Raw genomic sequence first — 144,179 nt, forward strand, 5'->3', positions numbered from 1 at the left:
TGACTTACACCACTCTAAAGAACCGCTTACTCAGAATAAGTTTTAAAAGTTTATTTCAAAGCCAAAGTTAACTGGAGATACAAACATCTCAAAATAAGGTTCAAAAGATATACGGGTATCAATACAAACATGAATTTTCTAAATGTTCTTAGTCGGCAGAAGAATATCACCAAAACCAATTCAAGAATCACCAAAGTTGCAAGAATAGACACAAGCTGTAGCTTGTGAGTCATTTACAGAAAGGAAAAATTAAGGTTAGACTGTCCCTACACTAGACTAAGTGACATCCCTACTTAACAGAATCTTAACCTAAAAAGGTGTCAGCCGTGGTGACTTCCAAAGAAGATCACACACTTCCCTTAGTCTTCGTTGAGAATCGATGTCTCGCAGTTAACCTATCTGCCTACCCATCCGCTCTCTTAGGTTCCTCAGATCATCTGCTCTAACTCCACCCAGGGGTGCTGTCCCTAATACAAAATCACATTTACAATAGAAACGCCCCTTAGAGACGCCCCTCACGTGGTGTCTTCTCTGGTATTTTCCATGCTGATACTCCTCTGGGTCCATCGTTAGCGTGGTGACCTTGCTTCTCAGACTCTTCTCCGGCAGGACGGTACCCCCCAGGAAATTCCTGAAACCTCCTCCAAGCCTGTGCCTGGCTCTTGAAACAAAAGTCTATTCATCACTCTCTTGATTAAAACCCCCTCGCACCTGCAAACAGACACTTGTACTGTGGGCCCCAAATTCCGGCCTCCACCGTATCTTCTAAGTCGTAAACCATCGAGCAGGCTCCACAGTTTGTGCCTAACACGACCTTTCTCTAACGAGCACATGCAGATCAAAAGGAAACGATTTTTGTCTATTCAGGCCTATTAGAATTACATGAAACAGGCCTGTGCACTCTGTCTAAACAGTATTCTAACTTATTACACACAATGGTTATATGAAACACTTCTATAAAATCTATATTTCAGTTCTATAATCAAAATACTTTGAACTACAATAACATTAAAATCCATATTATGTGGAAATGCATCAGCTTCTTGTATTCTCTGTGAACTGCCATGTGGCCTACACATCTCTACGTTTAGCAGAATTACATTTTCCCCTCCAACAGCCACATAACATAGGATTCCAACACCATTCTAACATTTCTACACAATTCTACATTAGCTTCTCACACAGATATATGCATTCTAATTTAATTAAACACTCTTATACATTTGCACTCTATAAATTCGACACTCCTACATAATGTTTACTAGACTAATAAAACGTGCTTGTAAATATGGTGCACTTCTAGATTTTTCTTTGATTTGCGCTCTCTCAATCCCCCCTTTGATGACTTTTAGTAGTCATCACCATCACAACACCATCCCTGAGGTAAGAATTGAGTCAAACTGAAGTCGTTGCAGTACCCCCTCGTTTCATTCCCTCTAGAGGCTTCAGACTCCTGTACTGATTGTCCTGCATCGCAGCTAATCTCCTCTCCTGCTCTCTCATGGATCTCTGCAACCTATTTGATCTATACCATTGGTACAGCCGCACCAATCCCCACAAGGTGATTATACAAATCACTATTATGATGATAGGTTTCAGTATGTACCAAATGAAACTCTTTCCTAGGTTGGCAAACCAACCTCCAACTTTACCCATTCCTTTACCTACTTTTTCCTACACGTTTACCTGCGTCAAATCCTCAATCTCATGATGAATTTCAGTAATGTTCCGTATGTACTTCTCTAGAGGTTTCGAATTGTCTGGAATGTAAGTGCAACATTCCTGGACCTTCAAAGCCTTACAGACTCCTCCCTCTTTGGCTAACAGAACGTCTAGAGCAAGTCGGTTCTGAAAAACCATTGCCCTTATCGATTGCATCTCTCCCTCCACCAGCATTAATGATCTAGCAGTACTGGCGGACAACCTATCTACAACTGTAGCCAATCTTCTAATCTTGATGTCATTCAGTATTATCCCCAAAAGAGGAAATGCAGCACCAAATACATCTCCAACTACCTCCTCAGTGCTGACATCTCTTCTTCCTCTAGCTTGTGTTCCTCCCTCTATGATTTCTAAATCCTTAGCATGGTATATTTTGGGGAAGACAATTGCCAAATAACATGATCCATACCAATTATCCGGCAGTTTCACGTATGCATTTCTTCCACATACAAAATATACATTTGGGATTACCTGCATTTCCTTCAGGAAATCCTTTGAATAATATTCTAATTGAAAAGCATGTTCACAACTTACTTCTCCCACAAACACATTCTCGTAATAGGTTTCACCCCTATGTATACACAGTTTCCCCCTTTTCTCTCGGTCTAGAGCTATTGGACCATTGCTACCCTTTCGTTGATGTGACCTTTCTTCCTCGGTCCAATCTGTTTTACATTGACCTGAGGATTTTAAAATCTTCTGTCTCCTATACCGATCAGCCACCTGTCCTACAAACTTTTTCTCAATTTCTGACACTTTACAAGTCAAATTATTTCTTCGGGCATGTGAAGTATCTAATGTTTTCCAGGGAAGGAAAAATTTCTGTAATCTGTCTTCACTCTTATAATAATCCCACTTATTTAAATGCTTGTAGTTCGGAACTTCTGGTAACACAGCATCAAAGTTCAAAAAATAGTACTCAAAACCATCACATTCATAAAATATGCTCAGCAACAAACTACATGTGATTCCATAAGTCAATGGAAGATGATGATATCTAATACCTTCGTCTACAGAGGCTGGCAATTTCATGCACACATAACAATTTTTAGCCTCCATAGCATCAATATATTCATAAAGCAATTTAGCATATGCATTTGATTTAAAGTTCCCCTGTGATGCATCTACATGTAACCTACGAGTCTCAGCTGCTAGTAAAGCTTTATCTTTCTCTGTATTGTTCCCCCTTTGACCAGCAGTTGTAGGTTTCTGTATCGATATGATTTTTGCTTCTTTTGTTGCTTTCTCTTAATTTTCATGTCCCACTACATAGGATATAGTAACTACTAAAACTATAAGAAAAATCACTCCCACTAAAAGTGTGCCTACTATGCATTTTGTCCTGCGGTTCGGGTTGCCAACCTCCATGATCTCAAACAATGTAGTTCCAGTTTTTTTTCACAGCACAATGTCTCTTTTCTTTGCACAATGTCTCTTTTCGAACCACACCTGGAAGCTGATAATCCCTTCTGCAAGATCAGTCTTTGAGTTCCATAGCAACAGACAACCCTAGCCCTTCTCTATATGGAGGTCCCTAAATCTCTTCTTCCACTCGGCGCTAGGTTATCTCTCAATCTGTTTATTTACAAAGCCCTTTAACAATCCAGAATTACACGTGATCCAGCGACTCTAGTCACGCACTCTAATATTTCCAAACGAAGAAGGATCTCCCCAAGTATTGACCTCCTTGGAAATCTATTCTGTTAAAAATCATGTCTCTTATTCTGCTCAGATAAGGAGGATAGGGGATATTGAGTGTCAGCAACCCTTCGACCTCCACTCCCGGTATCAGCAACACAATTTCCACTGTTATGATGGGGTCAGTACTGGTCAGGGTCACTTCCCTCACCCTCCCAGATCCCTGTACACTGGACATTTGCAGCGAGGTAGGTCCACTCAGGAGTAGCGTATCTCCTGCAAGGCACTCGCACTCTCCTCGATCTTCTCGGACCTTCCTGTTCCTGTCCTTGTGCACTTTCGTCCAGAACCGAGTCTTCAGATATAGGAGCAAGAGTTCTCTCTGGAGTTGACTTTAAGCTCGGCCTCTTTCTTCTCTCAGGCCAACTAGTTTCTCCACGCCTTGTTCTCCTGTATCTTGTCCTCTCGCTCAGTTCTTGATCACTCTGGACTTGTTCTGAGTCTGAGCCGTATTCACAGCAACTTTCTCCTTCTGTGGCAACTTCAGTTTCACTGTCGTCCTGTCTTCCTTCTTCTGGATCTGTAGCGCTCCCAACTTCTTCCGACACCCCCACAGCTTGACTGATCCCCTCTAGTGGTTCGCCGTCCACAGCTGGATTTTCATCTGCGAGAGGAGCTGTTTCTTCCAGGGGTGCTGGAACTCTTCGAGTATGGGAAGCGTGGATCCAGTTTGGCAGCCCTCCACACTTCACGGCAGTATTCGTTGTGAATATGACCTGGTAGGGCCCCTTCCAACGCACGTCTAGGCAGTTCTTCCGGACGTGCTTCTTCAATAGGATCCAGTCACCTGGGCACAAGTCGTGACATAGGTCTCTTGAAGATGGAACTTCAGCGGCCTGCACCTGAAGAGACACAGAATGAATGGCGTCAGACAGTCCCTTGCAGTAATCCAGGATCAGGTCATCTGTAATATTCAACAAAGCTGTAGTCGGTGCAGACGGAAGTCTCATTGCCCTCCCCATTAAAACTTCGTGTGGAGAGAGACCTGTCCTCCTGTCTGGTGTGCTACGCATACTCATGAGTACCAAGGGCAGAGCATCAGGCCAACTTAAGGAAGTCGATGAACATACTTTGGCTATTCGGGACTTCAAAGTGCCATTGATCTGCTCCACGATCCCTGAAGCCTCTGGTCAATAGCTACAGTGCAACTTCTGATCAATGTTCAACGCAGAGCAAAGCATCTTCACAACTTCACTGTTGAAATGAGTTCCTCGATCTGATTCCAGGGAGGTCGGCATCCCGAAGCGCGGGATCAACTCTCTAAGCAACAACTTTGCTACTGTGCGTGTATCGCACCTGCGTGTAGGGTATGCTTCGACCCATCTGGAAAATATGCATACAACCACCAGAACATACCTAAGGCGGTTGACTTTTGGCATCTCAATAAAATCTAATTGCATTCGGTTGAAAGGCCCCCCAGACCTCCCAATGTGACTCATTGTAACTGGGGTTCTTTTCCCTACGTTCAATTGCTGACAAGTAACGCATCTCCTACAGACTGCTTCTGCTGCAATCCTAAACTTAGGGCAATACCACGTCTGCCTAAATACCCTCAGCATGGCATCTCTTCCTAAGTGTACTGGACCATGTATCTGTCTTGCCATTGGACTCACTAATTCCTCAGGTAATACTGCCCTACCATCTGCTGAAACCCAGAAGTCCATTTCACTTTTCACACAACCTGCTGTTTCCCATGCCTTTTTCTCAGAATCAGGTGCATTCTCTTGCATGTTTTTTAAATCCTCCCAACTATCAACTGTTTCTAGCATCATGTTTAACTCGGTCCTTTCCTGAGCCCCCCCTACTTTCACCTCCGTGAAAGAATATCCTTGCTCCGCACAGTAGCGGGCAACTTCATCCGCATATCTATTACCTTGTGACACAAAATCTGTATTTTTGGTGTGGGCTACAAATTTGACAATTGCAATTTCAGCTGGACCTTGTAATGCTTCTAACAGCAGTCGCACGAATTCTCCATTTCGAATAGGCGAACCAGAGGAGGTCATGTAACCTCTCTGAGACCACAATTGCCCAAAATCATGAACTACACCGAAACCATATTGGCTATCGGTATAAATGGTGACTCTAATTTTGCTACCTGCTATAGAGGCACGTGTCAATGCAATGATTTCTGCTACCTGAGCGGAGTGTACTCCTTCCAGGCAAGCGGCTTCCACAACTCCAGTAATGGTGCAAACAGCATAAGCTGCTCTCAACCGACCAGTATCATCTCTTAAACATGAGCCATCGACAAAGAAAATTTCATCAGGGTCAGTCAACGGCTCATCCACAATATCTGGTCTTGGCTTCGTGCATAGTTCAGTCACATCAAGGCAATCGTGATCTTCACATTCTTCACATTCTTCGCCTTCTATATCATTAGGAAGTGGCATCAACGTAGCAGGATTCAAAACAGAGCACCTCTTAAGGGTCACGTTCTCCGCAGCAAGAATAACTTGCTCGTAGCGCGTGAGCCTACTATTGGTCAAGTGCTGTGTCTTGGTCCTGGTCATTAACAGTTCTACAGAATGAGGTACATACACCACTAACTGATGTCCCATTACAATGTTTTCGCACCTCTCAATGCTGACACCTGTTGCAGCAACGGATTTGAGACATCCGGGCAACGCTGCGGCTACCGGATCTAAAGTACCCGAGAAGTATGCAACTGGTCTACGGCCATTCCCATGGGTCTGTACTAACACTGACAAAGCACAACCTTCTCTTTCGCTGCAGTAAAGTGAAAATGGTTTCTCATAATCTGGCATTCCCAAGGCTGGAGCACGGCACAAATCCTCTCTCAGCTGTAGGAACGCCATCAAACAATCTTTGTCCCATGGTACCGGATCACTCACCTCCTTGTGCGTCAGTTTTTGTAAGGGTTTTGCTTTCAGTGAAAAGTTAGCTATCCACTGTCGGCAATAACCAACCATTCCTAGGAACATCCTGACTTCTCTCTGTGTCGTAGGCGCGTTCATCTTCATTATCGCCTCTATCCTATCTGGTGACACCTTGCGCTTTCCTTTTTCTATTCGGTGACCCAAGTACTGTACCTCTGTCAGACAGTACTGCAATTTGCTCGGAGATACCTTGTGTCCATTTTCAGCTAAATGGTTCAGCAAGGCAATGGTATCTGTCTTACAAGCTTCTTCTGTTCCTGACGCAACAAGTAGGTCGTCTATGTACTGGACCAGAACCGAGTTCTGTGGCAGTACCAGACTTTTGAAAATTGATGGGCTTTCTGTGTACCCTTGTGGGATACGACACCATGTTAGAACACGATTTTCCAGTTTAAAAGCGAAAAGATACTGGCTCTCCTCATCTAATGGAATTGAAAAGAAAGCCTGACAAAGGTCTATCACTGTGAACCACTCAGCTTGGAATGGTATCTGAAACAATATCACTGATGGATTCGGTACCACTGGACAACATGAAACAACTATGTTATTAATTTTTCGAAGATCCTGTACTATCCTGAATTTCCCACTAGGTTTTTGCAAACCCATAATCGGGGAGTTGCATGGACTACCCACGATCTCCTTCAGTATTCCCTGTTGAATCATAGAGTCAATTACAGGTTTTATTCCTGCAATCGTCTCCGGGGTCAGTTTGTACTGAGGCGTTCTAGGATATTCAACATTTGGTTTTACCTTAATCTTCACTGGTTCTACTCCTTTGATCAATCCTATCTCTTATCCAGTAAAATCCCATACCTCTGATGCCACTGCATCTCGTAAGTCCCCAGGAAGGTCCTCCACAGTCAGGGTAGGATACAGTTCTATGCATGTTCTCGAATTTGTAACTTTAAAGGTAGCATCATCGTCAGTAGTCTGTACCTCCACTCCCTGAGGTGTGCAGTATATTGTGCAATTCAGTTTGCACAATAAGTCCCTTCCTAACAGACACACAGGACTTGAATCACATACTACAAACTGGTGTTCATTGGTGTAGTTTCCTATTTTCACTGACACTGGTTCCGTCAAAGGGCTAGTCATTCTCCTATTTGCTACTCCTACCACTTGAATCGTTTCCCCCGACATTGGTAAATCTGGAACCACTGCCGATCTCAAAGTTGACCGAGTAGCTCCGGTATCCACTAAGAATGTTGTAGGACACCCCGCCACTTCAGCCTCAACAAACGGTCCTCTTTGATCCACCTCTAGAACTGCCCCGAGGGTACAGTCCTCTTCTCTACTTGCACGTCGTCCTTTCAATGGATCGACGTAGTAACACTCTTCTTCGTCTACAAAAAGAGGCATTTGTCTATGGATCTTTCCCCCAGTCGTAATCCTTGGTGGCTGCGGGAACTGAGCTCATGGAGCTGAAGTCCCCCCTTTGGCCACATTACCTCTTGACACTGTCACCCCTTGAACTGGAACTTCTTGGACTTCCTCCTCTACTTCTAGTTCTCCGTTTTCAGGGTTATAGGGACACTCGCGTCTCCAATGTCCCACCTGGTGACACTGGTGGCACTTTGTCGTTTTTTTCAATGTAGCAAAATCTATTCTAGGTCTCAGACTTTCCTCGTTGTTCTTATTCTGACTATTTGATTTCCGTCCCATTGTCCCTGTTCCCTGTTGCTGCTGTCCACCCCTTCCAGCTGACTGCATTTGTACCATCATCTGTTTCTCTTTCAGTTTCTTTGCTTTGCAATCTATTTCATCACTGCAATACCTTGCGTACCTCAAAATCTCATCCAATGGTTTGTTTTGCCAACAAATTAAATGTTGCTGAATCATTAAACAAATATCAGGTCTCAACCCCAAAACGAACTTTGATACAAACTGTCCTATATCCTTGGGATCCATTACATCTAGTCCACTGTATTGTTTGAATGCTTTCAGCAATCGCTCATAGTACTCATGAACTGTCTCCTTGGGTTCCTGTCTTGTTCGGTCTATTTTTACCCAGTCTATATCTTGTGGTGGCACCTTCTCTTTAAGCCAAGTCATCACCCTTTCATATTTTAACATTACACTTTCTGACGGTCCATTAGTAAGAGCATTCCTTTCTGGTTCTGCAGTTGGCCATTCAACACTAGTCTTGCATGCTATCCACAAGTCTCCTGGGACTACAATGTCAAATAGGGTGTTCAAATCAATCCACAATACTTTTGAAATCTTGACAAACCTCTCTACCTGCTTGTATCACTCTACAGGATTTTCCCTTAACTTCGGAAATGAGTTGGTAAATGCAGCTAAGTCTCCTCTACTCCAGGGCACGTGTACATAACTCCCATTCACTATTTCTCGCAAAGGGAATGCTTCCATCTGCATTAGCCTTCCCTCCGGAGACATCACATTTGTACTCCGCCTTACAGTTCCCTTTTTGGACCACCTCTCTTCCCATTTGTCAAGATCTCTCCATGCTCTTATTCCTGTGATCAGTTCCCTTATGTGTGTTTTTAATCCAGTTGTCCTTCTCTCATCTAGGTCCTGATCTGAATAATGTAACCTGTGGTTACCCTGCAATGCCCTGGTTCTGGACAAATCTACCATATACTTGTCTGCCAGTTCAGACAGTTTCTCATGAGTTGCTCTTGCCTTTCGAGTAATATCCTTTGCTATAAATAGCAGCTCATCTTGTTCGTACATGTCAATCCTTTCTAAGGGCAACGTACCATCTATCATCTCGTCCAAGTCAGATTTTAAGCTGGTCACATCGAGTCTTTTGGCCTTTATCACAGCTTTCAGTACGCTATCTCTAGAGAGTCCATTTACATCTCTCCCATCACAGCTCTGAGTCCTACGTCTGGGCTCAGGCATGTTATGGGGAGTCCTCCCATGCTCCCATCTTTCCAGGTCCCATGCAGTTCCATCCTCTCTGGGTGTATGGTGAAAAACTTTCCTATTTCCCATATTCCCACAATTCCCATCCTGCCTGGTTTCTCTAGGTGCATGGTAAGGCATTCCATTGTTCCCCATGTCTTCGCAATTTGCCTGTGATCTCTGATCACTCGACACATGGCAAGATCCTTCACTGTTCCCTATGCTCACACAACTCCAGTGCTGTACATTATCACCAGGTGTGTAGTGCGTGCACTTAAATCTATCCCTGTATTCTTGTGTCCTTTGGTCTCCCTCACTTTGAATGAGACGAGACATCTCTCCACACCCTGTACTTCTCTCTCTACGCTCCTGCCCATTTCCACCGTCAATATGACGTGTAATTCCTCTACTCTCCTGATTTTTATCGTCCCTCTCCTGACTGTTTTCGCTAGCCCCGCAGTGAGATAATGTCCCGTTGCCTCGATTTCCCCATTCAACTTCTACTCTTGACCTGTTGCTCTGTGCTTCTGTGGACCTATCCCATTCTCTCAAGTCAGCCCTCAGCTCTTTATAGGATTTCGGCCGTGGTCCCCTCAGGTCCATCGGTCCTCTCTGACCCCCCTGCTCTGTTACGGAGTCCACTGCTGAATCCAATGGGGTGCTCCACGTTATCGGTCCCGGCAATTGCCTCCAGGCATTTGTCGTGTTATTCCTTCTTTCCATCTCTACTCTTTCTCTGTCTAGCTGTACCTGTTCTCCCTCTTTCCCTTTCTCTGGGTGATAAATCGACCGTATAGGACCTATGGTAACGGGTACTTGAAGAGCATCTGGCAATTCATAAGACTCAACCCTCTCGGTTGCTGGCATCTTCTGCACTGCAACCCTTCCGACTACCTTCTGTACAGTACCATGTTGAGGTGACCCTTCATCTTTGGTAGGTACCCAATTCGCTATAGGGAGTGGCCTATACCCTTCTAAGTCTACCCTGTCTTCCCTTGGGAGCTCCGTACCTTCCGTCTCCCTATTGTCTGGAGGCGGTCTATCTATCAACAACCTATTTATTAGGCCGTCCTCCGACTCGCTCTCATCATCCTCTTCTATGGGTTTCCTTCCTCCTGTAACCTCTCTTACTGTGTACAACTTATCCACTTCAATCGCCGGTCCTCTCCACTTCTTGGCTTCCGCATCCCATTTAGCATCTTGCACTGCCCTTACTGATCGCCGTACCCTTTCTTGGCATCTGTTCTGATTCCTGTCGTGCGCCGCCCTGATCCATGCATTAAGGGCCTCAAACTGTGTTGGTCTAGGCAAAGGTCTCAATGAGGACATAACTGCTTTCAGCTGATGCAACACTTCTAGTCTAAAAGTTCCGTATTTCGGAAAAGTCAGTTCCTCATTCCCTTCTGTAATCTTACTCCAAGTACCAAGCCACAGTATAGTATGCAACCCAACATTCGTTGCCATATAGTAAGCTGGTGTACCCTCTGGCGGTGCCTCTTCCCCGTAATAAGATCCTCTTCTTTTTCTCTTAAAGATCGCTCTCAAACATTTAAAACACTTCGTTTACTTCTTGATGACAATCCACCAATCTAAGCGCGTTTCTCGCTAACTGGCCTATCACAGCGCGGCTTCTCGCTGACGTCACACCAACCGCCCTATCACAGCGCGGCTCTAGCTGACGTCTCACCAACCGCCCTATCACAGCGCGGCTCTAGCTGACGTCTCTCTCCAACCGCCCTATCACAGCGCGGCTCTAGCTGACGTCACTCTCCCCCTTCGCAGCAGTTCCCCTCCTTTCTCAGCTCGTCTCCGCGGTCATGCATGCGTCGCATTCATACTCTGAAAAATGATTACTTCCGACCAAGCGATCACTTTCCTTGACTGTACGCCCACAGTCTAATTGTAATTGTCGCCTTAACTGACAAAATGTCTTTCCGTGTACGTCTAGACAATCGCCTTCTCTGATAGGTTACTTGCACACGGTAACTTTCGACCTGCGTCCGTTACCCACACACTCACTCTTGCATTCCCCCTATCTCGGTCCTGCGGGCGATCAATGGTACCTCATGACCCCCTTACTCTGGTCGACAACTACTCTGGATGTTCGATACACCCGAACCACTTAAGCTCTACCCCGAACTTAAGATTTTCACCAGTTCACCGGTTCACCCGTTCCCCAGGTTGCCAGTTTACCAGTCTACCAGGTTGCGCGCGCTCACAACCCTCTCTCAATCACACTACAGGCATTCAACTCCGCATGACATTACAATACAGATACAACACAAAACACCGCAATCTGTCAACGCATGACCCTTGTTATACTCACTCTCGTCCGACTCTGCTGATTTTCTCTCGCACCGTCAGCACCTTCTTCGGCAGGCCATCTCTCGATCTCTAGGGACCTTGGGGTAATCTTAACCTAGTCTAGATCACCTTCCTCAAGAAGGTAACCATCCTCACTCTGCTACCAACTGTTAACGCGGGATTTGTGGTCTATAGTTATAGATCTAGATCCCAACTCAGGTCGTCTGAACCGTTGGTACCTGTCATTGAGTAAAAGACAATCCACTACTAGGTCAATCAGTTAATGACTTACACCACTCTAAAGAACCGCTTACTCAGAATAAGTTTTAAAAGTTTATTTCAAAGCCAAAGTTAACTGGAGATATAAACATCTCAAAATAAGGTTCAAAAGATATACGGGTATCAATACAAACATGAATTTTCTAAATGTTCTTAGTCGGCAGAAGAATATCACCAAAACCAATTCAAGAATCACCAAAGTTGCAAGAATAGACACAAGCTGTAGCTTGTGAGTCATTTACAGAAAGGAAAAATTAAGGTTAGACTGTCCCTACACTAGACTAAGTGACATCCCTACTTAACAGAATCTTAACCTAAAAAGGTGTCAGCCGTGGTGACTTCCAAAGAAGATCACACACTTCCCTTAGTCTTCGTTGAGAATCGATGTCTCGCAGTTAACCTATCTGCCTACCCATCCGCTCTCTTAGGTTCCTCAGATCATCTGCTCTAACTCCACCCAGGGGTGCTGTCCCTAATACAAAATCACATTTACAATAGAAACGCCCCTTAGAGACGCCCCTCACGTGGTGTCTTCTCTGGTATTTTCCATGCTGATACTCCTCTGGGTCCATCGTTAGCGTGGTGACCTTGCTTCTCAGACTCTTCTCCGGCAGGACGGTACCCCCCAGGAAATTCCTGAAACCTCCTCCAAGCCTGTGCCTGGCTCTTGAAACAAAAGTCTATTCATCACTCTCTTGATTAAAACCCCCTCGCACCTGCAAACAGACACTTGTACTGTGGGCCCCAAATTCCGGCCTCCACCGTATCTTCTAAGTCGTAAACCATCGAGCAGGCTCCACAGTTTGTGCCTAACACGACCTTTCTCTAACGAGCACATGCAGATCAAAAGGAAACGATTTTTGTCTATTCAGGCCTATTAGAATTACATGCAACGGGCCTGTGCACTCTGTCTAAACAGTATTCTAACTTATTACACACAATGGTTATATGAAACACTTCTATAAAATCTATATTTCAGTTCTATAATCAAAATACTTTGAACTACAATAACATTAAAATCCATATTATGTGGAAATGCATCAGCTTCTTGTATTCTCTGTGAACTGCCATGTGGCCTACACATCTCTACGTTTAGCAGAATTACATTTTCCCCTCCAACAGCCACATAACATAGGATTCCAACACCATTCTAACATTTCTACACAATTCTACATTAGCTTCTCACACAGATATATGCATTCTAATTTAATTAAACACTCTTATACATTTGCACTCTATAAATTCGACACTCCTACATAATGTTTACTAGACTAATACAACGTGCTTGTAAATATGGTGCACTTCTAGATTTTTCTTTGATTTGCGCTCTCTCACCCTGCTGATCTCTGCCAAGGACACCTCCCTGAGCAGTCTACAAGTGGCCCAGAACACAGCAGCCCGCCTAATAACCAATGCTCCCTACCAAACTCCTGTCACTCCCCCATCTCTGCAAACTACACTGGTTACCCATATGCAAAAGAATTCAATTCAACATCTGCTGTATGTTGTTCAAAGGCCTAAACCAGATGGGACCAAAATATCTGGCAGACAAACTGGTCAGACACACAACTTTGCATAGCCTCCGCTCAAAAGGTAAGGGTCTTCTCACCGTCCCACTCATAAACAAACCAGACCAGGAGGCAAAGCGTTCTCCTACCTAGCCCCACAACTCTGGAACCAACTACCTTTGGACATTTGTCAATGCACTAACTACTTGACCTTCAGGAAAAAACTCAAAACCTCATTTTTTTAATGTCTAAATCAATACCCCTACGCGTGGAGATACCCCAACCGGGTTGATTCAAGTGCTCTACAAATGACATAAGTAAATAAATAAAATTAGGGCAGCCTCCCTCTGATCTTCAAAAGTCCAATCATTGACCAGCAGTAGGTGAGCCACCCAGTAGTACAGTTGAAGATCCAGCAGTGCTATACCCCCCTCTGCCAGATGCCTCATTAGCATGCCAAGAGGAATACTCGGGGTGTCCCCATCCGAGAGAAGGATCTCACCTCTACTTTCACCACCTAGAAAAAATGGTCAGGGACCTCAAACATAGAATTTCGCACCCCCTAAAGGAACTTAGAAAGATAGATCATTTTATACAGGGCCGCCCTGCCCAGTAGAGACAAGAGAGCCGATGTCAGTGTTCAACAACCCTACAGAGGTTATGCAATATCTTCCCCGCATTCTAATCATAAAACAATTTACAGTCTGCAGTCCCATAGATTCCCAAGTAAGTGAACCTGAGGTCAGACTACACCAACTGCTGGGGCCAGTCACTCCGAGGCAGCCAATGGAACAATGGGTACGCATGGATTTATCCCAGTTAATATTTATGCCAGAGAAGAAACCGAAGATTTGTAGAATCTTCATGACCCTCAGAAGGGAGTGGTCTGAATCTGCATGGTAGAGCAAGACATTATCCGCATAACGGTAGATCAAATCCTCCCAACCACCATCCCATTGAAGGCCCCACAACAGTGCATGCTGATGAACCCAATTCACTAGAGGCTCCATCGTGATCACAAAGAGCAGTAGAGAAAATGGAAACCCTGCTGGTTGTCCCTGCCTAAGTTAACTTCTTCAGAAAGTTTCCATTCAGCCGCACCATCGCTGCCTGTCTATAGTAGAGGAGGCTCACCCACCCCTGGTATAAGGGCCGGGGATTCATAGGGTCGGGGAGGGCCAGCAGATATGGCCACTAGCTGTAATAAGTTTGGCTAACAATGCCTGAGCACCTCACAATCCTTTCTTCTTCTGAGCAGCATCTTCCTCATGCAGAAACATCTGCAATGCTCCTCCTTAACAGTCCTTAACAGGTGATCAGCTCTCTAGAGTGGAGCCCTATGGTTCTAATAAGGATACGAAAATCTGGAAGTTTCTATCCCATCTTTATACCCATGTTGCACACAGACTTTGAGTCTGCTTTAGAGCTTGGAGGGCAGGACCACACCCATCACAAGTTTTGTTTAGCATGAAGATAACTTGTAATAAAGTGGAAGGGCTAGATGTCCTTTTTGTGATGCAATAACCCAACCAACAAGCTCTATAATGTAAATGTAAATGTATTTGAGCTTGTAAAGCGCACTGCTCCCCGGAGGTCTCCTGGCGCTGTATAACGCTGGGGAACCTGTCCTGGCTTTCCTTGTGGGATGGTCCCTGCTGGGAGTCCCCAAGGTGGAGCCAGGCATCCCGGGCGTTGATGGGGCCATTGGGGAGATTAGGCAACCTAATGCCCAGAGTTGCCGAGTGGGACCCCTGATTAGAGTAGGCACCGAAGCGAGAATTATCAAGTCCGCTGACCCAGGTCCATTACCTCTAACTTTGGCCTGTTGTATATATTGCAGTAGTTTAGGTCTGTGACCAGTTCTCGGCGTTTCTGTTTCTTTGCGATTTGTATGTAGACAGACCCAGACATGGTCTAACACAAAAGTGAGCAGGAAGGTTAAATTGATCTGGGAATTTCCTCTCAGGAGAAACCCACAAATGGGCACTAAAGATATGTGGGCAACCCCACTAAGCTACATGTTAATTAGTCAGGGGGAGGGGTCACTCTTCCAGAGAACAGAGAGCCAGTAAAGGGCAGAGGAACACTCCCCAACATCAGAGGGAGCCACTGTCCCCTCTCCTAAACCTTTCCCGATCTGACCCATTGCAAAGATCCCTGGAATATCTGAATTCAGGTGGCTTTCTGTGGCTCTTGCTCTCTCTGTCTCTTTCCATCTAAGTACCACTGGATTTGATAACATCAAAAATGGAAACCAGTGTGCCCATGGTCAAACCCTCTACACATACTTCACACACCTATAACTCATATGTACTTGTTCACATGTGCTACTCATCTTGCACATGGATGGGCAAAGAGCCTGGTTGTAGGATCCAGCAGACAATTGAAAAAAGGTGTGAGATGCTGGTAGGTGCTCTTCCTAGCAGGCAACTGGAAATAAGGTCTGCCCTGCTCAATAAAATCGATAATGTTGGCACCTACACTAGATCTCTTTAGGCCAGAGTGGTGACAGTAACACACTGGTGCAAGGGGCATATAAAAAACGTTTTACATTGTGCTCTACGTGTATTTGTTCCAATAAGTGTGAAAGTTGGGTAATAGTTCACATAAGATCTCATCAGATGGTTTGATTTGCAGTACAGCTTTACAGCCTGCAGATGTTACCCAATCCAGCCTTTTACCAAATGCTCAGACCACTCACTACACCTCTTCAGCTGTGAACAAGAGGCTCTGGCTCCCAACAAATCCAGTCTGGATTTCCTGGCTTCTTCCCTACTCCCTCTTATCCCCTCTAGATATATGCTTTGGAATGGGTTATGCACATTTCTGGGCTTTAATAGAGAGAATGTTAATGGCTGGAATTGCCAACCAGCTGTGCAACTCTAGTTCCTGAAAGTGAGAGTGTGCATGTGCGTACAGGTCTACATATCCCAGAATAGCATCATGTTATTCTGTAGTTGCCACCACTTAAAAGCTTCAATCCATGCTAAATGCGGCAGCCCGTTTGCTGCTGGGCATTCCTAAACACAAACCTGTGTCCCAATCCTTGGCTCGGCTACACTGGCTTCCTATTAAGACACGCTTCGACTTCAAGGCTTTGTGTATCGCCTTCCAGTCTCTGCAAAACATAGGCCCAGAATATCTTCCAAAAATGTTTTGCCCTACACTCCAGCAAGGCCTTTCCGACCTGCAACAGTGGATAACCAATTCATTGCTAGATTTAGGAGTTCTTTGTGAGGTGGCAGAAGTTTTGAGATCCTCACTACCCGACTGTGGAATTCCTTGCCCCTCAGCATTAAAATAAACACTGAATTATTGATCTTCAGAAAGCCACTAAAACATGGCTCCTTAATCAGTAATTTCCCCCACTTCACAATGAGACGTCCAAAGTTTCATTCTGGTTCAGCGCCTAGACACCTCCGGTATTAGAGCGCTTTATGAATCATCATTTAGTTTATTTTAATTTCAAATCAGGCGACGAAATGTCAAGAACATAACCATGCCACTGAAACTGAGGGTGAGGATGGAAAACAGAAAAGAAGGAAGGCATATCACACATTGTTTTTCTCGGGGTATGTTGAATGGCGTGATCAATCATGGTCAGATAATAACAGATGAAAGTCCACCTCAGCGTGAATATCTGTTTAGGAGGCATTTCTGTTGCTTCAGTATGTATGCTGCTGTTCCTTCCAAGGCACCAGAGAAGGCACCAAGATGTGTGAAAAAAGTCCACAGAAAAAACAAGCTGCTAGCATGTGTTTTCTTATCTATCTAAGAGCACCACAAATCTATACTACTATTATAAAGAGAGAACTGTGTCCTTTGAGCCAGGTAAACTCGAAAAGTACACCACCAATCGCAACACCCAATACAGCGTTGGAAAGGGGGGGTCCAGTAGATGGACATAGGCTATAAAATAAATAAAAATAAACGTTATTTAAAAAATAAACAATAAAAAAAAGTAGTCCCTAAGAAGTAGCGCTGGCCGTGTGTGCTAACAACGTGCACGCTGACATCATCGGAGGACAGGAACGCGAGGAGGAGCGGACAACAGCGCGGGGAGGAGTGGAAAACTTAGCCAAGCCAGACTGGAGGGAATGAGGTACGTGAACCGCGGGGAAGAGCGGTGAAGTAAGGCGGACTGGAGCGGAATGGAGGACAACAGCGCATGGAGGAGCGGAGAACGTAGCAAGACTGCAGCGCCATGAGGTATGTGAAATGCGGGGAGGAGCAGTGAAGTACGAGGGGCGGAGCGGTAAGTGAGGCGGAGTAGGCCGGGGCGTGTAGACTGGCTTGGTGTAGTGGGGGGCGCTGAAGTGAGGCGGACTGGAGCGGGATAGCAAAATAAATGATAGGTTTTAAAACGGCTTTCACATTTGGTGCAGACATTTAAGTGAGAGTAGTGGGGGGCGGTGAAGTGAGGCGGACTGAAGAAGGGGGCCTGGGTTTTTGCGACTGGGAGCAAGCGCTGAGGTAAGGTGCACGCAAGCCTGAAATGCTGCCCCCAGCCCCCTTCTGCCCCGGGCAACGCTTGGGCGGGCTGCTAGTACATTAATAAAAATGCATATGAAGGGACCATTTTGGGATGAATTTGAATCAATGAAGAACTTAATTGTTTCTATTGTCTGTGCACCGAAGGGTGCCACAAGGGGATTGTGAGTAAGCGGGGCATCTGCTCCCCCTTGATCTGAAGACTTCCCCTTAGCCCTGGAACTGGGGGTACTCTTTGTAGATTGCAGCTAGGCCTGCTTCTCCGCCTGATATGCAATATTTTTGATTCCCATATGGACACCCGAGACCTCATTGGTCCCCAGCTCTTAGTGGAATGTATGGTGAGGGGGGTAGACATGGATTTAAGTGCACCTGTGTCTGTCTTCGGAAGGCTTTCCCCAACTCAGGCATCAACTGAAGTAATACGGCATTTGACCAGGCCATCGTAAAATAAGTATTGGCTCTGGTGTATTGGCTTTGGTGTCACATGTGATGTATGTTTTCTGGTAACACGTCATTACAAGCCAAGCGACATAGCACGGCTACGTCTATGTCTGAGTACATAAATATGATTCCCCTCCCACACCCCTCTCTTCAACCATACATGTTGTATGAGGCCAGTTTGCAGTGTGTTTCGTGCTAAACGATAGCTATTAACTCGCTTAAAGCAATGACAGATGTGTAAATATCTCTGTGTGAGGGTAGGTGCAATCTTGTGGCTAAGTACCTAACTGTGAATCTCACAGTAATGAGTTTTGTTCACAGCTTCAAATCTTTACCAAAATATTGTGTTATTTTCTGTGAGAACTCTTGATATCTCTTTCCATCAAATTGTAAACACATAAAAAATACATTTTCTGCATGGTGTACTGTACCAGTAACATTATACGTATCCTCTCACCTATTCTCTTCGCCTTCCTGGATCTAAATTTGGTCTCTACTGGACCCTGAACACCATTTGTTTCCACGTAGAGAACCTTATGTTTGAGGTGCTCCTGGCACTATAGATAATGTTCCTATAATGTGATTTGGCGCTTTAAAAAAAAAAAAATACCTAATAAAATTCCTGACACCTCCACTGAGTCCATCATAAATTCGTTCTGAGGTCTTTCTGTTTTTAGTCTGTTCGTAGAGTGTGTCGGAATGATCACATCTGTAGAGTCCAGATACAGCACTTTCCAGTTCATGTGAGACTTTTGTGAGTGGGCACTTAATGAAATGTCACTAAATTGGGTGATTTGAGAAGAAAACTAAATGATTCTCTGAATCTGAAGTTCCAAGAAGCCTGTAACATGACCCACAGAGCAGAAATGCACTTCTTTATCAGCTTCATGTACTGTAGGAAGATCAGAGACAGGATGCACACAGGGTGCTTCGTAGTAAAGCACTCAAAACGGTCCTGCCCTTTAGAAGACACGCAAACAATGACAGTTTCAAAGCACTCATGGTCAGTAACTATCATACTCTCATTCAACTATTCATTTTCACAAGTTGAATGGTGAGCGAGTCGACTCATCATGCCGGACACACTCTAGATGGGATATGTTCTAACTTTATTTTTATTTATTTATGCGATTTTCTATAGCGCAAACTTTACCCGAAGGTGTCAGAGCACTTTACATAAGAACCAGTTGAAAAACATAAGGACTTAGGATTATATGCGTTACATAAAGGATACAAACAGAAAAAATTGCAAATGTACAAGATGTAAAGTCACACAAGGAGGAGATACAAATGGATATACTCTAAGAGTCACATAGGAATGGTAGATAGTACAAAGGTGTACTGCATATACTAGTGATTAGAGGTATCTCTATATACATAGGGAAGGGGTACTAATGGATATACTCTAAGAGTCACATAGGAATGGTAGAGAGCACAGCGGTCTACTGCATATACTAGTGATTAGAGTTATCTCTATATACATAGGGAAGGGATATGGCTGGATATACTCTAAGAGTCACGTAGGAATGGTAGGTATACAAAGGTCTACTGCATATACTAGTGGTTAGAGTTATCTCTATATACATAGGGAAGGGATATGACTGGATATACTCTAAGAGTCACGTAGGAATGGTAGATATACAAAGGTCTACTGCATATACTAGTGATTAGAGTTATCTCTATATACATAGGGAAGGGATATGACTGGATATACTCTAAGAGTCACGTAGGAATGGTAGATATACAAAGGTCTACTGCATATACTAGTGATTAGAGTTATCTCTATATACACAGGGAAGGGATACAAATGGATATACTCTAAGAGTCACATAGGAATGGTAGAGAGTACAAAGGTCTACTGCATATACTAGTGATTAGAGTTATCTCTATATACATAGGGAAGGAATACGAATGGATATACTCTAAGAGTCACGTAGGAATGGTAGATATACAAAGTTCTACTGCATATACTAGTGATTAGAGTTATCTCTATATACAGAAAAGCACAGTTCCATGAAGTGGGGTCGGAAGGGGGATGCAGTCACAGCACCCGGGGGGGGGGGGGGGGGAGGGACAGAGAAAGGCAGGAAAGTGAGACAAACGAGAGAGGGAAGCAGATAGTAATCAGTGAGGAGTGTGTCAGAGGCAACAGGAGAGACAATAGAAAGGTCGCAAGGACAGAGGGGGGAGGTCAGAGATCACTAAAATGGCAGAGGAGAAAGGTAGAAGAAGCGAGTCATAAAAGAAAATGGCGAGGAGCACAAAGGTCCAAGTCCAAAAGTCCAGGAAGAGGGCTGCCATAGCTAGCAAGCCCGGGGGTGGGGGAGAAAGGCAGTCCGCAGTAAAGTCACCGCCTCATCATCCATGAGGAGCTGGGGCAGAGGAGATCAATCCGGAGACCAGGGGTCAGGGAAGAAAGACCTGAGCTCCGATGTCTGGGAGAGCTGGGGGGTCATGCCTCGGGCCTCCGATCCTGAGCTCCGATGTCTGGGATGGCTGGGGGTCCTGGGCTAGGGCAGGGCACAGGGGAGCATGGTGTGCAAGATGTCTGTCCCCTCCAGGATTAGCCCGCAGCACAAGACCTCCCAGTCGAAGCAACAGTCGTAACAGCACACTTGATGAGCAGGGAGGGACAGCGGTAGCTGTGTATTGTAGGTGCCATCTTAGAATCAGGCATGGGTTCCGTGTGACAGAGCCATATGACGAGCTCACAGCAGCAAGCAGGGGCGCGTGGTGGAAGTCGCGCTGCCACCCCCAGGGCCCTCCACACATCACCAGGTCCTAGGAGTCCACACAGTGAGCAGCGACAATTATCAGCGCTGCTGGGTCACAGGCGCCACCATTGCAGAGTCAGGCAACCACATGGCACCCCCGTCGGACGAGCCCCTCGCAGCAAAACAGGTAGCGCCTCTCGATGTCCCCTCTGGAGATCGGCTCACCTCGGGTGCGGGAGTCGATGATGGGGAACCCAGGGCCTGGAAGCGTCGCCCTCCACGGAGCCGATGTTCAAAGGCGATCATCAGCCGCTATTTTCAATCGCGGGCCGAGAGCGTCGGACGAGGAAGTTCCCGCAGGTGCCAGGGCAGGTAAGTGCTCCCAAGTTACACCCTACATACTGCGCTGAGCCTTGCGACCAATTTCAGCCCCCGGTGCTCCGGGGAACCGCCGCTAGATGCTCCAGAAGTGCGCGCGGACCGGGAGCCGAGCCGGAGCACAACCGCCCGGCTCCCGGCTTCTCCCAACTTTCCCTCTTTGGTGACCCTGGCACCCACTCCACAAATTTGGACATACCGCAGTCTGATTCCTTTTAAGATCTGTATTCCTCAATCCCCTAAATTAGCCAAGGCTAGCCAACATCCCCAACTAATGTAAATTGGAGGATGGTGGAGGAGAACATTAAGTGTAATCCTATTCACCAGTCACAGATCCCCAGCATGACTGGAAAAGTGGCCCATGATTCCAAACTCTTCCATACATGGATGCACCAAGTGATTAAAGAACGGGCCCCACCTAAACGCTCTCCTGGAAAAGAAAAAAGAGGAAAACTAAATGCCCCCTGGTTTACACAAGCTCTGGCTGAAAAACACTTACTGTGCAAGCAAAGTGAGCGCAAATGGCGAAAAACGTATGATCATATAGCTAAAACTTTTTACATCCTTCCTACAAAGAATATCATACCTCTCTAGCATTAAAACAGCTAAAAAGGATTATTACATAAAAGCCATTAAAGAAGCCCAACAAAAGCAGAAAATGTTTTTTTCCATCGTTAAAGCCTTCACTCACCCCAAAGCTCTTCAGCCTGAAATTCCGCCTTCTTTAGGATTCTGCAACCAAATTGCGGACTATTTTGAGAAGAAAATCGAATTGATACAGAAAGACTTTTTTACCCTCCCTCGGCCTCCCTTGTCTAGCCGCCCTGACAGAGTGGAGACTAGGGTCATACTCTTAGTGCATTCAAGCCGGTTTCTTTGCTTCAAACGCGTGAAGTCATCTTGGCCTGTAAATCGGGGGCTCCATCTGACTCATGCCCACCACGGATACTTCATCAGATAATCAACGTGGTTAACCCTACTATCAATGAGATCATCAATGCTTCACTCAGTTCAGGTACGGTCCCCCCTGACTGGATAAAAGCAATAGTCAAGCCCTTGATGAAAAAACCTAATAAATCCACCACGGACCTCCCTAACTTGCGTCCAATATCTCTTCTCCCAGTTCTGGGCAAGATAACCGAACAGATGGTTTATCAGGAGTTAAAAAACTTTGTGGAAATACATAATATCCTTCATCCCCAACAATCGGGCTTTCGCCCAGGGCATTCGACGGAAACGGCCCTTATTAAGCTTGCTGACTCAATTAAATTCCTGCAGGATGAAGGGAAAAGCGCAGTTTTGATTTTATTGGACCTCACAGCGGCGTATGATACCATCTCCCACACAATACTGATTAGTAGGCTGAGAGATATCGGTATTACAGATATGGCCCTCGCATGGATAATTTCTTTCCTGACTGATAGATCTCAAATTACCTCCTTGGGCCCTTTTCTCTCTCAGGAAAAGAAGGTTTCATCAGGAGTTCCGCAAGGCTCTATTTTGAGTCCTTTATTATTTAATATCTATATGTTCCCCACATTTCTTTAATTGAGTCATATAGCATATTTGTCACTTCATACGCCGATGATACTCAATTAATTGTACCCTTAGACAGGAACTCCAATGAGGCAGAACAGAACTTAAAGAACTGCCTGACGGAAGTTTTCCAATGGATGGAGAATAATCATTTAAAATGCAACGCCAATAAGACCGAGATTCTACCCTTGGGGAAAAAAGCCAATTTTTGCCTAAGCAAATGGTGGCCAGATGATTCTCCTGCCCCGCCCCATGCAGTGGAATCAGCCAGAAATCTGGGAGTCTTATTCGACTCCACACTTTCCTTTGACCAGCATGTGAGGAATGTGGCTGGGAGCTGCTTCGGCATTATTAAATCTTTGAAGAAGTTTTTTGACTTCCTCCCTACTGATTCAAGAAAGGCTGTGGCTGTAGCCCTAATACTCTCTCGGTTAGACTATTGTAATAGCTCGATGGCCGGGGCAAAAAAGGCGACATTACAGAAACTCCAGAGCGTGCAACACGCCGCGGCCAGATTGGTATTGAAATTACCTAGAAGCTCCTCGGCATCGGCGGCCCTTAAGAGCTTGCACTGGTTACCTCTGCATAAGAGGATTTTGTTTAAAATCCTGGTGACGACATTTAGAGCTCTAAACCACACAGGCCCGAGGTACCTTGCTAGAAGATACGCTCGCTATAATGCGTTTAGAAAATCGAGGTCATCAGGGGGAAACTTGGTCGACATCCCCAGATTTCAGTATAAAACCAAGGGAGAGAAGACCTTGACTGTCCTGGCTTCCAGGGCCTGGAACGCGATGCCCAAAGATCTTAGACTTCTGGACAAAGAGGCCACCTTTAGGAAGCAATTAAAAACCTGGATCTTCAATCTACCTGATGCCTCTGTATTGGCTGCTATCTAACCTCCTGTGATTGTATTGTACTTTTTTTTTTCAGCGCCAGGATGCTCCTTTCGGAGCGACAGTAGCACTTTATAAATATCAAATACAAAATACAAATACAAACACAAAAGCAGGAGAGATTCGAGAAGCATCCTAGTATTCTAATGGTGACAAGCGCTTGGCCTGTAAATCTTTGAGCTTGTATAGTTGACGGCTTTGTCTGCCAATAAACTTAGATTGGAGCTTAACCAATACCAAATATAAAGCTGGAACACATTATATATGATGTCACCCAGATATTGACAGAATTTGACTACACACAAAAAAGAGTGCCTGTCTGCAGTGTGAAGGTTGGTTACTTGTAGAGCGCAATCCTAAAGTGTTATTTATGTTAAACAAATGCATTGGTGTCCTTTACCTGCTGATGCATATTGCGTGCTCTAGCCAGCAATAGCACTGGCATCCAAGGCGTTATTGTTGATTGGTAGAACAAAATCCTGTGTCATACGTGCACCTGCTATCCAATCAAGATTTTCTACATCCATGATATCACCATTGGTGGTTGGTGACAGTGACACTCTGAAAGCGAAATTGCAGATTGTGAGAAATGTGGTTTGTTGGTTGAGGGGGATATGAGCCCTTCTCAAGCAGCAGGCATAATCTTTGGTGGGGGAACCACAAAGGTTACTAAACTAACATGTGCTTAGCCCTCTGGTTGCTTGGCACAAACGCAGTCAGAACTTTGAGGCAATGTGTAAAGTATTTAGGCAGCACACAAACAGTAATAAAGGAAAAACACAACACAAAAAAACAACCCACACCAAATTAGAAAAATAGAGTTAAATTAAACAAATTATATGACACTAAAACAACAAAAATCAAATCAGTTGAACTGGAGAAATGCAATTTCATAGATATAGGTCAGTATAGTGCCTAAAAGCACAATGGGTAGAAAACACCCAAGGGCCTTGACTCTCCTCAGTAAGGCTGAGTCCATATAACGTAAAAACTAACAATTGCCAATACTGATCAATGATCATGAAGATACATTTTTCATCTGCATATATGAACAAAACATATAAATGCACTTGGAGATTAATCCATCAGTCATAGTTTTTTTATTTCAAAACTATTTAAGCCATGTTTTATCCAAAGCACTTTATATACATGTGTAGAAATACAATAAATCCTACAGCAAAGACAAAATCCTCTATACAACTTACTAAACTTAAAAGTGACACCCCCAATCAATCCGAACTTTCACTCACAAAAACATTCCAACAATCTTCCACAACCACAACACAATCTCACTCTTGTCATCCATATAACAACCCAGTGCTATTTAAACTGGGGAACACATAATCTAATCCCCATGTCAAATGATAAATCTGAATAACTTATAACAAATGTAGGAATAGTTCTAAATAACAGTCTTCCAAACATAAACGTCTTAATACGTATACTTGAAAAAATTGATTAATGACAACAATTCATTTGACAGGGACACATAAACGGGGTCGACGCGTTTCGAACCAGACCCTTTGTCCGGTTCTCATCAGGACCACAAGTATTCTGAAAATGAAAAAAACCTTCATAAATACACAACTTCTGACTAAATAATGCACAGACAACCACCACCGGAGTCAACCGCCTACCTTGTTGATGAAGCAGGAACTTGGTGAGTTGTATAATGAGGTTTTTTAAGTACATCTAAAGAAGACAGCACAATGGAGCAGTCGTGTTAGATCGGGGAACAGTCATAAGTTCACGCCAACCATGATGGACCGCTGGCCAAGTTAATCCCGCTGATAAAGTTACCTCCTCAAAATCTGGCGCGGAGCCCAGTTCGCGGAGGAGTAGGCCGCAAGGAGCAGGATGGGTGTAGCAGACTGTTGTGTCTGTAGGGTGAAGATTGTGTCGGGCCTCGTAGATGGTCATTGCTGGAGCTTCGTATTGGCGGTCACTGCGGGCTGTCATCGCTGTGGAATGAAGTGCTGATCTTGCATTGCCAGTCATTGTTGGCAGTCACTGTAGAGTGAAAAGTTGGGTGCTGTGGAGCTTGGCCTTGACGGTCAGCACAGGCATCGCGATCTTGGCATGAACGCACCCGTTCGTTGTCAGGAAGGGCCCAAAACTTCAGCATTTCCACTTTTCCTCTTTAAGGAACTCTCCTGATGCAACACCAAGGGTTAGGGTCCTGGGAGGCACCTCTTGGGGATCAGGAATTCACTCCAGCAGAGGCCAGCAGGGCTCTGGCAGGTCCAGTGGAGGCAGTTGGAGGGAGGCATCCGTGGCTTGTTATGTCACAGTAGATCTTAATGGAGGTCAGTCAGCTGACACTTGGTGTCACTTCAGGTCCCCCTCCCATGCTGTCCGGATGGCCCATTCTACCAGCCTCTAGTCCCCCTTTGGGTTTCTGTCTGGGAGGAATACACAGAGGCCAACTGGCAACTGAATTGAGTCATGTGACCTAGGATACAGGTTGCATGCACCAAAAAGTTTATAAAAATGGCATTATAAGAGTTGTGCCTTTAAATATGACTTTGCTGTTGAAGAGGATTTTTTTATTACAATTTTTTAGAAATCAAACTGGACATTTCTACCTGTTCCCAAATACAAGTTATCACTTATTAAATGTAATAAGGTAGCCCAATGTTATCCTATCAGAGAGTTAAGCCTCACAATAGTGAAAAATAACTTTGGAAGTTTTTCACTAGCAGGACATGCAACATTTAAAAGTCCAACTTTTTAAATACAATGCACCCCAGCGGTGTATGTCCTAGCTTAGAAATTACTTATGTGTTGAATAGAGAGTCTAAAGCCTGGCAAAGGGTTCATTTTGCCAAGTCAAACTTGCAGTTTAAAACTGCACACAGGCTGCAATGGCAGGCAAAATACATATTTTGAAGGGCTATTTCCGTGGGTGGCACTATGATTTACAATAATTTGCAGGCCCTGGGTTCAAGTAATACCACTTTATCTTTATTAGGGCCTTATAAGTACATTAAATGCGCTAATTGGGTGTTAGCCAATGCTGCCATGTTTGAAGAAAAGAGCACCATCAGTTTAGCACTTGTTAGCAGTAGTAAACTCCAGAGAGTCCTAAAAGCCATCAGAAACAGGTTCAGAAAGCAGATGGGGTGAAGGCATTAGGGTTGGGGGTGACTCTGCAGAGAGGGCGAAGTCCAACACATATTGTTCTTCTGAACTGCAACAAGATGAGACCTTTTGTTTGTCTTGTTTTGCTTTCAACGCCATGGGCGGCTCCTTCCACATCTGAAGATACTGCTGCTTTATTGATGGCCGGCCTGTTAGCCATAAAGGACAATTAATGACTAGTTGTGCTTCTCTGGAAAGAATACAAACCATTGCTGAAGATGCAGACCTACTGCTCTGCCATATAAATACTCTCTCCCTAGTGTTACAGCTTATTAGCTCTACCCCTCCTACACCTGCTCCTTAGTGGATGTGCAGGATGGGCCTGGCAGAAAACTATGTTCGAATAAGGGGGCAGATTGACAAGCCCCTTGGTTCACTTTTACGCTGCTGTTGCGTCACTTTTGTGATGCAACGGCGGCGTAAAAAATGCTGCAAATTTACTACGTGACGCATCTAGGGAGATGCATCACGTTGTAAAGCCCTGCGTGACATTTTACCTGCGTCAGGTATAATGTATGCAGGGTAGACATTCCCACGCAGGAAAGCCTCGTAAAAGTGACGCAGTGAAATCTACAAGATTTCACAGATGCGTCACTTTCTTGTAAATCTGCCCAAAGGTGTTTAATGTTTATCTCCGAGACCCTATCTGCACTAACTTTGAAATAGTGGTTTGTTACACCAGAGTGACTGTACTATAATGTTGCACTAAGAGTGAGAAATGGTGGGATTGTTAAATCTGTAGTTAGCCAAGATGTATTAATTTTACTAAAATTATATGTATTATATTTTTACTTATAGGGACTTCCAGCCCTCTTCATCCATTGATCTGTTGTTGTGTCAGTCACACATTTTATGCACTAACAATAACATACAGCATGTTGCAATGGTACAACCAACTTCATCCATTGGTTAAAGTGAATGTGAGAGATGGCATCCTGACCTTTCACAAGGATCACATCCTCATACAACGTTCCCTAAAGTGCCGGTAACTACTACGACAATGTGTACTTTTTGAAACCGAAAAATATTTTTGCTGTTAGCCAATGTTTTTAGTTTTAGGAGGGCCCGGCAGCTTCCCGAAGAATAATGTTTTGCAAAAACCCTGACTATACAAAACAAGCATTGACAAAGGTCAAAGCCGGACCAACTTGCTTTATCAGTGCTTGTTGTCTACTTGTGGAGAAATAAAGAAAGAGGGAGAGTTCTGCATAGTGGCTAAAGGGAGTCATTATATGTTTTGAATGCCAGTGACAAGGAGTACTATTATAAGATATTTAGCTGCTAAAGCACTTTAAATGTGACGAGCAGCATGAAAGACATGAAAATGTAGCATACCAGACAACCAGAAGGAGCAGGTGAAACTGAAAGATACGGCTGACTTAAGCTGTTCCCTTTACGGATATCACAGAGTGACTCATGTGTGCTTTTTGCAGCCTACGCCGAGCTAGCGTCACCTTTGTCATCGCTTTTACACCATTAATTCAAGCTTTAAATGGTGTTCTAGAAGTGACACCCTAACAGAAATGACATCCTTTCCTCTTGGAGCCACATATAAATGTTTTATACAGTTCATCGTCAAACAAAGTACATTCGACCTATTTACTTCAGCGAGAGCTTAAAGCCTCTCCCCTAGCTGCATTTATTTAAAAGAAAAAACGCATATTTTGGAAGAACTTTGTTGAATATGTTTTGATGTTAGACCGTTCATTGCCGGAGGAAAGGAAGGCAGGAGAGGGGTGACATCTGAATTGCGGGAACTGGGAAACTAAATTCACAGTGGTCACAGCTTGGCGCTTGAGTAGCAAGGTGTGATACACTGCAGGATGAAATAACACTTCTTAAACTGAAGCGTGCTGTTTACAGCATGCATCATTTATATATTTGATTGTTTACAAATAAAGTTATATGGGCGTATTTATCAAGTAGTTGCGTCGCTCTTGCACCACACAGTGGGGTGCAAGGGCGATGCAACTTCTAAGTAATATTTTTCAAGCCCTAGCCTTGCGCGGCTTGATAAATCTAAAATAACGCAACGCAGTGCAAATTGATTCATTGCATTACTCTGCCCCATGAAGGCGTTCCAGGGTGAAGCACGGGTTTTCCAAAGCATCCACCCATCAATTTTAGTGCATTCCCAGACATTACTATTACTGCTAAACCTGAGAATGAGCCAAAATGCTACGCCTCCGCCAGGTGAGGCATAGGGAGGAGAAATATCTATATTTCTCCTTGTTACTCCCTCTTTCTATGTATGCAGCATTCTGCAGCTCACATAGGAAGAGGAAAATGTCTTGTCGGACTGTTTTTTTGCAGGAAGGAGTCCCTTCCTGCACAAAAGAAATCCAACCTGCTACACAGACTCCCTTGCACAATGGTGTAAGGGTGCCCACGTTGGCGCCAGGCAGCACATTGTCCGCCAGCACTGGGAAATGAGAGGAATGCAAGGCGCCACCCCCCTTAGGGGCGTGGCGCCGTTAGTGGCAGCCAAAGGGCCGCCTAGTCAGGGAATCACTTCCGGATCACTCGACCCGGAAGTGAAAGTGAAGGGCCAAGCAGGAAATACGTCATGGGTGCCCCGGATGCAGTTAGGAGGGCGCGAGGCTTGAAAAGCCAGCGACCAGCTTTATGACCCCCTCTTTGTCTGCTGACCGCCCAGGAGTCGGACGTCGCAGAAGGAAGTCACAGCAGGAACGTTGCATTGGTTGTTGGTTCGCGAGGGTCAGTCCGACTCTTTGGAGCAGGTGAGTGGGCCTCGCAGTGTGACTGTGAGTGTGCTTGTGGTGTGAGTTATTTCGGCGTGAGCGCCTACACGGAGCGCGAGTTGTCGATCGCGTGAGTGTGGGGGGCAGGGAATGCCTGTCGCGTGAGTGAGCCTTCTGGTAAAGGGTCCGGTATGCTGGGAATGCACATGGCACGAACGAGCATGCCGGTAGTGAGCCCGTGAGGCCGGGAAGCCGATCCGAAGATAGAGGGGGTCGGCGGCATGCATCAGGATCTAGCGCGGCACGGTGTCAGGAGTTCGCGTTGCCATGCGATCGGGGGAGACGCGCCCCTCTTCCTTACTTTAAAAAAGTTTAGCGCTTAACGTGATGGCAAGGGGGCAGGGCTCGCTGCGGAATAAGGGCGGAAGGATCGGCAGGATTGTGAGCTGCCGTGCGATCGGATGCAGCGCCTCCCCTCACCCCCCCCTTTTTTCTTTAAAAGTGTAGCGTTCACCATGAGGGAGATGGCCAGGGCACGCAGTGGGATTAGGGCGGTATGCGTGGCAGGCTGAGGAGCTGTCGTGCTATCGGAAGAGACGCGCCCCCCCCTTCTATTTAAATTTATCTCTCACCATGACAAAGAGAGACCGGCGCCCGCTTTAGAATTAGGGCGCCCCATCGGAAGAGACACGCCAACATTTTATTAATTCTAAAACAGCATAGCGCTCACCATTGGAGAAGCCCTAGGCACGCAACTTCTTTACAAATGTAGCGGTAACCTTTAGTCGTGTCTTTATATAAGGCATTGAGCTCAATCCTGGTCGTGTTGGTAACAGCGCCCCCTCATGGCCAGCGGGGCAGTCAAGCTTAAATATTTAAGTTTCTCTAACAGTCGTACTAAACATGATGCACGTTATCTCGTGGGAATTGAACATTGCTGAAAATATTTGATGGTGATAAGCTCATATGCCCGTGCCTCCTGAGGACCTGGTTGGACCACGGGGAAGTATATCGAATGTCTTGGCATTACCAGTCAAAATGTTTTAATCACTTTAAAAAAAACACAAAAAAAAAAACCTACAAAATCCATCTTTTCCACAATTTATATCGAGGTTTGCAAAAAGTATCGTATAGTTTTGGAGGCCATACATCCTCGGTCATCTGGGAAAAATAACAGCGATAGCGCGATAGCCGAGTCTTGGGGTGCTAAAGTCTGTGTAAGGAGAGATGGGTACAGGTTTTTCAAGTTGGTGGCTAATCCGGATGCACGTATGTCAATTAAGTGGTAAAAACACATTTTCTCTTTTAAGTGCAGAATGCCGCCAAAACGGCCAGCGAAGGGCAAAGGGGCCCCAGCCAAAAGAGATGACTACCTCGCGCTTACGGAGCTGCTGGAGTTTACGAAAGAAAAAGGCGTGGATTGGGCATTAAAGGCAATGAGAGAAGGGGCTAGAGCGGACGCGAACGCACAAGAGGAAAGAGGGTGAGGCAAGCAAACGCGGCGTACACCGGAAAGATTTAAAGAGGCGTTGAAAGAGAAGCGGCCCAGGGCAACTGAGCCCCAACCAGCATCCCCAGGTGAGAAGGAGGTGCTAGAGACAATAGACTTGAGCTCGAGCACGAATAAGGACAATGGCGCTCTTGAGGGAAACCATGATATTTCTAATGCGGCGCAATCAGGAGTGGCGCCCTTCGCTAATGCGGAGGCGCCCTGCTCTCAGGCTCCCTTGCAGCCAGTGGTTGCGCAACCGGGTAGCGGAGTGGCACAAGTTTGGGTGCAATCTGGAGGAGTGGCGCAATTACCAGGGATGCTGTTAACTAATTCACATGGTCAGGCAATCAGTAATGGTCCTGTTAGCACGATGATACCCACCACAGCATACCCGGGAAGTAGGGGGCCTATACTGATGGGCGCCTCGCCGAATGTGGGGAGTGTACCCCAGGCTCCAACAGCTAACACCGCCGTAAATTTGGCAGGGCCATCCAGTAATCATATGCAAGGGGGGGCCGGGGTGCAGATGGCGGGTCAGCCGACTTTAGCGTGCAGCCCATTAATGTATGGTTCCGCATCCTTGACCTTATCGCCATCCACGGGGATCACTTGGCATGTACCCGCAGACATCAAGGAAAAGATACTAAGAGGCGAATATGTTGATGTGTTCAATCTTATTAATGCAGGGGTTGTTCCAGGTAAAGCCAGAAGAGGTAAGGAGGGCGAGTACAAGCAGAAAAAGGTATGGGTTGACTGGTCCTTAAAGAATTGGATCACAGGATTTGCCATTTATGCCGCAATTATGTTGGAGAAATACCCCGGGTTGGGCCCTCAGATGATCAGTTACATATCCTTGATACATGGGGCGGCGTCCGAGTTCCCAGGCGTGGGATGGTTAAAATACGATAACAAGTTCAGACAAATGAAAGCAGTACACCCAGGGATAGCATGGGATCAACGTGAGATCAATCTATGGCACACAGTTTTTTATTCTTCCCCATCGATGCCCAAGACCAGTTCCCCTGCGCAGAGTCAGTCCTTTCGGAGCGACAGGGGAGCTGGAGATAAAAAACAGGCCTGCTGGCTGTTTAACAAAAATGAATGCACCAGGGGGGCCTCATGCAAGTTTAAACATTGCTGTTCCTACTGTGGGGGCCCGTCTCATCCAGAAATCAGATGCTTTAAGAAATCAGGAAATCCAAAAGAGCAGCCGGCCCACACCACTCCAAAAGGGAGGCCACCTAAAGCATCCAACAGGCCTGCCAACTCCCATTAAAAGACATGTTTTGACACACCTCCTTAGCAAATATGACAAACTAGAGGAGGCTCAGTTTCTACATAATGGTTTTACGATCGGTTTCCGTATCCCGTCTTCAGCTGCCCCCACTAGTGTTCCGCCACGCAACCAGAATTCAATGCTCCAGAACATGGAAGCAGCGCAAAATAAGATAATGAAGGAAGTTGCCTTGGGGCGGGTAGTGGGTCCATTCAAACACCTTCCAAACCCTGATCTGGTATGCTCACCCCTGGGGTTAGTTCCTAAAAAAGAGAAAGGGAAATTTCGCCTGATACATAATCTATCAAGCCCCCCCAGGGTTATCCGTCAATGACAAGCTGGATCCAGATCTCTGCACAGTGCGTTATACAACGTCTGACACAGCAATTGAAAAACTGCAGGCCTTGGGTGAAGGGGCCTTAATGGCCAAATCGGATATTGAGGCCGCGTTTAGGCTCCTCCCGGTTCACCCGGAGGATACCAAGTTCTTGGGCTTCACCTTCAAAGAGAACTATTTCATTGATTTGTGCATGCCCATGGGATGCTCTATCGCTTGTGCAGTATTTGAGACGTTTCCCAGGTTTTTAGAATGGGCGGTGGAACAATTCCTGACCTCAGACAAATCCCACGCAGTTGTACACTACTTAGACGATTTTCTATTTCTTGGTCCTAAGGGTTCACAGTCATGCAGGAAGGCCCTGCTGGGCTTCCAGCACTTGGCTGAAGCCCTGGGGGTACCATTAGCAGCAGAAAAAACAGAAGGCCCGAGAACCTGCTTTGTCTCCTTTTCCCGCAAACATAATTTCATCAGACGGCTGAACCCCCTCGGAGAACAGGTCAGCGCTGGGATGCTCCTTGAGTTACTACGCGCTTTACAAAACCATTAAATAAATAAAATAAATAAATAAATACATGCCTGACTTTCCTGGGCATCGAAATCGATACCAGAGAAGGCGTTTGCAGGTTACCCACGTCAAAAGTGGCTGCCTTCACGGCTGCTGTTGATGACTGCCTAAAGTCAAAGAAAGTTACATTACACCAGTTACAAGTCTTGGTAGGGCAACTGAACTTCGCCTTGAGGGTCATACCAATGGGCAGGCCCTTCTCCAGGAGCATAGCAAGGTCAATGTCGGGGCTTCACGCAAAACACCATAGAGTTAGACTGTCAGCTGATGTGAGGAGGGACTTGATTACTTGGAAGTGTTTCTTAGAAAACTTCAATGGCTCGGTGTTATGGCGGACACCGTGCACTTCAAATGCTGAGCTTGAATTGTTCACAGATGCGACAGGGAGTGTTGGCTTTGGGGCAATCTTGGGCCCCAGGTGGTGCATGCAGTATTGGCCAGAAGACTGGGCACAGCAGGGTCTGACACACAATGTTACTTTCCTGGAACTGTTTACCATAGTTGTGGCGTTACACTTGTGGGGAGATACGCTCGCAAACAGACACATTGTATTCTGGTCAGACAGCATGTCAGTGGTGATGGTGATCAATAACCAGAGAGCAACTTGCACATGGGTACTGCGCCTACTGAAAGAATTAGTTCTGCAATGTCTGAGCCACAATGTACATTTCACTGCAAGACATGTGCCTGGGATTGAGAATCAAGCTGCTGACGCCTTGTCTCGTTTTAAGTTGACAGAATTCCGCACACATTGGCCACAAGCAGAGAGGAGAATGACAGCCTTCCCAGCGGGGCTATGGAAGTTTGGTGCCCCACAGCCTCCGAGTTGATAACAGCATCCCTGGCCCCCAAGACTAAGAGTATGTATCAGAGGTCGTGGGAATGTTATCAGATATACTTAAGGGGGGCGGGTCTAGTGGATGCATTTGTACCCCTGAGCGTATTAGGCATTATAGTACACCAGAGAGGAATTGGAAAATCAGTGGCATTGATGAAGAGACAGCTGTCAGCGTTGGCATTCTATGCGGGCTTAAAGGGGGTGGCAGACCCAACGAAGGATCAGAGAGTGAGGAGAGCCGTGAAGGGTTGGGAACGGTTAACACCAGGGCTGAAGGATTCGAGAAGGCCCATAGACGTGAGTAGGTTGGTGAAGATCCTGGAGACCCTGCCTTTGATTTGCTTTTCCCCTTACGAAACTCAAGTATTTAGGGAAGCGTACGTGTTAGCTTTTTGTGGAGCATTCAGGATCTCTGAGTTGCTCCCGGCCTCTAAGGCGGATAGGGAGGGGGCATAAGGTGTGTAGACCTAATCGTGTCAGAAGGGTACGAAGGTCAAAAACAGATCCCTTAGGCAAGGGGGCTTGGCTACAATTAGGCAGAGTGGCGGGGGAGTCTTACTGCCCAGTTAGGCTGACGAGGGAGTTCATACAAATTAGGCCTCAAGGGAGTGATGACAGAGTGTTGCTCCATAGGAACGGCCTACCCCTCACCAGATTTCAGTTCACAAGGGTAGTTAAACTGACCTTGTCAAGGATGGATGTTGACCCGGCCGACTTCACATCCCATTCCTTCCGTATCGGAGCAGCAACTACAGCCGCAGGCCTGGGGTTGCCGGAACAGACGATTATGAGATTAGGAACGTTGGAAGTCAGCATGCTATGAACGTTATGTGCGCCCGCAATTAGTATGAAAAGTCACCCTTCATAACCCCCCCTCCCCAACGCGGTTCTGATCATTTCTTTCGATATTTACCCTAGGTACTACTTCCCAAAGAACCCAAATATGTTGGTGCGGCCACTCCTTTATTCGCAGGGCGGGGTTGATCTTCAAGAAAGCGCTCGAGAGAAAGGCGCACGAGGCGCAAGGGTGGGACCACCATTGGGTAGGAGTAGGTGGTCAACACTTAGCTGACGTCCCGAATGATTTGAGGACGGCCTTGGACAGAGGTATGCCCCCGCCCGATGTATTCGTGTTGCATTGTGGGGGCAACGACATGATCCCGGCGGGAAGGAGGGGGGGTGAAAGAGTTTTTGTTTACTACGCTAGCAGCAGTCAGGAATATTTTACCAAAGGCCATATTACTATGGTCTGAAGTCATTCCGAGGCAGACATGGTCGCGGGGCGCGCCAACGAAGGCAGTGAATAAGTCAGTCAAAAGATTGAACCAGTCAGTGGCCGAAATACTTCAGAAGTCTAGCATTCGAACCATTCGTCACAAGCTAATACAAACGTCCAGGCTGGAGCTGTATGCGGCGGACGGAGTGCACCTATCAGAGGCGGGCACTGAAATTTTTATACAAACAGTTTTAGGGGCCATTTCCGAAGCTCTTGGGTGCAGGGGGGGAGGTTGAGTCCGCCAGTAAGCGCCTCGCCCTGTGGCGGGGTCCTGGACAAGAGTATCACAGGAACTTCTTTGGTCAGTGCTAGTTTTTTACCCCAGAACAGGTTTTAAAATCATCATGGGCTCCGGGCTGGTGGGAGAGTTGGGGCTGACCTGCTGGTGGCCCTGGTTTCTCTAGCCCTACCCTGGAAGCAGCTGGTTGCCACAAGTGGTGGCAGATTATTTACCTGCGGCTCTGTTGACCGGAAGGTGGTTAACTTAAGGAGAGCAGGCCAACTTGGTTGTGGCCTGCTGGCACAACCCGAAGGTCAACCAAAAGCCCATTGGAGAACGGGCTGTAAAGAGTAAATATGTATATAAGTGTGAGTATCTGAATACTGTGATGTAAAAATAATTTTGAGAATTTTTAAATAAAGAAATGGAGGCCAATGTAGTAATTGGCAGGTGAACTTATCTTAATAAAAATATGCACACTGCGGAAAATCAAACAAGGCTCAGGTGTTTAATTTGAGAGGGGGCCTAAATGTGTTGGGGGGGAGTGTGCACTTTGTATGCCATCTATGTACCGGGCTGCGGGGGGCCTGTGTTACGCCACTGAATGCACCTCATATTGTTACATATGGCTTTTTCCTGCTCTTTCCCGACCACACAGTGCAACAAGGTGACTTGCTGTGCTCCGTGATTTTTCACAAATATGCCCCACAGTGCATTAGGTGCATGGGAAGAACACATTCTAAGGCATGGTTTCTAAGTCACGATCTGTATCAGTGGTGCTCAGCTTCTTGTCTAATTGGCAACAGCACTGTAGTTGCAGACGTCTGCTCGCAGGGTGCAGAGAGGCAGAAAAGGCCCGGTTGTCTTATGCTGGCATAATTAGCGCAATATCGGTAAATTTGCATTTCTCTTGTTACTTACAAATACCACAATATGATATAATGCCATTCTTGTAATCATGCACTATTTGCATGAAAACGTTACCACGACCGTATGGAAACAGCATTAATGAAAGAGAGTGAGTAGTTATTGTTAGCAGTGCTTGCATTTTTTAGCTCGAAATACATCCTCACATCCAAAGTGGACGCAATGATGCATTTTGTGCTCCAGTTCAGATCGAATGCAGGTTTTGTATTTTGTGAAATTACGCTTAGTTTTGCTAAAATTTCGACTAATTGCTAAAGAAAATGACGGAAATTTCATATATACCTGCAGGGGCGGCTGCTGACATTTGAAAGTGGTGCGGCGTAAACTAATTTGCATATTGCACCGCCGCGAGCGAGCGCTGCGAGCGAGCCCGAACCACCTTGCATCCATCCATACATCATTCATGCATCCACCCACCCATCCTGCATCCATACATCATTCATTCATGCATCCACCCATCCATCCATCATGCATCCACCCATCATGCATGCATCCATGCATCCGTCCATACGTCATTCATGCATCCACCCATCCATCCACCCACCCATCCTGCATCCATACATCATTCATTCATGCATCCACCCATCCATCCATCATGCATCCACCCATCATGCATGCATCCATCCATACATCATTCATGCATCCACCCATCCATCCATCCACCCACCCATCCTGCATCCATACATCATTCATTCATGCATCCACCCATCATGCATGCATCCATGCATCCATCCATACATCATTCATGCATCCACCCATCCATCCACCCACCCATCCTGCATCCATACATCATTCATTCATGCATCCACCCATCCATCCACCCACCCATCCTGCATCCATACATCATTCATTCATGCATCCATCCATCCATCCATCATGCATCCACCCATCATACATGCATCCATGCATCCATCCATACATCATCCATGCATCCACCCATCCATCCACCCACCCATCCTGCATCCATCCATCATTCATTCATGCATCCACCCATCATGCATCCACCCATCATACATGCATCCATGCATCCATCCATACATCATTCATGCATCCACCCATCCATCCACCCACCCATCCTGCATCCATACATCATTCATTCATGCATCCACCCATCCATCCATCATGCATCCACCCATCATACATGCATCCATGCATCCATCCATACATCATTCATGCATCCACCCATCCATCCACCCACCCATCCTGCATCCATACATCATTCATTCGTGCATCCACCCATCCATCCATCATGCATCCACCCATCATACATGCATCCATGCATCCATCCATACATCATTCATGCATCCACCCATCCATCCACCCACCCATCCTGCATCCATACATCATTCATTCATGCATCCACCCATCCATCCATCATGCATCCACCCATCATACATGCATCCATGCATCCATCTATACATCATTCATGCATCCACCCATCCATCCACCCACCCATCCTGCATCCATACATCATTCATTCATGCATCCGCCCATCCATCCATCATGCATCCACCCATCATACATGCATCCATGCATCCATCCATACATCATTCATGCATCCACCCATCCATCCACCCACCCATCCTGCATCCATACATCATTCATTCATGCATCCACCCATCCATCCATCATGCATCCACCCATCATACATGCATCCATGCATCCATCCATACATCATTCATGCATCCACCCATCCATCCACCCACCCATCCTGCATCCATACATCATTCATTCATGCATCCACCCATCCATCCATCATGCATCCACCCATCATACATGCATCCATGCATCCACCCATACATGCATCCATGCATCCATCCATACATCATTCATGCATCCACCCATCCATCCACCCACCCATCCTGCATCCATACACACACACAAAGCACCCCCCCACACACACACACAGAGCCCCCCCATACCCCCACACACGGAACAGAGGGCAAGGAAATCGGGAGAAACTCAGAGGGCAAGGCAAACGAATACAAAGAGGGCAAGAAAAACGGATTAAAAGCGGGCAAGAAAAACGTGAAACATAACATTGCAAAATAACCACCGAGCCGAGCCACCCCACCCCCCCACACACAAAGCAAGAAGCAAAGGGCAGTTCCACTGGGACTTAACTTGGAAAAACAAAGCGCTTTAATGCCTCACACACACAAAGCACGAAGCACCCCAACCCCCCACACACACACGGAACAGAGGGCAAGGAGATCGGGAGAAACTCAGAGGGCAAGGCAAACGAATGCAAAGAGGGCAAAAAAAAAACGGATTAAAAGCGGGCAAGAAAAATGGGAAACATAACATTGCAAAACATAACGCATAATGCTCTTTGGCCTTACCTGGCTGTACCGTGACGGTGAGGCGGGACTCAAGAGTCACACACGATCTGCAGCCTGGCACGAAGCGAGCTCCAGGCTAGATGAATTTAAGAGTGGAAGTTACAACGTTACAGCGGCGGCCATCCCGAAGTCACAGAGTGATTGGCCTGCACATGGACCACTGGACCAGCCAATCCTGGCGCTGCATACAGCGCCAGGATTGGCTAGGGGGGCACCATGTCTGCTCGCCCAGACCCCTTTGCAACCCCGGGGGCTGCGGCCCGCCCCCTGCTCCTCTCTCTAAGGGGAACTTGAGCTGGAAACCCATCTGCGCATGCGCGGGCTAGTTTCTGCCCAAACATTCACGTGCGCAGTACTGCTGGCCGGCAGGTAGCGCAATCATTAAATATTTGCATTTTTATTTTAGCGACGACGCGGTGGGTCCATGGGACTTAGGGGGGTTATGCCCCCACGCCCCAATGGACGCACCGCGCCTGTATACCTGAGAAGAACCTACCTCCAGTATTAAGTTTTATTTTTGATATTACTGAAATTACTTTAAATGATATTCATTCAACATATGCATCACATGACACTGTTTATTGAAGTTGTTGCTGTCAAGTGGAAGTCAACGCAGATAATCCCTTTAAGTAGGCAAATGTACTCATTGTTCCACCTCCTAGTGATCTGACATGGCACAGGAAGGATGTCATGGGCCCTAATGCAAGTAAGGTGTAGCACCCTCTACTGTGGAAACCATTGATGTCAGGTTTTCAGAAAACTTCGGGTTAAATGGCAAGGCTATGGGTTCAATCTGCTATCTCACCAGAGACAGCTGGAAGTGAGCTTAAACTTTCTGACAGTCAATCAGTAGTACAGTGTGCAACAAACAATACTGTTCCGCAAGATTCTCAACTTCCTGCTCCTCTATGCATGTGCAGGCAGTAAGCTTATAGGGTTTTATTTTAAATCCCTACCTCCATTATTTTTTTTGGGAGGGTGTTGCAGTGCCAGTCGCTGGCCATGTGTGGTGGTGGACTTACTACAGCTCTAACCTGGAGTAATTGAAAACTGTTTTAGGTACTGGCTAACCTTCATGTGGAAGTAGAGGCTGGGAACAGAGCAAGGTACCGCTGTGTGCATGGAGTCACCTGGTAACTTTGCTGTAAGGCCAATTCCTGCTGTGCTGAGGAAAGTGCGCGAAGCAGGGAAGGGGGCATTAGAATTTGGAACTGTCTCTGTAGAAAAAAATATAAGTAGTGACAGGAAGCTGAGTTAATGCTATGATTACGTTTGGTAATCCCCATTACTCTTAGTCCTACTCGTCCTCGACCTAGTCATCACTCATGAGGTATTCCACAGACCGGAAACAAAACAGGAAACGCTTTTAGGCTCTACCCCTCCTCCTGCCTGGTGCTATATCAGACCCAACCACCAGAAGCACATCCTGACACACCAAGCATTAAATAGCTGGACAGGGATGGAGGGTGGGAAGTATGTCTGGGTCGAGGACGAGTAGGACTAAGAGTAATGGGGATTACCAAACGTAATCATAGCATTACCTCTACGTCCCTCGTCCTTGACCCAGTCATCACTCATGAGGCATACCAAAGCAACTCCCAAACAGGCCTTTGGCAACCCAAACACAGAAAAACACAGTCCAGACACAAAGGAGTGCAGCAAGTGAAAAAGTTTAATAAGCAAAACAGAACTCAGAGTGGAGGGGGAACCCCCACAGCTTGCAACACCCCACGACCAAAATTGGTCTGGTCAGACAGGGCACAACTCAACCTGTAGTGCCTCACAAACGTGGACTCGGAGGCCCAGGTCGAAGCCCGACAAATCTCATCAAGAGACACACCATGGTAAGCAGCCCAGGAGGCAGACACGCCCGAGTGGAACGAGCCTGAACATCCACCGGACAAGCCAAACCAGCACCAAGATAGGCAAGAGTGATGACAGCCTTAATCCAGCGACCCACGGTGAGCCTGGAAGCAGCCTTAGCCTTACCAGCCAAACCAAAGGTGACAAAGAGAGAGACTGAAGAGCGAAACTCCCCAGAACGAGCCACATAAATGGACAAGGCACGCCTCAGGTCCAAAGAATGAAGCAACAGCTCAGAAGGAGAAGAAGGAGAAGGACACAAAGAAGGAAGAACCAGCTCCTGAGAGGAATGGAAATGGGAGCGGACCTTGGGGACAAAACCAGGATCCAAAGAGAGCACCACAGCGTCATCCAGAAAACGCAAAAACAGGGGGGAACAACGCAAGGCCGTAAGCTCCCCCAACCGCCTCGCAGAAGTTATGGCAACCAGAAAAGCCACCATGTAGGACAGAAACTTAAGGTCCACAGTCTCCAAAGGTTCAAAGGGGAAGACTGTAAAACACCCAACACCAAGGAGAGATCCCAAGGGGGCACCAGAGAACGAACAGAAGGGGAAGAAAGAGAAAAACTACGAAACAGACGAGAAACCAACAGGCCATCTGAAGGAAGAAAAGAATCCGGGTCCCGGAAGGCCCGGATAGCAGCCCACTGGCCCCTCAAGGTAGACACAGCAAAGCGCTTCAGAAAGCCATCCAGAAAAAAATTGAAGGACCGAAGACACAGGGCAAGAGGTAGGAGACAAACCAGATGAGGAACACCACCCCGAGAAAGAAGACTAGTGCTTCGAGTAGGAAGACAAAGTAGATGGCCTACGAGAGGCCTGCATCACAGAAATAATGTGGTCGGGCAGACCACGAACCCCAAGAGACAACGGTTCAACCTCCAGACTGCCAAGGAGAGGGGAACCGAAGAGGGGAACTCGAAGAGGGGACAGGGACCTCAGAGGAGAGGGGTAGCGGGGCAGAAGCCAAGGAGGGCCCACCGCTAGGCCCAGCAGCAGAGGAAACCAGGACCTCCTCGGCCAGTGCGGAAGAACAGCCACCACCTGAGCCCCTTCCCGCTGAACCTTCAGCAAGAAGGCAGGAATCAGAGGAAAGGGAGGAAAGGCATAAAGAAGCCAAGGAGGCCACCAGAGAGACAAGGCATCCACTCCCCAGGCACCCACCTCCGGAGACCTGGAGCAGAACAGGGGAACCAGGGCATCGGACCGGGAGGTGAACAGGTCCAGACCCGGAGTCCCGAACCTCAGGCAAATCAATCGAAAAGTCCGGGGAGCCAGACACAGGGACAGGGACAAAGGAAACCTCCGGCCCAGCGAATCCGCCACCACGTTGTCCACACCACGAATGTGCTGAGCAGACAGGGCCAGAAGATTCTTCTGTGCCCAGTCCGAAATGGAGCAGGCCACCAGATTCAGGGAAGAACTGCGGGTCCCCCCCTGGTGATTGATATAGGCCACAGACACGGTGTTGTCCGATCTCACCAGGACATGGCAACCCCTCAGATGAAGATGGAAAAAGCGGAGCGCCCTCTCCACCGCATACAACACCCTCCAGTTGGACGACCTGCGAGACTCCAACGGGAGCCAACGAGCCTGCACAGCCCAATGGTCCAGAGTCGCCCCCCAGCCTGAAGCATGGCATCCGTGGCCACAACCAGAGGAGGAGGCAGATGGAACCACATCCCCACGGAAAGGTGGAAAGGATCCAGCCACCACTGAAGAGCAGATACAATGTCCAGAGACACAGGCACAGGAACCGCATAATCCAGGACAGGAAAGGGGACCCACCGCTGCACATGCCACAGCAGAGGGCGCAGATGAACCCTGGCCCAGGGCACGGTGAAGACAGAAGCAGCCATATGGCCCTGAACCTCCAGCCACTGAAGGAGGGGAGCCGAGGCCTGTGACAACAACTTCCTCAGCAAAGACTGAAGGCGACGAATCCGGGCCTCCGGCAGGAACATTTTGCCCAACACAGAATCGAACACAGCTCCGATGAAGGTCCTCCGGGTGGCAGGCTCCAGGTGGCACTTTGGCAAGTTGATCAAGAACCCGTGTTCCCTGAGCATAGTCATGGTGAGACATGACCTGCAGGGATGGAGCCTGAACCATCCAGTCGTCTAGATACGGGAACACCGACACCCCCAGGAGATGGAGATGGGCCACCAAGGGAGCCACCACCTTGGTGAACACCCTGGGGCGGACCGAAGACCAAAGGGAAGGACGCAGAACTGCAAGTGCTGACCCTCCAGGCAGAAGCGCAGGAAGTGCTGATCCCTCACAGCCACCGGGACGTGCAGATACGCATCTTCGAGGTCCAGAGTGGAGAACACCCAACCAGACTGGATCAGCGGAATAACCTTCTGGAGCGTCTCCATCTTGAACGGGATCTTCTTCACGAACAAGTTCAGACCCCGAAGGTTGATGACCACCCGGAAGCCCCCGTGATCTTTGGCACCACAAAGACGATGGAGTAGACACCCAACCCCCGCTCCGTCACCGGAACAGGGACAACCGCAAGCTTGCAGACCAAAGAACGGACCCCGTCCAACAAGGCCAGACGGCGGGAGGCATCCCGAGGAGAAGGGGTCACCACCACCCCGGAGGGGGAAGAGGGGGACAAAAACTCGATCCGGTAGCCCCTGGACAAGACATCCAGCACCCACTTGTCGGAAGTCGTCAGGCGCCAAGCAGGAAGGAACTGGCGAAGCCTCCCAACAACCAGAGGCTGGTGGGAGAACATTTCCTCGGACGGCATAGTCAGGAACACTGCGGACCAGACCCGGCACCCCTCTGGGACTTCTTCTGAAACTTCCGGGGAAAAGACCAGCCAGTGCCACGCTGATTCCAAAAGGAGGACTGCTGAAACCTGGAAGGCTGGCGAAAAGTCCTGGCACCAGAGAAGTAGGACCCCCCTCGGGGCGGAAGATAACGAAAAGACAAAGAATGCTTGCGTTCCTTGAAGACCTTGTGTAGCTTCTCCTCCAGCGAGCCACCAAACAGGCGGGCACCAGTGAAAGGCAGCCTGGAAAGCCATGGAACGCTGGGCCGCGTCCGTCTTCCAATCCCGCAGCAATAGGTTACGACGGGCAGTAATGGAGGAACCACAGAACATAGCAGAAGCCCTCACAGAATCAAAGGCAATGTCCGATAGGAATTCCGCCTGGCGCTCCATAGACTCAAGCAACTCCGGACAACTGGCACCCTCCTGCATTGATGAAAACAGGGACTTGAAATCGGTCAGCAAAGACTGGGCAACGTATGCCCCATAAATGCCAGAACAAATAGCCAGATGAGAAGCGGCATAAGATTTCTTCAGGGCAGAATCCACCTTTTTGTCCACACCGTCCTTCAGAATGTTATCATCAGCCATGGAAGGACGACCCACAAGACTGGCCACAACAGAGTCCACAGGAACGGAATCAGGCAAAGTGTCCGCCATATATACAAGTAGGGCACACCCCAATTAACCCCCCATAGGGAGGACAGGTATAGGCCAGATATGGCCAAAAATAACCAGTACTGGCAACAAAAACAACCAGGGAGGCAAGGCCCCCGACCCCCCAGCCAACCACAAACAGGCCCGAGGAAAAAGGGGAAGGGCGGGCAAAACGAAACCGCGGCCAAACAGCCGGCGTGGTAATCAGAAGGCAAAATCCGACGTCGGGAAGAGAGAGAAACACTCACCCTGCCCGCCGGCAACCGCCCCAAAGTCCGATCATCCCGGATGAACAGAAATGTCCTCCAAGGACCGGAGCGCCCGGAGCCCACCCGGGCGTCCGGCCCGACAAGCGCCCGGCAAGGAAGTGAACACCCGCGCATGCGCGAACACCCTTGCGCATGCGTGGACACAGAGAGCAGTCGGACGTCCTCACGGAGCAGCAGAGGAAGTGCGGCGCGAGGACCAGAACCAACCCGGGTCCCCCGTAGAGGGGGCAGGAGTACATCAACCCCCTCGCCCCTCCCCACACTGGGAGAGAAACACCGGGCCCCCACTCACAGAGAGGGCCAGGCGCGAGTCGAGAGACCAAACGGGGAGTAGCGCGCCACTGCAACAAGCGCTCACAGCCCCTACCTGCACGCCGACAGCAAGAAAGCAGGTCAACACCATCAAGGAACCCCTCGCACAGCAGGAGAACCTCAGGGCAACAGCAGCAGGAACATCAGGGCAGCAGCATACCAGGAAGACCCGAGAAGCCAAGCAGCCCAGGTCACCTGAGCCCAGGAGGAGGCAAGGAAGCCCAGCAGCCCCACTCCAAGCGATCCCACGATGGTCCATGGGAGCCCCCCAGAGCCCAGCAGAGGAGGATCCACAGGACAAAGATGCAGGTAAGTGCCCGGAACTCACCCAAGCGTCTCCCATTAAGTAATCCACCGACAGGAAACAAAACAGGATGTGCTTCTGGTGGTTGGGTCTGATATAGCACCTGGCAGGAGGGGGGGTAGAGCCTAAAAGCGTTTCCTGTCTGTTGAATACCTCATGAGTGATGACTGGGTCAAGGACGAGGGAGGTAGAGGTAATGATTTACTCTAAGTCATGGAAACCCCTTCACAGTCTGCAGACTAGGTGCTACAGCCCACTGAGCCATTAAGAGCGAACTACGAGACGACCTATTGAATGACCCTGGGTACCAGGCTAGGGGACTGCAGAAGTGAATCATTGATACTCAGTGTCCCTTTCTCAGCCAGGAATTAAGTAGTGAGAAACAATAACAAGAAAAATCTCCTTATCGGGTTTGGTACCTGAATCATGGGCTATATATCGTCTGTCAAGATTTTTGTGACCTAAATATTGTTTACAAATATATTGCCAAACTTGAATTAATAATAAAAAAATCTGCATCTACTGGGATGATATTTTTGTAAACAATATTTAGGACTCAATATGTAAGTCAGATATTTTCATCAACAGTATTCTAACCTGCACCCCTAATAGAGGAAAAATAGTAAGCCACAAACTGGAACAAGGTCAGTGAAAAATGTAACACCTATCAATCAGGGAACTGTAAGCACACTACTCACCCGTGAGGTTCTCAAGTGCTGGGGGGGATGGGGGTGCTTAACACCTAGGCAGTGAAGGCAGTAAAGCAGAGCAGGCCAGGCCAACAGGAGCAGCATTACTAGGTTGTAACTGCCTTTCTGTGGCTGTGCTTTTTTTATATCTTCAAACTGATTGCAATTTATTGGTTTCAGGTGCACTGGCAGGTGGGTGAGAGACGGATTGGCCCTACCTGAATGGCCTGCACTTTAAAAGATGGACTTGTTTGCCAGCAGCTGCCATGTCCTTGTATGATGCTGGTGTTTGCTAAATTAGTAAAATAACTATTGGGGCTCAATGTTTTGCATAGGGACCAGAGGCCATTTATATTGAATGTTGTTATGCTGCAAACCTCATGCCTCTGTAATCCACCACTATGTGCTCCCTGCCCCTTTTTCTTTGCAGCTTCTTATTAATCTTTATTTTATCCCTTTATCATAGTTTCTCCCGTCTTTCCTTACCTCTTTCTCCCCCCTTTGCATTTATTTTTCTCTACCTTGCTCCAGATCAAGGCCTTGTGGATGTTGGGAACCATTAAATTCTTACACCCCAAAAGTTACCTTAAAAACACGCCTACAGATGAATAAATTGGGGATGATATTAAACCTTAATTTCATGAGACAATGTGTACCAAGATAAGGCACCACTCAGTATATCAAAAATACAGTTAATTAAGTAAGTACAAACTGAATAAGTGAGTTCTAGGGCAAGATATTTATTACATTAAAAAGATACAATCCAGAAATCATAATGTGCTAATGCATAATTAATTGTTATGAGGACACTGAGAACCTCATTCACAAAGGGTATCCGCACTGTGTGGTGGAGTACCCGTAGTCATGGGAGAGTCCCCGCACTCAGGATGAAACGTCAGTAATTAAAATTGTCATTGCGGACAATGGTAAGCAAAATCGAGAAATATTCCAAGTCCTAATGAACAGTAAAATCAGTAATAAATCCGACAGCATCCCTGGTAGCATTGGAAAGTCTACTGGTTCATGCCCAAATTTGAGGGTTTACATAGGAGATCTTCTCATAGGAACACATTGAAAGTGCAAATTCGTCATGGTGTGAGAAAACATTTAAAACATTTTTTTTTAGAGAATCAGAGCACAACATTATTAACGTTATATTGCCTTACCATCGAAACAGTATCCCACTACATGAATATGTATTCAGTCGCTCTATGCTACTGTCAACTGGAGATGCCTGAACAAACTAGTAACATAAAAAGTGAACTATTGTGAATGAATGCAGTATAGTGAGCTAGTGGAAGAGACCTTGCGCAGCAGAAACATTAATGAGCCCTTGTTAGGAAAGTATCCTTTGAGAACTGCATCATTAGAAATAAACAAACGTAAATTTTCCCGACTGTGTGCAGCAGAAGTACTAAAGCGTGAACGTGTAGGGTGAGACATTCATTGTAAACGGTGTTGAGGCCTGGCTGAGGCCTTGTTATTGATAGAGCGCGCGAGGTCACCCAACCAATAATTTCGCCGTTTCCGGCTTCGGGCCCATATATTTCAATTCACAATATACATTGACCGGGTGACTTCACGGGCTGCTACCAATTTGTGTGAATTCCCTACTGTTATTTCTCAGCGTACCCGACTTACCATCCACCGACACGGGTACCTATGACCACAACGGATCAGGGAGCTAGCTGTAAAAGGAAAGGCAGCAAAATACAAACTCAAAATGACATTCAATACTATTGTAAATGACCACGGACAACTGGAAGTTTTAAAATCTTTATCTAAAGTTCGTTTTCTTCTAGCATGAGATTTACAAGAATAAGGCAATCAATAATCAAGATAACGAAAAGTACATAACTATAGAGAAATAAAGTCAGGGTAATCATGGAAATGCTAATATGAGATGCAACAGAAAACGCTCTGCATTCAGGGTAAAAGTTCTTTGGACAGTTTAAGTAAGGCCGTTCTAGACCATATCAGGAAATGACAAACTGCAATGCAAAATATGATTTCTAACAGGTAGGGTAGCATGGGAACACGTTATGAAATTATGCAAATGACTTTACGTTTCAATAGTTGCGGCAAAAAGCATGGAAAAATCAACATATGCAAAGGTGTCTCTTTATTAAAGCAAAAGACAGAAAAATAGAAAGGTGCAAGTTTAAAGATTTTAGAGCAATATTTACCTAGACTGGTGTGGAAACCAAACCCTGGCCACGGGTCAGTTAAGAACAGGAAACCCTCAAGGAAGGATACCCCTCAATGGACAGCAGGTGCAGAATGGACACCCAGGACAGGACAGGAAACCCTCAGATTAGGAATCAGGACAGGACCTCAGGACAGGACAGGAAACCCTCAGGACAGGACCAGCACCCGCAGTTCGGAAGCAACGCCTGCGCTCCACCCTCTCTGCAGCTATCGATCAAGACCCCGATTGGGTCAGGGAACTCCCAGCAAAGTGCTTCGCCAGCACTTTAAGGTTCAGTAGAACCTTAGTCTATGGTCAATTTCGGACAGAGTGCTCCGCAGCTCTCTGTATCTTCAGTCACCTATTGAGTGCGATGGGTCAGTGACAGGTCAGCTAAACCAGACAAGTCGGACGATTTCCCTAGGCGAACCCAGGGTAGATATACAGTTTGGGGACGGTGTACCACCCCCCAATGTTGCAAAGTGTCAGAATCCCTCAATTTGGATTGGTCCTAAGATAGGATTTGGGTAACACACCAATCAGAACACACTATTTGGAGGCCTTATTTACATCTCTGGGCACCGCCTAGCAAGATTGGGGTTCCCATGAGAAAATTGCGCAGAATACAGGGAAAGAATACATTTTAGCAACATAATAGAACAATATCGTGATGCTCCGGGGCGAAGGTACTGCTTCCCAGGGTGGCTTCTGGTATCAACCTTCTTTGGCAGCAATTCAATGCCATGATGGCTCCTGGCGAGTCTGCGCACAAGTACCCTCCAAGATGTACTCCCCAGCCCAGCACCCCTCCGAGTTGAGGATACATGAAAAGTAAGCGAAAACAAATTAATACATAGAAATAACGATATGAAAACACATCATTGGGTTTGTACTTTCAACTTATCACTAAAAATATACTTATGCAGTCTAAATGTTAGCTACATATATACGGGCACAAGAGCAGTGGCACGAGCAGTACCACGTTACTGGCAAAGCTACGTATTACGCATGCGCAACTATTTCCCTCCAAACCTGCAAACACATCAGGACACGTGAGTGTGACTGACGCATGCGCAGACACTTATTTCAAAGCAGCGGCCATTTTATTGACTCAAATTAATCATATTAAAAATACACATAGGCAAGCTTCATGGACTTCGTTTAAACATGAAATAAACGTTAGTAAGACGTACAAATCATTACTTTGTTACACATGAACGAGGTTCATGAATTCGGCAAGTCGCAAATGCGAAGCTTTGCTTCATCAATCCCCTCTTTGATGATATTTACTATCATCACAAAATAAATGGAACCAGATGCCAACTTCTCACACTTTATACAGCTCTATTTCTTCCAGCAAACGATTCAGCTTCTCTTTCTCATTTTTAGTAGGGTGAGAATTCTTCACCCTTTTGTAGATCTGATTATTTATCTCCTCCAATTCAAGCTCATCCACACTTCGTTTCACCCCTCTCGCATTCACTTGATGCTTTCTGGTGTGCTTACGGCATTTGCAACAGACAAATATGAAGAATAGGATGAGACCTATAATTCCAATTGGCATCAGTACCTTAAACAATAAGCTTTTACCTACGCTAGCAAGCCAATGACCTACATTTGAGAGACCATCTACCAGTCTCTTCCAGGCACTGTCAACCTCGAGTGGTTTGAGTTCCCTTTCCAAATTAGTAATGTTTTTCACGTATCTTTTGAGCTGTACACTTTTGTCCGGAATATAAGTGCAACAATGTTGCGCCTTCAACATCCGGCAGACTCCGCCCTCTTTTGCTAATAAGGTGTCAAGAGCAAGCCTGTTCTGCAAAACCATTGATCGGATCGCAACCATTTCGGCACTGACCAGCAGAAATCCATGAGCTGTGTCAGTAGACAACACATCCACTATAGTGGACAATTTGCAAATTCTGTGAGTGTTCAGAACCACTCCCACTCCAGGTATCAGGGCACTGAAAATACTACCCATTATTTCACCTACACTTTCTCTTTTACTACGCACTAAGCCATTAGTATTTTCACTGCTTCCAGCAACTCCATTCACATGGTATATTTTCGGGAAGACAATGCCAAAGTAGCAGCTTCCATACCAGTGATCCGGCAATTTGAAATAAGCCTTGTCCCCGCAAATATAATAAATTCCAGGAAACACAGGCTCTGACCCATTTTTGAAACCCCAACCTCCAATTACCTTGTAATTATGTTCGCATTCACTGGAACCAATGAAAATGTTATTATAATAGCTAGTCTTCTCGCGGTGAAGACATAGCTTGCCTTTCTTTTCAAAATCCAGCAACAGAGCAGGACCCGCCCCACCAGTTGAGGTGCCTTCCATGTTCTCTGCCCATCTTGGTCTTTTCTGTCTTTCGTCATCTGCCTTTCTTTGTATTTTAATTCTCCTTTTCTCTGCCATGCTCAGGAACATCTTTTCCTGCTCACGCAAAGAACAAGTCAAGTTATCTCTGTGTGCGTCACCTATGTCGATATTACCTATAGTCAGAAAGTATTCGCCCATATAGTGAGTAACGTCACTTTTGGTATGTACAGGATTCAAGTTCCCACGTATAGGAAGTTCAGAAAAGATCACGTCATTGTTAGAGTAATAGTACTGTAACGGTCCTCTTTTGTAAAATAAACTAGCTAAAATGCTACAGGAGATTCCATATGTCAAGGGCAGGTGATGGTATGTCACGCCTTGAGCTATAGCTTCATGCAGACATAGCAATCTTCAATTTCCATAGTCTCTACATAGTGTATTAACAAGTTTGCGAAAACATTTAAATGTGTCTTGTTCTTAACTCCGTGATAATGTAGTCCTCCCTCATCTGATGCTTCTAAGTCTTGTTTTGTTTGTCTCAGTTGAAGGACTGGACTTTTAACAGTACCAGCGGTGCCAGGGAACAACACCTATAACCTTCATGGGATACCTGTTTCGGCGCACAAATTACAGAGACACTGGATACTTCCTTCGGCGTCAAAGATCAGCGTTTATTACTGCAGGGAGGCAAAGTCACAAGAAGTACAACAGTGTGTAGGTTCTGAGAGTCTGCTTCGAATTGTGTATGTAGATCGCTCTCTTTTATACAGAATGTTGCCATTGCATAACATGTGGACAAAAGATTACAATCCAGTTCCCACAGTAGACTTCAAAAGGGTCGCTTTCATGTGTTCAGAATCCCGGAACATAATTACAATAGCCATGCCGGTTCCCAACTGTAAAAGTACATCTTCCCACCATTAGGCACACCCATTAGAGTTGTAAATGACAAAGAAGAAGAGACAAGAGCAGCTGCAAGGAAGTCAGACACGTGTAGAGAAAAGAGTGTGGGGGTAATATCGGAAGCATGATCGTAGGACCAAAGAGTTGGATCCCGTCGCCTGCACGGCTGTCACAATAGGCCGGCACGGCCAGATTACCCTCAAGCTGAGCCATCTGCCTTTGCTGTGTCATTCCTCCGGCCATAAAGACGCATGAAAGGAACATGCGTCTTCCGCAAGGCTTGGGAACTAGAGGGTCAAGGGGCGAACAGTTACCTGCTCGCTGACTACGTGAGGGCAAGAAACAAAATGGATGCCGTATCTAAAATGGAACCCGAGGGTTCAGATGAAGAACACGTAATATTAGACGAACCCTGGCAGGTAGTGTAGCGAAATTTCGCACACTTGCCGAACTCGCCATTTACGGTTCGTAGATACCAAACTCGTCCATATTCGGCAATGCCCAGAACATCGTAATAATTTTTGCGGAACCTCAGACGGTCCTTTTGCCCTCATGTAGGCAAGCACTAGTCGGAATCATAATCGATTTCGATACTCATCAGATCATTTAGATGTTGCTGATACATTATTCTATCCTTCAATGCCTCTTTGGTGACAACGGGCTGTCTTATACACGTCGTAGCACAAAGGCCACATAAGGCAGGACCACATTGCACACAAAGACAACACGAAAACAGAAATGTTACAACAACCCCTATGATCATCAGAATCTTCCAACCCCAAGTCGACATCAGACCCCAAAACCATCCTAGAAGCGTCCAATTTCCTTCGTCCACGTGTATGGACTCCGAAATTTTGTGCAACTTAGAGATGGCTTGATAAACTGTTGGAGCGTTATCAGGTATGAATATGCAGCAGCTCGAATGGATGACTGTACAAACCCCACCTCTATCTGCTAGAATGATATCTAGAACCATACGGTTCTGCAACGTCATTAGTCTATCCGCCTGGAGTTCGGCTGTCAAGTTACCAAGGGCATTTGCAGTTATGTTGGCAGTTGATTCTACTACACGAGTTAACTGTCTCAGGTTCCTGCTATTAACCATTGGTCCCCAGAACGGTAGAAAACCCTTAAAGAAGTCTCCAGCTTCTTGTCCGGAAGTATCTTCTTTGCTAATCACACCTCTTACAATTCTATTTCTGTGGTAATCAGAGGCCACAGTGAAAGTCGGAGGCAAAAGATTCGCAATCTAACAGGTTCCCGAGAAGTCATGAGGTAACCACATATAGGCTCGATCATAACATACAAAGTAAGTACCCTTGGCAGGCAGGAAGACAGGGGAAGAGAGTGTCGGTAAGACATACGTCTCAGTACAAGCACTCTCCCCAAACTGAGCTCTCGGATTTCGACCAAGACCTTTCAAGCAGAAATTACCAAGGTGAGGTACAATCCATATCGGTGGCGAGCTTTTAAGCTGCCTCTCACCTACTGATAAGCTGTACTCAGCTTCACTTAGTTCCCTATATGCTCGCACCTCTTCCTCTGGGATGAGCGATGCGTCAAAAATATCTCTATCTAAGTCTGCAATAGCTCTCGCCAGAGTCTTGTGGTACGGGCCAGGACCAGAGTTTGCTGAGCGTGGTTCTCGATGGGGGTAGGAATCTAGTGCGCTACGAAACATAGTTTGTAATGCTCGAGCTGACCCTTGTGCACTATAAGGCAGAACTAAGTACGGAATACCTTTATCCATGGTATGTGGCATTAACCCACACACCCAACAATTGGTAGTGTTTACCACTAACTGATGCTGATGCAGGAGTTGGATGAAAGAGTTGTTTCTGAATTCCGCACGTCTGATTTGTTCGTGTTGAGGCAGAGAATAAAAGGAATGTGGAGAAACAGTAGAAACGAAATATTGATCATGAGATGGAAGAGTAGGTGTAGCAGAAGACAATAAGAACTGAGACCCATAATATATTCCTCCTACCAATAGCATAGATATGGTGAGAAACAGTATGATTACTTGTGAGAAAAACCATTTTGTATGACATATTTTTTGTAATGTAGATCTTTGCGCCAACATTTTTTTTCTTTTCGACAGCTCACTCAATGATGATTCCATCCCCTAACGACCGTCCGCGACGTTCTTGACGCACTTCGTTCTGAGTAGCGGTTATCAATTCCCAGGAGTTCCCAGAAATTGATAATAGAAACCAACCTTGTGTCGATAGCTGCTAAACAGAAGGAAGTACCCGCACGGCCTTACGGTCAACCTGGATGGTAGGTTCTAACTAAATAATGTTCTTGGCTGTACGAAAAAAGAAAAAGATACACAATATATAATGTCCACTGTTTTCAGAGCAATGTAGAACCTATAAACAAAAAATCTTTTTATTTATGGCTTGTTCGTGGACGAAGAAAATATCGGCTACTTCCAGGGCGAGTCTGATCTTCAAACAATGGATTGGACGGCAAAGGAGTGTTCAATTGTTCAGGCAATTGTTCAACAGTCAAATTTTCCAAAGTTGACGTGGAGGAAATTGTTTGAGAGGAGTCAGCAACAGTGTCAGATACAAGCCGAGCTTCGCTGAATGGAACGAAATGTGGTGGAGTGTCGGTCTCAGAAGAAGAGAGACCTTTTCTCATCCAGATGTCCGACGGCAGAGGAAGTGGGACTCGCTTCGTGTGGGTAGCATGTACCCAGTTCCGACGTCCGTGTAATCGAACCGCCGTCCTCGTAGCCAGCTGTACTTGAAACGGCCCCACAAATCTTGGTTCTAGGTTTCGTTTTCGCCCGTAGTTTCTCACAAGGACCCAGTCCCCTGGTTGAAGTCGATGACCAGGACCCTCTGTTTGTGATGGCAGAGACTCAAAGACCTGTTGATGAATCAAACTCAATTTAGCAGTCAGATCATAGAGATAATCAATCAACATAGGGTATTCAATTCTGTCAAATTCCTTTGGTCTTGGGACTCCCCATACATTAGCAGGACGGCCGAACACAATCTCATATGGGCTGAGCCCTACTCGAGAGTGTACAGTTGCCCTGGTCGACAGGAGAGCCAGAGGCAAAGCGTCGGGCCATGATAAACCAGTTGTTGCCTGAATTTTAGCCAATTTTAGTTTTAGGGTGCCATTATATCCTTCCACCAATCCTGCTGATTGTGGATGATTTGCACTATGAAATTTTTGTACAATCCCTAACCCGCGACACACACTCTTCATCACACTCCCAACAAACTCACTTCCGTTGTCCGACCATACGACCCGAGGCATTCCGTAGCGGGGAAAATATTCTTTGAGCAAAATTTTTGCCGTGGATAAAGCCGTATTATCCTTAAGGGGGTAGGCCTCAATCCACCTAGAAAATGCACACACCACAACCAACACATACTTCAAATTATTACATCTCTCCATGTGGATAAAGTCCAACTGGATAACTTCGAAAGGGTACGTAGGAGGGGCAAAATGGCCAGGTGGAGTGGGGGTGCCCTTACCGGGATTGTGCATCAAACACACCATACAATTCTTAACCACTCTCTCGGCGCACTTAGTAATCCCATCATTCTTCCATACATGAGACAACAACTTGCATATGCCTTTCGTGTTGATGTGCGCCATACCATGAGCCATTGTAACAACAGCGAGCACATATGCATCCGGCAACATCCATCTCTGCTTCTCTGATAAATCAACCCAACATCCATTCTCATCCAATCTTCCCATGCTCTCTCTCCATTTTGTCCTTTCCATCTCAGTGGCTTCATTCTGTATTGCTTTCACACTTTCAAATGTGTCTTCACACATACCAGTCTCTGTTGGCCATCTTACTGAGCTCGTAACATACATTCTGTTCGTTAAATCTTTAGCCGTCTCTTTAGCCGTTTCATCCGCAAACGCATTTCCATGACCCACATCATCCGTTACTTTCTGATGTGCGCTACATTTGACTATGGCCACCTGTTTAGGCAATGTGAGTGCATCTAAAAGATCATTTACAAGCTGACCATGTTGAATTTTCGTACCATGTGACGTAAGGAATCCTCTCTCTCTCCACAGTCGTCCAAAACTATGTGCCACACCAAACGCATACTGACTATCTGTAAACACATTCACCCGTTTATCTTTAGACAACACACACGCTCTTGTCAAGGCGACTAACTCGGCAGCCTGAGCTGATTTCTGACTTAATCTTGCACTTTCTACAATCGTTTTCAATGTTACTACAGCATACGCAGTTGTCACATCACCGTTCGGCAATTTAAAACAGGAACCATCCACATACAAAGTACCATCGGGATCTGTCAATGGAGTATCTTTTAGGTCAATACGACCCTTAGTTTCCTCTTCAGTTCTGAGATAGCAGTCATGTACTGCTTCACCACTTGATTCTGTGTCGATCGGCAGCAATGTTGCTGGATTCAACACATTACATCGTTTTATCCGTATGTGACTGGCCAGCAACGTCAACTCATATCCAGACAATCTTGCACTTGTCAGATGTTGAGTTTTCGTTCTATTTAATAGAGTGTCAACTGCATGCGGAACCATTACCGTGAGCATATTATCCAGAACTAAACCTGCGGACTGTCGAATGGACGCCGCAGCTGCCGCTGTTGCCCTTAAACAACTTGGCAAGGCTCTTGCTACTGGGTCTAAAGTCGAAGAAAAATAGGCACATGGGCGTTGCTTACCACCAAAAGGTTGTGCCAGAACACTCAACGCACAACCATCCCTCTCGTGAACGTATAGTGTAAACGGCTTACTGTAGTCAGGAGTGCCCAACACAGGAGCCGAACACAACGCATTACGCAATTCCGAAAAACTTTTCTGACATTCTTCAGACCAAGGTACTGGGGATGGGACATCCTTGCACGTAAGGGCTATCAATGGTTTCGCCAACAATGAAAAATTTGGAATCCATTGTCTGCAGTAGGACGTAATACCTAAAAAGGCGCGAACATCTCTCTGGGTTTTTGGCACAGTCATTCGGGAAATTGCTGCAATTCTCTCTGGGGTCAACCTTCTCCCTTCTCTTGACAATAAGTGACCTAAATAGGTAACTTCTTGACAACAATACTGTAGCTTTGAAGGCGATACCTTGTGGTGTAAGTCATGTAGATAGTGTAACAATGATACTGTAGCCGTTTTGCAAATAGCTTCCGTATCAGCTGCCACTAAAAGATCATCAACGTATTGAATCAAAGCTGCACCTCTAGGTAATAAAAAGGCATCAAGCTGACCTTTAAGTGCTTGGCTGTAGATTGACGGACTCTCACAGTAGCCCTGTGGAGCGCGTTTTAGCCTAAAACTGCGACCACCTAATGAGAATCCGAATAGGTCTCTGCTTTCCTCGGCAATCGAATGCTAAAGAAAGCATTCTTTAGATCGATCACTGTGAACCAGGAGGCAGATGCCGGAATCATTGTTAGTAAGGCCGTAATGTCAGGAACCACAGGAAATTGTGGAACCACTATTTTGTTCACCTCTCTTAAGTCTATTACAAAACGATACACAGGAGGTTTAGTTGGGTCAGTTCGTTTCAGAATTGGTAATACAGGGCTATTACACACATTTCCACGAGTTTCTTCAACAACACCTTTTCCAATGAGATCATGAACGATTGCTAACAGCGCTCGTTCGCCCTCAAGAGAAATACGATATTGAGGTAAACGCGGTAATCGCGCATTTGGTTTCAATTGAATTACATAGGGTGGAATGTCTAACAGGCCCACATCATTGGGACCTGTGGCCCATAAGGACGCAGGGAGGGAACTCAATTCCGGTGGGAATTTATCGACCGATAAATACATGGGAGAGATCACTCTCCGTCCCAATGTAAGCTCCACTCCTTCGGGGGAACAATACAATGTTGCATATAATCGTTTCAACAAATCCAGGCCCAAAAGATTCTCACCACAACCTGTAGATAGAATCAATGGAGCCGTTAGCTCATGAGTTCCAATCATAAGGGGTAAAGGACTAGAGACTGGGTTACTAACAGGGGCGCCAGAGAATCCAACGGAAACGTTTGTTAAGCCAGACAAAGGTGCGCCAGGGAGTTTCGAATGCATGATGGAACTTTTCGTCGCACCAGTGTCTAACAGAAAAGGCTCAACTACACCCGATGTAGCTACTGCAACGTAAGGCCCACTCTGATCGACCGGAACTGACACTACTCCCTCTCTTTGTCGTTGGCTGTCCTAATAATGGTCATTTACAACAGTCTCGTGCTCTACGTAATAATCATCAACATTATACTGTGCAGATCGGACTGACCCTGCATTTCGCTGGTCAAAATAATTATTTGCATCCGATTGATTTTGATGACGATCAATCTGATTGTGGGATAAACCACGACCTCTACCACGTGGTGCCTGTTGAGGACCACCACCACGGTTTCCACGTGTCGACACACTATTCAGGCGGTCCCGTAAGGCAAGACAATCATATTTTAGGTGTCCCTCTTTCCTACAATATGCGCACTGATTATACCCAAGTGAAGATCTATAATCAAAATTGTCAGAACGCGGCTGTGTCCTATCGGGCTGTGCTCGTGGTCGATACTGCTGTTGTGAATCATTTTGGTTTGATCGTGGAGGGTATGCTTGCTGCAACAAAACCTTCGTTTTGAGTTCCTTCGTTTTCTTCTCTACACGATCACTTTCTTCCTTTTCCCTATTCTCATAATACTGAGCCGTTGCTAGTATTTGCGCAGGGGTTGAAACTGCCCACGCACTCTCTGAATTCTTCAGTTTGTTGCTTAGTTCAGGCAGCAAATTTGATACGAACTTGTCAACGAATAAACGCTGGCCTCCCTCAGCGCCCATGTCCTGGCCGCTGTGGTCGACAAACGCTTCCTCAAACCTTGTAAAGAAATCTGAGACACTCTCGTCTTTCTTCTGCTTACAAGCTGATAACTTATCCCAGTTTACCTTCATCGCTGGCATGAGAGTTTTCATGAGCGTAATTATTTTCTGAGGCAAATCTAAGATTAGCTGGTCAGGCTTAGCCCCACCAACTTGTAGTCCATCAGCCGCTATCAATGCAGCCCAATCACCCCCTAATTCAACTGCGTGATTGGCTTGACGAATTTTGGCCCAAACTGGTTGCGGTACAACATTGCCAAACAACATGTCGATGTCGGCAAGGTTCATAATAGAAGCTTCCACCAGTTGTGATAACTCCTTATAATAACCAGCCGGATTTTTACGCGGATCGGGTAAGGATTGCTTTACTTGCAAAACTTCCGATCGTTTCCATGGAAGATGTATCCATACCCTTCGAAAATGCGGTAGAACCACAGGGTTTGCATTAGGATCACCAGGCACCCACAGTGGCGGAACCTCTCTCATGGGATACTGACCAGGAGCCGCTTTCCAATTCTCGGTGGTATCATCTGCTGACGTTCGAGAATGTGCTGTGGATCTGAACGCTAATAAGCGTTCCACGGCACGTCGTACATCGTCTCCTATAATCATACCGTTCGAAAAGTGGCTCTGAAGTTCAATTATGTCGGACGGTACATTATCTACATCATCATTATACCATTCTTCCCTCAAAAAGTTACACATCTCTTCAAATACGAATCTCTGCGTAGGCTCATTAAACTGAGAAAACGTGTCAAAGACCACACGAGGAGTGTAGTTGGCAGGATGTCTTATCCACCTATGTGCCATGGTTACTAACGTCTCTTTCTCCCTACCACTAGGGATCTGACTCCGTCTTTGAGGAGTTTCAGATGAATCAGACGAAAATAATGGACCAGAAAGAGGTGAATAAAGGGTAGCAACAGAGTTAGGAACACGCTTACGAACAGAAGGAGAAAGAAAAACAGGGGCAACAACACTGGAGGTGAAGGAAGGCATAGTAGGAACGGACAAGGTAGTCGGAGTAGCAGAAACAACAGTCTGCGAAGGTACAGATACAGGAGCAGTAGGAACAAGGACAGGTGGTGGAACAAACGTAGGGTTAACAACGGGCTGGCCCGTAGCCGCTGGAGCAACAAGGGGTACAACAGGGGGAGCTACAGGAGGAGCTACAGGAGCAGTAGCACCCTGTACGTAAGGAGGTGGTGATTTCATCAAGTATGACAGCAAGGAATCCTCCTTTAAATCTTCTTCTTTCTTTTCTAGATTATTCGGTAAAACCGGGTAACATTTATCTATTTTCATATGATGCAATCTAGTAGAGATTTCCATTTCCTTTTCTTCTTTGTCCTGTTTACATTCTTTTATAGCTTGCATTATCGGAACAAACTCTTGCTTTTGATCCTTTTTAAGTTGTTTGATTTCTTTCTGCTTGGCCTCTTTACGCCATATCCGAAAGGAATCAAACATAGCTGGCCTAGCTTTCTTTAAAAATAATTTAGCCTCAAGATTATCTAAAATCGAAAGTTCAAAAGTTCCATGTGGTGGCCATCTAAGGTCACCGTCTTTCTTCGTATAGCGGACCCAGTAATCATTATATATTATAGGACCCACCCCATGTCGACTATAAAGATCATGTATCGGAGTTCCAACTGGAGGTATCGGACACGAGTCCTCCAACCGGGAATCCATTGCGCAACATTTGAAAATACGAAACAAACCACTATGGCTAGGCATCGTGCACACTAACCTAGTATCAAACTTCAAGGATTACCGAAGTAATTAAACCTCGTGTAAGTCAAAACCCTCGGTTTTTGGCAATTGCAACTGTCAAATAATACTAAGAACCAATACTAAGAACCACAAATGCAATGGAACCATGCAATACAACAAAGCCTTAAGGCTATTACAAAGCTCGAAGAGCTAACCACAAAGCCTGAGGAGGCTATTACAAAGCTCAGTGAGCTATTACAACAAAGCCTTAAAGGCTAACAACAAAGCTTTCAAAAAGCTAGAACAACCACTAAGGACTGGGAGCGACCCACAAATACTTAACTCAGAACTTCAATGGCGTCACCAGGAAGGCCCGTCTGTCGTCTCGCTTGTACGTAAGGTCTGCACCGGGCGTCGAAGACAGGTCGACAGTCAGGGCATCGGTCCGTCGCAGCCGTCAGGAGGCGGGAATCTTCGCAGGGAAAAACTTCGGGCCACTTATTTCGACAACAGGATCGATGAAGCGGGGTGCACCTTCCCTCGGAGATTTCACACGAAGTTCCTCACGATCATCAGGCTTTGGACCGGTACCGCTGAAGTCGCCCCACGTTGGGCGCCAACTGAAGGACTGGACTTTTAACAGTACCAGCGGTGCCAGGGAACAACACCTATAACCTTCATGGGATACCTGTTTCGGCGCACAAATTACAGAGACACGGGATACTTCCTTCGGCGTCAAAGATCAGCGTTTATTACTGCAGGGAGGCAAAAGTCACAAGAAGTACAACAGTGTGTAGGTTCTGAGAGTCTGCTTCGAATTGTGTATGTAGATCGCTCTCTTTTATACAGAATGTTGCCATTGCATAACATGTGGACAAAAGATTACAATCCAGTTCCCACAGTAGACTTCAAAAGGGTCGCTTTCATGTGTTCAGAATCCCGGAACATAATTACAATAGCCATGCCGGTTCCCAACTGTAAAAGTACATCTTCCCACCATTAGGCACACCCATTAGAGTTGTAAATGACAAAGAAGAAGAGACAAGAGCAGCTGCAAGGAAGTCAGACACGTGTAGAGAAAAGAGTGTGGGGGTAATATCGGAAGCATGATCGTAGGATCAAAGAGTTGGATCCCGTCGCCTGCACGGCTGTCACAATAGGCCGGCACGGCCAGATTACCCTCAAGCTGAGCCATCTGCCTTTGCTGTGTCATTCCTCCGGCCATAAAGACGCATGAAAGGAACATGCGTCTTCCGCAAGGCTTGGGAACTAGAGGGTCAAGGGGCGAACAGTTACCTGCTCGCTGACTACGTGAGGGCAAGAAACAAAATGGATGCCGTATCTAAAATGGAACCCGAGGGTTCAGATGAAGAACACGTAATATTAGACGAACCCTGGCAGGTAGTGTAGCGAAATTTCGCACACTTGCCGAACTCGCCATTTACGGTTCGTAGATACCAAACTCGTCCATATTCGGCAATGCCCAGAACATCGTAATAATTTTTGCGGAACCTCACAGTGCTCTCTCATGTCTTGCTACACTCTGTGTTGTCAGCTCCTCACTGTCAGTATTTACAATTTCAGTAGGGTAAATATTAGTATTTTTGCTCACTGCAAAGGGAATGAACACTGTTAGTCCTATCCAAACTAATATCAGTATAACTATACTACATACACATACCTTGCAGCATGTTTTGCAACAGCTGCGACTAGGTCTACCATTCACGCTTGAATCAGACATTTTGGCTCAGAAGAAGTTTCTCAACCCCTCTTTGTGACTTTACACGAGTAGCTTACTTTGTGCAAATTCACGGTGGCTCGTCTTCTTCTTCGGCAGAGTACTCAGGGACGGGTTCTCCGTCGCTCTCGTCAGTTAGATCAAGATCTTCAAATTCTTCCAAAACGAGCGTCCATTCAGGTGACTTGTATTTTTTGTTTTGTCTCTTTATTCGATCACTTCTTCTTTTGGAGGTACCTTCTTGTTGTTCAGCTATGCGAGCACTTCTCCTTTCTTCTGCACGTTTTTCTTCCACCGTTTTTATCCTTAGCCTCAATTTCTTTACAAAGCCAGGCTCAATGTGCTTTCTTTTCTTAAGTCTTTTAGTTGGCACTTGGACTTCGTTTTCTTCTCTTGCCCTCTTGTTCTCCTTAGTCGGTGGCAATTCTGCTTCAGTTTCTCCCTCTTCTATCTGACTAGTTCCAGGGCTAGCATCTATTTCTTCTGCCTGGTTACTAATCTGGCCTTGTTCAGGACAGTTTTGTGTTTGTTTTTCAAATGTCTCTGTTTCTGTTTCCTGAACACGTTCTTCTAATCCTATCTGATCCTGTTCAAGCACTTCGATCTTTGGACTTTCTTCTGCTCGAACTATTACGCTATGTCTAGTCTGTCCCTTTCCGACATCAGGAGTCAGTGGAGGAGTATCAATCACTTGCTCTGTATCAATCACTTGTTCTGTATCAATCACTTGTTCTGTCCCTGTCTGACCTTCTCCTTCCTCAGTTTTGATGTGAATCTCAAGATCCTGAGGTTCTTCGCCTGTGCCTTGCTTTTCCTCTCTAGTCCACTCTCTACCTTCCCAAAGTCGCTCACTTGTTCGAAAGGGGTCTTCAGTGAGATCAATCAATGGTATTCACTCCTCTGGCCATATGCTCGGCAGCTCGTCTTCAGCTACTTCTGGCTCAGCTTCTTGGACCCCTTCAGCAGGCTGGGCTCTTGGTAGTTCGTTATCAACTATTCTTGGGAAAACGTCTGCTGATTCTGCAGCTCGACTGGTACTGGGCTGTACGTCGTCAGCTACTTCTGGTCTGGCTCCTGCAGAGTTCTCTGCTGGACGCCCTTCTTCTTCAGGCTCTCCGTCTGGTAATACCTTCTGGGTGTGGATGGCGTGTACCCAATGTGGAACCCCTGCACACTTTACTGCTGTGGTTGTTACCAGGATCACCTGACGCTTCTCTCCCCACCTGGGCTCCAGGCAGCTCTTCCGAGTATGCTTCTTTATCTTGACCCAGTCCCCCGGGACCAGTTTGTGGAGAGGAGTCGTTGGATTGAGGATGGCGTCTTCTCCGATCTGGCGAGAGATAGAACGCACTTGGTCACCTAATCTCTTGCAGTATTCAAGCACCAAATCATCAGTAATACTCAACAGTTTGCTTCCTGGTACCCATGCTTGTCTCATCACTCTTCCCATCAGGATTTCATGGGGACTTAGGCCTGTCTTGCGGTCAGGAACACTTCGGAGTCCCATCAGGACCAAGGGCAGGGCCTTCACCCAGGTCATGCCAGATGCATCACACAGTTTTGCTAGTCTGTTTTTGATAGTTCCATTTACTTGTTCCACTATTCCAGAAGCCTCTGGACGGTATGCACAATGAAGCTTTTGTGAGATTCCAAAGGCCTTACAGAGTTCGTCGATCACCTCATTCTGAAAATGTCGGCCTCTATCTGATTCAATAGTGACTGGAACCCCGAACCTAGGTATCAGTTCTTTCAGTAAACACTTAGCTACTGTCATTGCGTCATTTTGGGGAGTAGGGAAGGCTTCCACCCACTTCGAAAATAAACAGACCATGACAAGGACATATCGCTTCCCTTCACAACGGGGCATGGTGATGAAATCAACCTTATTCTCACAAAGGGACCCCCTGACCTCCCAAGTTTTCCCAGTTCCACCGCAGTTTTCTTGCCTGCGTTCATCCTTTGACATGGCAGGCACCTCTGGCAGAGGGACTCTGCTACTTTCCTGAACTTTTTACTGTACCAAGTCTGTTGGAACACTAGAATCATGGCGTCCCTACCAATGTGTGATCCTTCATGTATCAATCTCGCCATCGTGCTAAGTAAGTGTCTAGGTAACACAGGCATACCAGTTGGGCCTAAGATGACACCATCCACACGTCTTGGTCTACACCCATCTTCCTTCCACTTCTCTCTCTCTTGCCAAGGTGCCGCCTGCTGCCACTCTTTCACTTCATCCCATGTAGGCACTTCTTCAAACACTTGGAGTTGGCAGCTGGTTCCTGGCCCCCCTCGTTTTGGATTTATGATATACCGATCTCTGGCGCACCATTGGGCCACTCGATCAGCAAAATCATTTCCCAGTGATACAGTGTCCATGCCCTTCTTATGAGCAACACATTTTACCACTGCCAGTTCCTTTGGTAACTGGATTGCCTCTAAAAGGTCTTGAACAACTTTTCCATTTCGAATAGGGGTACCTGATGAAGTCAGGAACTCCCTCTGTAGCCATAACTGGCCAAAGTCATGCACAACCCCATAACAGTACTGACTGTCAGTATACACTGTTATGCGTAGGTTTTTCCCAATTTTGCAAGCTTTTATCATAGCGATCAATTCGGCTACTTGTGCAGACTTTACGTCAAATAGATAACCTGCTTCTTCAATTTTGGTTAAGGAGACTACCGCATAGGCAGCACTCAGGCCTCCTTGTTCATGTCTTAGACATGAACCATCTACAAATAATTCCTTGTCATGCACAGGCAATGGTGTTTCTTTAATGTCTGGGCGTGGCTTGGTGTTGAACTCTGTTAAATCAATGCAATCATGCTCATCATCCACCCCACCTTCCATATCCATTGGGTCGGGGAGCAAAGTGGCGGGGTTCAGAATACTGCACCTAACAATGTTTACATTTGCAGCACCCACAAGAATCCTCTCGTATTTAGTCAGCCGACTAGGGGTGAGATACTGAGTCTTCGTCCTGGTAAGTAAAATTACCACTCCATGTGGAACATACACAGTTACAGGATGTCCCATGACAATGGACTCACTCTGCTCTAAACTTGCGCAGGTAGCAGCTACGGCTTTCAGACAACCTGGTAATCCAGCAGCCACTGGATCCAGGGTGGCAGAGAAATATGCCACAGGCCTTCTGGTTGTGCCATGTTCTTGAGTTAGGACTGACAACGCGCAATTATTGCGAGTGTCACAGAATAGGGCAAATTCCTTGGAATAGTCTGGCATTCCCAACGCAGGGGCTGCACACAGACAATCTCGCAGTTTGGTGAAGGCTGTTAAGCTTTCATCATCCCATTCTACAATATCTGGTGTTCCTCTCTTGGTCATTTTTATCAAGTGCCTAGCTAGGACTGCAAATCCCAGAATCCATTGCCTGCAGTATCCTATCACTCCCAGGAACATTCTGATCTCTTTCTGAGTACGGGGTAACTGCATCTTTTGAATTATTCTCACTCTTTCTGATGTCACTTTCCTGACCCCTTTCTCTATCTGGTGCCCCAGATATTTCACTGATTTTGCACAGAACTGTAATTTGTCAGGGGCCACTTTATGTCCCTTCTCACTCAGGTGATTCAGTAGGGCAATGGTGTCAATCACACAATCCCTATGACTTTTAGACGCCACCAAGAGGTCGTCTATGTATTGCACTAGGACAGAGTTCCCAGGTAAGACCAAAGTTTCCAAACATTTTTTCAAGATCTGATTAAAGATAGAGGGGCTCTCTGTGTACCCTTGAGGGACCCGGTTCCAGACATACACGTGACCATTGAAGGCAAATGAGAAAAGAAATTTGCAAGGGAATGGAAAAGAATGCATGACATAGGTCTATCACAGTGAACCACTCAGCATCCCAGGGAATCTGATACAGAATCACTGCTGAGTTCGGGACAATAGGGCAGCAGGGGACCACTATCTTGTTGACTTTTCGTAGGTCCTGCACTACTCTGTACTTGCCACTAGGCTTCTTGATGCCCATAATCGGGGAGTTGCATGGGCTACTCATTACTTCCTGTATGATGTTTCCTTCTACAATTTCTGTATTTCCAGAGTGACACCTGCTCTCACTTCTGCATTCATCCTGTAGGGTTTAGTATTGGGGTATACTGCATTGTCCTTTATTGCTATCTGTATGGGGTCCACGTTTTTCATTAACCCTACATCTTTCCCAGTAAAGTCCCATACTTCTGGCTTCACTGCTTCTTGGAGTTCTTTGGGCAAATCCTGCATAGTCATTCGTTTAATCTCTGAGTCAGGTCTGATTAACATTAATTTATAAATGCCGTCTTCATCTGGAGTCTGAATTTCAACACCCTTTGGTGTGCAAAAGATGGTACAGTTCATTTTGCACAGCAAATCACGTCCCAGTAAGTTCACTGGACTGGTGTCGCAAACGACAAATCTATGCATTTCCTTAAAGTTTCCAATTGAGATCTCCATGGGCTTGGTAACAGGAGTACCAATCAATTGATTAGATACACCCACTACTTGGATGGCTTCTCCCGAGAGGGGTAGGTTTGGAACGTCCACTGTTCTCACAGTAGAACGGGTAGCACCAGTATCCAACAGAAAAGTGACATCATTTCCGTCAACCTTCCCTTCAATGTATGGTCCGGACTGGTCTACCGGCAAGGAGGCGCCAAGTACGCACTCCTCGTCCTCCCCTCTCAGGCCCCGTCAGTACTGGTCATCACAAAGGAAGGTATCATTTAACAAATACTGCAAAGTTGCTGCATTTCTGTTCTCATTGCTTTCCCAGACTTCTATCTCATCACCCCCTGTGCCTTTTCCCTTATGTACTTGCTTTGGAGCTCGGGGCACCTGAACCGTTTTTACCTGTGGTTGAGTCTTTCTTGGTCTTTCTTTCTGCGTCTGTGGAGTTAAATCAGGTGTTTTGGGGTTATCGTCAGGCAAATAAGGACACTCGTTACGCCAGTGTCCAATTTCTCCGCACTGGTGACAGGGAAATTTCTTCATAGCCTCTTCCCTGCTCATTTTGGGCCGGGGCTTACCTCCTCCCCCACCCCCAGGACCTTGGTTCTGAGTGTTTTTGACCATATTACTCAACTGTTTTTCCTGCTGTTCTGCGAGCTTCACTTGAGCCCACATGACCTTCTCTTTGAGAGCCTTTTTCTTTTCTGCCATCTCGTCCTCGCAGTACTTTGCGTACCGCAGGACCTCGTCTATCTTTTTGGACTGCCAACAAATTTTGTTATCTTTTATCCACTGACAAATTTCAGGCCTTAACCCATTTACAAACCTGTAAATAAAATGCGTCATATCCTTCATCTCGATGTTATCTATACCACTGTATGTTTTAAACACCTGCAACAGCCTTTCATAATAGGAGTGCACTGTCTCGTCTCTCTCCTGCGTGGTTCTATCTATCCTGGTCCAATCAGTTTCCTTTGCGGGCACCTTATTTTTCAAATGCAGAATTACTTGTTCGTATTTTTTCATCACTTCAATCGACGGCTCCCCTGTGTTAGAGTCCCTCGGGTACTCCTCACTAGGCCAGGCTATGGCTATTTTACACTCAGTCCATAGATCTACCGGGACCACAATATCGAAAAATCCATCCAGGTCTTTCCACAGGCATTTTTGCACCTTTACGAACCTTTCCACCTGCCGGTACCAGTCAACTGGCTTTTCGCGCAATTTTGGGAAATCGTTAGTAAAGGACACAATATCCTGTCTGGACCATGGAACGTGCACATACCTCCCACCTGGTACTTCACGCATGGGGCATAACGTTTCGGGCTTGTCTACTTCTCTCAAAGGGAACTCAGGGGTCGCTTGTCTGGATCAAGCCTCATCTTTCTTTCGTGCCCACCTGCTTTTCCATTTTTCCACGTCTCCCCATTTTTGCAAAATTGCAAGCAACTCTTTAATCTGCAACTTTTTCCCTGACACGTTCAAGTTCTCTATATCTTTGTCTGAAAATTCAGCTCTGTAAGGCTTTTGCAAGGGCTTGGATCTTGAAATATCTACCCCCATACTAGCTGCAGTGTCTGTCAGTTTTTCGTGGAGCACTCTGGTACTTCTGGTAAGGCTTTTACACATAAACAACAACTCTTCTTCAGAGTAGGTATTTAACCTGTCTAATCCCACATTTCCTGCCATTAATTCCTCTATTTCTACCCTCAGTTTGTAGAGGTCTAAAGGTTTCGTTTGCGGAGTCTGTTTTTCTAATTCACGACTCCAATTTTCAATTTTCTCCGGAGTTACCAAAGAAACACTCCTAGTACCTGACGTTGATTCTAATTTAATTTCTTTCGCATTAAAAGGATTATGCCTCTTCTGCACTCCCTTCCCGGTCTGTTTGTTTGGCAGGTCCAAGAACACCACTTCGGATTCGCACTCACTGGACTGATCGTCTATCAGTAGGGGCTCCTGCCTCGGCGGGGCCATGATTGGGTTCATAACTGGAGGGTTTGGACTTCCCTGATTATTCCCATACAACGGAACCACTGGTCCGATTGTTACCGGAATAGTCAAAGCCTCAGGACTGGTATTTAACTGGGATATTTTCTGAATTATTTCTGTCCTCTGCCTAGCTATGGCCTCTTGCTCCCTTTCATCCAGTACTCTTCCTAAGGTTCGGTCAGGTATTATCTGTGGGGTCAGGTGAGGGGTAAAACTCGGGGCAGTAGGATGCGTCTCACTTAGTCCTCCACCATAATTTGGTTTTGGGAACAAAGTTCCTGTGCCAAATGGTCTGCGCTCTTCCCCATATGGAGGCTGCAAAAAGGGCATTCCTGAACTTAATGGCTTTTCTTTGTTTTCATAAAGAGGTCTGGGGAAAAAGGCTCTTTCACGGGAATATTTCTCCTCCGGGCTCACGGGCACTCTAGGATATATATCTCGTACCTCCACGGGTCCGGGATTCTCAAAATAGGGCAGTACCTGACCTCCTCCCCCTCTACCTAGGGATCTGTCCTCCTCCTTAATAGATGGACGCTGGGGATTCTCTCCTGTACTGGAAGGTCGGGCTCCCTCATTATAAGGGGGCGGGCTTCGCGTAAAAATGTCATCTAATAATTCATCGTCTGACTCCCCAAGCGCTCCCCAATGCTTACTCTTTTCTGTCTTTTTCTCTCCCGCAGAAGGGGTACCCGCTGGCATCATGGGAAACAGACCCTCAACAATCATGCTCTGTCTCCACTGTTTCATCCTTTTATCCCTGGTCTCTTGTTTCAGCCTTGGGTACCACTTGGTCAGACCTTTGTCCATCCGAGGTTTCTCTCTTTCAAAAGCCTCAATCTCCCATTCCTCTAATGCCTCATACTGTGTTAGTCTCGGTCTGGGATGTAATTCATTCATTCGGGTCCTCAAATTAAATAAAATCCTACCATTGAAAGTACCGTCTAACGGAAAAGCCAATATCCCGTCATCTTTTGTGTACTTTACCCAATTTTCCAACCACACACAGGTATTGTACCCTCGGTCAAACATCATGAACGAGGCGGGAGTATTCGGTGGTGGGACAATAACGCCCTCTCTGGATTTAATCGATTTGTCCGTTTTGAAATAATTCTTTACCCTATTTACAAGGGACATTTTTCTCTTAGTTCCGTACATAATATCGTATCTCTTAGCTTTCCACTGATCCCTTTCAAACCCTTGGTTTCTTGGATCGGGTCTAGTCTCTGGACAATACGAGTGCCACATACGATTTCTACGCTTAATTTTGTTTACAAAGCTACCTCCAATCAGAATGCGCCTTGCAATTGCGTGCGACCAATGGGGTGCACACGTTCAAATAATTTCGGCCAATGGGTGCGCGGCCCCTTCGTGAGACTGTCCTCAGACTCCGGCGCTTCACCCCTCCTTTACAATTCCAGCCCCGCTACCCACCCGCTGCTTCTACCAATCCCAGCGCGGCACGGAGTGACGTCAGAGACACTTCGCGACTGACTCCCTCCCTTCACAAGGTAACGGAAACTTTCTTTCTTTTTAAAGTGCTAGTGCTTGGTTATTTTACAACAAATACACATTCGCCACAGTGCTCAAGTGTCTAGACAGAGAAAGAGTTATTTTACTGCAAGTAAACTACTTCCATTTACTTTTCACGCGCTGCGGGTAGATCTCTTCCGCCTACCCTTCACTCTAGCATCGGTGAACCTGTTATTCCCCTAAACTCATCCACTTCTCCGGGATATATCCGAGTCTAAGGTTTCCCAGCGGACCCCTCTGCTTTCACCCAAGCTCCGAGGAACCTGCTACTCTTCCGATGTGACCCTTACTAGGTTACGCCACTATGGGAATTTTGCCAATGAACCTCGTTACTGACATTTATTCACACATGTATTCAGAAAAACCCTAGTTAGTGCTTCCCGGTTATCCTAACCTGCACCTAACTTTCCTTAAGCCTGCAAACTCAAGGCAATGGATTCTATTCACCACTTGCCTTTTCAATTCCCCGGGGAGTTCGGACAACAATGAACGAGACGGTTTACAAATGCATGGATTAATACATATAACAATATAAGAACAAGAATAACAATGATAAAACAATTCATGAATTTCAAAAAGCAACCCCTTTCAAGAGAGTGATCAGTTCCCTCGGAATGGCCGCTCTTGTAGCAGCATTAATATACTAGCAGCTACCGACTTAACTAGCCTAACTAATCCTGCCTAACCTTTAACTAGTCCCTAACCATCCTCTGCTAGCCAGAAAAACTGATAGAGCGCGCGAGGTCACCCAACCAATAATTTCGCAGTTTCCGGCTTCGGGCCCATATATTTCAATTCACAATATACATTGACCGGGTGACTTCACGGGCTGCTACCAATTTGTGTGAATTCCCTACTGTTATTTCTCAGCGTACCCGACTTACCATCCACCGACACGGGTACCTATGACCACAACGGATCAGGGAGCTTGCTGTAAAAGGAAAGGCAGCAAAATACAAACTCAAAATGACATTCAATACTGTTGTAAATGACCACGGACAACTGGAAGTTTTAAAATCTTTATCTAAAGTTCGTTTTCTTCTAGCATGAGATTTACAAGAATAAGGCAATCAATAATCAAGATAACGAAAAGTACATAACTATAGAGAAATAAAGTCAGGGTAATCATGGAAATGCTAATATGAGATGCAACAGAAAACGCTCTGCATTCAGGGTAAAAGTTCTTTGGACAGTTTAAGTAAGGCCGTTCTAGACCATATCAGGAAATGACAAACTGCAATGCAAAATATGATTTCTAACAGGTAGGGTAGCATGGGAACACGTTATGAAATTATGCAAATGACTTTACGTTTCAATAGTTGCGGCAAAAAGCATGGAAAAATCAACATATGCAAAGGTGTCTCTTTATTAAAGCAAAGACAGAAAAATAGAAAGGTGCAAGTTTAAAGATTTTAGAGCAATATTTACCTAGACTGGTGTGGAAACCAAACCCTGGCCACGGGTCAGTTAAGAACAGGAAACCCTCAAGGAAGGATACCCCTCAATGGACAGCAGGTGCAGAATGGACACCCAGGACAGGACAGGAAACCCTCAGATTAGGAATCAGGACAGGACCTCAGGACAGGACAGGAAACCCTCAGGACAGGACCAGCACCCACAGTTCGGAAGCAACGCCTGCGCTCCACCCTCTCTGCAGCTATCGATCAAGACCCCGATTGGGTCAGCGAACTCCCAGCAAAGTGCTTCGCCAGCACTTTAAGGTTCAGTAGAACCTTAGTCTATGGTCAATTTCGGACATAGTGCTCCGCAGATCTCTGTATCTTCAGTCACCTATTGAGTGCGATGGGTCAGTGACAGGTCAGCTAAACCAGACAAGTCGGACGATTTCCCTAGGCGAACCCAGGGTAGATATACAGTTTGGGGACGGTGTACCACCCCCCAATGTTGCAAAGTGTCAGAATCCCTCAATTTGGATTGGTCCTAAGATAGGATTTGGGTAACACACCAATCAGAACACACTATTTGGAGGCCTTATTTACATCTCTGGGCACCGCCTAGCAAGATTGGGGTTCCCATGAGAAAATTGCGCAGAATACAGGGAAAGAATACATTTTAGCAACATAATAGAACAATATCGTGATGCTGCGGGGCGAAGGTACTGCTTCCCAGGGTGGCTTCTGGTATCAACCTTCTTTGGCAGCAATTCAATGCCATGATGGCTCCTGGCGAGTCTGCGCACAAGTACCCTCCAAGATGGACTCCCCAGCCCAGCACCCCTCAGAGTTGAGGATACATGAAAAGTAAGCGAAAACAAATTAATTCATAGAAATAACGATATGAAAACACATCATTGGGTTTGTACTTTCAACTTATCACTAAAAATATACTTATGCAGTCTAAATGTTAGCTACATATATACGGGCACAAGAGCAGTGGCACGAGCAGTACCACGGTACTGGCAAAGCTACGTATTACGCATGCGCAACTATTTCCCTCCAAACCTGCAAACACATCAGGACACGTGAGTGTGACTGACGCATGCGCAGACACTTATTTCAAAGCAGCGGCCATTTTATTGACTCAAATTAATCATATTAATAATACACATAGGCAAGCTTCATGGACTTTGTTTAAACATGAAATAAACGTTAGTAAGATGTACAAATTATTACTTTGTTACACATGAACGAGGTTCATGAATTCGGCAAGTCGCAAATGCGAAGCTTTGCTTCATCAATCCCCTCTTTGATGATATTTACTATCATCACAAAATAAATGGAACCAGATGCCAACTTCTCACACTTTATACAGCTCTATTTCTTCCAGCAAACGATTCAGCTTCTCTTTCTAATTTTTAGTAGGGTGAGAATTCTTCACCCTTTTGTAGATCTGATTATTTATCTCCTCCAATTCAAGCTCATCCACACTTCGTTTCACCCCTCTCGCATTCACTTGATGCTTTCTGGTGTGCTTACGGCATTTGCAACAGACAAATATGAAGAATAGGATGAGACCTATAATTCCAATTGGCATCAGTACCTTAAACAATAAGCTTTTACCTACGCTAGCAAGCCAATGACCTACATTTGAGAGACCATCTACCAGTCTCTTCCAGGCACTGTCAACCTCGAGTGGTTTGAGTTCCCTTTCCAAATTAGTAATGTTTTTCACGTATCTTTTGAGCTGTACACTTTTGTCCGGAATATAAGTGCAACAATGTTGCACCTTCAACATCCGGCAGACTCTGCCCTCTTTTGCTAATAAGGTGTCAAGAGCAAGCCTGTTCTGCAAAACCAGTGATCGGATCGCAACCATTTCGGTATTGACCAGCAGAAATCCATGAGCTGTGTCAGTAGACAACACATCCACTATAGTGGACAATTTGCAAATTCTGTGAGTGTTCAGAACCACTCCCACTCCAGGTATCAGTGCACTGAAAATACTACCCATTATTTCACCTACACTTTCTCTTTTACTACGCACTAAGCCATTAGTATTTTCACTGCTTCCAGCAACTCCATTCACATGGTATATTTTCGGGAAGACAATGCCAAAGTAGCAGCTTCCATACCAGTGATCCGGCAATTTGAAATAAGCCTTGTCCCCGCAAATATAATAAATTCCAGGAAACACAGGCTCTGACCCATTTTTGAAACCCCAACCTCCAATTACCTTGTAATTATGTTCGCATTCACTGGAACCAATGAAAATGTTATTATAATAGCTAGTCTTCTCGCGGTGAAGACATAGCTTGCCTTTCTTTTCAAAATCCAGCAACAGAGCAGGACCCGCCCCACCAGTTGAGGTGCCTTCCATGTTCTCTGCCCATCTTGGTCTTTTCTGTCTTTCGTCATCTGCCTTTCTTTGTATTTTAATTCTCCTTTTCTCTGCCATGCTCAGGAACATCTTTTCCTGCTCACGCAAAGAACAAGTCAAGTTATCTCTGTGTGCGTCACCTATGTCGATATTACCTATAGTCAGAAAGTATTCGCCCATATAGCGAGTAACGTCACTTTTGGTATGTACAGGATTCAAGTTCCCACGTATAGGAAGTTCAGAAAAGATCACGTCATTGTTAGAGTAATAGTACTGTAACGGTCCTCTTTTGTAAAATAAACTAGCTAAAATGCTACAGGAGATTCCATATGTCAAGGGCAGGTGATGGTATGTCACGCCTTCAGCTATAGCTTCATGCAGACATAGCAATCTTCAATTTCCATAGTCTCTACATAGTGTATTAACAAGTTTGCGAAAACATTTAAATGTGTCTTGTTCTTAACTCCGTGATAATGTAGTCCTCCCTCATCTGATGCTTCTAAGTCTTGTTTTGTTTGTCTCAGTGCTCTCTCATGTCTTGCTACACTCTGTGTTGTCAGCTCCTCACTGTCAGTATTTACAATTTCAGTAGGGTAAATATTAGTATTTTTGCTCACTGCAAAGGGAATGAACACTGTTAGTCCTATCCAAACTAATATCAGTATAACTATACTACATACACATACCTTGCAGCATGTTTTGCAACAGCTGTGACTAGGTCTACCATTCACGCTTGAATCAGACATTTTGGCTCAGAAGAAGTTTCTCAACCCCTCTTTGTGACTTTACACGAGTAGCTTACTTTGTGCAAATTCACGGTGGCTCGTCTTCTTCTTCGGCAGAGTACTCAGGGACGGGTTCTCCGTCGCTCTCGTCAGTTAGATCAAGATCTTCAAATTCTTCCAAAACGAGCGTCCATTCAGGTGACTTGTATTTTTTGTTTTGTCTCTTTATTCGATCACTTCTTCTTTTGGAGGTACCTTCTTGTTGTTCAGCTATGCGAGCACTTCTCCTTTCTTCTGCACGTTTTTCTTCCACCGTTTTTATCCTTAGCCTCAATTTCTTTACAAAGCCAGGCTCAATGTGCTTTCTTTTCTTAAGTCTTTTAGTTGGCACTTGGACTTCGTTTTCTTCTCTTGCCCTCTTGTTCTCCTTAGTCGGTGGCAATTCTGCTTCAGTTTCTCCCTCTTCTATCTGACTAGTTCCAGGGCTAGCATCTATTTCTTCTGCCTGGTTACTAATCTGGCCTTGTTCAGGACAGTTTTGTGTTTGTTTTTCAAATGTCTCTGTTTCTGTTTCCTGAACACGTTCTTCTAATCCTATCTGATCCTGTTCAAGCACTTCGATCTCTGGACTTTCTTCTGCTCGAACTATTACGCTATGTCTAGTCTGTCCCTTCCCGACATCAGGAGTCAGTGGAGGAGTATCAATCACTTGCTCTGTATCAATCACTTGTTCTGTATCAATCACTTGTTCTGTCCCTGTCTGACCTTCTCCTTCCTCAGTTTTGATGTGAATCTCAAGATCCTGAGGTTCTTCGCCTGTGCCTTGCTTTTCCTCTCTAGTCCACTCTCTACCTTCCCAAAGTCGCTCACTTGTTCGAATGGGGTCTTCAGTGAGATCAATCAATGGTATCCACTCCTCTGGCCATATGCTCGGCAGCTCGTCTTCAGCTACTTCTGGCTCAGCTTCTTGGACCCCTTCAGCAGGCTGGGCTCTTGGTAGTTCGTTATCAACTATTCTTGGGCCAACGTCTGCTGATTCTGCAGCTTGACTGGTACTGGGCTGTACGTCGTCAGCTACTTCTGGTCTGGCTCCTGCAGAGTTCTCTGCTGGACGCCCTTCTTCTTCAGGCTCTCCGTCTGGTAATACCTTCTGGGTGTGGCTGGCGTGTACCCAATGTGGAACCCCTGCACACTTTACTGCTGTGGTTGTTACCAGGATCACCTGACGCTTCTCTCCCCACCTGGGCTCCAGGCAGCTCTTCCGAGTATGCTTCTTTATCTTGACCCAGTCCCCCGGGACCAGTTTGTGGAGAGGAGTCGTTGGATTGAGGATGGCGTCTTCTCCGATCTGGCGAGAGATAGAACGCACTTGGTCACCTAATCTCTTGCAGTATTCAAGCACCAAATCATCAGTAATACTCAACAGTTTGCTTCCTGGTACCCATGCTTGTCTCATCACTCTTCCCATCAGGATTTCATGGGGACTTAGGCCTGTCTTGCGGTCAGGAACACTTCGGAGTCCCATCAGGACCAAGGGCAGGGCCTTCACCCAGGTCATGCCAGATGCATCACACAGTTTTGCTAGTCTGTTTTTGATAGTTCCATTTACTTGTTCCACTATTCCAGAAGCCTCTGGACGGTATGCACAGTGAAGCTTTTGTGAGATTCCAAAGGCCTTACAGAGTTCGTCGATCACCTCATTCTGAAAATGTCGGCCTCTATCTGATTCAATAGTGACTGGAACCCCGAACCTAGGTATCAGTTCTTTCAGTAAACACTTAGCTACTGTCATTGCATCATTTTGGGGAGTAGGGAAGGCTTCCACCCACTTCGAAAATAAACAGACCATGACAAGGACATATCGCTTCCCTTCACAACGGGGCATGGTGATGAAATCAACCTTACTCTCACAAAGGGACCCCCTGACCTCCCAATTTTTCCCAGTTCCACCGCAGTTTTCTTGCCTGCGTTCATCCTTTGACATGGCAGGCACCTCTGGCAGAGGGACTCTGCTACTTTCCTGAACTTTTTACTGTACCAAGTCTGTTGGAACACTAGAATCATGGCGTCCCTACCAATGTGTGATCCTTCATGTATCAATCTCGCCATCGTGCTAAGTAAGTGTCTAGGTAACACAGGCATACCAGTTGGGCCTAAGATGACACCATCCACACGTCTTGGTCTACACCCATCTTCCTTCCACTTCTCTCTCTCTTGCCAAGGTGCCGCCTGCTGCCACTCTTTCACTTCATCCCATGTAGGCACTTCTTCAAACACTTGGAGTTGGCAGCTGGTTCCTGGCCCCCCTCGTTTTGGATTTATGATATACCGATCTCTGGCGCACCATTGGGCCACTCGATCAGCAAAATCATTTCCCAGTGATACAGTGTCCATGCCCTTCTTATGAGCAACACATTTTACCACTGCCAGTTCCTTTGGTAACTGGATTGCCTCTAAAAGGTCTTGAACAACTTTTCCATTTCGAATAGGGGTACCTGATGAAGTCAGGAACTCCCTCTGTAGCCATAACTGGCCAAAGTCATGCACAACCCCATAACAGTACTGACTGTCAGTATACACTGTTATGCGTAGGTTTTTCCCAATTTTGCAAGCTTTTATCATAGCGATCAATTCGGCTACTTGTGCAGACTTTACGTCAAATAGATAACCTGCTTCTTCAATTTTGGTTAAGGAGACTACCGCATAGGCAGCACTCAGGCCTCCTTGTTCATGTCTTAGACATGAACCATCTACAAATAATTCCTTGTCATGCACAGGCAATGGTGTTTCTTTAATGTCTGGGCGTGGCTTGGTGTTGAACTCTGTTAAATCAATGCAATCATGCTCATCATCCACCCCACCTTCCATATCCATTGGGTCGGGGAGCAAAGTGGCGGGGTTCAGAATACTGCACCTAACAATGTTTACATTTGCAGCACCCACAAGAATCCTCTCGTATTTAGTCAGCCGACTAGGGGTGAGATACTGAGTCTTCGTCCTGGTCAGTAAAATTACCACTCCATGTGGAACATACACAGTTACAGGATGTCCAATGACAATGGACTCACTCTGCTCTAAACTTGCGCAGGTAGCAGCTACTGCTTTCAGACAACCTGGTAATCCAGCAGCCACTGGATCCAGGGTGGCAGAGAAATATGCCACAGGCCTTCTGGCTGTGCCATGTTCTTGAGTTAGGACTGCCAACGCGCAATTATCACGAGTGTCACAGAATAGGGCAAATTCCTTGGAATAGTCTGGCATTCCCAACGCAGGGGCTGCACACAGACAATCTCGCAGTTTGGTGAAGGCTGTTAAGCTTTCATCATCCCATTCTACAATATCTGGTGTTCCTCTCTTGGTCATTTTTATCAAGGGCCTAGCTAGGACTGCAAATCCCAGAATCCATTGCCTGCAGTATCCTATCACTCCCAGGAACATTCTGATCTCTTTCTGAGTACGGGGTAACTGCATCTTTTGAATTATTCTCACTCTTTCTGATGTCACTTTCCTGACCCCTTTCTCTATCTGGTGCCCCAGATATTTCACTGATTTTGCACAGAACTGTAATTTGTCAGGGGCCACTTTATGTCCCTTCTCACTCAGGTGATTCAGTAGGGCAATGGTGTCAATCACACAATCCCTATGACTTTTAGACGCCACCAAGAGGTCGTCTATGTATTGCACTAGGACAGAGTTCCCAGGTAAGACCAAAGTTTCCAAACATTTTTTCAAGATCTGATTAAAGATAGAGGGGCTCTCTGTGTACCCTTGAGGGACCCGGTTCCAGACATACACGTGACCATTGAAGGCAAATGAGAAAAGAAATTTGCTATCTGGATGCAAGGGAATGGAAAAGAATGCATGACATAGGTCTATCACAGTGAACCACTCAGCATCCCAGGGAATCTGATACAGAATCACTGCTGGGTTCAGGACAATAGGGCAGGAGGGGACCACTATCTTGTTGACTTTTCGTAGGTCCTGCACTACTCTGTACTTGCCACTAGGCTTCTTGATGCCCATAATCGGGGAGTTGCATGGGCTACTCATTACTTCCTGTATGATGTTTCCTTCTAGCAAGTTCTGTATTTCCAGAGTGACACCTGCTCTCACTTCTGCATTCATCCTGTAGGGTTTAGTATTGGGGTATACTGCATTGTCCTTTATTGCTATCTGTATGGGGTCCACGTTTTTCATTAACCCTACATCTTTCCCAGTAAAGTCCCATACTTCTGGCTTCACTGCTTCTTGGAGTTCTTTGGGCAAATCCTGCATAGTCATTCGTTTAATCTCTGAGTCAGGTCTGATTAACATTAATTTATAAATGCCGTCTTCATCTGGAGTCTGAATTTCAACACCCTTTGGTGTGCAAAAGATGGTACAGTACATTTTGCACAGCAAATCACGTCCCAGTAAGTTCACTGGACTGGTGTCGCAAACGACAAATCTATGCATTTCCTTAAAGTTTCCAATTGAGATCTCCATGGGCTTGGTAACAGGAGTACTAATCAATTGATTAGATACACCCACTACTTGGATGGTTTCTCCCGAGAGGGGTAGGTTTGGAACGTCCACTGTTCTCACAGTAGAACGGGTAGCACCAGTATCCAACAGAAAAGTGACATCATTTCCGTCAACCTTCCCTTCAATGTATGGTCCGGACTGGTCTACCGGCAAGGAGGCGCCAAGTACGCACTCCTCGTCCTCCCCTCTCAGGCCCCGTCAGTACTGGTCATCACAAAGGAAGGTATCATTTAACAAATACTGCGAAGTTGCTGCATTTCTGTTCTCATTGCTTTCCCAGACTTCTATCTCATCACCCCCTGTGCCTTTTCCCTTATGTACTTGCTTTGGAGCTCGGGGCACCTGAACCGTTTTTACCTGTGGTTGAGTCTTTCTTGGTCTTTCTTTCTGCGTCTGTGGAGTTAAATCAGGATGTTTTGGGGTTATCGTCAGGCAAATAAGGACACTCGTTACGCCAGTGTCCAATTTCTCCGCACTGGTGACAGGAAAATTTCTTCATAGCCTCTTCCCTGCTCATTTTGGGCCGGGGCTTACCTCCTCCCCCACCCCCAGGACCTTGGTTCTGAGTGTTTTTGACCATATTACTCAACTGTTTTTCCTGCTGTTCTGCGAGCTTCACTTGAGCCCACATGACCTTCTCTTTGAGAGCCTTTTTCTTTTCTGCCATCTCGTCTATCTTTTTGGACTGCCAACAAATTTTGTTATCTTTTATCCACTGACAAATTTCAGGCCTTAACCCATTTACAAACCTGTAAATAAAATGCGTCATATCCTTCATCTCGATGTTATCTATACCACTGTATGTTTTAAACACCTGCAACAGCCTTTCATAATAGGAGTGCACTGTCTCGTCTCTCTCCTGCGTGGTTCTATCTATCCTGGTCCAATCAGTTTCCTTTGCGGGCACCTTATTTTTCAAATGCAGAATTACTTGTTCGTATTTTTTCATCACTTCAATCGACGGCTCCCCTGTGTTAGAGTCCCTCGGGTACTCCTCACTAGGCCAGGCTATGGCTATTTTACACTCAGTCCATAGATCTACCGGGACCACAATATCGAAAAATCCATCCAGGTCTTTCCACAGGCATTTTTGCACCTTTACGAACCTTTCCACCTGCCGGTACCAGTCAACTGGCTTTTCGCGCAATTTCGGGAAATCGTTAGTAAAGGACACAATATCCTGTCTGGACCATGGAACGTGCACATACCTCCCACCAGGTACTTCACGCATGGGGCATAACGTTTCGGGCTTGTCTACTTCTCTCAAAGGGAACTCAGGGGTCGCTTGTCTGGATCGAGCCTCATCTTTCTTTCGTGCCCACCTGCTTTTCCATTTTTCCACGTCTCCCCATTTTTGCAAAATTGCAAGCAACTCTTTAATCTGCAACTTTTTCCCTGACACGTTCAAGTTCTCTATATCTTTGTCTGAAAATTCAGCTCTGTAAGGCTTTTGCAAGGGCTTGGATCTTGAAATATCTACCCCCATACTAGCTGCAGTGTCTGTCAGTTTTTCGTGGAGCACTCTGGTACTTCTGGTAAGGCTTTTACACATAAACAACAACTCTTCTTCAGAGTAAGTATTTAACCTGTCTAATCCCACATTTCCTGCCATTAATTCCTCTATTTCTACCCTCAGTTTGTAGAGGTCTAAAGGTTTCGTTTGCGGAGTCTGTTTTTCTAATTCACGACTCCAATTTTCAATTTCCTCCGGAGTTACCAAAGAAACACTCCTAGTACCTGACGTTGATTCTAATTTAATTTCTTTCGCATTAAAAGGATTATGCCTCTTCTGCACTCCCTTCCCGGTCTGTTTGTTTGGCAGGTCCAAGAACACCACTTCGGATTCGCACTCACTGGACTGATCGTCTATCAGTAGGGGCTCCTGCCTCGGCGGGGCCATGATTGGGTTCATAACTGGAGGGTTTGGACTTCCCTGATTATTCCCATACAACGGAACCACTGGTCCGATTGTTACCGGAATAGTCAAAGCCTCAGGACTGGTATTTAACTGGGATATTTTCTGAATTATTTCTGTCCTCTGCCTAGCTATGGCCTCTTGCTCCCTTTCATCCAGTACTCTTCCTAAGGTTCGGTCAGGTATTATCTGTGGGGTCAGGTGAGGGGTAAAACTCGGGGCAGTAGGATGCGTCTCACTTGGTCCTCCACCATAATTTGGTTTTGGGAACAAAGTTCCTGTGCCAAATGGTCTGCGCTCTTCCCCATATGGAGGCTGCAAAAAGGGCATTCCTGAACTTAATGGCTTTTCTTCGTTTTCATAAAGAGGTCTGGGGAAAAAGGCTCTTTCACGGGAATATTTCTCCTCTGGGCTCACGGGCACTCTAGGATATATATCTCGTACCTCCGCGGGTCCGGGATTCTCAAAATAGGGCAGTACCTGACCTCCTCCCCCTCTACCTAGGGATCTGTCCTCCTCCTTAATAGATGGACGCTGGGGATTCTCTCCTGTACTGGAAGGTCGGGCTCCCTCATTATAAGGGGGCGGGCTTCGCGTAAAAATGTCATCTAATAATTCATCGTCTGACTCCCCAAGCGCTCCCCAATGCTTACTCTTTTCTGTCTTTTTCTCTCCCGCAGAAGGGGTACCCGCTGGCATCATGGGAAACAGACCCTCAACAATCATGCTCTGTCTCCACTGTTTCATCCTTTTATCCCTGGTCTCTTGTTTCAGCCTTGGGTACCACTTGGTCAGACCTTTGTCCATCCGAGGTTTCTCTCTTTCAAAAGCCTCAATCTTCCATTCCTCTAATGCCTCATACTGTGTTAGTCTCGGTCTGGGATGTAATTCATTCATTCGGGTCCTCAAATTAAATAAAATCCTACCATTGAAAGTACCGTCTAACGGAAAAGCCAATATCCCGTCATCTTTTGTGTACTTTACCCAATTTTCCAACCACACACAGGTATTGTACCCTCAAACATCATGAATGAGGCGGGAGTATTCGGTGGTGGGACAATAACGCCCTCTCTGGATTTAATCGGTTTGTCCGTTTTGAAATAATTCTTTACCCTATTTACAAGGGACATTTTTCTCTTAGTTCCGTACATAATATCGTATCTCTTAGCTTTCCACTGATCCCTTTCAAACCCTTGGTTTCTTGGATCGGGTCTAGTCTCTGGACAATACGAGTGCCACATACGATTTCTACGCTTAACTTTGTTTACAAAGCTACCTCCAATCAGAATGCGCCTTGCAATTCCGTGCGACCAATGGGGTGCACACGTTCAAATAATTGCGGCCAATGGGTGCGCGGCCGCTTCGTGAGACTGTCCTCACGCTCCGGCGCTTCACCCCTCCTTTACAATTCCAGCCCCGCTACCCGCCCGCTGCTTCTACCAATCCCAGCGCGGCACGGAGTGACGTCAGAGACGCTTCGCGACTGACTCCCTCCCTTCACAAGGTAACGGAAACTTTCTTTCTTTCTAAAGTGCTAGTGCTTGGTTATTTTACAACAAATAAACATTCGCCACAGTGCTCAAGTGTCTAGACAGAGAAAGAGTTATTTTACTGCAAGTAAACTACTTCCATTTACTTTTCACGCGCTGCGGGTAGATCTCTCCCGCCTACCCTTCACTCTAGCATCGGTGAACCTGTTTTTCCCCTAAACTCATCCACTTCTCCGGGATATATCCGAGTCTAAGGTTTCCCAGCGGACCCCTCTGCTTTCACCCAAGCTCCGAGGAACCTGCTACTCTTCCGATGTGACCCTTACTAGGTTACGCCACTATGGGAATTTTGCCAATGAACCTCGTTACTGACATTTATTCACACATGTATTCAGAAAAACCCTAGTTAGTGCTTCCTGGTTATCCTAACCTGCACCTAACTTTCCTTAAGCCTGCAAACTCAAGGCAATGGATTCTATTCACCACTTGCCTTTTCAATTCCCCGGGGAGTTCGGACAACAATGAACGAGACGGTTTACAAATGCATGGATTAATACATATAACAATATAAGAACAAGAATAACAATGATAAAACAATTCATGAATTTCAAAAAGCAACCCCTTTCAAGAGAGTGATCAGTTCCCTCGGAATGGCCGCTCTTGTAGCAGCATTAATATACTAGCAGCTACCGACTTAACTAGCCTAACTAATCCTGCCTAACCTTTAACTAGTCCCTAACCATCCTCTGCTAGCCAGAAAAACTGATAGAGCGCGCGAGGTCACCCAACCAATAATTTCGCCGTTTCCGGCTTCGGGCCCATATATTTCAATTCACAATATACATTGACCAGGTGACTTCACGGGCTGCTACCAATTTGTGTGAATTCCCTACTGTTATTTCTCAGCGTACCCGACTTACCATCCACCGACACGGGTACCTATGACCACAACGGATCAGGGAGCTAGCTGTAAAAGGAAAGGCAGCAAAATACAAACTCAAAATGACATTCAATACTGTTGTAAATGACCACGGACAACTGGAAGTTTTAAAATCTTTATCTAAAGTTCGTTTTCTTCTAGCATGAGATTTACAAGAATAAGGCAATCAATAATCAAGATAACGAAAAGTACATAACTATAGAGAAATAAAGTCAGGGTAATCATGGAAATGCTAATATGAGATGCAACAGAAAACGCTATGCATTCAGGGTAAAAGTTCTTTGGACAGTTTAAGTAAGGCCGTTCTAGACCATATCAGGAAATGACAAACTGCAATGCAAAATATGATTTCTAACAGGTAGGGTAGCATGGGAACACGTTATGAAATTATGCAAATGACTTTACGTTTCAATAGTTGCGGCAAAAAGCATGGAAAAATCAACATATGCAAAGGTGTCTCTTTATTAAAGCAAAGACAGAAAAATAGAAAGGTGCAAGTTTAAAGATTTTAGAGCAATATTTACCTAGACTGGTGTGGAAACCAAACCCTGGCCACGGGTCAGTTAAGAACAGGAAACCCTCAAGGAAGGATATCCCTCAATGGACAGCAGGTGCAGAATGGACACCCAGGACAGGACAGGAAACCCTCAGATTAGGAATCAGGACAGGACCTCAGGACAGGACAGGAAACCCTCAGGACAGGACCAGCACCCGCAGTTCGGAAGCAACGCCTGCGCTCCACCCTCTCTGCAGCTATCGATCAAGACCCCGATTGGGTCAGCGAACTCCCAGCAAAGTGCTTCGCCAGCACTTTAAGGTTCAGTAGAACCTTAGTCTATGGTCAATTTCGGACAGAGTGCTCCGCAGCTCTCTGTATCTTCAGTCACCTATTGAGTGCGATGGGTCAGTGACAGGTCAGCTAAACCAGACAAGTCGGACGATTTCCCTAGGCGAACCCAGGGTAGATATACAATTTGGGGATGGTGTACCACCCCCCAATGTTGCAAAGTGTCAGAATCCCTCAATTTGGATTGGTCCTAAGATAGGATTTGGGTAACACACCAATCAGAACACACTATTTGGAGGCCTTATTTACATCTCTGGGCACCGCCTAGCAAGATTGGGGTTCCCATGAGAAAATTGCGCAGAATACAGGGAAAGAATACATTTTAGCAACATAATAGAACAATATCGTGATGCTGCGGGGAGAAGGTACTGCTTCCCAGGGTGGCTTCTGGTATCAACTTTCTTTGGCAGCAATTCAATGCCATGATGGCTCCTGGCGAGTCTGCGCACAAGTACCCTCCAAGATGGACTCCCCAGCCCAGCACCCCTCCGAGTTGAGGATACATGAAAAGTAAGCGAAAACAAATTAATACATAGAAATAACGATATGAAAACACATCATTGGGTTTGTACTTTCAACTTATCACTAAAAATATACTTATGCAGTCTAAATGTTAGCTACATATATACGGGCACAAGAGCAGTGGCACGAGCAGTACCACGTTACTGGCAAACACCAAGAACTCACCACTTGTGTCCAGGAGCCGTGAGGGGAACGGCGGCGCTGCAGTAAAGCGCACCAGCGCACCAGTACACCGGGAGCCAGCGCGAGGCAGCGGACCACAATCCCCAGCAGCCCCTGGGGCGGGAGCACGACGGTGACAGCCGAGGAGCGCCCGGAGGCGCCTGTAAAAGGCTGACCCCCGGGAGCCCAGCGGGGGAACACCAAGAACTCACCACTTGTGTCCAGGAGCCGTGAGGGGAACGGCTGCGCTGCAGTAAAGCGCACCAGCGCACCAGTACACCGGGAGCCAGCGCGAGGCAGCGTACCACAATCCCCAGCAGCTCCTGGGGCGGGACCACGACGGTGACGGCCGAGGAGCGCCCGGAGGCGCCTGTAAAAGGCTGACACCCCTCTCGCCACGCGAATCGCGCGCGGGAGAAGCCCGGGCAAAGGGCGGGCCCTCTACGGCCCTCTGAGGCCGGAGGAGGACGGGACGGGGCCAGCCCTCTAACGTTACCAACATAAGGTATTTGGTAGTTCTCTTTTGATTGACTCTGTGTCTGGCCCACTATTCAAAAGACTATCGGATTGGGAGAAAACCAGACTGTTCTTACCACTTACCTGTTGCAATTGATTTATAGACTGTGAGACTTTGCATATCTTGCTTTAGGCATCTGGTATTTGCTAACTTGTCTACTGATTTTCGCAGTGTTTGACTAGGTCCCTACACTTCGATTTTAATACCTTAGTTACTCCTACCTACCGCCTAATATGTCTCCAAGGGGAAGTCGCAGTAGAACTGCAGCTGCCGGGGGTAGTAGTAAAGTTAGCAAAACGGGCCCCATTGACAACTTTATAATTAAGGCCAATGATGCCATAAATCAGGGTATATCTCTCTTGGAACGCAGGGTCTCACAAGATCTTGCTTATGCAAGACGCTCTTCTTTGGGACTTATTGCTTCCGCAACTACTCCTATCCAGGTTTTGCCCACCAATAATAGACCTTTACTAAATACATGTGCGGATATCCATACCATCCCCAATGAAGTAAATCTATCTGCCTCCATTCCCCTGATAGATTCCGACACAGACATTAGCTTAGATTTGGAGAAGACTCCTGACCTACACATGATTCCCTCACCTGAAATTATATCAGTAGTAAATAATAGGGAATTAAGGGGAAGACGTGAGGGTGCTATTCAAAAATTACAACAGAACCAAAACGCATCTACGTCTAAAGCCCCTAGGGTCAGTAATTATCAAGTGGAAGAAACTAGTATCAACCCCAACCCAAATATAAGTAGGACTGTGGAAACAGCTAATGATCGAGATGAGTATGAGGCTGGAAAAAGGAAAGAAACGGAACATCATGAAGGGCCAATAGTAAAGGATGGTAAAACGATTGACCCCACTGAATTAGTGAACGACTATATATTGGCAAAACTGGGTGAACTTCTCGGTATTTATTTATCCCCCATTGAAAGTAGGCTCACCCGGATAGAAAAGCATCTAGCAGAACTAATTATGCCCATTAAGAGCTTAGCTAAAGTAACTGTTGCAAATGATGATATTCAACCTACTCCTAATAAAGTAGTAGGTCCCGATTGTAATGTCTCCCAAGCACCATCCACAAATATAGTTAATTCATCCAAACCCGCCTTGGCGAAGGGGATAAGTGTCAGCCAACCAATAGTCAATTGTAACAAGGCAGCCCCAGTAATAAGGAAGGATAATATTACTAAACATGTAAATGTGCCTACGGTGGGCCAGCCCCCGAATTCCGGAGGTGGTTCCATCCTGGCCCAACCACCACAAAAACCATCTAGACAGGCTCCTTCTCGCATTAATTTACCACCAGAATGCGGGGCCTATGTCCTTGTCTTAGTAAACGTATCTAAATTAAGGAAGGACCAAGAAGAAACTCCCACATCTCTCAAAAATAAAACCTTACATTGGTTAATTGCAAATTGCAATTTCCCAATAGAAGGTGCAAGAGAAATTATTAATACTCAGCGGGTGGGTTGGATAGGCCCACTCAGAAAAAAGTTTGAGGGTGACTGTGTTACTATTAATTTTAAAAATCCACAGTGGGCAGAGAAAACATTAGCAAGTGCCCCGTCACCCTCAACCCGGGAATTCAACACTACACTCCTTCCATTAGGCTATTTTTACAGACATTTGATACCCCAGAACCAAGTTATGGAGAGCAATCCCACTACTACTTATCAAGATTTGAATTTCGGTGCAAGATTCAAATCACCGCTCTTCCTACATAATCAGGACCTTGGACATTTGAACGGCCATAACAATTGGCGGAACCGGATGCCAAACCAGATGTCAATGTTAGTACCCCCCAGTTACCCTCCGCATCACTTTCAATTCCCAAACATGCACCAATCTAACTATAGCGAAAGATCCTATCCTGCCCCTGACCTTCATTCGTTTCAACCATTAATTGAAGCAAGGTCAACATTTAACATCCCTACTTATAATCGTTTTGATTATTTTTCCAACCTAGATGATCAGGATTGACTGAAGATAACGCCAGCAAAAGATATCGATGGCCTAATTACAGTTAGTACACTAGAGGGATATTTAGCTCCGGTTGTACATTGTCAGGATCCAGCTGGCACCGTAGAAATCCTGGAACCAATGCCTGTTGTCGGCAATCAACCTGCAGTTGTTAATACTACTTCTGAAAAAGCAGGGAGTATTTGTAATAGGGTTAGGCTAGGTAACCCTTGCAATACTCATGGGTTATCAATCTTAAGTTGGAATGTTGCAGGACTAGAATCTAAACTATCGGACCCTGCATGGATTAAGATAATTAATGATGCGGATATTCTTATGTTTCAGGAAACATGGGCTGTTGGTAATCTGTATATCGAGGGCTATCACTGCTTCAGCCTAACATCGTCTAAACCATGTTTTGGCCGAGCGGTGGGTGGTCTTTTTGTTGGGATCAAGATTCTTGCAGGTGGTACAATCAAAAACCTGCAGAACGATGGTCCGGTAAATTCCAACATCCAGATTCTTGAGTATAAGTTGAAGTCAAAGACCACAATTTATTTAATAAATTTTTATAACAATGACTTTTATCATGTACCGAACAAGAATTTTTTGGCATTATCTAAAGTTTTAAGAAATTTGGAATGTTCCCTTGCAGTAGATAAAAAGTCATGCATTTTAATAGGGGGTGATTTCAATGCAAAACTAGCAGTGAGCGCTGGATCTGTTAATCAAACTTACTCTGATCCAGCAGAGCGCAGGGGTTCTGAACTGTCCAAACTACTCATAGAATTTGATTTAGATGATGCTTTGAGTGCAGGACATAAATATGATTCCCATTACGCTCCTACATATACTGGTGGGAACAGTAGTTCCACTATCGATTATGTTTTTACGTCATCACTGCTAACAGATTGTATAGTAAAAACTTCTGTGGTACAAACACCCCTTAGCGATCACAATCCATTTGTTGTAATTTTGGATCTTGCCCCTAGTCCGATTTTTGAAAATTTAAATGGTGCAAGGGACATTACCCCATCAATCGATGGCCTTCGGTTAAAATGGAGGGGAGTGAATTGTGAGGCTATTTTAACAAATGTACAATTGCTATACCCGCATCTGATTGATTCTTGCAAATCCTTAAGTAATAACTATGAGCAATTAATTTCTGATTTTGAAATCTTGTGTTCAGCCATCAAAACTCTTTTGTCTGTTCCACTACCTACAGAAGGTAAAGAGCCAAGGTGGTTCGACTCGGCATGTTCCTTGGCAAACAGAGAATTAAGAAAGGCTCTCTCTATGAAACCAAGGTGTAAAGCCACCGTTCAATTAGCAAGGAAATACTACAAAGCTAAAATATCTGAACGGAAGGCCAATTTACTCTCCGACCAATGGGATTCTTTGGTAATTAGTGCAAACTTGGGTGGTAGCGGCCCATTTTGGTCAGCTGTTAGAAAAACACGGGAAATGGGAAAGAAACTTACCCAAATTAGCTGTAACATTACAAGTGCAGCATGGGAGACCCATTTTTCTAGCATCTATGCAGCCCCTACAGAGGAGTATTTTCCACCTACTCCTGACCAACCAGGTGGTCTATTAATCTTAGAGCATGAAGTCAGAACAGCTATAAAAGAGAGTCTGGGAAATAAGGCACCCGGACCAGATGGTCTCCCCATTGACATCATTAAATATGATGTTGATTTGTGGACACCGATACTTCTCAATATCTTTAATAGTTTACCAAAAACAGCCATGCCGACTACTTGGACCACCAGCATTATTGTCCCTATTTATAAAAAGGGAGATAGGTCTGATCCCGCGAATTATCGCCCTATCTCCCTTTTGGACAATACCTTAAAAGTATTGGGTCGTATAATCTTTCATAGAATATTGGACTGGGCAAATGACACTGATCTTTTAGACCCGTGTCAGATGGGGTTCCGTAGTGGGGTAGGAACAGTGGAGCAATGCCTAAACTTAAAACTAATAATTGACAAATACAGTGTTGCCCGCTCCTCCCCCACTTACCTTGCATTTATGGATCTCTCGTCCGCTTTTGATCTTGTCAATAGATCAAAGCTCTGGTCAATTCTTTCAAGTAATGGTCTTGACAACACTCTGGTAAATTTCTTAGCCTATCTCCATACTGACCTGAAAGCACGGGTACGTATCAGGATGGGCGGAGAGGTATCAGGAGCCATTGAGATAGGGAGGGGGGTGAGACAGGGGTGCGTTTTAGCACCCCTGTTGTTCATCATTTATATTAACGGTTTATCCACCTGTCTGAAAAAAGTTACCACAGATGTCCCATTTATTTTAGGGAAACCACTTCCAGTGCTCTTATATGCAGACGATGCGGTGCTTATGGCCCGCACTCCTAATGCCCTTCGTCTGCTTGTACATAGTTTTGTTAAATTCATGGAGGATCTGGATCTAAAGGTAAATTTTAAAAAATCTTTTATCATGTCCTGTGTCCCTGGCAAAAGGAAACTTAACACTATACAGTTAGGTACAGACAAATTGGGATCTGTCCCTAAATTTCCATACCTAGGGTTGGTTTTCGCTGCGAACGGCTCGTGGAGTGGGCATATGGCCCACGCCACGAGCAAGTTCTCGAAAGCCAACAACTCTGTTTTAAGTCTCCCTCGCCCAAAGAAAATAGGTGCCACTAGGGCTATTTTAAAGATTTTTAAATTACAGTGCGCACCTGTTGCCACGTATGGAGCAGAGGTCTGGGGATTAAGAAACAGCCCCTGCATCCAAAGTGAGGAGAATCGCTTCTGCAGGAAAGTGCTGGGTGCACCAATCTCCTCATCCACCTTCATTTGCCATAGCGAATTAAACCTCCCATATATCAGTGATTTTATCAGAGCAAGACCGGCACTCTTCTGGATTAGAATCTGGAGGAATGAAGCTGCTGCTCTTACTCAGAATATTATAAAGGACTGTTTAGGCAGCGACCACGGAATGAGAATTCCATGGCTGTCTGAAGTTTCAAAATCTCTGAATGAAGTTGGTAGAGGTACTCTGTTTACTGATCCCACAACTATAGAATTACAGGATAAAGTTCAGGTCAAGAATGCGCTATATGCACTTTACAACAATGAAAGGCTTAGAAGCGAATCACAAAAATCAACTGTAACGAAATACATAGGCAATGGATTGTGTGGATCGATTCTACCGCCCTATCTCTCGCTGCCTATGACTAGCTGGGAGAGATCATTGTTGTTTCGTTTAAGGGCAGGAACAGTAAAATTCATGTTGTCATTCCCACTAGGGCATTGCCACAGTATTGATTCTATTTTATGTCCGTGTGACGGCGTGAGTATCCAGGATGATTTGCACTTTTTATTTTTCTGTAAATTTTATCTTGTGTACATTAAATGGTTTTTAACTCCGTATTTTAAAAAATCCAGACCACGGACACTTCAAGATTCTTATAATATGTTGATTGCTCTGGACAGTGATGAATTGACTTTTCGTGTTAGCTCCTTTTTAAGATTGGCTATACGAGCACGTAAAATGATGGAAAACCCTTGAGTATAGTAAATCAGTCTTGCTAGTATTATTATGGAAATTTAGCATATTGATTTAAAACATATTGTATTGTCGCTGTATGAAATGGAATGTTACATGTATGCTTATTTTATTTATTATTTGCATGTATATATATTATTCATGGTTTGTTGATGAATTATGTTCGGTACTTTTATGAATTTTAAGGAATTCGAATAAAGGTCTTTTGAACTTGAACTTGAACTACTGGCAAAGCTACGTATTACGCATGCGCAACTATTTCCCTCCAAACCTGCAAACACATCAGGACACGTGAGTGTGACTGACGCATGCGCAGACACTTATTTCAAAGCAGCGGCCATTTTATTGACTCAAATTAATATATTAAAAATACACATAGGCAAGCTTCATGGACTTCGTTTAAACATGAAATAAACGTTAGTAAGACGTACAAATTATTACTTTGTTACACATGAACGAGGTTCATGAATTCGGCAAGTCGCAAATGCGAAGCTTTGCTTCATCATTATCATAAGACAAGAAAAGGCATCTTAACAAGTCATAGCAGAACCGTTTGAAAGGCAATAAAATCAAATAAGTGTACACATTTGAATTCATGTGCAGATCCAGATTTCACGCATTGGTGATGATGCATAGTTACACAAAACACAGGAGAAATAAGCACCGGTACCCAAAAATAAATGCCGCTGGGCCCCACCTGCACCCACTGGCTCAATTTAAGCACTGGTGCTTGCTGTGTGGGCTGCCACCCCCACAATGGTCAGTGCTCCACTTTTCACTTCTAATACAGTCTCGTGCGGCCACCACTTCTGTGACAGAGCTCTCAGGATGAGTGAGCAGGGCTGGCTGAAATGAGGTGGGAACAGTGCAATAGACCTCAGTCCTACCTGCTTAGAACTTAGAAGCATTATGGCTGTGTAATTAGCCAAAAATATTAAATTTCAAGTTTTTTGATTGAAAATAGTTTCATGGAGGTTTTTGTGGCTTGTCTGGGGTGAGGGTTATAATTGAGATTAGTACGTGAAGATAGCAGAGTAACACAGATCCATTTAACTACGTTTTTCTTTTACACTCGTTTTCTATTATTAAGTTATCTTGTTTATGAGTTCAGATAATGCCTTTTGCTCTTTTCAAATATTATCCCGCTGCTGATGCCCTGAATTTCTAATGTGCTGCGTTGGCAAAGCCCCTGCGTTTATTTCCTTTCTTTTGTAATTTTTTCATATAAATGCTTCCCAGCTGGTAGTCGGAGAGAATCTAACCCACCGGTTGGCTGGGTTTATTTATAACAGCCATGCTTTGTTTTACCTCTCTAACATTATGCTCTTTCAAGCAAGCTGCCTGTCCCGAGAAAGTGCTGGCGGCAACACTAATCGAAGTTGTTCATGCGGACTGCTGCTTTGTTTACTTTACGCTTTTACCAGCATGCATTTTATAAAGAACTGACTGCATACATAATGGACAGCGGTGGGCGGTCCACCGGCTGAAAACGGTGTTACAGTGTGATGTGGAAACTTGCGTTCTTAACCTTGTTTGTTAAACAATTTGTTTTTTGGCCTCGCTGCTTTCATTCATGGGATTTAAACCAGAAAGGTGTATGATGAGTGTAAGGCTAACTACATAAGTATCATATATTTGCATAACTTGGTATTTACTGTGAACTTTGCCTCTGGAAAGACCCTGGCAGAATATTCACTTTTTAATTGGCAAGACCAATTATAACTTCTCTATTTATATGTTGCATGCCGAGTAAATAGAAAGATTTTATAATTCCATTATCTGATTACAAACGGGTTCCGTCACAATGCGGCCCCCGGGGGAAGTGAAGGTCGCAGACCAGTCTTCCCCTGGGGTTTTCGCACGATAAAACGGAAGGACAAGGTGGAGGGCGGGACTACAGGGGTTAAAGGAAGGGGTGGGATTTGGGAGGGCATATAAGGTGTCAGGAGAGGAAGATCCGGCCTCTTCCTGACACCTGAGCACCACCGGGAGGACGTTTAAGTCTGTCCACCCGCCCACCCTACAGGTTTCAGGGAAGGACCGGGGGTGGTTTTGAGGTCTGGGGTGCCAGTTTAGGGCAGGTTGCAGAGAAGAGGCGTTACGGTACTTTGGAGGGGTGGGGAGTCACATACAGGCGGATCCACCCCTCGGGTGGGGGAGAACGGTACACAGGTGACTGACAGTGGGGCACGGGAGGCAATGAGCAATAAAGGCAAAGTCAACAGAGGATGCTTGGAGGGCAAGTGAAGGTGAGAATGGGGAAAGGGAGGAGGTTATCGAGTGAATGGGTGAAGAGTCAAACAGGTGAGAGGGTTTTGGAAAGGCAGAATGGAAAATGCGTAGGTATGGGATGGAAACATATATTTTATGCATTGATGTACTGTTAATAAGTCTAAATGATTATGGAAACGTATATTTCATGCATTGATGTACTGTTAATAAGTCTAAATGATTGCAACCTTGTCCTAATAAATGGCCTTTTACGCTTCAAGTAACAGCGTGGAGTGTAGTTATTGCGCGATTCCCATCATTGTGACATTTTGTTCTTCAATAAATGAGAAATCTCGCCTGCATGGATGACCGGTGTTTCTTTCTGCCCAGTGAGAATGCTCAGAGTAAGAAGGGTGAATGGCCGTTTATCACACAACCATCTGCGGGCATGTTGTATTTCCCCTGGTAATGTTGTCTCTGTTGGAGGGGTGATCGGGTCCCCAGGGCTCCCACCAGCATCACTGCCACCGTGCACCTGAATTCCCGATATCCGGCTACCCACGCCCGTTTAACTGGACTGCATTGTCGCCCAGCGTATTTTTCTCCGTAATGGTACTCCGGTGAGCCCTTCACAGGACCGGCCTGTCGCCCTGCGTGTAATTTCCCATTACGGCTCTCTTGTGAGTTCATCAGCACAGTACACTTGCCCGTGCTTAGCGGGCTTTTATTTCCTAAACGGACCCCAAGCCTGCCAGGCTCTGTCCTTAACTTAAGTCAGTTTGTCACACTCAGGCATGTAATCATACCGTCCTGATGATGATCCCATTATCCTTCTAAAAGGGATCAAAACGTTGTCGACCTATAAAACATATTCACAAGTTAAACCATTGCGTTAAAACCAGTGTGAATATTCTTAATGGAAAGCATGTCATTTATTATCACTGACTGTAAGCCTCCTTCGTCTTTTGCCTGAAATGCTAAATGTTCAAATGTAATTGTCTTTTGTTTTATGTGTAGGATGCAGGACTGTGTCCCACTCTATTGTTGCTTGCTCTTGAATATGTTTAAAATTCCTTTGATTTATTAAATTGTGTGTCAGGCTGGACATCCTGAAATATAGCACTAATCTTAGTCTATAGGTATTATTGTGCTATAATTGTTTTTTAAGGACCATTGTTTCTAATATAAAACCCCACCACACACACAGCAGGTTTGTGGAGGAACCTTAGTGGTGGACTCCTAGAACATATAGTACTCTGTGTATGGGTACCAGTACTCTAAGCTGCCCCTATTGCGTTTGGAGTTGGGCCCCCCATACAATGCCTGTACAATGACCACTCTGAATGATGGCTCTCTGTCACCCCTCCCACCATTCCCTCGAGTTGGCTGTACAAAACCCACTTTAATTGGTTGCTTCCTAGGACTAGCAGATTGCTGCTTGACCGCCTTGGGACGGGAAAAAGGGGGGTTGCGAGTAAAAAAGCACTGCTCCGCTCTTGCTATAGGAGGCTGATATTGCAGCACTATGTTTTCTTTTTCTCTTTGTGGGTTAGTTGTGTTAAGTTTATGCTCTTGAAGTTTTTGTGTGTTTAGTAGAGTTTATAGTGTTGTTTCTGTAAATAGTGGTAATGGTGCACCTGTTAGATGGATGAATTTGCTAAACAGGAGGAGGAATTTTGAGAAGGATGTTTGGTAACTCATAGTCATTAGAAAGGTGTGGGATGAATCCGCGAGAGTGGAGGTATGGACCAATGATTGAAGGGAGTATTTTTTTAAACAATACTGAAATTAAGTTATACATAGACACATCTGGTGGAAATAACTGACCAAATCCACACACATTTTCTACTTGCTTGGATCTTGCAGTCAACAGTTGATAATCCAACCACCCTCTCTCTACTCTTGGGTGACTCCACTGAATACAAACGAGAGGCTCCAAAGGAGTGCAAAGTATTCCGAGCTCTTATCCTCCCTTAAGAGTGGTTTCTTGACCACTGTGCCAAAGTGTTCCCATCCCAACAGTGCTAGTCCCATTTCCTTTACGGTAGGCTCCTTACCCCTTTGAAAGTGTGATTCTGTACAAGTGTTAAAGCACTATATCCCTCAGTGTTTATTTACTGTCTGACCATGTGAACTGTTGCTAATGGGTTAGTAATCACCAGCAGGAGTGGGGCAGTGGGGCCTCCTACAGGGAGTTCTGTGCCAATTACTTACTAGTAATCCCATAACTCAGATCCTACTTCCTTGTCTCAGTCCTTAATTCTTGATGTGTGTCTACATACTGGTGACAGACACTCTGCTCTTGGCATAAAGGAAAAAAAATTAAAGTCATCTCCCTCGAAGTGTGCCCTCCAGAATTGTGGGGCAGAGGTTAATTGTGAGTGGTGAAGGGACAGCTGAGAATAAAGGAGTTTATGGTCATCTTTCCTATAAGGCTTGAATAGGAGGATAGAGAGGGCTTCAGAATGATGAAGATGGAAATATGTGTATTTATGTATGTGTTACTTCTTTAACACAACCCATAACAAAAGTGAGTAGAGTGCTGAACAGACAAGCATAATGTCAACAAAGGATAGGAGTAATCGAAGAGGTAGATGGCCGCTTCATAGGAGCTCCTGTGAGAGCTCCTGGGTTAGGGATAACTATATTTTAGTTTAAATCCTTGTTAAACCCAACCAAAAAGACATCTTCGCCCTCACCCAACGCCCCCACAACACAAGGAATAAGGAATAAGCAACAACATACCTCGAGTTAACTGGTGAGGAGAGACGAGAGCCCACCACGATTGACCCCTGCTGGACCGGACCGCCAGGGCTGAGAATCGACTGCCTGGACGATCGACCGGACTGCCTGGACGGAGGATCGACGGCCTGGAGGACCTACTGCGGCGCTTTCGTGCCCGGTGACACGTGAGGGAAGTGGACAGAGGGGCACCGACTGACCCCCACGCGGGAACGGTAGTCACGAAGGAGGCAGAGTCCATGGCGCCCTAGCTGCTGGATGTCCTTGGAGGTGTTCGGGAGATGAGAATCCCTGACGCTGACGCTGACTGCAGAGCACCATTGGGATCGGAGGCCCGGGACCGGGGGCTGGCCGAGGAGCGATGCGGTGAGCAGCGGTGACGAGAGAACACTACCGGCGCGGCTGGAGGCTTGGGAGAGGAGCGGGAGCCGGGAGCGGAAGAGGAGGAAGAACGAGGACAGGAAGCAGAGAGAGCCAGCGGGTGAGAGGCACAACGGGAGGAGAAAAGGAAAGAACTGTACTTAATAAAACAAACACGGGAGCATATAAAACGGCGCGCCCGACCTTAAAATGGCGGCCGCTTGAGACATCTAACCCCTCCCATAGAGAAGGAAGTAAACAATCAGAAAGCAAGAAACTGAAAAAGGACAAAGAAACACCAAACACAGAGAAAGCAACCTGCAACAGACAGAATTTGAGACGAGAAAGAGAAAATGGACTAAATAAATAAGCAGAAAGAGAAAAAGTCCTCTGATTATAACAAATACCAAAACGGCGGACATCTTGGAATATCTAGTTTCTTGACCACTACACCTCAATAAGGACTAGATATAATCAGTGTTACCAGAAACTACAACATACAAGGCTCAAGAAATCTATTGGAAGTGAAAGTATCATCATTGCACAGTAAGACCATCAGTGACATACTGAAATAACTAAAGTTAATATATTGACATATTGAAATAACCAAAGTCAATATACAGTGCGGAGTGAGTCCCAGCAGGGAACTACACAACCCAAAATAGTCAAAGGGTTGCTGGAGACCCACAACGTGAAGGAGAAGCGGAAATGGAGGGTAGATACCGAGGGTCGCCCAGGTCTCATGCAAAAAATATAGAATATCCTTCCACTCTATCTAAAAATGCTGCCAAAAAATTCAAACATGCTACACTGAGAAAAAATCCGGACACTCTGTTCGTGGACCCATATTTTGATAGAGTTAAAGGTATCATGATGAATGACCTGATATTCTACACAGACAAAACAGCTAAATGGCGTAATATCATTACAAAAAGACTGTTCATAAAAACGGTAAAAAATATACCACATGGCACAAAAATAACGACCTCAATAACTAAAAGAGGTAATACAGAAGTATGCATTACTATATACAAAACCGGAATAGTGCTGATACAAGCAACTAACAAAGAACTCGAAAAATTTGAGATAACTTTCCAAGCCTTAAAGGAATCTATAGTAGGACCTAATCACCAGCAAAATACAGTAAGACCAAATCACCAACAAAACTTGACCCCACCTGAGACCACACCCGACAACAACTACCCTGTCACTAGAGATGTCAATTTAACCGACAATCAAACACCTAACTCCGGAGATCTACCTGTAATTGCGATGGCAATACCGGAGAATGAGAATGAAAGGATAGCGGTAGATAATATCATTGAAAACGAGGAGAAGAACCTGACAGTACTAGAAGAACCTTTGCCGCCACCACACGTGGCCACTCCAACGGAAGAGGACAGCTCAGATCAGAGCGAGCCCCCCTATGATGAGAACTACGAAAGGAACATAGTAGAGACTATACACCTTCTCCAACATCCTTTGAATACTAGACTAGAGGTCCACGGATCTGTTCCAACAAAAACACCCCCCACACCTAACAACATAGGAAACAATGATAACATCCTTAATAGAATCAGGAATCACAACCAAATTATGGAAGAACCACTGCCGCCATCACACGCGGCTAATCCAACTGAAGAGGGTAGCTCAGATCAGAGTGAGCCCCCCTATGATGAGAACTACGAAATGAACATGGTAGAGGCTATACACCTTCCCCTACATCCTTCGAATACGAGACTAGAGGCCCACGGATCCTCACCCACAAAAACACCCCCCAAACTTAACAATATAGGAAACAATGATGACACCCTTAATAGAATCCGGAATCACAACCAAATTAAGGATACAACGATAAGTTATGTGGCATTGAGAACAGACCACTCACGGAGGAGAGCTAAATACAGAACGCAAACTGCCAGATCTATCTCACTTAAGAAATTACCCCGAACACAGAAAGAAATGAAGGAGTTAAGGAAACTAATAAGCAACATGGCACAAGACTCGATAAAAGTCTCACAGACAATTGAGAAAATCTGGGAGATGACGATAAACACGAACTCCAAGATCACACACATCCAGAATCTAATACTCCGACCCAACCGACCAAACAGGACCAACCCCATTCCAAACGAAGAAGCTCATGCCCTACTTCGATCTTATGAACAACAGGCCTCGAAAAAGGGAGAGATTATCGAAGTTGTACCTATTGACCCTAATAGAACGGCCCGAACGAATGATAGGAAAGCAATCCACCACAACCTACAACCTATCCAGGTAAATACAACCGAAATTGAAAACGGAAACAACGCCAACTCACAGAAAACATTGAATTGCCTACTACTTAACTGTCGTTCGGCAAATAAACATGCATCAGACATAGCCGCCCTAATCCTCAACAAAGAAATCGACCTGGCCATCCTCACGGAAACATGGCTCAATGAATCATCCTCCCCAACCATGGATCTTCTAGTACCACCACAATATAACATTGTCAGGTTTGACAGACCAAGGACAGTGGGAGGCGTTATAGCGTGCATTCACCGCTCAGAGATAAAGGTTAACCAATTCCAATCCGACCCTATAGAATCTTGTGAATACCTTGGCCTTAACATAAGATCGCCAAATAATCAAAACTACAACCTACATGCGTTCTACCACCCACCTGGAGATAATGCAAAGTTCACAGAGCATCTCATGGAGATCATAACTGCTAACTCTAACCCAGACGCCAACAACATATTCCTAGGTGACTTTAACCTCCACTGGGACGACGGCAATGACAAAATGGTTAAATCGATCAAAGACTTCCTCAAGGAGCTAAACCTCACTCAAATATGCACCCAGCCCACTCACTCACAAGGAGCGACTTTAGACTGGATAATTTCTAGAAACAAAGAAATCTCAATTACCGCAAAGACCCGTGTGACTGGTCTGATCATCACGCTATAACTTTCATGATACCTACAATGAAAAAGGGCAGGAACATGCAACCGCGCAAGGTCAAAAAACTGATATGAGATACAAAAGAAGCTAATATTGAAATATTGGTTGAAAGATGTGAGAAAGACCTCAAGCCTCCTAACAACTGGCAGAATGTAAATGAGCTGACTGATCACTACATAACCTCAATCGGTAATATAGTCAATGACACCTTGCCTCAAAAACTGAAAAGAATCTCGGAAAAACCCCAAAATCCTTGGTTTAATGAGGCTTTGAACGAGGACAGGCGAAAACTGAGAATGGCTGAAAGGAAATGGAGACAACATCCCTCCTCCCCCGAACTGAAGGACCTCAGAAAAACAAGAAAACAATATAACTTAAAGATAACCAACGCCAAAAAAGAATTTATAAGGGCTGAACTGGACAATGCCACAAACAGACCGCGAAAACTCTTCGAGATCCTAAAACAACAGTCAAATAAACTAACTAAAACGGCCCAAGAGAACCCAAAAAATCCCATAAGCTGTGAGAAATTCTCCTCATTTTTCACGGACAAAACTAAACTGCTAGAAGCGGAGCTCACAAAATCAGCGGCTAACCTCACGACCCTTCCCCCATCTAAAAAGGAGGCGAATGCGACAACGGTGGATCTTCTCACAAAAAATAAGGCAAGTTGGGACACATTTGAACTATACAACCAGGAAAAGATCGCCAAAACGCTAGCGAAACTTAGACCAAACAACCACTACCAAGACCCGCTACCGGCAAAATGTGTAAGAGAAATCAGCCACACTCTAGTTCCAATCTGGACTGAGATAATAAATGCCTCACTAGCACAAGGGACCCTCCCTGACTGCCTAAAAACGGGGCAGGTAGCTCCCATTATCAAAAAACCGACAGCTGATGCGACAGACCCGAATAACTATCGACCAGTGACCAACATCCCTCTACTGGCCAAACTTATTGAGAAATGTGTACAAGGCCAACTGAGTCAACATATCGCTACGTTCTCACTACTAGATGACTGCCAATCAGGTTTCAGAACAGGACACAGCACTGAAACTGCGATATTACATATTGTTGATGACGCTTTACAAGCCCTTGACCAAAATCATGCGTGCCTACTGATTCTACTGGACTTGTCATCAGCATTTGACACGGTAAATCATGCGATACTGATGACCAGACTACAAGACAGGATGGGTTTATCTGGAAACGTACTGAAGTGGTTTAAATCCTTCCTACAGAACAGGACTCAGCTATTCCTGGTCAACGAAGCAATCTCCTCTCCGTGCCCTAACACAATAGGGGTCCCTCAAGGTTCAACGCTATCCCGAGATCTATTCAACTTGTATGTAGAACCTCTCACAGAGATTCTTCGGAATTCACAGATATCCTACCACATGTACGCAGACGACACGCAAATATATATGAAGATTGCCTGCAGTGAAGACATTGACATTATGAATGAAACTCTAAAGAGAGCATTGCAGTGGCTAACAGCCAATCACCTGAAACTGAATGCCAATAAAACTGAATTCCTGTTAATCTCACCGACAAGGAGTCACACAGAGGCAAAGGAATGGGCGAAATTGGTGACTGCGCTTAACTGCACCCCGACCCTAGTTAATTCAGCCAAATCACTAGGAATTACACTAGACAAGAACCTAGACATGAAAGAACACATCAACTCGATGGCCAAGGGCGCCCGCTTCCACTTGAACTATCTAAGGAAACTGAAGCCCTTTATCTCTGAAGCAGACCTAAAACTTGCTATCCAATTGCTGGTTATCTCGAGGATCGAATATGGCTGCACCACCTTAGCTGGCCTACCGAAAACTTCCACTGCACCACTAAAAGCCTGTCTCAACGCAGCGGCAAGACTCATCACAGGAACAAGGAAATTCGACCACATATCTCCTCACCTGAAGGCACTAAACTGGTTACCTTACGATGCTAGAATTAAAATGAAGATGGCCTGCATCACACATAAAGCGGTCCACTACAACATGCCGAGATATCTAGCCAAGAAAATTAAGATATCGGGAGGTAACAGATCAACAAGAAGCTCTAAAGAGCTGCTATTGCGGCCGGCCTTCTTCCAGAAAAAAAGACCTATGACCGAGCTTTTTCGGGAGCCGCCCCCAGAGTCTGGAATTCACTCCCTCCTTACATCAGGAGGATTCAAAATATCGCAGCATTTAAAAGGGAACTGAAAAGCCACATGATGAGTAAATACCCTACATAGAGATGCCCACAGACTAGTGGTATGAACATTTCTGCCAAAGGGGACTGGAGTCACCACGAACTATTGGAAGACCAATAAGACAAACGACTGATGCCACTCAAGCCTCGGCTTTACAATCTATTGCTACCTCACTATTAGGTGATATCTGCACTATGTCTTTCACCTGAAGATATTACCCATACCTTAACCTGTTAATATTTATGATCGATGCATCTAGCTATACCCATTCTACTCTTATTGCTAATTACGCTGATATTGACCTGTTAATAATATACAATCCTACCTCATAGAACTTGACTGTATGACTATGACACAACCTAAAACATATGCACCCCCTAACGCTAACTACTCAGGCGTTAGGAATATATTTTACCTAATCACCTTAGATAGCACATTACCTCCCACCTTCACATTTGTTTTTTGCTGCTATAACTGCTACTATAATGTCAACTGTTTAATCTTCTATGTCATTATGTAATCCCCTTTCTAATCTCCCTAGATAGCATACTGCCTCTACCTCTATATATGTTTTGCTGCTATAAATGTTACTATAATGTCAACCTGTAATCCCATATGTTAAGCGCTCTGATACCCACGGGTCTTGTCCGCGCTATATAAAACACTATAAATAAATAAATAAATAAATAGATGGTTTGCAAATAGTTAATGTAATGTGATGTAGTGTTCTTTAAAAAGTGCCTCAACAACTCTTTCTTAAATTGGGGCAGCTTAGGGGCAGTCCTGATGGATACGGGGATTTTGTTGTTCCAGATCTTGGGAAATGTGGAAAGAGAAGGGACATATAAAAAAAGCTAAGGGGGACAGACAGTGAAGCAAAGGGCTGTTTGATGGTCTTACCTTGAGTACGCAAAGTAAAGAGTGGGTCTTGGAGGAGGGAGCAGGGACAGCAGGGCGAGTATCACAGAGGAAAAGTGGTAAAGGAGGTGATAGAGAGAAGAGAAGTGTCATAGACCAAGCATCAGCGAAGAAGAGAGAATAAAGAAGTGGGAGTTCAGGGGCTCTACCTAAACAGCCATAAAAACAAAAAAGCAGATTCAGGGGATAAGGTGTAGGGAGATGAATTCAAATTATAAGTGTACATACAGGTGTAGAGGGATGGGTTGAAAATATGCTGAATGCAGTTCGATTGTAGTAGTTATTGGTTACGTGGTGGTACACCATAGAGCACCAAGTCTGTTTGCACTATGCTAGAAACACTGCCTGGGAAACATACTATATACATTTCAGTGATTTGCTGGATTTGGTTTGCGCTATGACTGCTATATTTGCTTCTCCTCGCTTTACACTCCAATTGTTCGAAATCTCTGGCCCATTTTAGTTTTGAGGTCCATCGGATCAGCACTGATGTCAGTGACATTTCATGTTGTTTTAATAAAAGGTAAAAGGATAAATTAAATTAAAATGACAAGACACATCTTTGGCACTTGCAGTCATTCTGAATCCACTGGAAAGGCAAATTAAAGCATCACTACCTATGCAACATCCTATTTAAGTACTACTCATTCAAGGAGGTAACAACTTCAGTTATGACAGCCTGTTGGTAGTCTTTTTATACCAAGCCCCAAAAACACTGTTTTCTAAAGACTCCTCATATGTTAATTGTTGGCCTCTCCCTGATAAGACTCATTTATTAACTTTAACAGCCATATTGGAACTATTCAAATGTCATAGGAAGATATCATTTTGAAAAGAAGCCGATGAATCACAGCAACCTCCCTCACACCCTGTCACTAAGCATTTAACTGAAGACTTCTGTGAACTGAATGATTATGGTGAGTAGACTTATCCACTAAGGCTGGTCCAATCTCCTTCAGCTAGAACTCCCCTACCCGTAAAAGAAGCTTCTATGTTATTTGTAGTCAGCATCACATTAATTAAATAACTACTCAGTCAGGACTCTGCCAGAGGGAATGTTTTGGCTTTTTTTTACCATGCACATTGGTGAAGTCTGACTAGTCAGAATCTCGAATTACAGTACAATTGTACTGATCAAGAACACCATTTGCAAACACATTAAATTAAAGGTATTAATCACATCACTGAATAACTGGTGTCAAACATTTATCATGACAACAATATGTGAATTTCAACAACGTGAATCAAATTAATGTCATATTGCCCTTTAATATATTAACAGTGAGTTGGAAATGACAATCCTTTAGAAAATCTGACTTTACCATTAAAGATGATTTTAAATTACAATTCATTTGAGTCTAAACATGGCGGGCCTGATACACAAAGGTAAAGTGAGATGAAAGTCTAACTTTATGACTTGCGGTATTCACAAAGGGCATTTACTACTCATAAATGCCCTCAGTGAATACTGAAACTTGTAAAGTTAGACTTTCAGTATTCACAAAGGGCATTTGCAAATAATAAATTTCCTTTGTGAATACCGAAAGTTGTAAAGTAAGACTTTCTTCTAACTTTACTTTTGTGAAACGGGTCCAACATCTCTATCTGCTCCCAATCCCAAGTTAGCACATATTAAATGTAATAAGGTAACTCAGTGTTATCCAATGGGAGAGATAGACCTTACAGTAAAAAAACTGATATATGAGGTATTTCAACAATGTTCTGTGGTAAAGTATAATGGTCAATGAGGGAAAATCATATAGTGTTACTAGACATTGGTTACTCCAGACCTCTTGGAGCCTTGGCAGGGGACGGGAAGAACTTATCAGAACCAAATGTGGGGGGAGAATAGGAATCCCCACTTGAAAGGCTGGCACCAAGTATAAATATTGAATCTTCAGAACAACACTTCAGTGAACTCAGGAGCATGTGGAAGATGTCAGAAGGAGTATCTGGACCCCCAGAGGACTGGTCCGGCTACTACCACAGGACTGCCCTGATGTTTGAAGGCCTGCCTTGTTGTTTGAAATAGAATTGCCTATCTTCTTCAGCTCAAGACCACAAGACGTGACTCCAAGGGCTACTTGGTTGGCCTCCTGTGTGAGCTACAGGGACATCAGAGGCCCCTGAGACCTTGAACTCGGTACCTGACCTCTGTTAGAGTGAATCGTAAACCTCCTCCCCTTAAATGGTGCAACCCCCCAACCCCTGGTCCTGAATGCTTGGAAGTGGTGTCAGTGGTGCTGCTCTTTCCTAATCCTAAAGCTAGGGACTTAAAATAATTTTCATCAACAGTGCCTGGAGAACCTATGGAAGAACAGGACCAACCTGCTAGCCTGTCAGACCTAGGTGTATTGCTGGTCAGCCTGACATCGCTGTAGTTCCCACTACATTCTTCTCTACAGCAGCAAATCCTGTTTGAGGAGCCTCTCAGTGATGATATTGGCCTTGTGGAGCCCTCTTCGGCCACAGCCTGCAGCTTTGTCCCACTGGAGGTATTTGACTTCCAAAAAGTAGTCTAAGGCCAAAGGTAAAAATCTTTACCATGCTCGATTGACTGGCTCCCTATAGACCATGACCTCCTTGGCCAGGAAATCTGGGTTTCCCTCTTGGAGTGCTTTCCCACCATCATCAACGGCTTCACTGGAACTTCATCCAGTGGCTCCCCAATGACGAAGACTCCTCATCAGACATAGGCTGCAGTCTTGGCCCACTGAACTCAACCTTCTCCTGTACTTTTCTAATACATTTTTTGAACTTTGAAGTCCGAAGGTAGGCCGAGACTGGGACAATCCATTGGGTGTATCTGATCCATGCTTCATCGTGGTTGGCCATTACTTTGATCTTTTTCCCAGTAATGAGTGACCAATGTGGCATTTTGATCTTTTAAGGATTATTTTACATAAAAAGTTTTCAAAATGAATGAGACTCATAACATATATTTCTCAAATGGTTTCGGAATTTTCTAGTGTTGCTTCCTTACTTTACCACTTTTTGTATGCTGCAACAATACTTTACACATTGTCCCTAAGGTAAACCTACCTGCTTTTGTTCCAGGCTACCAGAGAGTTAGACAAGTTCATTTAGTGATTTTTGTGGTTCACCTTGAGAAGGATTGTGCTTGTGACCTGAGTGTGGCTTTCACACTCTCAACCAATTACCCAATTTCTTAAAATAATAATGTTTTGATTAATTACCATGAGATAATAAATATACATTTAAGTATGGTACGAGCCATACATATTGGAGATTGTTAATAAACAGTTTGTGAACATTTAGAAACATACAGATTCAGCATTTGTATATGACAATTCTGTAAATTCATACATAGACCCTCACTACGAGTAATGGCATTACATCCACAGTCCCCATCTCACAATTCCAAGTGTCTCATGGCTTGTCATTATTGAGTCTACCAAACTCCAAACCAGATTTTTTGGGGCCGGGATACACAGGGGCTTTTACGATGCTGCAGGAACTGTGGTCAGCAACATTGCCAGGCTCCATCCCATACTACAGCAATCAGTCCTAAGGCTGGGGGAGCAATAGACAATGCTCTCCCCAAACAGGAATAAACATGCGATGCAGCCCACCTCTACCAACCCATCACACTATCCTCACCACTGACACTTTCCACAACATGTTAAAGAACCTATTCTGCACCTCCAACTCCCATCACTGACACTTTCCACCACACTGTAAAGAACTCATTATGTCTCACATCCCCTTTTCCCAACCATAATATCAGACTAAATGATTGTAGTTGGGATTGAATGATAATTAGTGTTTAGTCACCTAGGTTACCGATTTATCAATATGGTGCTTAGAACAGCATGATATAAACTGAGTTGATTCAGTTCTGAATGATTCAAATGCTTTGAGTGTCATAGCATTACTTGTCAAATGAACACAATGTAGTGCTCAGAATAGTGTGAGTATGTAAAATAGGTTTATTTCAATGTAAGGTGTGTATTTAATGTAGTCTATTTCTTTATAATAGTCTAAATGTATTTGTGCCTTGTAATATCGAGTAGCGTGAAGTGGTTTTCTCAGGGAACTTTTTGACAAGTTTAACATCTTGGTGCAATTCGGGTTTGGTAGTTTTTGTGACCAGTAGCAACTGGTAAATTGACAAATCGGATTTTGATTTGTTCCAGCTTGCCGATATGTTACTGGTGTCGGGGAACCGACGTTAGGCTTTGGATAGATTTACAGGCCAGTAGCAATTGGTGACTGGGAAGAACACATTTAGAGTTTAATCTTCCAAATCCATGTCTGTAGCTGGAAACATAGTAATGGCATTTATCATGTAATTGACACGTCGATTGATATGCCAGGGAGGAAGGAATCAGTACATGCCACAAATCTCACCAGGGATTTAAATTAGGGTTTAAAAGATTAGCATAGAAGGCAGCTTGCATGGAGTCTGGGGCTTTCTTATGTACGGCTGCCCGGTTTGAAGTGTTAACTCCAATGGTTATCTTTTGCTACATCCTGCAATGATCGTCCGGGTTTGAAAATCCCAGTTGTACTTATGACTATTCGAAAAAATCAAGTAAAAGTAAGCTTCTTAATTTAAGAACATGAGAGACATACCAGCTCGGTTGGTGCTTTTTCTGGAGACTTGGGATCAAGTAACAGCATTTCACTGATTGATTCATATAAGGACTACATATATACTGTATTTAGAATATTATATTATCAAGAAGTCCTCAATTCAAATCTTATCCAAGCTTTTCTTCTGCTCTCAAGTAATAGGTAATTCCTAAACCTTCATTGGTTCCAAATATCCATTTTGATTCCATTCGCAACGCACATAGAGAAATAAAGAATTCGTCCACCATTAAACCAGTACGTTTTAACATAAAACCATTCATGTTTGTTTTTTTGTATTAACGTTTGAAACAACTTTATTGAATTGTTTTATATCTGTTTGTACAGTATATATATATGTTTATGTTATTTTGTTGAATATAGTATGTCTCATTGGTTTTATAGTTTTCAGACATTCTATGTCTGATATCAATAACTTTGTATCATGAGTTTGTATTAATAACATGATGTTTTAATGTAAATGTCGAGTACACTGAGTCTATGTTTATATCAGTCAGTCAGTCAGTCAAGTATGCTTTATTCGAGGTAAAAAACTCATAAAAGCAGAACATCTTTAAAACCTTACATTCATAACAATGGTATTAAAAACATGTTTACAATCACAAAGAAATTAAAAAATAAAGCTGCAAGACTTCCATTTAAAATTCGGTTTAAAACCACAGTATTCATGCAAAGATACGACACCAGTAAATAATCAGATTCTCAGTAGTTAATTGGGAGGGCAGGAGAAGGGCTACATTTCTCAGTACATCCTATTATTGTGCCAAAAAAGTTCTTCTGATTGCCTATGCCCAGCCTATATATTTCGCAACAGCCACAGCAATAGGGGGGGAAGAACTAGTACGTATTATTCTAAGGGCCACAACACTATCCCTTGTACCAAGCTGCTTACACATCGCCCTCAACCAGACACGTCGGGGTAAACAGTAGGCCGTGCATACAAACAGTAGATGGGCAATGGTCTCTATGCAACCTTTGCAAGATGGACAAAAGTGAGAGTTACCCTCAACCCATCGCCCAGTTAACGATCTAATAGGGATGGACCACACCCTGAGCTGGAAGTATAACTTCCTTTCCTGGGGCTTGGTTATAATATCCCAGTAAAGCTCAAGGGAAGGGCAAGATTTCCATTCGAGGTACTGGCCTTCCAACGTAGAAGAGTCAGTATCATTCCAATTCCTATGATTTACTGTTTCCCAATACTTTGCTTTTACAATTTCCTTAGCCGGAAACTGCACCTCCTGTGGTTTCTCCCAAAGCTCGCTCAAACCCAAAGACCCCAAAGATCTGCGCAGACCCCTAACCAGCCTATCCTATGAAATTTGTCCCGGTTGATTACATCCCGGAAGCCTCTAGCGTAATGAGCGAGTTCAGGAGTAACCCAGATGCGACGCCAGTATAAAATGGGTCGCAATCTGGCCATATCAGATATGGATTTTCTGCCCAACTCACAATGCAGCGGCTTCAAGGGTGTGCTTTTAGGCAGTGCAGTGAGGTTTCGGAGGAACTTATTTTCAGTGAGTGTTAGTGGTGTCAGGTTGTCATAGCCCCATAGCTCAGCGCCGTATAGCGCAGAGCCAACAGCTTTGGCTTCATATACCTGGAGTGCTGGCTTGATAGCTCTAGTCAATGATTTCTTATGCTCAGCACTTATGACACCTGTGTTTTGGCGGAATTTGAGAGCCGCCATTTCCATATGTTTCTTCCACTTGGCACCCTTATCAATATGGACACCCAGGTAGACGAAGTCTGATACTGTTTCCACCTTCTGACCATCCAAGAAAAAGTTCCCTCTGAAACTAAGGTGAGCATTAAAAGTCATGAGCTTTGTTTTAGCCACATTAACTTCGAGGCCACGATCCCTGCAAAAGTCCTCAAAAATGTTAAGGGCACGCTGAAGGCCACTAGGGGTTTTGGATACTATCAGTGTGTCGTCTGCAAAAAGTAGTACTGGGGTTTTCAAACCATCCAAAACTGGAGCATCAACAGATGCAGACAACATGCGCTCCACTACACCATTGATATATAAGGAAAAAAGTGTTGGCGCCATGGCGCAGCCTTGACGTACCCCTCTTTCCACTGGGAACTCATCAGTTACCTGGCCATGCCTACCCCACTGAATCTTTGCGTGGTTGGCCTCATGTAATCTCATGACCAGGGATAGATTCTCAGATGGCATACCCATCTCGCTTAGGACTTTCCATAACAAGGAGCGGGGGACTAAATCGAAAGCTGCACGAAGATCGATAAAAGCTGCGTACAGACTTCCCTTCTCCAGCTGCACTGTTTTCCAATGTCAAAAAATCAAGTAAAAGTAAGCTTCTTAATTTAAGTCTATGTTTATATCAATGTGCTTAGTATAGGTCTATACATGACCTGTAGATTTTCTTTTTCTCAAATGTCTGGAGATACAGCCCCAGGCCCTGGCAGACCCAGAACCAGTTAGTAATGATCTGATAATTCCTGGCTTTTCACTTGTATGGTGTTGTATGTCTTTGTGTTCACTCTGCATTGAGTATGCGAGTATCTGGTCGCGTGAGACTGGGGCAAAGGTAAAAGTGATAGCCAACAGCGATGGAGCACAGATCAGATACACCCAACGGATTGTCCCAGTCTCGACTTACCTTTGGACTTCATTAAAATTGTTAAAGAAAGGTCTGGATTTCTATACTTTGTTCTTGGAAATGAGTCTTACTTCTTGATACTTGGTGAAAAGAACTTAGGGATAGGAGAAAGGGTTAGCGACATGTTTTTCTTTCAATCTCCCAATAAATTAGAGGTAAACGCCAAACAATCCTTCTATTTGGGCCCTGCGAATAGGAAATGGTTATTGCTTATCAATTCTGGGAGCCTTCCATCAAATGTCAGACAACCATGACCTGTTGTTTATCACATTTATTTATCTGGGTTCCTGATTTTCACGAATGGGGAAGACATGTTGTAAGCGACTAGTCTTTTCATAAGTCAGTGATTGTGCTTGGTTTCTTTATCTGTAACCAGAACCTGAAATAATATGAGGGCATAGCAGGGGCCTGGTGACTCTGTTCTTATTTCTCAACATTGCATGTTAATCAGGGTACTCACTCTACAAGACCAGGAATAGACTAGTATTTAGCCAATGTTTAACTAGTATCTCTGCAGCATCAGTGTATTGGCATGACCTTCTTAAAGTGAAATTATATATTCACACTTTCACTCTGAAAAATAGGATTCACCATGTATTCTAAAGAGTATTTGATTTAATTCTGTGACAAGTTGGTGATCCTACTCATAAAATACTAACTATTAATAAGTCCATCACTGTGAAAGAGCTACTGTAATGTTGCAAAAGAGGGTTTACTTTCCATTTTCTTGTTGCAAGTCTAAACCATTATTTGATCAACCTTTGTGCTATTTCTCATTTCATATGTGGAATATGAGTCAATATGTGGCAGGTGTTCCACTGTCCCCTAGAGTAGTTGACATTCAATTTCAAGTTGAACATTGAGTGATGAGAGAACTCATATACATTACATTGGCAGACACATTTCAATTTATTGCACCTGCTGTTTTGATCTTAACACTGTACCAGAGCCCTTATTTTTGTTTCTGTGCCCCGAGCTTCTTTGGACTTTCCCCATATAGGCTTTCATTGTGCTTTTCACCTTTGATGCAAGTACAAACAGCTCAAGTGTGCTGTGCCGCTTTGTCTTTGCTAGTTGGGAGAGGTAAACTTCCCTCTCTGCAAGCTCTCCTCCTCTTCACTACTGCTCTGCGTTGAATTGGCAGCTGGGTATGTCTGTGTGCTTTGTACTGCTTCACCTGCACTTAGGTGGCAGATCAAGGCAGAGTGAGAACACATTTGATTCTGCAAAGTAAGTGGTGGGGGTTCTGGTCGGGGATGAGTGCTTGCTGCAGGCAGCCTGCACAGCCTCTCACATCTTATTTACCGCCATACTGACAGCGATACATAGTGTTTGAGGCTGCGTGAATGGAATTTAGGAGCTATAACGTTGTTACAAACTTACCCTGATATATGAAAATCAAGTATTCCATCATACTTCATGGATGTGCAAAAAAATATAATCATAAAATACACCACAAGCTGTCAGAATTGTTCAACACTCTCCTCAGCCGCAAATAGTCACAGCAGAATAATTTGACTGTATAATGTCACCACCGAATCTTTCCTATGGCAACTTATGTTGCTCCAAAATGTTTGCATCAAATATTATTGAAGAATTTTGAATGAGACCATCTTTTCTTTCATATATATTTCCACAGTAGCTTACTCTTTTCACGACCATGCAAGTGCTGCTTAAACAAACATATTGCCAAGGTGAGGATTAAAGGTCTGATTTAGAATTTGGCTGACATGGTACTCAATCACAAACATGATGGAGTACCCTGCGCGCCACACCTTCAGTCCACCTGCCTCATTTAGAGATGGGCGTACCTTAAGTATTCTGTACATTGGCAGAACACGCTGTGTATCAGAGTAGAGGAAGCCCACGTGAGTGGGAAAAGATGTGAGAGGCATGTATGACATACCGGGGGGCCTTACTGACCGATTGAGGGGTATTACCCACTACGGTGGGCAGGGGGGTGGGGCTCTGGGGTAAACCAGGACTGCCATGGGCTATTAGAGAACTAAGGGACCTGTATAGTATGAATAATGCTATATAACTGTTTTGACTGACCCATTGCTTAGTATATTGTTTCATTGAATGGAAAGCATTTAGTTTTTGTTAATAAAAAGATGTTTAAAAAAATAAAAGTATTCTGTACATTGAGCCACCGTTGGTACAGTTGACAGAGCCATCTTTGATTAGTTTACGGCAGGGGTGTAACAAAGGCCCCCGCATCCCTTCGGTGTAGTGGGGGTGTTGTGTTTATTGTACTTGTGTCCCTCACGGGAACAACATACCCGGTGTGCTCGCCAGTGTCCCTGCGAGGACACCGTTCTAGCAGTGAGGTCACCAGCTGGTAACTGTCAGGTTTGACAGTTACCAGCTGATCGCCGAGCAGACTGCAGCTACGCTCCGCGTTGTAGGAGCATGCGTGTTGGCTTACTAATAAAGAAGTTAAGAACGCATAGTCGAGTATTCTTAACAATACTGGCGACGATGGGCCAACACGCACGAACCCACGAAGAAAAAAAAAAAGCAGTTGAGAAGAAGAAGTTAACTCCGTTGACAACCGAAGAATAAGTTAATAGAAATTATAAAAATCATCTCGCAAAGGAGTCTGAGCGACCAGCTGGAATTTAATATATAAAAAAAGGAAACAAACGAAGGAGACCCGTGAAGTACAGTGAGTGAACTGTCATTTATGCAGATGCGTGTCAGACCGATGTGAGGAAGTAAAGTACAACTACGGCAATCGGCTAAGTGACTGGTATAATAGCAAAATAGCGTGTGATGAATTGTTGAGGAATAAATGAGCGTTATGACCCAGCGCATGAGGAGGAATAAAATAACTGCCATGCCAACGGAAGAAAACACACTGCCTTAGGCAAGAACTGTCAAACTGGGGGAGGAGCCTAGCTCGCGACCGAGATGGCCGCGCTTTAGCTCGGCTCCGTTCGCCCGCCTGTGTTTTTCACATTTATCCTGCATTTATCCTGCCCCGGGAAGCCCTCCTTGCTGTGTGGTACTATTACGACGCACTGCAGGCACTTACCACTTGTTCCGGTTGTCCTGGCTGCTGTGGGTCCGGTGCAGTGTCCCCGACCGTTCACGGGATTCGAGAGCGGACTGGCCTGGTTCTTCGTCCCGGCTCCTGGGCCGGATGCAGCCTGCGGGCTTGCCCTTCGGGGCGCGCTGGAGGTGATTGGAGGGCCGCTGTTCGTGTGAGCCGGAGGTTCCTGGCTGAGAGACTCCTGTGTGGCAGCAGCCTTGGATGGTGACGCTGCCCTTCATTATTGGGGTTCCTCGTGTGTTCGGCTTCCTCCCCCTTTGTTCTCCGGTCCGGCCATTTTGTTCTTTGCCGCCCGGACGCGGAGAACGGGACTGGCGACATTGGGGGGCCGGCGAATCTCCTTCTTCTGGTGGCCCCCCTTCCTGTCCGGGGTGTTCTTCGGCCTGTCGGCGGGACTTCATCTGCTTTACTGCCGCCCCGGCGGAGGTTGTTGGCCGCGCGGCCTGTTCGGGCTCTCAAGATGGCGACCAGCCCCATTTGTTTGGGCCGGGCCCAGACGAGCACTGGGGGCCCGCCACAAGGCCCGGGTGTCGGATACTGTGAATGTTTTCCTGCACTTAAGGGGATCCTGAACATCCTGCTATCCTGGCGGCTATCGGTGGCCGCGCCACTCCTGGCTCTCGAGACGGTTCCTCACTGCGGGCCTCCCGGGCCCCCGCGACCGGATGAGGCATTGATATCGCGGGGTGTGGCTGGTACTCTCCTGGCGGACTCGGCCCCGGCTGCCGCCCCGGAGGCGCGCAACCTGACGGCGCCTTCTCCTCCTGTGCTGCCTCCTCTGCCCTTGGCCCGGGAGCCGGATTTTGTTTTGCCGGACTTTCATGATTCTCCTGGTCCCTCTCAATCACCACTGCCCGATGACGTCTCCTGTGCCGGCCCGGACGGGTCGGCGTTCATGGATATATCCTTGGAACTGTGCCTGCTTCGTTTGCTACATTCTGTGTATTTCCTGGATCTTCCGTGCCTTTCTTCCTGTGACTTTTTTGGACTGCCGTTGGACTCTCCTGCTGCCTGCCTTCTGTTCTCTCTGGCAGGGTCCTCGTTGGATCGGACCCTTACTGCTTTGGATAAAAAGGGTCAGGGCTGATGAAAACTGGCTCCTATATGCGGTGGTTCATGAACGGTTTGGATGATCTCTGTGTCCTGATATGGTTCTGTGTAACTGGTTAGTGCTCCTGGACTTTGGCCTGATACTCTTTGGCTTCCCGAGGACTTGGACCCTTAACCCGGGCGGGTGGATGGGTGCATTTACTCCTGTCTTTGGCCCTCCCCCATGTGTATGTTTGTATGTCTTTACTCCCCTTTTTCCTTCCCTCCCTTTCCCTCCCCCCCTTTTTTGTCTTTTAATTCCAACTTTTCTTGCTCCACTAAATTTCGGGTTCAACTTAGGGCGACAGGCACGCTGCGGGGGGTAGGCCGTAGCCTTCTGCAGGGGTGCAGGGTGGGCTTAGGGGTGGGTGGGGGGGGTCTGTTTGTGTTGGGGGATCTTTTCCCCCCTTATTTTCCCTTTTTGTTCTATGGCTCTTGTGTATTCACTTTTTCGGGACTCTGTCACCTTGTATCTCCCCCGGGGGTTTTCTGTCCTTCTTCCGGTGTGTGGCTGATTGGGGTTTGCTGCCTATTCTGGTATTATGTTTCTGTTACATCGCATGCCGGTTTTATTGTCCTGTTTTTCCCCCTGAGGATGCATGGCCTGGCGGGTGTTCCTTCTGTTGTCTTTCTTCCCTCTTTCCATTCCTCCTTTATGGAGGTGCCCTTTTCCGTTGGGGTGCGTATTGCATAGTCTTTGTGATGGGGCTTTTTGACCACGTCTTCTTTGTTCGGGTGGGGGCGGAGGTGAGTGAGCGCGATTGATTGTTGCCACTGTCGCTATTTGATGGTCTGATTCTGTTTTGTCCTTTGCTCGATTTGATTGTATGGCTTCATTTTCTTACGTTGTGATTCTAAAATGGCGGCTTGCCGCGGTCCCTCCCTTGTATTCTCATATACGGCCCGCTATTCTTTTGGTCCCCTCCCCGTGCTAGAAAACTTAACCTTTATTATCCTGCTCTTGCTGAACGCTCGATGGTTTTTCTTGTTTCACCAGTGCTCCTGATGTTATATCCTGTGCAGATCTTCTTTTTGTATGCTGGTTCTTTGACCATTCTGTTTCTGGCCAGCCCGTGGGGTTGTAGGCCAGTATTTGTGAGCTTTCATTGTCAATAAAGGTTTTCAAAAAAAAAAAAAAAAAAAAAAAAAAGAACTGTCAAACTAGCAGCTGAGGAGAATCTGGGCTGGCAGTTACGTCATCGCGTCCACCGATATTGACGTGGGCGGCCATTTGAGGAAGAAAAACGAACAGTGATGTATAAAGCAGTCTAGACCATTAAAACCTAAACAGGAAGCGCAGGTAAATCACTACGCGACCAGCGAGTATATCTACAAAAACGGGAGGAGTACCAGCGCATCGGTGTAGGTCACGGTTACCTAAAAAAAAAACGGTAAATTTTAAAAATAAAAACATAACTCATTTAAGCAGCTCACTAGTGACTTCATGTGGGTAATATGATAAAACGCTAAATGAGCTGCACTTACAACGAAACCTGGAACGGAAAGAAGGGTCAAACCAGTGCAGTTTGGGGTATTAAAAAAATGAAGACATTATCCTTAATAAAGTGTAACACATAAAAAAATACAGTAACATCGCGTCGACACGAAATTAACGTCGGCGGCCATTGTTGATGTTGTTGAAACATAAAATGAACTCAGTGGTCTAGTTCTTCAGGAAAAAAACGAGGAAGTGAACGCAGAGTGGATATATTACGTGACCAAGGCACATCTCTACATAAACCGGAGGAGTACCTGTGCAGCAGAATAACAACAGGAACCAGAAGAAAAACGGTAAATTCTAGTAAATCAAATAACATTGATCATTTCAGCAGCATACAGGACTTGAAAATTAAAGATTAGAAAACGCTTATGGAACTTTAATAAAACCAATTTAGCTTCGGTAAAATAAAGTCACATTGGTGCAGTAGTGGCATTATATAGAGAAGTCACATACAAAGAAGGCTTTACCCATAACAATCAGAATGAGTGACTTAGCAACAGGTTGCATATGGAATCTATCAGCCCCAGACTCATTCCTACGTGCTGGCAGTGTACCAATTTTAAAGTGGGAAGAGTGGAGGGACTATTTCCTCAATTACATTTCCACAATTGAAGTAGATGCAGAATTAAAACCTGAAAAGAAATATAAGATGTTAATGCACAACTTAGGTGCAGGAGGAATAAAAGTTTACAATTCCATAAACAAGAAAACAAGGGGTGTAAATGATGGTGATGTATTCTCCAACGCCATTGATGACCTAAACGCATACTATAAACCTACAGTTTGTGTTGGGGTAGACAGATACAAATTTTTCCATAGGAAACAAGGGAAGGAGGAGACAATAGACGACTATGTTGCTGCTATAAAAGACCTAGCAATTAACTGTCATTTCGGAGGACTACACGATGAACTAATAAGGGATCAAATAGTAATGCAAGGTTCAAATGAAAATATTCAAGATAATCTTTGGGCAAAGGGGGAGTACCCACTGCAGAACATAATTGATATAGCTAGGAAAGCAGAACTCACTGGACGATGTGCGAAAGCTGTGTTAAGGGACGATAAAATAAAGGAAGAATGTGACCATGTCAGCAAGGTGTCTGATCAAAAGAGTTGGAAAGTTAACAAGCACACTGTAAGAAAGGAAGACACTAACCAACTAGACAGAAGACAAGAGAAACGGTGGAAAAGATATCGTTACCGATGCCTAAGCACTGCACACATGGCATATGATTTTAGATGCCCCGCCCGTGAAGCAAAGTGCACATTCTGTGGCCTTATTGGACATTTCAACAAGGCATGTAATGGGAAAAAACCACAACATGTAAAAGCAGTGGTAGACAATGAAGATGTGTTGGATGATGACACAGATGAAGACATCAACATGTACATCCTCAACATAGACGATGAACAAGTAGAGGTAAAAGAAACAGTTAAAGGAGCTAAGACAAGAAAACCGATGTGTACAATGACTATTGGTGGGGTGGAAATAAGCGTAGCAGCAGATTCAGGCTCGCCTTACACCATCGTGAACGAAAAGGTATGGGAAGCAAAATTCAAGGAGGTGATCTGTGAGAAACTCTATGAACCAGACATAATTATAAAATCATTTAATGAGAAACCTATTGAAATATTAGGGTACAGAAGTCTCAGGTTCATATTCAAGAGTAGAGAGGCTCATTGTAAACTCTATGTATCAAAAGTTGGACCATCCGTACTTGGATGGATGGACCAAGGAAGTCTGGGAATCAAGCTGGATCCTAACAGCCGTGAGCCTGTGCTTAGCATGTCAGACACTGACAACTACGCAGAATTACTTAGTAGAATACCTATCTTGACCGACAATGACACTGAAACTAATGAAGTGGATGAGTTATGCACAGCAAATGTATGGGAATGTTCCAGCAGAATAACAAGGGAGGAATGCATGGAGGAACAAATGAAGGACAAGGACATAGGAATGGTAATCCAAATGGTCAAGGAAGGTTGGTCAAGCGAGAATAAACTAATTGATGGAACAAAACCTTTCTGGGAAGTGAAGGATGAATTAACCATAGAAGATGGACTACTTATGAGAAGCGGAAGATATGTAACGCCGATGGATATACGAAAGATAATACTGGAAGAATGCCATGAAGGACATCTGGGCATCGCCAAGAGTAAAAACAAGTTGGGAAACACGTATTGGTGGCCAGGCATCGGCCGAGACGTTGGAAGTAAGGTGAGAAACTGTAAGTTATGTGTGGAAGCAAACAAAACTCAAGTGACTGACAGACCACCCCCGCAGCCAATACAGTGCCCATCCATGCCTTGGGAAATGATTGTCATAGACATGATTGGACCGGTGTCCGATGAGAATGAACTACAATACATAATTGTTATAATTGACCACTACACGAAATGGCCAGAAGTAAGAGTCACCAGAAAAGCTGACTCTCAACATGTAGTCCAATTCTTGGAAGACACATTTACGCGTGAGGGATTACCAAAAAAAGTTGTGAGTGACAATAGTGTACAATTTACCTCAGACCTATTCGAAGAATACATGAAGAAACACCACATTGAACACTTAACAACGTCAAGACACCACCAAGCAGCCAACGGAGCCGTAGAGAGATTTAAAAATGTACTTGAGGGTGTCATTCAGATAGCCATCTCAAACCAACTGGACTGGAAGAAAGAAATGCTGAGGACAGTGTGGGCTTACAGAATAACGCCGTGTGAGTCTATTGGCCACAGCCCATTCGAGCTCATGCGTGGACGGAATCCACTTACAAAGGACAATGTGGGCTGGGTCAAGGCTGCCCAAAGAGTACACTGGGCTTCAGAGGTGGTGAAAGAAAGACTGGCTCATGCACAATCTAGGATCAAGAGTAACTACGACAAAAAACATGGGTGCAAGGAGGTGGTAATCAAGGCAGGATATGTGGTGAAGGCAAGAAGAAGCGGACACGTCGGCAAGGGTCAAGAGAGATACACCGAACCTGTAACCGTTCGTGTAGGGTACTGCAATTCTGCACGCCTGAGGGACGGGAAGGCCTGGCATGCCACAGCTTTGTCAGCTCGCAAACATCCAGAGAACGATACGGTGGAAAACACACGTTTTGATGCTACTGCAGAGCAATCTAGTATGCGGAAGGGAAGTACGGCAAGACAATATTTTTCTGACACTGAATCTGACATTGAATTTTCTGCAACCCCAGGACGGAGATGTGATGATGGTGTGCGCCATGACACCCAATCAAGGGACCGTTCGGCCTCTTCATCCAGACCTGTAGGCGCAAGGCGCAGGCTACCTGTCATTCCAGTCTGCGACTTGGCGCGACCTGTGGACAGAAGCAGGGCTGGTAGGCTGTTGGGACCGCCAGCTAAACTTAAGGACTATATATGTAGATAGTGGAGCCTTACGCTTCCTTCCTGTTCTTATTCATTTCTGTACTCCCCAAAGGAGGGGGATGTGTTGTGTTTATTGTACTTGTGTCCCTCACGGGACACCATACCCGGTGTGCTCGCCAGTGTCCCTGCGAGGACACCGTTCTAGCAGTGAGGTCACCAGCTGGTAACTGTCAGGTTTGACAGTTGCCAGCTGATCGCCGAGCAGACTGCAGCTATGCTCCGCGTTGTAGGAGCATGCGTGTTGGCTTACTAATAAAGAAGTTAAGAACGCATAATTGTCGAGTATTCTTAACAGGGGGCCCCAGGCTTACTCATACTGGAGGGGGCCCCTTAGCCATATTTGATTTGAGGGGGACCCCTCAGCATATCAAACAGGTGGGGCCCTCTCACGTTTTGTTATGTAACTGGTTTACAGAATACTTGCTCTGAGGGCTGAATAAAAGTTACTGGAAGTTACACGTCCGCCATATCTAGGTATAATGTCTATTTTGTAAAACCTATTTTTCTGTCCATCACTGCTAGGAAAAACCTTTTGGAGGGAACAAGAAAAAAAAATAGGGGCATATTACCAAGCGGCAGCGATAATTATCGTTGGCCGCCCTCAGCGTCAAAATGTTTATCGCCAGCTATCGCAGATAATTATCGCCATGCTAGCACTGTATTAACAACGCTTAGCGCAATGGCGATAATTATCCCAGGGATAGCGATGTTTTCCATGAAACATCGCTGGTTTTCCATGGAAAACTGCAATATCATTATTGATAGCGCCTGTGGTCTCAGCCACACAATCCACCCCCCATGTTAGGTAGGCCTTAGTCAGGTATTTCACAGACGTTAAATTCCTGCGTTAAGGCATACCTAACGCGCTACCCCTCGTTGAAAATATTGTGAAGCTGGATTCGCGAAATATTCCCATGACATTTTGTCAGGCACGCCTCCTTTGCATCTAATTAACAATGCAATTCAGACGTGCTGTCAACAGGAACTAAAGCAAGGAAACACGCGCTAGCGTGTCCTTGCTGATAATGCGATAATATTATCGCCGCTTTTTGCCCGAAAACAGGCTCTAAAACTGCAATAATATTATCGATGCCCCTTGATAATATGCCCCAAAATGACACCCACACCCTGGGAGAAAACTCTCAGGGTGTGTAGGTCATTAGTTCTATTGTTGTTTCAAAAAAAATTCCCGCTTTGGAAGTTTGGTTGTCACGTCTGTTGGTATCGTCTGCCTAACATTTCCTACACTGACATGAAGTGACATAACGGTGGTTCCTGTCAATGTAGAGAGATGCCAGACTGGCGGACATCTCTAAATTTGGCATGTGAAGGTAATGTCCACTGAATAAAGACGAAGGTATGGTAATGTCCACTGAATAAAGACGGTCTGCCAACCAATCAGGCCGTAACTGCCATGGTGGGACTGGAGACAGCTTGTGGGCAATGCTTAATTTGTGACGGTGGTTGCAGATCGTGGGCATAAACACTAATCTTTGGGGACTGCAACTTATTTCTATCCTAAGACTTTGATCTACAGCAAGCGAGAGAAAGGCACAAATAACAATAAAAAGGAGGAAGAGAACAAAAAGGAATAGTGAAAAAATATAGAAAGCGAGTATGAAATAGGACCTACAAAAGTAAAATAAAGAAAGAGGTGGAGTAGCTTGGTGGAAAAAGAGGCATTTAATGGTATCATAACTAAGCTACCTTCATATACATTAACCTCTGCATTTGGTTGTACCTGTGTGAGCTGCTAAGAAAAGCTTCGGGTCCCTGCACAGTTCCTTTTTTTTTTTTACACATCAAGTTCTGTTTATAGGCACTTGGATGCAATGTACAATCTAACACTGAACTGCTTATCCTCATATATATGAGGTTCGGGTGTATATAGGCTGTAAAAGTCATCAGATCAGTGTATTAAATAAACTACAAGTCTCAGAAGGTCACTGGCATCATTTAGTATTCAATTACAGACCATGGCAGGGACATCACATTATCTGTGGCACTTTGACCCAGTCCCTGCGCTTATTTTATAAAATGTTTTAATAATAAAACACAGGCCTGACCTGAGATTTTAATGCAGTTCATGCGGCCAAGTCCTAACATATCTGTGTTTTCGATGCCAGCAAACACTGTGCTAGAATTACTAGGTGGGATTACAAGCCAGAGTGGTCCCGCGGAGCAGAACGTTTCCCCAGACTTTGACTCATCTTTCTAACAAGCCTGCACCACGGTTCTTTAAAGAATGCCTTTATGTTTTGATAAACTGCTCTTCTAAACACATTTTCACTGTGCTTGTCTGGGTGCTGTATTTCTACCTGCAGCTGTTCTAAATGTTGATGAATTTGTCTTTTTCCTATTTCTCCTCCTATGTAGGCAAAGTGGGGCAAACTTCTCCTTGGTGGAAGAAAACAAAGTTTCCCAACGTTGCTCAAAGTTACGAAATGAATTAAATCAAGTCTAAAACCCTCCCTGCACCCACCCTCCCCACACATACACAGGTATGAGGGAAGAGAGGGAGGAAGCAGTACGGTGAACTGGGGGCAGGGAGGGATGCGACAGGTGAGAGTATGGATTTAGAGGGGGAGCAGACTTGGAACAGGCAGAGGACTGTGGGGAGGGGCAGGGGTCAGGGGAGAATGAGCGACTGCTACCTAGAAGCAATAGTTAACAAGCGACCGTGATTGTCAGCACGAAGGGTTTGTGGCAGCAAAGAGAAGCTGCTGCAGCTGCCCCCTTTTGCGTAAACTGCACGGTCCTGACCTAGTCAACTTTTCAAATGTTACCAACAGTTTGCAAAGCAATATCTCAGCTCACATTGCAAGTTTTCACACCCCTGTGCTTCCAGCCTCTTACATTGGAAGTGGAGATCCTGGTGCTAGAAAGTTAGTACGTGGGCTGTGCCCCCATTGCAGCCGATGAGCTCTGACAACATTGCCCCAAAACACCAGTATTAAAAATAACTTGAATTTCCTCCAAAATCTTGAGAATCTTGTCCAAGTGACCAGCCCACGCAACATGACATCTTGAATTATTATTACATTATTATAATTGAAATGTATGAAGTGCAACGGATACCTGGGAAAGTATTCTGGCGCTTTGTCAATAACGTATCATACTGAACTGAATTACAGCTAATTAGGGGGTGTAAAGCCAGGTCTTGAGAGCTTTCCTAAAGTGTATTAAATCTGTGGTAGAACAAAGAAAAGGAGGAAGGTTGATCCAGAGTCAGGATGCTTGAACTGAAAAAGCTTTCTCTGCAATATGTAGATGGCTGTGTCAGTAGATTGACATTAGAGGACCTCTGTTGATGTGTATGGAGGTAAAGCCCGGATTTGTTCAGCAGATAAGAAGATCCAACTTGATCTAATACTCTGTGTGAAGAACAGAGATACCTAATAATGGTCCTCTTGAGCAGAGGAAGCCAATGTTGTTTGTCTAATGAAGCTGCAGAAGGGTAAGAGCCACTCAAGCTGCTGCAGTCTGAATTATATTCAGATGTTTGATCAAATTATGCAATACGCCTAGAGCAAGAAATTCCCATAGCCCTATCTAGTTAAGATTCTCATCTGCCGCACCAATGGGTGATAATAAGAGGGTGCTAAAGGCAAGATCTTTCATAATTTTTCCAGTTGGGTAAAACAGGTTGAAGCATGTTTATTGACTTGCAAGGTCAATGAAAGAGCATTGTCACATTGAAACAATATATTCTCATGGCTTTTGAGGAGGGTGCAGAAAACTCCCAAGGCCAAGACCAGAAGACACCAAGAAGTGGCCGAGGTATCTTACTCAAAGAATAACAGAGTACCTCTGCCTTAGCAATGTTAAACTTGAGGGCATTGTGTGTGAATCAGGTGGTTATTCTATGCATACAACTATAGACATGTTCAAACGATGAAGGGGCAGAAGGATTGACCGAGACCATAAGCCAGGTGTCATATGCTAAGTTCATAAATGTGACACCTTGATTGCATACCAGTTGGGCCAGTGGTCTAAGGTATATGGTATAGAGGGAGAGGCTCAAAGATGAGCCCTGGAGAACCCCTTGACCGCTAGCCCCGAACTCAGACTAGAAAGGAGCAAGATGCATCGTTTGGGATCTGTTATTAAGATACTACCTGCACTAGCTCAGGACAGACCCACTGATGGTAATTCCTTTCAGGATGGCAATCTAATTCTCATGAGATGGTGTTAAATGTGGCTGATAGATCCAAAATCACCAGTGAAAGGAAGTTTCCCTTATCATTCACTTTTCAGAGGTCATCTAAGACTGAAATGAGAGCAGCTTTGATCTTATGTAAAGGTTAAAACCCAGACTGAGCTGGATAAAGCAGCTTGTTGTTCTAAAGTAGCTATTAAAACTTTGTTAAATACTCATTTCTTTCCCTCTTTTAGGCAGGCTGATTCTACATATTGGCCAATGCGGGCAGTTGCATTAGGACAGCACCAACAATGGTCACATGTGGATACCTGCTTACAAAAACTGGTCATAGAAATTGCATTGTTGCAGAGGAGGCAGCAAACCCAAATAGCTAAATGTCACATGGCCTTCGCCTCCAAAAATCCTTGAACAGGTGCCATTTCTATCAGTCTCAACTGTGTTAGACTTTGAGGAGACTCAGGATTCGGCAAGCAGAAGAACCACAGAGGGAGACTGAAAAATTCACTTGTTCTCCTAATATTTAAAAGCGCACAATCACAGATACAGTGGAGGTAAAACATGGAAACCACCAGAAGTACACATAGCAAGACGGATCCAGTGGTCAGAAGACAAAATAAGAACTATCCAGCAACATTTATAAGAACACTGTTTCTTTTCTGATCATGCCACTGCCTTCTTGCTGTGCGAGACCAGAGGTAGCAAGGTCTTCTTTACCCATTTTCCAAAGATCTCTCCCTGAACAATAGTTAATCCTGTATCTACAGTTCCAGCACATCTGCATGTGCTACTTAAGGTATCTTCTGACCTGAGCACCCACTTCTAGGCCACCATTTCTAAGCGGCTTTCCACTGCAATTGACCCTGCAGCTCTTCTCCAAGCAAGTATAAAATACATTCTACCAAGTCTCCCCCAACTATTTTCCACCCTCTAACTGGTTTTCACCCTCCCTTGCAGCTTTGAAATCTACTGATAGGATTGCAAAACATAACTAGGGCAAAAAATTGCTTTCTACGACAGGATAAATGCACAGACAGCAGCTGAGGACCTTTATATTAGCACTTCATACTGCTCATCGTTGTCAGGATGCAATAACCTTGTGCTTTGAATCCAGTGGCAGCGGTGCACTTGTCTGTCATCCCACATATCCACTAATGACCACATGGGCGAAATATGTGAGCTACTGGTGGATACAGTGAAAGAGGTATATAATAACATGGTAACAGAGACACTGGACTCCACAAATCTAATCTTGTCACTTCTCCCGGCCAACGATGTATGGAATATGTGGTGGATATCTACAAAGCAAAGATGGATCTCAGGTAAATTTCCATAAAGTATTCTGCAATTAACTGTAAGAGTGAATAGATCTACATGTAGAAGTCTTAATGCTTCTTCAAAATCCGGTCCAGGTCTTCCATTGTATGTTTGACTGTTTCCAGAAGCTACAATGTCACCACACACTGAAATTTGTGATAGGCAGTGCCCTTAAAAAGCTGCCACCTTCTTGGAGGAAAAAGCCAAAAGCGTACAAAACACTGCAGAGGATTGAAGAAAAAACAGGAATCCGGAATCTTATAGAGAATATCAGAATAATAACAATGTTGGGCCCGATTCACAAAATTCCTCTGAGACAAAATCCTAAACTTACTACTTTTGGTATTCACAAAAGGCATTTAGTATTAGTAAAGTTAGGAATCCTAACTTTACTACTACTAAACTGAGACAAAATCCCAACTTTCAGACTTTTGCTATTCACAAAAAGACTTTAGTAGTAGTAAAGTGAGAAATCCTAATTTACAACTACTAAATCCCCTTTATGAATTAGAAATCCTAACTTTACTACTACTAAATGCCTTCTGTGAATACCAAAAGTAATACGTTTAGGATTTTGTCTCAGATTAGTTACGTGAATCGGCCCAGTTGATTGCTAATTCTGACTCCTCGCTCCTGAAGAATTTCACTAATTCAACAAATTCATATAAACATACAAGAGCTCTAATAACTTGTGCTTTCACATTAGTACATAGCATATGCAACATTGTTCAATCTAGGAACCCTTTCTGTTCCGTAACAAGATAACCCTTAGTAAATGTATCAACCCCCATTCTTAGAAACATAATATATGTTCTCAACATAGTTCAAAGTTCATCGCCAGCACGGTTTGCAAAAATACTTCTCTGCATTCTCCAAGTCCTTCAGTACATATACACAGGGCTTTAGGTAACTCTTGACAAGGAAATTCATTATCAGTGTAGCAGGGTCCTGGCTGCATCAGCATTGTATCACTGTTGCCTAGCAAAGGCACTGTGGACCACTTCGGAAATGATACCCAGCTATCCAAAATGCCCACTGACTCTCCAGTCTATGCAAGAGTTAATGGGCTGCTAAAAACTCCAGTTCATTGTTTGCAGGCTGTCACATAAGACAATCTCCATGCCCACAAAGCATCATTCCAGACTGTGTTGACACTCTGCGATGACTGTGAGCATTGAAAGAACCTCAGAATGATCTGATTTGAAATATCATTCCCACACATTTGTCCAGTTAACAACTGTAAGCTGTGGCTCCAGCCCCACTTTCTTGCAGCCAGACATACTGCTCTTTAAGGATCTTGTTAACTGTCTATCAACAGAAGTACTTCTTTGCCGAGATCTAAGAACTCTTTTACGCTAATGCTTCAAAGACAAGCAACACTGCATCCCAGGAGCTGCATAATAAAAAAACTTCTTTTTTTGGGATAATAGTAAATAACATTAGAAATTATCTAAAAATCCTTATTTTACTATCCCATATAGCATTGACTTCTAGCCTCACCATCTTTTCATTTTTTAAGGACAATTTAAAGTCTCCATTGCCAAATCTAAATTAAACCTTTACTAAGGAAATCATCACTGGGCCCTTCTGATCTAGCTGCCTACTCATACATTTTGCTACCAGCCTACTGATATTGAAGTGCTAAATTCAAGCAAATCACCAACATCTAAGATATTTTAGAGATTAGTTACCTACTTGAAGCTCGCTTGCGGCCTAATGGTAGGACCAAATTTGTACCGAAGGCAGTCCTAAATGAGCTGTTAGATACCAGTGGTGTTGCAGGGATTCTGTGTAGGCACAAAACTGTGCGCAGGAAACCAGGACCTCAGTGATTTGTGGTATACCAGAAACTCACCTCAGTACCCAGAACCTCTATCCGACTAGCATCAGTGTCTCATTCTTTCTCTGTCCTAACGCAAAGCTACCAATGATTAGACAAACCAGAACATGCAACTTAGAATACTCTCAGGAATGGTGTGAATCAAGAACACTCTTTCGTTTATATTCTCATACAAGTCCACAACGTGAGTAATCAGAGACACAGTAAAGTTTAAAATGTTTATTTTTAACTACGTGCTCTACGATGCAGTATTTTGGCCAACATTAGCAGGCATACGATTAGAAATAACACAATCAGCATTGTTACAATTCCATAAAACACAAAGGGATAAATCATATTATACTGATAGTGAAAACAGGTCAAATAGCGCCTTGCGTACCACCCTCCCCTTGCTCAAAGCTAGGTTTCATGATATTAGAAGGTCTCTAGGCTTAAACGGGGAACACCATACCTCAAAGATCAGCTTAGGTGAATCACATCAAAAGATCAGCAAGCTCTCTCATAGATGGAAAGGTTTTTCTCCAAGTGCCTGCAAACATGCATGCAGTGTAATATTAAAGGCACTCGAACAGGGGCGTAACACAGGCCCCTGCAGCCCACGCGGTGCGGGGGGGCCCCTTGCTCCAAGGGGCCCCATCGGCCCTACAGTCTGGCCGGAGAGCTCCTGATTGAGCCTGGAGGGGGCACCCCTAAGTGCTGTCCAGGGAGCCCCCCTCACTTTTCATTACGCCAGTGCACTCGAATTTCAGCTTCTTGTAGCTGGGCGCGTTTTATGTCTAGAGCGTGGGCCGATCACACTGAATCAACAGCATAAATTGTTATTTGACCCTGACTCTGGGAGCACAAACTGTACAGACTGAGGCTGCCTTATAAGTCTAGGGATGTAGAAAGCAGACCGTTCTCATGTGAAGAAAATCAAGCTGGCTAACTTACAATAACATTTACATATAGTGTTGTGTGCAAAAGCGGCAAAGTTGCAAAATGGCGTTTATACTTCTAATGCGCTTATGCTAACATAGCAATGTGTGCAGGCAGATATCGGTATTCACTACAGTGGCAGTGATGTCAGAAATGCAATACTACACCATCTGTACACCAATTTAACACCACTGTAAAAGAGATTTTAAAATTAACAAGAAAATAACGCTGACTTTAATTAAATGTACAGCATTAATTTGGAAGCGCCGATAAAAATACTATACTCAGAATGCATAAAACTGTAAGCTGTTCTATTTACTCATTCTAGGCCTCAAAACGACAAAAGGAATGCTGCTTGAAAAACACATTTGAATACAAAATGCTGAATGTACATAAAAAGTTTGATTCTTGGTATCTCCATGAACCTGGTTAAATAACAAATAATAAGTTGTTTATATCGTTTCAAGTATTCTCGCAGAAAATTTCTACTTATGCATGGACCACTGTTTCACATAACTAATTTTTGTTGTTTAATGAGGGAATGAATAGTTCATGAAAATGAGAAAAAAAAACGCCCACCCAGCCAATTTAAAGAATGCAAAAGTCAAAAACTCAATATTTTGCAATACATATATGTTGAGCATAAACATTCATTATGCATACACATAATCCAATTAATTTATTTAATATTTTTTCAAAACATATTGTCATTTTGTTCAAAACCTTTGTCTTTTTTTATATATAGACACGATTGACCAAAAATGCTTTTAGAAACATTGTCAATATTTCACAATATGTTCCATATATGCCAATTCTGTCCCAGACATTCTCTGGCTGGATGGGGACCTGGGCGTGAAATTAGTGAAATCCCAATAGTGAAAGGTGGAAGTAAAAAAATGAATGGGAAGAAAATTACCCCACATCTGTGCTTTCACATTCATCTTTTTCCTAACTGAAGCTTCTGTGTGGGATAGATAGTTCCTTGTCGTTCCTTATCTGATATCTATGGTCACCATCATTGTGAGAGTCAAGCTAGATTACTGTTATAAGCTGTTTTGTAACGCGCTCAATTACTACCGGAGTATACTGGCGCGGTATACCGCTGGGGAACCCGTCCTGGCTTTCCCCGTGGGATGGTCCCTACTGGGAGTCCCCAATGTGAAGCCAGGCATCCCCCTTGTTGATGGGGCCGTTGTGGAGATTAGGCAAGCTAATGCCCAGAGTTGCCGAGTGGGACCCCTGGGAGTCCCCAAGGTGAAGCCAGGCATCCCCGGTGTTGATGGGGCCGTTGTGGAGAAGCTAATGCCCAGTGTTGCTGAGTGGGACCCCTGGTTAGAGTAGGCACCGAGGCGAGAATTATCGAGTCCGCTGACCCTTTTCCACGACCCTGCCACGTCGGGAATTGAACCCTGGTCCCAGGCCGACTCCTGCTTCCGGGTCTGCCGCCTCTAACCAGTGAGCCACACCACTCCACCGTAGTGGTCTCAACCCGAAAATACACCAGCATCTGCTTAATTATCTGCAATTGTTTCAAAATATGACTGGTTGCCTTAGTCTTAGTCGTGTTTGTGATCCACCCTTTCTCAGTTTATGTAACTGGCTCCCTCCCAGTAGCTCTCTCCTGGTGGAACAGCCCGGCCCTTTGTCTCGGGCACTTTTCCAGTCACAAAGGCTTTTTAAAACATGTCTGTTCTGTGCCACCTATACATCATAAACTAAGCCAGCTCGTGAGCTGTATTAGCTAGCACTAAGAAAGACTTCAATTGCATATGGCACTGTGCAAATAACATGTGTGATTTTTCCCCACAAATTATTACTAATTTAAATACTTTGTGAATTAGAAAGCAACTATTTTAAGGCAAATACACAAACCGCAGTAACACAAAATACCTATGCTTATAACTATATCTGCGGACCACTTACGTAGGATGATTACAGTGTTTTTCACGGAATCATATGATCTGCCTGTAGATTAAGTTGAATGATTCTGAGTTGTTGTATTATTGATTGCCCATTGTATTGCTGATTGTTTTACTGTTAATTATATGACAATTGTCCTTCGTGGTCACTTCTGGGATGTATGGGATTCCAACTTTTTCTGTCTGTAATGAGAGACAGATAGGCTGAATATTTCTTTGTTGTGCTGGCCATGTTGAAGGCAGAGGGAGTCACTGTTACTGGACCTATAGGCCCCAGGAGCCACAAGGCAGGACAGCCATTCTACTGCATGTCAACCGTAGGTGACTCACTCATTATCTTTCTTTTTTTTGTTATCTGGCACCTGATAATTTATAAGTTTTGCAGTATTTTGAAAATGTGCCCTTCCTGCAGGGTCACCTGGGATTTTTCGGCTTTTTACTGAACCCTTTTCTGTTGGCTGTATAACTCTGTGTAGTTTAGCCCTGCTAACCAGCGGTGTTGAATGTGTTCTCCCCTTTAAACAAATTAAAATTGGCATAGCCCTGAATAGCACATTTAATTCACTTGTAGGTCCCTAGTATATCTTACTACCTATACCCAGGGCCTTTAAATTATAAGCTACCTGTGGGATGCAGCACTCATTGTCGCACCCACAAAAGTAGCACTACAAAACATGTGTCCAGGCCTGCCACAGCAGACTGGCTGGGCAGCTTTAAAATTACCATTTCAATTTGGCAAAATAACCCTTTTGCCAAGCCTTATCCATCTTTTATAATACTTATAAGTCATCCCTAAGGTAGTTCCTAAAAGTCCAAAGGGCAGGAGCATGGTATGTAAAAGTAGAAAATGTCTATTTAACAGTTTACATGCCGTGGCAGTGAAAAACATTGTTAGTTATTTTTCACAGTTACAGGACTGGCTCTCATATAGGCTAACACATGTTTACACTATTGCATTAAGTGCTCTGTTCAGTCTAGGAATAGCTAGTAAAATATTTCAAGGGCCCACTTTAATAGTAATTTAAATTCTAACGTAATTCTCTAGTCAGATTTTATATTCCTTCTTTAGAAATGACACTTTTAGAAAGTTGTCATTTTCCTGCCTAAGTCAAATGGGCTTTTCTGCAATTATCCAGTGTCACCTCACTGCTGATGGCTCCCCTCTGGTGAGATATGGATTCCTCTGAAGCAGTGTAAACTAGATTTGGGTGTGTTTGGGTGTTATTATTCCTTGAGCAGTAGGACCCGAGGCACTGTGACCAGACCCTTCCTGAGCTTGAAAGAAGGTCTACCCTGTCCATGGTAGATGTTGCTCACACCTAGGCCTGTCTCCCTTTTGTCTTGTTAGGCAGCTTGGCTCCATGCCCAGTAGGAGAGGAGTCTGGCCCAGACCTGGTTTAGAGTGGCCACAAGCGAGGGCTTGCCCATTTCCAGAGCCACACCTCTGGGTTGACACAGGGAACTATGGCCAAGGGAGGAAGGGTTCTACTATGTTGGTGTTGGGAAAGAAGGGTACTGTGGGATAGCATACAGTAAAACACACAAGAAGTGCTGCAATAGTGGGGATAGAACAAGCTTTCAGAGGACTCTCTAACTGCAACTGTCTAGCTGATCAGTCCCAATTGGACCTGCCAGGAATCCTGATGCGCCACTGCTGGAGTGAGTCCTGACCCCCAACTGGTGTACCCAGGTCCTTAACCCTTGGTCAGTGGTAAAGTGTACTCCTCCCTTCCAAACTGCAAGGTCTAGTACTGAGAAACCTTTTGCCAACTTTCAGTTTGAAGAACTGTCGGAGACCAGGAACGACTTAGAATCTACAGAAATCAACTTTGAATCACCAGTCGGCATCAGATTGCTGGTTTTCGCCGCCGAAGGATATATGCTTTTCAGAAAAAGTTCTTAAGTCAGAACGTTGAGTGCTTCATCAGGACCAATGCCAGGCAGCAACCTGTCAACTTCGTGGCCTTCCTGGGCACAGACTTTGCCCACTCAAGCTTCCCTCCTTCGTCGACAACTGCACCGGGACATCACTCCTCAGCAACCTATTGTTATTGAGCACCGCATGGGATCCAGCTTGCTGCTTGCCCCATCAATGACATCTTGACAGCCACTTTTTCCTCAGAAAAACTTCTCAGTCTAGAGGTCAACTTTCCACCATGACAAACATGGTTCCTGTATCCGACTGTCGATCCATCGTGGTCGGCCTTAACTTTCGACTTTGACCCTGTCTAAGGCAACCAGGTAACCATGGTTGGCCTTTTGTGCTTTTTAGCACTATTTTTAATACAAACTTTAAAAATTCATATCCCCGGTCCTACTATTTGGATGTTTGTCAATTTTGGTGTAATTTTATTAATTAAAATAGGCTCTATTTTTCTAAATTGGTGTGCAATTTTATTTGTATGGTGTTTTCACTTTATTACTGTTGGAATAGTACATAAATAATTGACACATTGCCTCTAAGTTTAGTCTGACTGCTTTGTGTAAACCTACTAAAGAATTAAACACAATTTAATTAGTGACTTTAGTGTTCACCCTGACAAGGCCTGTGATTATTATTTGAGGTGGGTTGTCACCCTCTCAACTGGTACTCCAGTTTTGTACGCTGTACATCAAATGGAATTTAAAACAGAACTGGAAAAGATGTTTACATCAATTCAGATCAATAAAAATATTTTCAAGATTCCTGAATCCAGAAAATCGCATTGGTTGAATGCTTAATCCATTCTAATGGAAATCAAAGCAAATCTGAAACTGACTGATAGCAAAGTAGCTTTTCTTTTTGTTTGAAGTCACAAGCATCCACCCTAAATTGGCAAACTGTGTGAGCACATGCAACAGAAATAACAATTTGATGCCAAGCTTTAAATGCATATTATATCAAATTAATTATTCCCTTGTGCAAAAGGTGTGAATGTTAATGCACAGCATTTGTTGGATTTGCAGCAACTTTCTATTATCCACCAGACCTGTTGCACAATATACAAATATCCTTGTCCTTCTCAAATGATCACAAACGTCCTAGCAAAATAACATATTGTATTCTACAGGGAGTATTTATACAGATTATCACTCAGCTACCTGTCATGTACAGTGCTGTAGTCAATGATTTAATTTCAAATATTGCAGTGATGCTATAAATAATTTTATAGAACATGTCATGAGTGATGTAAAACATAGGATAATTAGCTGTGCATAGCTAGGGTATGAGTTATAATTACCAGAGGGCACACGTTATACTTACTAGAGATAACTATGACTGGTGAATTTCAGTGTTTGTTTGAGTTTAAAATGTTATGTTGTCACTGAAATTTTCACCAAACTATAACTGTTTTTCTCAGTGAATTCCTCTTTTTTTTAACGTAAGGTAATATTTTAATACCATAACTAAAGCCAACCCACCGCTGAGCACAATCAACAGCTTTGCTCAGCAGAGGGTTGGCCGTAGGGCCTGTCCTGCAGCCACATGCTGCAGCTTATCCCCTACAGGGAGTACTCTCTCCACCGCACAGCCTTTGGCTGTGTGCAACAAGGGGTTGGCTGAAGGAATGGCTGAAGGGCCTGACTTGCAACCAGGCTCTTCAGCCAACCCCAACGTGCAGCGAAGCCCCAGCCATACACTCCGCAGGACTTGGCTGTAGGCAGCTAACCCCATGTGTCTTGCATGTGGTTGGCCGTAGGATCTCGCAGCACTGAAGGAGTCCTCTCCTGCTGTCAAAGAGTCGCAACACCCAAAAATAAAAAGTAGGCCTATTGAGTTTACCAACATTTATACAGCAGATCTATCAAGTTTCCCCAAAAATCATCAGTATTTCTAATAAAATGTATATTTCAATAATTCACATAATGCAATATTAATTAATATTTATTACTATAAAAATGTCTATTAAAATTGTAATAAAATTTTTTAACTTTTTTTACATAGTGTTATTATTACATTTTGGGGGGGAATGCTAAAAGAGATAAAGTCATATTGTTTTTTTCTTCATCTAAAAAATCAAATAAAACCAACATGTCTCTAACAGGTACATCAGTTAGGGGATCTGCAACCCTTGGCTTGCCCCTGGTGACTCCTGTCACTGCTTTTATTACCCCTGGCCCATTCAGAGATGGCAAAATCAGTGACAAGAACACAGCACTGGTTCCGCTTTCCATATTTTCTGCCTGTTTCACTATTATAACTAAAAGTGAATAATATTCTAATATTCACTATTAGTGTAATTCAAAATGGAGGGGAGGTGCATGCAGCGCCTTCTCTGAGCCACAAATGGACCCCAGAACCCCATCCCCAGGGGCGAATATTCATTAAAGATGAGGAGGCATACGACTCCCCTCCCAAAACCACTATTGGGACCAGGGGAACCCATCCCCTTAGGCCTCTGGTGCGCACACCAATGCCCACCCAGGGGCACCCATAAGCCACTATGTTGGTGGATGTCGGAGGAGCTACAGGGTACCCACGGCTCCAGCTCGGAGTATCTCACAGGACTTAGGGGGGCAGGGTATCCTTACCCAAAGCTCTTATATTTTTTATATTAAAATAAAAATAAAACTTAGGACAGGGGACTAAGTTCCTGAGTCCTGTAATAACTGTTTGCAACATTTTTCTTCATGTTGTAGACAACCAGTCAGAGAACTCGCTCTTGCAGGAGCATGTCTCCCATAGGAGTAAATTGGCCCAAGGGAAAAAAGGTCCCTGGGCCATTCAGAATGCTCTCCATTAAAAAATAATTGGGTTCAAGGGACGCTGTCGAGAGTCCCTTAAACTCAAGCGTCCAAATATACAAATATTTTTTGTTCCCCAATATTTCAAAAACTACTGAACAGATTTACACCAAAATATAAAAGTAATGCTTTCTGGGCAAAGATCTAGCTCACTGCCAAATATGGTGTAATTCCGTTGGCCAGTTTTTGAGGTAGTGTTTCTTAAAAAAAATCTTTGGAAAATGAATGGCAATTTCATGTTTTTGCCAACCCTCTCTTATTTCTCAGCCCTGCTTGGTGGATCATCCCAAACCATTCCATGTACAAACTAGGCAGAAAAAGAGCACTTTTTCAAAGGTTTCGGGAAGAGTCATCAATTAAATCCAAAGATATTAATAAACTAAAAAAGCATTACCTTAGTGGCGTAACACAGGCCCCCGCAGCCCCCGCAGTGCGGGGGGGCCCAGGCTCCAGAGGGCCCCCTCGGCACTGCACTCTGCCCAGAGAGCTCCTGATTGAGCCTGGAGGGGCCCCTTCTGCATGCCGTGCAGGGAGGCCCCCTCAAATTGCGTTACGCCTAAACACTAACCTAACTTTAACTACCCATTGGTGACCGTAACTGGTTAATATGTTATGTATGACTCTCATAGAAAGTCTCTTTCGTTTACAGCTGACTAGGCCCGGTAACTCACTGCTAGGACTAACAACAGTTGATAACAACACACTGTTGCTACATCATAAAAGCCTTGGAGGTCAGACTGACTGGGCTCTCTGAGAGCCACTCAGTGCTGCGCTGCTTATCTCCTTTGACCGAAAAGTGCAGCTGCAGGAGGTGGAAGGAAGAAAGGGAAGGTGGTCAGGGTTGGTTATGAATTGCAGGACAGATATTTATTTTTCACATTTGGATCAGGGAGAAGAGGTCATGTTATGTATGGCTCTCCCTTTACTCCTCTACACCTGCGTAGCATTTCAAAGCAGGGGTAGGTGATTTTCATCTAATATAAATTTATAGCTGGGTAAAATTGGACTGCATGGATGTTTTTCACCCCGGGGTTCAGAGTGACATCCTAGACAACTCAAGATTTGCTCCCCTTGTTGAAAAACATCCCCTTAAGACACTGTTACCCATCTGTAATTATATATATTTAATTTGGTTTAAATAGCACAACAAATGGCCAGATGGCAGCTTCAGTGCGCTAGTAAGATCATAAGATAGGGAATTGGTGCGAGGAAAGGCAAACACAGCTAGCAATGACAAAGCTGTTTGGGGACAGGGCCTGTGGCAGCTAATGCAGTCTGATATATTTTATTACACTTATAAAATGAATGAATGAAGGGAAATGAGTGAATAAATAAAAATGTTATAGTATTTAATTATTTTGCTTACAGTCCTATTGCAGGTACCAGTGACATGATATTGCTAGCTTTGTACGCCATGGGAAAGCTTTACTTTCATGCACTGGCATACGTCTCCTTCCTTTTGTGGATAGCCTTGACTAATGACTACTTGAGCATAATGTGCAGGGGTAATAAGGTCTACGCTGTAGTACCACTCCATCACCGCTTGATTGTGTTTATTGAAAATTTGTATGCAGCGACTCATGTCCCTGATCACTGGGTATTATCTGCTCATTTTCTTTTGCACATCCCGCTGCCTGCTGACGTACGGTTCTAGCATTGTTTTACTGCAGCCTCCAGCAAGCATGGCTGTGCATCTTCTGCAAAATAATACAACGTTGGCTTTCCACCCTATATTCTCGCGGCATGTTGGGATTACAGCAGCTGATGCGCCCATTCATCAAGTAGTTAACAAAATGTGGTAAGCAGAGATCTTGACTTTAGGATTGGGATAAAGCAGGGTTCATACTTTGATCAAATGTAAGTATTTCATCATTGAGATGAATCATCAATAGCCAATGAAGGACGCTGGAATCTTTCAGCCTGACATCTAATATGAGAGGTCAGGGAAAGGCTGTATGGTGTGAATGGACCCTTTGTGGGTTCTGTCATCGAGAGATTTATGGTGGTCTAGATTCTACGAGTCCTCTGTCCCTTCTCTGTCCCCACCACCACCAGGCAGGACTGAACCAAAGCTACCTCTTTCTACTCTTAAGATTCCAGGGGAGGCTCTTCCAATAGGGCGGAGGAGCTTCGCCTCACTGCTTTCTCGCAGTGCGAGAAGCAGAAACATAAAATGGTAATAACTACTATTTTATGTGTCTGCTTCTCGCACTGCGTGAAAGCATAATGGTTTGGTTGGGGGCGGGCGAGTCTACTCATAGGCAGTGGTGAAGTGGATTGCCCTGAGCTGAGGGCACTGAATGTTTGGTTGGGCCTCTGGGACTGTCCAACCCAGTCATGCACATTCTGTCTTTCTCCATGAGGGCTACAATGCAGCCTACATGGAGAAAATGGCCTCCCCATAGGCGCCTGGCTAAGCACCGTCCAGACCAATCACAACGCTGCCATTGCAGCATTGAGATTGGCTTAGGGGAGGGGAGAGAGGCTACCTGCTTACTGTGTGCAGGTCAGGAGCCTAGACAACGCGGGGGCCGGGAAGATAAGTTTATTTTATTTTTTTATGTATGTTATGTGAATTGTTTAGAAATATAATAGCTAACTCAAAGGCCAGATCTAATGAAAACTGACATAACGCACAGGGTACCGAGGGAACTCGTGGCTGGCCCTTGGACTGCTGCTGGCCCCTAATGCCCTCAGTCCACATTGCAGTTGTAAACCATGTAAAGCGCTCTGATATCCTTCGGGATCAAGTTTGCGCTATATAAAACTTTATAAATAAATAAAATAAATAAAATTGCTACATCTGATTGTGAATGCCTGGGTATGGGAAATCCTATATAACACCCCTTTTCCCCCCAACATTTCCTATTTAGTTGTAAAATGCTTATTGTGAGCGGCAAAGTCGTTTGCAAGTCATAATGTATTTTTAGCACATCGTGAATCGGCTTTTGCAGTTGCAAATCCTGCAGTTTTGTGAATTATAGGCTCCACAATGACAAAAACCTATGCCACATCATGCTCGGGTGACCAGGTGCTGCAAATTCGTAGCTGAACTGCAAACTAGAAAACATGTGCCAGAGGTGGACATTTTATGAAACGTGTTGGGACTGTCACCCTTACTTGACTAGGAAAGCAGCCAGAAGCCGCAGTATGTTTGATTTGTATATCAAACAAGCATTTGCAATGCAATAGGTCTCGCATTAGGAAAGTTTAAGCTATTGGTATTATTAATGACACATTTTTTATTTATGTGTTGGTTTTGAAAATAGCTAAATTAATAGCTTTGTCATTTACAATGTCAATAGTTTTAACTTTCGCAAATGTGACACCTATAGCATTTTTAATGCAATATGTGTTGTATTTATGTGACTTAGATGTGTCTCCCTGGAGGGAGATGAGTCAACCTTCTTGGAAGTATTCCACAACTGCCTGAAAGATACAGCAGGCTGGTTGAAGGCCAATTCCCTGCAATTCAACACAGGAAAGACGGAGGTGGTATACTGCCCAAGGCCTAGAGTACAATCTCTTTTACCCAGCAACATCTGGTCTCCGGATTTCTCTCCTCTGGTGCAGCCTCTGGTGCAGCCTGTGAAGGTAGTGCAGAACCTGGGTGTGATGTTTGACAGCGACCTTACCCTGGAGGCGCAGGTCTCAAAGATAGTAGCTGGCTGTGAGGAAGATAGATAGATAGATAGATAGATAGATAGATAGATAGATAGATAGATAGATAGATAGATAGATAGATAGATAGATAGATACATAGATACATAGATACATAGATAGATAGAGTGAGGGCGATAGATAGATAGATAGATAGATATATAGATAGATAGATAGATAGATAGATAGATAGATAGATAGATAGATAGATAGATAGATAGATAGATAGATAGATAGATAGATAGATAGATAGATAGACAGACTGACTGAGGTAGATAGATAGATAGATAGATAGATAGATAGATAGATAGATAGATAGATAGATAGATAGATAGATAGATAGATAGATAGATAGATAGATAGATAGATAGATAGATAGAGTGAGGGCGATAGATAGATAGAGTGAGGGCGATGGATAGATAGAGTGAGGGCGATAGATAGATGGATAGATTGATAGATAGAGTGAGGGCGATAGACAGAGTGAGGGCGATAGATAGATAGAGAGATAGATAGAGGGCGATAGATAGATAGATAGATAGATAGATAGATAGATATATAGAGTGAGGGTGATAGATAGATAGATAGAGTGAGGGCAAAAGATAGATAGATAGAGTGAGGGTGATAGATAGATATTGTGAGGGCGATAGATAGAGTGAAGGCTGGAATGATTTTTTTTTCAACCCCAGTATGCCAGATGCCCGAGATATGCATCCATATCTCCCCCCCAAACTGTCTTTTTTAATGATCAAATATTTACTGAAAAGGAAGTTAGCCTGGCACTGGACTGCGTGTCAGGAGGAAAAGCGCCGGGCATGGATGGCATCCCAGCAGATGTTTTTCTATCTGACCGGTCTTCTTGGTGCACATATTTCACTTGGTTGGCAAATGCAATAGCTATGGGTGGAGAAGTCCCAGCCTCGTGGAAAGTGGCTGAAATCATCCCTATATTTAAAAAGGGGGATATAACCCAGGCAAAAAACTATAGACCCATTAGCTTAATTGACACTGCGCAGAAAATAATAGGTCGACTGGTCCAGAATAAATTACAGCAGTGGATTGAAGACCAAAATATATTGTCGCCATACCAAGCGGGATTTCGCCCTTTGACTAGCAGTGTTGATCAAGTTTTTTATTTCCTAGCCATCTATTGGAGAAATGTCACACTGCGAAATGGCACATTGTACGCAGTTTTTGTGGACCTAAAAGCCGCATTTGATCTGGTCCCGAGAGAAAAACTGTGGGAAACACTGGCCGATGTGGGAATAAGCAGAGAGCTCCTTACCTTGCTGGTCCGCCTCCACGAAAACAATTTTGCAAAAATAAGGTGGGGCAAACAGGGGGAAGTGACGGCCCCTTTTCCAGTTGAACGGGGGGTGAGGCAAGGATGTGTCCTGTCCCCAACGCTTTTTTCAATCTATATAAACGGAATTGTGGAGCACTTAAATAAATCCCCAAATGACGCTCCACTCGTAGCAGGTGTACACGTCCCCGTACTAATGTTCGCGGACGATACGCTTTTACTATCACGTACGCCTAGTGGATTACAGAAAGCGGTTGACGCTTTTGGGGATTTCTGTGATAGTCGTGTTCTGGAATTAAACACTAGTAAAACTAAATTTATGTGTCTAAGTTCCCAATCGGCTTTCAAGGGGGTGATAAAATTTAAGGGTGAACCACTGGAAAAGGTAGATGCCTTTGCCTACCTAGGAATTATTCTCCAACATGACATGAAATGGAAATCACACATTAATATGGCATCTTTAAAATTTTGCCAGCTAGCAGGTGCAGTTAACATCAAACATAATACATCCATGACAAGACCCATAAATTGTGCACTCGAAATTTATAGTATGAAGGTACTGAGTGCATGCTTATATGGGTCTGAGCTCTGGGGATTTTCAAACCTAGGTGATCTGGGGCGGGCGGAAAATAGATTTCTGCGAGGGCTTGTTGGGGCCCCACAAAGTACCCCCATAATCCCACTAAAGTTGGACCTAGGTAGGAAAAATATTGAAGACATTGCCCGCCTACGTCCCTTGTTGTATTGGAGGCGCCTAATGGTAACCCCAGAGTTAAGTCATTATGCATCAGCTTTTTATGATGTTGTGAATTTTGACCGTTTTTACTGCATTGCCTGGTTAAAGGAGCTCCGGGGTACATTGGGGAAGTTGGGCCTTGACTATTTGTGGGGCAATAAGGATGTTGCCTCATTTCCAACGAAAAAGCAACTGAAGGACATTTATTGGGACTCGGTATATGTTTCATCGTATCGCAAAGGCCTGCAATCTACCCTGTCATCACGCTTTTTGGACACTACACAACTTCCATTATATGAAAAATACTGGGACGTAATCGAACGTCCATTTGACAGGAAATTATATTTCCAATTTCGTGTGGGAACACTCCCAGTGAACGCTTTTAGACAATACTGGTCCCCATTGCAGGACGCTTACTGTGAACATTGTAAAAACCAAATAGAGGACATTGCGCATCTGCTTTTTTCTTGCCCTTTGTATGTTACCCCCCGTCGAAAGTGGCTAAAACCAGTTTGTAAAAATATGGGCACTCGCTGTTGTTCACAAGCCCTCAGAATTTTAACATCTGATTCCTCTACACCACTGGTAATAGGCGTAGCAAAATTCTTGGCCTGGGCGTGGGTAATAAGATCACGTACTTTAAAGCCTACTAGTTAATATGGATTATCAACTGCCCCTTTAATCTTGCTTGTTTTCTTTTAACTTTTTCTAATGAATTTAAAAAAATGTATGCATACATATTTTAGAACTTATCAGCATTCGACTTTCGTTGTTTAATATATTTTTTAACTAACTGTTTTTATGTTTAGTATTTATTGTATCATGGTTAGGAGGTTTGCTTTTATGACTAAAAGTCGAATAAAGCTTTGAAATGAATGAAATAGAGTGAGGGCGAGTCTTGGTGCTGCTCTTACATAGAAGCAGTTCTTACAGAGGACAGGGGTGGTCTGTGGAGCGTGACAGCCGTGCAATAAAACCGAGGTCCTTAGGCTGCTGGCGAGTGCATGGCTGCCGTGCACCGAGGAGCATATGGGGGGGGGGGTCTATGTGCTGCTCAGTGCATAGAAGCAGTGCTCACAGAGGTTCAGGGGGGGTGTCAGAACTACAAGCTTACTCAACTGTAGTGGCTTACCAGTTCTTGCACAGGAACAGAGATGCTAGGTCCCAAATCCCTCTCAGCAATGTTAGCAGGTCTTTACACAGAACCTCCAAACCATTACTTCGGGGGACGGGGGAATTGGATAAAATAATAAACAAAGAAGAGACTGGTCCCGAATTCGGCTCCCTCAGTCAGCTACTGGCAGACGTCATCTGTTCTTTCAATGGAACCTAGAAATCAATACACTATTACAATCCTGAACACCTCTACTCTGAGTTCTAAAACTTACTCTTCAGTCTTTTCTCACCCACCCTGTGCTTCTGGACTTTTAGCTTCTCTTCTGTCTTATCTGTTGAGTTTCTATCTTCCACGCCAGCTAGTTGTTACTATAGAAAAATAAAATATCAACTCCTCTTATTAATTTGCCTCAACTAATCTCTACAGTATTTCTTTTTAAGAGGTAAGTGCACTTACTTCACTAGCTAGGTGTGCCTTCTTATAAATGGTTGTCTGTTATTCTTTTTTCTTTTTAAATTGCTGCTTTTATCTCATCTGAACTTCTTCATTAAATGCTGCCTATATTTGTATCTTACTTCTGTACTCTGTTTTGTCTCTCACAGGGTCTGAAGAATCTGCAACACCTTTTTAGCAGTCCAGGTCAGTATATACATATTTACAAGAAATACATTTCATCATACTGTGGTCTAGTTGATTAGAAAACTAACTTCCTTTTTCTCTTGTTCGTTTATTTTCAGAGTTCTCAGAGGTCCGACTAAGATGTCATATCAGGTAAGAATTCTCTATTATACTTTGAAATATCTATCTATTGTCACTTAGCTTGCTTCTTTCTCGTATCGCTGAAACTTCTGCTCCTCTCTCTCTCGCTCTCTCCTGTACTCTGAACACGTAGCTCTCTCTCACTCCGACCGCTTGACACTTCTCAGATAACACGCTCGGCTGATAACTCGCGTCTTGCTCGGAACGCCGAATTTCCACAAACAGCTTGACTGAGGCACGCCGGACTCTTGAAGGAATTTCTTTTTGTTAACTTTCGTGACTGGAATTTAACTGAGGGACTGAACGCAGATTCAATGCGTCTTTCCCCGCTAGATACCTCGGTGAAGTGCGCAGATTCAGGTGCGCTCGCGCTGCACCTTAATCTCCCTGCTGTTGCTGCAGAGAGACTAGACCGCTAACCATGATTCCGGCTTCGGTGGCTATCTTCTGCCTCCATTGCCGGACCCACTCTGTCCATCTGTTACCACCAAGGGATTCCTGACTTTTGTGGGGCAGATCAATACCGCAAATGACGGAACCCGGTGTAGGGGTCCTGACAGTACCCCCCAACAAGGTAGCTTCTCTCTCCCTGGGTTTTGTGGGGAACCGTTGATGAAATGACTCAATTAACCTAGGGGCATGAACATCCTCATTCAGTTCCCAAGACCGCTCCTCAGGACCATAGCCCTTCCAGTCTATTAAATAGTACAATCTTCCTCTGTACCTTTTGGAATCCAAAATTTCTTTTACTTCGAACTTAGATCCTGTTTCTAGCTGAATAGGTTTTGGGGGCAATTGAGTTCTCAAATCGGTGGAGGCCTTTTTTAATAAAGAAACGTGAAACACTGAGTGAATTTTTAACCTTGGTTGTAGCTTCAATGGATAAGTAACCTGATTGATTCTTTCTTCCACTGGGTAAGGCCCAATAAATCGGGGTTGAAATTTCCGATTTCCCTTTCATCTTAAGTTTTTTGTGCTCAACCAGACTCGACCTCCAGGAATCAAAGGAGGGCCCTCACGTCTCTTTCGATCAGAGTAACCCTTATACTTTTCTTTGGCCTTTCTCAAATTGTCTACTGCCCTTAGCTGTATTTGGTGTAAATGTGAAACTACCTCTTTTACTGCCGGGACTGTTATATCAGTTTGTCTAATAGTAGCATTTGGGTGCCTGCCATAAATTTTAAAAAAAAGGGGGAGAACCCTGTCGAACTATTCTTTGCATTATTATCGGCAAACTCTGCTGTCCACAGATAATCCGACCACTCTCCTTCCTCCTTTAACAGAAATAGTCGCAGATATTGTTCTAGTTCCTGGTTCACTCTCTCTGTCTGCCCATCAGTCTCAGGGTGGTAACTAGTGGAGAATCTAACTTCCATTCCTAACCCTTCCATAAAGGCCCTCCAGAAATGCGATACAAACTGGGAACCTCTGGCTGAAATCACTATTTTTGGTATTCCATGAATCTTAACTATCTGGGAACTAAAATGAGCAGCTAACTGTTTGGCAGAAGGAACCCCCTTTAGCGCTGTAAAATGGGCCATCTTGGAAAAGGCATCCACTACTACTAGGATTGTATCGTACCCCTGACTATTGGGTAAGTCTGTGATGGGATCTAATGTGACTGTATGCCATGGTTAAGGGGGCGTGGGTAAGGGCTGCAATAGACCCTTCGGAGCCTGCCGTTCCGACTTTCCCTGAGCGCAAGTCTCACAGGACTTAACATATCTCTCAATATCAGAAGTCATCTTCGGCCAATAATAGTGTCTCTTAATTAATTCTTCTGTCTTGGCTTCTCCCTTATGCCCAGCTAGTCTATCATCGTGGCATTCACGCATTACTTGTTGTTGTAATTCCGTAGTGGGGATATACAAGGCGTCTTGGTGATAGGGCAATTGCCGAATGATTTGTCTGTTCGAGTCTTCTCTTGCCCAAACCAGCATAGCTTCAGTACTCATAACTTCTGTGATATTTTTTTCCAAACTGACTGAGGTCGTAGCTCCAATAATCCTTGCACTTGGAATGATTGGTTGATTCTCTGTAACAGTTTTTTGAGCCTCCGTGCCAATTCTGGATAACGCATCTGCCTTCCCATTTTGATCCCCAGGACGATATGTGATCACAAAATCGTAGTCTGCAAAATACAAAGACCATCTTAATTGTCTGGGTGTAAGAGTTCTGGCAGTTTTTAGGAATTTTATATTGCGATGATCTGTAAACACTGTTACTTGATGTTGGGCTCCCATCAAGTAATGTCGCCACTCCTTAAAGGCGTCCTTAATAGCTAGCAGCTCCTTCTCTGTGATGGTGCAATTGATCTCTGCCTGAGTCAGTTTTCGGGATCGGTAAGCGACTGGGTGCAATTGTCCCGTGGTCTTGTGTCGTTGGGACAATACTCCACCCACCGCTTGGTCTGACGCATCTGTCTCAACATGTAAGGGTTCAGTCGGATCCGCATGTAACAGGACTGGCGCGGTGGTAAAATCCTTCTTCAAAGATTCAAAGGCTTCCTCCGACTCTTTTGACCATTCAAACTTGATTCCTTTTCTCAGCAATTTAGTAAGAGGGAGAATCTTCCTGGAGAATTCACTAATAAACCTCCGGTAAAAATTGGCAAATCCAATGAAGCTTTGGACTTCCTTCACACTCGCAGGAGTTTCCCAATTCGTTACCGCTTCAACCTTTCTCTGATCCATCAGTATTCCAGAAGGTGAAAGAACGAAACCTAAAAATTCTACTTGTGAAACATTTAATGCACATTTTTCCAATTTTACAAACAATTTATTCTCTCGCAGCTTCCTCAACACTCCTATCACTTGCTCATGATGTTTTGTTACATCAGATGAGTATATTAAAATATCATCAATGTACACAATCGCGCACTGGTCAATAAATTCTTTCAAAATGTCATTGATGAAATGCTGAAAGGCAGCTGGGGCATTGCACAATCCATAAGGCATCACCTGATATTCGAAAAGTCCAAACCTAGTCCGAAAAGCCGTCTTCCACTTGTCTCCTTCGCGCTTTCGGACTAAGTGGTATGCGCCTCTCAGATCTAATTTTGTGTAGATTTGAGCTCCCTTCCCTTGGTCCAGGAGCACTGAGATCAATGGCAGGGGATATTGATTTTTCTTGGTTATCTTGTTGATCGCTCTGTAGTCGATGCACACCCGTAAATCTCCCTCCTTCTTTGGCACGAAAAACAATGGAGACAAAACTGGGGACTGAGAGGGCCGTATAAATCCATTGGCTAAGTATTTATCCAAATACTCTTTCAAATGATGATGTTCTTTTTCTGTCAGCGCATAGACACGGCTACATGGTAAGTTTGAAACTGGTTCCAATTCTATTTTACAGTCATAAACGCGATGTGGAAGTAGTTGTTCTGCTTCCACTTCATTAAATACGTCCTTAAACTCTGCATATTCTTCAGGAATTTCCTGGAGATTGATTACACACATGGAATGCTCAGTTGAACACAGAGACAAAGCCGGATTGCTCTTCAAGGATTTCTCCACAGTACCAAAACAATTCTCGTGGCAATAACTCGAGTCCATCACGATGGTTCTGGAACTCCAGTTGATCGTAGGATTATGTTCAGTAAGCCACGGAAGCCATAGAATTAGTTGAAATTGCGGAGCGTCAATTAGGTTAAACTGAATCCTTTCTTGATGCCCATCACTCGAAATCAGTTGAATTGGT

Source organism: Lissotriton helveticus, chromosome 3_2 (genome assembly GCF_964261635.1).
Source record: "Lissotriton helveticus chromosome 3_2, aLisHel1.1, whole genome shotgun sequence".
NCBI lineage: Eukaryota > Metazoa > Chordata > Amphibia > Caudata > Salamandridae > Lissotriton > Lissotriton helveticus.